Here is a 144,179-nt window from a genome sequence, read left to right as displayed (position 1 = left end):
TGGTACTCTTCAAATTACAACCACATTTTCAAGAGCACCTTAACTGTAGAAATGAAGGTCATCACAGCTCTCAACCTTTACGGATCTGGATCCTTCCAGGCATCCACGAGGGTCCTGTGCAGGATTAGTCAAGGGGCAATGAGGGCCTGCATTCAGCAGGTAAATAACGCCCTTTTCTGTAGGGTTGGGGAGTTCATTAGATTTGGTGTGTCCGCAGTGAAGGAAAGGCACCTCTTCAGGCCTGAGGCATTCCTCCTCTGATGTTACACAATAGGACGTGCATGCAAATGTAGGATTTTCATATGTTTTCTGGTGAATTGCCTGTGACTTTGCTGACAGTTAATCAGAGGAAATGATGTGTCTTTCAACTGTGTTTTTCTAAAAGGCTGAGGGATTTTACAGTGCCAAGTAAAAATAATAGGTTCTTACTGTTAGACAGCATTACCCATTGATTTCAATGTACTGGGGGTGTTGCAGCATTACTAACTCAAGGATTTTAATATTTATATATAATCCTGTGGCATTGCTGAAGGTGAGGCAGAGGCACAATGACTTAGCGATTAATGGTAACTGAATAAGTCAAATTCTGTTTTTATTACATGGAATTCCAGGATTTTTATTGATGATTTGTGGAATGAATTCTGCAACTCTTCTGCTTTGCAGCTGTGGCTCAGTGGGTAGCACCCTCACTTCTGAGTCAGAATGGTTGTGGGGTCAAGTTCCACTCCAGGGACTTGAGCACAAAAGTCTAGACTGACACTCCAGTGCAGTGCTGAGGGAGTGCTGCACTGTCAGAGGTGCTGTCTTTCAGATGAGATGTTAAACCAAGACCCTGCTCTCTCAGGCCAACATAAAAGATCCCATGGCACTATTTTGAAGAAGAGCAGGGGAGTTATCCCCGGTGTCCTGGCCAATAGTTATCCCTCAACCAACATCACTAAAACAGATTATCTGGTCATTATCACATTGCTGCTTGTGGGAGCTTGCTGAGTGTGAATTGGCTGCCACGTTTCCCACATTACAACAGTGACTCCACTTCAAAAAGTACTTCATTGGCTGTAAAGTGCTTTGGGACGTCTGGTGGCCATGAAAGGCGCTATATAAATGCAAGTCTTTCTGTTTTTTTCATCGTTTCCTCAGCTGAAAGGTGATGGTTGGCTTGGCAGGGAAAGGGGCTACTGTAGGCTGCTGTGGAATGTAGGGAAAAACATGACATGCAGTCCTCATCAGCTTTGCTTCACTCCACCTCTTAGTCCTTGACTTTCCTTACCCCTTCACATTCCCACTACCTCCTCCCATTCCTACCAACCTCTACTTCCTTTGCTACCATTACTAAACCCATCATTACCCCCACCTCTTCCCCTTTGAACCACTCACTCAAGCACTGTTTCCTTCCCTCCACCTTGCTTGACTGTCAATCACTTCACTCTTAACCCTCCATATACAGATCCAACTACAATTTAAAAAAATTAACTTTCATATGTGTCATCATGTGTAGTTTCATCTACAATAAGCTGTTGCATTTTGCCTTTGCTCTGATTTCTGGACTTTGGACACTTTGCTGAGACATGTTGTTGGGGGGGGGTGGCGGTGGTGGGATGGCGAGTGGGGTGCGGGAATTTCCTCGGAGCTTCTCCCACTCTGCTGCCATAATTTCAGTGGAAGTTTGGCAGAAACAACACTTATGTAATAAGCAGGGTTTCGGCCAAATTTTCAGCAGTGGAGCAGAAGGTCCAAGGAAGTTCACCCCCATGAAAGTACGGCTCTGTTCAACAGGCCCGCCCTCACTCCACCATTGAGCCAGATCAGATTTTCAAGCCCACAGAGTTCATAGGTTTCATTGCTTTCTCCAATGCAGAATTGTTCCATCTGAATAAGAGCAACCTTTATATCAGTCTTCTCTTCATCTTTGCACACTGAAGACCATCAAGTATTCTCAGTGTCTGTCACATATGAGATGTGATGCAATCTCATAATTGTACCATATTCTCTTATAGCTTTACCAGTTACTAGATTATCAACCATCTAGTTTTGTTGGGAATGGTACATTTTGTGTAATAAATAATCTCACTTCAAACACCATGTCACGTTTATTATTAAGGCTGGTCGATAACAAATGAGAATAGATTTCAGAGCTTAAAAACATTTGCTGTTTAGTGTTCAGTCATGTTCAACTAACCAGCCTATCAATCATTTTTGTCAGAGGAAACAGCCAGGGAATCTCCTGTATTTGACTTCAAATACAAAGTTACACGAGAATTGAACCAAATAGTTGAAAGATAAATGAAGAAATTAAAAATGAAAACCGATCAAACCTTGTTCCAGTGTCAGTAGAAAGTTGTCTTTGGAAAACGTGTGAAATGGACTGATAGATAAATTAAGGAATTCAAAATAAAATGTTCTCCTTAAAATAAGTTTGAGGGGAGACTTGATTTAAAAAATTTTAATAATGAAGGGAATAGATATAATGCATTCAATCCAAAACAGAACAACAGGGCATGAAACCATAAAATAAGCAAGTGAAGGAACACTCAGAGGACTGTTATCAAATGGAATAAATTAGCATTCTATAGGCAGCATGAGAGCTCTGCTGCCAAGAAACTATTAAACTCAGTGATTACTTGGTTCTCCCTCAATGGAAGGTTCACCACCCTGAAAGGTGCCATTATGTTCTATAGTGTAAGTGTGCTAAACAATGAAAATTATGAACAAAAGCTTGGAAGCTTCTAACAGGGACATTGTTAGAGTGCTAAATGTTATTAGATGAGTGCTCTGTGATGAGCATGCATATGTCAGACTAACAACTTTGTAGAGTTATCAGGCCATAATTTGCTGTAGCAGGTCATCTAACGGTGTCTGCCATTCGTTAGACTTGCCCTCGCGCATTTGGATTTTGAAACTTTTTGCATGGCAAGTTGCTGAAAGTGCGAACTGATAACATTGCAGTGAGGGAAACAGGGCACCTGGGACCTGAGTGAACAGGGCAAGCAATCAGATTGAAGGATTGTGAACTTAACAGCACAAGGACTGAGGAGGAAGTGTAAATTAGAATGGGTGAATTCAATGTCAAATCAGGTACAGGAAGAGAAATAAAGAGAGGGAAGTGCCTTGTGCATTGAGTGGTGCTGGAGTTTTGCTAAGTGGGAGAAAAATCATTTGTGTATTTTGTGAATTTTAGTGTGTTAAGAAGTCAATTATTTGAAGTAAGTTAAATTTTTTAAGGGTTTTTTAAACTCTTAGGCAGTTTAAACCGGAAGTAGAATCCGGGTATAAAAGGGGAGGGGCTAGTGCAGTGCACGGAGTGCCTTGTACATTGAGTGGTGCTGGAGTTTTGCTAAGTGGGAGAAAAATCATTTAAGTGTATTTTGTGAATTTTAGTGTGTTAAGAAGTCAATTATTTGAAGTAAGTTTAATTTTTTAAGGGTTTTTTAAACTCTTGGGCAGTTTAAACCGGAAGTAGAATCCGGGTATAAAAGGGGAGGGGCTAGTGCAGTGCACGGAGTGCCTTGTGCATTGAGTGGTGCTGGAGTTTTGCTAAGTGGGAGAAAAATCATTTAAGTGTATTTTGTGAATTTTAGTGTGTTAAGAAGTCAATTATTTGAAGTAAGTTTAATTTTTTAAGGGTTTTTTAAACTCTTGGGCAGTTTAAACCGGAAGTAGAATCTGGGTATAAAAGGGGAGGGGCTAGTGCAGTGCACAGAGTGCCTTGGGCATTGAGTGGTGCTGGAGTTTTGCTAAGTGGGAGAGTTCGGATAAGTGGGAGGTGAGGGTGTGTTTTTTGCTCTGTTTTGTTCCCCACTCCCAGGCTTGGACAACACTGCGGAGGCAGAGCAGCGAGACGAGTCAACCAAACAGGCTCCACAGACAGTATTCAAGGAGGAGGTTGGTGATCAGCTGGTTGGTTGGTTTTCTTCCTTCTCTTCTCTTTTATACCTTTAAGTTGGTAAGTCCTTTGAATAGTGGTGTGACATTATCATCTATATCCGGGCAGGGTCTTCATAATTAATAATAAGACATTTAATTAATTATGTAGAATGGAGCAGGTGATGTGTTACTGTTGCGAGATGTGGGAGCCGGTGGTTCCCATTGAGGCTCACGGTGATTACATCTGCGACAAGTGTTTGCTGCTAGAGGAACTCAAGTTCCATGTTATGGAGCTTGAGACCGAGCTTCAGACACTGCGACACATCAGGGAGGGGGAGAAGTTCCTGGACTCTATGTTTCAGGAGATGGTCACACCTATGAAGTTAATTACTGTAGATGTAGTCTGTGGTCAGGGACAGGACGGTGTGACTACGAGTGAGGAAGGTACAGGGATCCAGGATGCAGTGTTGAAGGAGACACAGCCCTTGTTCTTGTCCAGCAGGATCGAGGTTCTTACTCCCTGTGAGGGCGGGAGTGGGGACTGCAGGGAGGATGAGCAACCTGGCCACAGCACCATGGTACAGGGGGCCATTCAAGTGGAGGGAGTAAAAAGAAATGTTGTAGTGGTAGGGGATAGTATTATTAGGGGGATAGATAGGGTTCTCTGCAGTCAAGAGCGGGAGTCCCGAAGGCTGTGTTGCCTGCCTGGTGTGAGGGTTAAGGACATCTCTTCTGGGCTGGAAAGAAACTTGGAGTGGGAGGGGGAGGATCCAGTTGTCGTGGTCCATGTTGGTACAAACGACGTAGATAGGACAAGGAAGACGGTTCTGTTAAAGGAGTATGAGCAGCTAGGGGTCAAATTAAAAAACAGAACCTCAAGGGTAATAATCTCTGGGTTATTACCTGAGCCATGAGCGAATATGGCTAGGATAAATAAAATTAAAGAGTTAAATGCGTGGCTCAAAGACTGGTGTGGGAGAAATGGGTTTTGCTTCTTGGGACACTGGCACCAATACTGGGACAGGAGGGAGCTGTTCCATTGGGATGGACTCCACTTGGCCAGTGCTGGGACTAGAGTCCTGGCGAATCATATAACTAGGGCTGTAGAGAGGGCTTTAAACTAATTAGTGGGGGGGAGGTTTCTAGAGAGCAAATAATAGAAATGACAACAGAGAAGGTCATAGACTTAGGTAGCAGTGGGGGAATTAAAAAACAGAATGTGTCAGGAAGGGACAGAAGGTATGGAGCAAAAAGTAAAGTACTAAAAAGGGAAAAAACAGGAACTAAGTGTTACAAAACATATTTGAAAGTTCTTTATCTGAATGCACGTAGCATTCGTAACAAAATGAATGAGTTAACGGCACAAATAACGACATATGGGTATGATCTTGTGGCCATTACAGAAACATGGCTGCAGGGTGACCATGACTGGGAATTAAACATACCAAGTTATTTAACAATCAGGAAGGACAGGCAGGAAGGGAGAGGAGGTGGGGTGGCTATGTTAATAAAGGAAGGAATCACTATAATACAGAGAAATGATATTGGGTCAAAGGAGCAGGATAGTGAAACAGTTTGGGTGGAGATAAGGAATAATAAGGGGAAAAAAACACTAGTGGGTGTAGTCTATAGGCCTCCGAACAGTTGCAACTCTGTTGGATGGAGTATTAATCAGGAAATAGTTGAGGCTTGTAATAAGGGAACAGCTATAATTATGGGGGATTTTAATTATCATGTTAACTGGACAAATCAAATTGGGCAGAGCAGCCTTGAGGATGAGTTCATTGAGTGTATTAGGGATGGGTTTCTTGAGCAGTATGTAACTGAACCGACCAGGGGGCAAGCAACCTTAGATTTGGTCCTGTGTAATGAGACAGGATTAATTAAAAATGTCCTAGTAAAGAATCCCCTTGGAATGAGTGACCATAACATGGTTGAGTTCCATATTCAAGTAAAGGGTGAGAAGGTTGGATCTCAAACAAGCGTGCTGAGCTTGAATAAAGGAGACTATGAAGGTATGAGAGCGGAATTGATTAGAGTGGACTGGGAAAATAGATTAAAGGGTAAGACGGTACATGATCAGTGGTGTACATTTAAGGAGTTATTTTACAACTTCCAAAAAATATATATTCCGCTGAGGAAAAAAGGGTGTAAGAGAAAAGATAGCCATCCATGGCTAAGTAAAGTAATTAAGGATAGTATCCGACTAAAAACAAGGGCATATAAGGTAGCCAAATCTAGTGGGAGGATGGAAGATTGGGAAGTCTTTAAAAGACAGCAAAAAATAACTAAAAGATTGATTAAGAAAGGGAAGGTAGATTATGAAAGTAAATTAGCAAAAAATATAAAAACAGACAGTAAAAGTTTCTATAGTTATATAGAAAGAAAAAGGGTGGCTAAAGTAAATGTTGGTCCCTTAGAGGATGAGACTGGGAAATTAATGGTGGGAAACATGGAGATGGCAAAAACACTGAACAATTATTTTGTATCAGTCTTTACAGTAGAGGACACTAAGAATATCCCAACACTGGACAAACAGGGGGCTCTAGGGGGGGAGGAACTAAATACGATTAAAATCACTAAGGAAGTGGTACTTGGTAAAATAATGGGACTCAAGGCGGATAAATCCCCTGGACCTGATGGCTTGCATCCTAGGGTCTTGAGGGAAGTAGCGGTAGGGATTGTGGATGCATTGGTAATAATTTTCCAAAACTCACTGGACTCAGCAAAGGTCCCGGCAGATTGGAAAACTGCTAATGTAACACCCTTATTTAAAAAGGGTAGTAGGCAGAAGGCTGGAAACTATAGACCTGTTAGCCTAACATCTGTTGTTGGTAAAATGTTAGAGTCCATTATTAAGGAGACAGTAACGGGACATTTGGATAAACATAATTTAATAGGACAAACTCAGCATGGTTTCATGAAGGGGAAGTCATGTTTGACAAATTTGCTGGAGTTTTTTGAGGAAGTAACATACAGGGTGGATAAAGGGGAACCAGTGGACGTAGTGTATTTAGACTTCCAAAAGGCATTTGACAAGGTGCCACACAAGATTATTGCTCAAGATAAAAAATCACGGGATTGGGGGTAATATTCTGGCGTGGGTGGAGGATTGGCTCTCTAACAGAAAGCAGAAAGTTGGGATAAATGGTTCGTTCTCAGATTGGCAACCAGTAACTAGTGGTGTTCCGCAGGGGTCAGTGCTGGGTCCCCAACTCTTTACAATCTATATTAACGATTTGGAGGAGGGGACCGAGTGTAACATATCAAAGTTTGCAGATGATACAAAGATGGGACGGAAAGTAGTGAGTGAGGAGGACATAAAAAACCTGCAAAGGGACATAGACAGGCTAAGTAAGTGGGCAGAGATTTGGCAGATGGAATACAATACTGGAAAGTGTGAGGTTATGCACTTTGGCAGGAAAAATCATAGAGCAAGTTATTATCTTAATGGCAAGAAACTGGAAAGTACTGTAGTACAAAGGGATCTGGGGGTCCTGGTGCACGAAACTCAAAAAGTTAGTATGCAGGTGTAGCAAGTGATCAAGAAGGCCAATGGAATGTTGGCTTTTATTGCTAGGGGGATGGAATATAAAAACAGGGAGGTATTGCTGCAGTTGTACAAGGTATTGGTGAGACCGCACCTGGAATACTGCATACAGTTTTGGTGTCCATACTTAAGAAAAGACATACTTGCTCTCGAGTCAGTACAAAGAAGGTTCACTCGGTTAATCCCGGGGATGAGGGGGTGGTCATATGAGGAGAGGTTGAGTAGATTGGGACTCTACTCATTGGAGTTCAGAAGAATGAGAGGCGATCTTATTGAAACATATAAGATTGTGAAGGGGCTTGATCGGGTGGATGCGGTGAGGATGTTCCCAATGATGGGTGAAACTAGAACTAGGGGGCATAATCTTAAAATAAGGGGCTGCTCTTTCAAAACTGAGATGAGGAGAAACTTCTTCACTCAGAGGGTGGTAGGTTTGTGGAATTTGCTGCCCCAGAAAGCTGTGGAAGCTACATCATTAAATAAATTTAAAACAGAAATAGATAGTTTCCTAGAAGTAAAGGGAATTAAGGGTTACGGGGAGCGGGCAGGAAATTGGACATGAGTCTAGGTTCGGAATGGTCATGGCCCTGTGGGTAGTGGAGTGGGCCCAGGGGCCGTGTAGCCTGGTTCTGCTCCTACTGTGTTCTAATTCTGTGTTAGATTTCAGGAGATGGTTTTATTCCTGTTCCTGGCTGGGGTGGAGATCGCCTTTACAGAAGGTAAGTACTGTAGAAAATATAGGGACAGAGTGATCTCCTGGAAAAATTTCGATCGCCTAGATGGGTCGGAGAGGAATTTCCCAGATTTTTTTCTCCCAAATTGGCCATTGGGTCTTTATCTGGTTTTTCGCCTCTCCCGGGAGATCACATGGGTTCGGGTGGATGCACAGTGATAGAAGATTTGAGGTTAGGATCAGATCAGCCATGATCTTATTGAATGGTGGAGCAGGCTCGAGGGGCCGATTGGCCTACTCCTGCTCCTATTTCTTATGTTCTTATGTTCTTGGAAGGAAAGATTGGAATAAGAGAGAGAGAAAAAAGAGACAGAAAGAAAAAGGAAGAAACATATGTAATTTAAAATTTTACATTTTTAAAATCTCCAACAACAATTAAGTACCAGAAGAAATGAGACTTCACACTTGTAATAGATAATTTTCAGTGCCAGAGAGGTTGACTGGCAGTAATTAGCACTTGTCACATTGTTAAAAGGGTATTTAGACTGAAGTGGACAAGAATTAACTATCTGTGGCGAGTTTAGTTCATATCTAACATGCAAGTACAACAACTTCACGCCGTTCAATGCATGGCAATGGGGAGGCAGACAGCGAGATGACATTTTCACAAAACTAACAGCGGAGCGGTGCAACTCAGACAGCAACTTTTGGATATTTGAGTCTAACCATGCATCTGCTCCTTGCCTGAAGTTACTGTACCATTTACGCATAAATAGCGGCAAGTGCCTTTAGCCTCACTGTTATTTTGACAGCAAATTATGGTCTATTAACTTGCAGTTTTAATCACTAAATCTACTACCCAAAATTCAGTCAAGGCTTATAAACTAAAATCTTCTGAATTAAAGCTAATTTAGTAGCTTTAATTTAAAAGGTTTTACTGTATGCGTATAATCTTTTACATTTTCCTCATACAGTAAAATAACTAGATAGTTGTAGTTGGAGATGGAATCTGAATAATGGTACCACTATGTTTCATCCTCACAGTGAGGAGGATAGTGATAGACTTCAAGAGGACACAGGCAGGCTGGTGGAATGGGCGGACACGTGGCAGATTAAATTTAACGCAGAAAAGTGCAAAGTGATACATTTTGGTAGGAAGAACAAGGAGAGGCAATATAAACTAAAGGGTACAATTCTAAAGGGGTGCATGAAGAGAGAGACCTGGGGGTGTATGTGCACAAATCGTTGAAGGTGGCAGGGCAGGTTGAGACAGCAGTTTAAAAAAGCATACGAGATACTGGGCTTCTTAAATAGAGGCATAGAGTACAAAAGCAAGGAAGTTATGATGAGCCTTTATAAAACACTGGTTCAGCCTCAACTGGAGTATTGTGTCCAATTCTGGGTGCTGCACTTTAGGAAGGATGTGAAGGCCTTAGAGAGGGTGCAGAAAAGATTTACAAGAATGGTTCAAGGGATGAGGGACTTCAGTTATGGGGATAGACGGGAGAAGTTGGGGATGTTCTCCTTAGAACAGAGAAGGTTGAGAGGAGATTTGATAGAGGTGTTCAAAATCATGAGGGGGGTCTAGACAGAGTAGATAGAGAGAAACTGTTCCCATTGGCAGAAGGGTCGAGAACCAGAGGACACAGATTCACGGTGATTGGCAAAAGAACCAAAGGCGGCATGAGGAAAAACCGTTTTACGCAGTGAGTGGTTAGGATCTGGAATGCACTGCCTGAGAGGGTGGTGGAGGCAGATTCAATCGTGGCTTTCAAAAGGGAATTGGATAAGTACCCGAAGGAAAAAAATTTGCAGGGCTACAGGGAAAGGGTAGGGGAGTCGGACTAGTTGGAGTACTCTTGCAGAGAGCTGGCATGGGCTCGACAGGCGAATGGCCTCCTTCTGTGCTGTAACCATTCTATGATTCTATGAGAGTGCTGATGCGCATCAGTTCTTTTGAACAAAATGATTAACTTGTCTGATGACCTGTTTATGCAGATTCTTCACTTTCTAGTACTCCATACACTGGACACCCAGCAATTTTGTGCTGACCGAATTTTACGACAAGCATCATTCTAACAATCATGTAATAGGACATAAACCCTTTGACAAAGCTGGATCATTAGGATGTTAGCTAAGATTGACACAGGACTGGTATAATCCAATTCCAATAATTATTTCTCTGGTTTAAATACTCAATTGATATAGCCAAGGTACAAATTATGCTAAAAATATTAAATTTCAAAAAGGATAGTATTTATAAATCAAGGTCTTCCAATATCACAGAATTCACTTCTGAGTTAGACAAACAATTGCAATCCAATGGTCCATACAGCATCATTTAACATGTTACTTACAAACATCAAACAAAAGAAACACAGGTGGTACAATTCCCCACCAGGAAAGAGTGCTTCTGCTATGAATCATCCCAGAAAATAAAGTCTTGAGAATCTTACAGAATTTTAAAAACTATTTTACTGAAAATATTAATGACATTACTGTTTTTGAACTTTCTTCCACCTATATAGCTTCAGCGGCTACCCACAGACTCTTGTCGTTTAGAATTGTACATATCAATTACTTTGAGTGGAAGTGGATGTAAATGTGTCCTTGATTTGTCCATTTAGTTAATTGAAGAGCTAGTTTACAATGGAATCTTGCAAAATCAAGCTGTCTCCTTTTAATATTCTCTAGCAAAGCTGTGCTTTACGATACTGAAATTACTAAGCAAATTTGGCATAAAAATAGGAAAATAAGGCCCAAATGACTGTTAGGGCCCACCTGCAGCTGCTTTTGGGAATTAAGTGATGGTCATTTTCAGTTGTTTTAAGTAGGGCTGTGGTGAGCCAAGATGAAGTCTCAGCTGTGAGCATGATGAATGATAGCATCTGCCTCCGAAATTCAGTAGCAACAAACCTGCTAGGAAATTTAAATTTAAAAAAATGATATACTTACAATGTAGGAATTGACGAATTCTGCCACCAGGTTGTCCTTACCGGCCACGTGCTGTATATCCGTGGTGAACTCGGATATGTAGGTCAGTTGACGTTGCTGTCGGGATGACCACGGTTCGGCGGTCTTGGCCATGGCGAAGGTGAGCGGCTTATGGTCCACGAAGGCGGTGAAGGGACGTCCTTCCAGGAAGAAGCGAAAATGGCGGATGGCCAGAAAAAGAGCGAGCAACTCCCAGTCGAACGTGCTATACGTTCTCTCGTTCCGCCGTAGTTGACGGCTGAAGAATTCCAACGGCTGCCAGGTCCCGTTCACCCACTGCTCTTGCACGGTGCCGATTGCATAGTTTGACGCGTCGGTGGTGAGGGCGATGGTGGCTCCTGGCAGCGGGTGCGCCAGCATAGTCGCATTGGCCAAGGCGCTTTTGGTGTCGGCGAACGCCCGGGCCATGTCATCCGTCCAGTCTACCTTATCTTTGCCAGTCTTGCCCTTGAGGGCCTCGTACAGGGGCTGCATGAGTAGTGCTGCCTTAGGCACGAAACGGTGGTAAAAGTTTACCATGCCTAGGAATTCCTGCAGGGCCTTAATGGTTTGCAGGCGTGGAAAGGATGTCACCGCCTCTACCTTTGCTTGTAAAGGAACCGCTCCCTCTGAAGTGATGCGATGCCCCAGGAAATCAATTTGTTGCAGGCCAAACTGACACTTGGCCGGGCTGATAATCAGGCCATGTTGGCTGAGACGCCGAAAAAGGGTGCGTAGGTGACAGATGTGTTCTTCTTTGGTGGGACTGGCAATGAGAATATCGTTCAGATAGACAAAGAGGAACTTGAGGTCCCGCAGCACGGAGTCCATCAGGCATTGGAAAGCCTGGGCAGCATTCTTTAAGCCAAACGGCATTCTTAAAAACTCAAAGGCCGAATGGGGTGATGACTGCGGTCTTCTGAACGTCTTGGGGATGAACGGGGACCTGGTGGTAGCCCTGGACGAGGTCGACTTTCGAGAAGACAGTATTCCCTGCCAAATGGGCGGAGAAATCCTGGATATGGGGGATTGGATACCGATCAGGAGTGGTGGCGTCGTTTAGGCGTCGATAGTCGCCGCATGGCCGCCATCCACTGCCAGGCTTCGGGACGATGTGGAGGGGTGAAGCCCAGGGACTGTTCGACCGGCAAATAATCCCTAACCGTTCCATGGTCGCGAACTCCACTTTTGCGACCGCCATCTTGCCAGGTTCCAGGCGCCGGGCCCGCGTGTAGACCGGGGGGCTGTTGGTGGTGATGTGGTGTTCCACACCATGATTCGTGGCCGTGGAGGAGAACGTGGGTCTTGTCAGGTCGGGGAATTCGCCGAGCAGGCGAGCGAACTCATCCGGAGCCGGAAAAGCACAGGCGACGGTGCACGACTTAGTGTTACTGCGGTAACAAGGGATAGAATGAAAAGTTGCCGCGTTGATCAACCGTCGGTTCCTCACGTCAACCAGGAGGCTGTTGGCGCACAGGAAATCCGTGCCGAGAATGGGTTGCGAAACCTTGGCCGTCACAAACTCCCAGTGGAAACGTTGGCCCCCAAAACACAACTGCACCCGCCGTCTGCCGAAGGTCCGAATTGCTGCGCCATTGGCCGCTTCAAGGGCGAGGCCATGAATCCCAGTCTGCACATCGAGGGCGGACGCGGGTAATATGCTGCACTGCGCCCCGGTGTTGCACAGAAAATGATGACCGGAGAGAGTATCGGTGATAAACAGCAACTTGCCTGCGTTGCCGATCGCCATCGCGGCCGCGAGGTGCCCATTAGACCCGTTCCTCGGTGGTCGTAGTCGTTTTTTTTTGATGGAAACTGCAGGGAGGGCGGCAACGTCTCGCTTTCGCGCCGAACTGCACGTGGTAGGAACACAGCCCAGCAGGCTGACAAGCTGGGGCGGCGCCTGTGGGGCATGGGTGTCTCGTGGCGGTGCAGTACTGCTGAGTAACTGCGAAAATTTTGTCCGCCTCTGCCGCGAGTGCTGCGCAGTCCTCAACTTCGGATCTGGCCAGAGCAGCTTGCACCTGTTCCAGTAGCTGGCTGAGGAATAATTCCCAGAATAGGAAGCATTCCGGTTCGGAGCCAAGGAGAGCGAGCATTTGGCTCATTAACTCCGAAGGCTTGGAGTCCCCGAGCCCGGGCATAACGAGCAGTCGACGGGCGCGCTCCGATTTAGTGAGCCCGAAAATTTGCAGCAACCCGCCTTGAGGGTTTCATACTTGTGCTCTGTTGGAGGGTTCTCGGAGGCTGATGATCCGTGAGGCAGTAGAGCCATCGAGGGCGGAGACCACATAGAGATATCTGGTCTGATCCGCAATGATGTCCCTCAGGGCAAATTGAGCCTCGACCTGAATGAACCACGAGGTTGCTTGCTGCTCCCAGAACTGCGGTAGCTTCAGCGAAACGGCGTTGGCCTCCATGCTGTGTCCTTTTTGCGAAAAACATTCAAAAAAAACGGGGTCACCAATGTAGGAATTGACGAATTCCTAACTAATAACTGAGGTCGACTCAGGAGATCAATCAAACAGGTCTTTAATGTAAAACTAAACGAGTTCAAACAGTTTGATGAGATCGATACAGGAGAACCACGAAAACAGGTCTTAACAAGATGGAGATTCCACGAGGACTGCTTGGGCAGTCACGTGGTTTGCGACGTGACGTCATTGCGTTTGCCCGCGTTTTCCCGCGCTCTTAAAGGGGCCACACCCCGTGCATACAAACACTATATACAAAACAAAGTAATGTCTAACACAATGGTACAGGCTTAGGCTGGTGTTAGAACATCGTTAAAGGGAATTATATACAATTGCCCAGAGTCATTCAGTGGCTCCACCACAACAACATACTTACAAATCCACATGATGCACTAGACGGGGCTGTACAGTAGATCCCACGGCAAGGAATCATCAGCCTCCACAGAATCACATGTTGGTCTTACAGAGTGCCGGGACTAGTAAATCATAAAGTTAACATTTGGAACTTGTATTACAAACATTACAAAGAAATCCAACAGGGAAGTGTAATAGGTAAGTGTGGACATTTTAACATTTGAACTCACATAAGAAATGTTTACATAGCATTCTTTAAGCACATGACCTACATCAATTCATCCAAAACTCTGCTGCCCGTATCCGATCTCGAACCATGTCCCGCTCACCCGCTGACCTACATTGGTTCCCAGGCCCCCCAATGCCTCTGATTTAAAATTCTTATTCTTGTGTTTAAATTCCTTTATGGCCTTGCTCCTCCCTATCTCTGTAGACTCCTTCAGCCTACAACCTTCCAAGAACTCTGCGTTCCTCCGACTCTGGCCTCTTGTACATCTACCACTTGTTTCACCCCATTTGGGGTGGCTAACAAGGTAAGGGGATACATAATAAATGGTAGGATACTGAGAAGTGTAGAAGAACAGAAGGACCTTGGAGTGCATGTCCACAGATCCCTGAAGGTAGCAGGACAGGTAGATAAGGTGGTTAAGAAGGCATACGGGATACTTTCCTTTATTAGCCAAGGCACGGAATATAAGAGCAGGGAGATTATGCTTTAACTGTATAAAACACGAGTTAGGCCACAGCTAGAGTACTGTGTACAGTTCTGGTCATTACAGGAAAGATGTGATTGCACTGGAGAGGGTACAAAGGAGATTTACGAGGATGTTGCCAGGACTGGAGAATTTTAGCTATGAGGAAAGATTGGATAGGCTGGGGTTGTTTTCTTTGGAACAGAGGAGGCTGAGGGGAGACTTGATTGAGGTGTATAAAATTATGAGGGGCCTAGATAGAGTGGATAGAAAGGACCTATTTCCCCTAGCAGAGAGGTCAATAACCATAAGACATAGATTTAAAGTAATTGGTAGAAGGATTAGAGGGGAGTTGTGGAGAAATGTTTTCACCCAGAGGGTGGTGGGGGTCTGGAACTCACTGCCTGAAAGGGTGGTAGAGGCAGAGACACTCATCACATTTACAAAGTACTTGGATATGCACTTGAAGTGCCGTAACCTACAAGGCTACGGACCAAGAGCTGGAAGGTGGGATTAGGCTGGATAGCTCTTTTTCGACCAGCACAGACATGATGGGTCAAATGGTCTCCCTCTGTGCCATAAATTTCTATGATTCTGCTTAAACTGAGTATACTCAAAGATTCAGCATCTACAGCTCTCTGGGGCAGAGAGTTCCAAAGATTCACAACCCTCTGAGTGAAGAAATTCCGCCTCATCTCAGCCTACCCCTTATCCTGAGACTATGCCCCCTAGTTCTAGACATTCAAGCCAGAGGAAACAACCTCTCAGCCTCTACCCTATCAATCCCTTTCAGAATCTTGTATGTTTCAATGAGATCACCTCTCATTCCTCTAAACTCCAGAGAGTATCGGCCCATTCTACACAATCTCTCATCAAAGTCAGCCCTCTCATTGCAGGAATCAATCTAGTGAACTACCGTTGCACCGCCTTCAAGGCAAGTATATCCTTCCTTAGATAAGGAGACCAAAACTGTGCACAGTACTCCAGGCACAATAGACTATGAATAACAATAAAAAATAACGTCAATTTGGACTGTCAAACTGTCCAGAGACCACATACATGCCAAGCTAGAAAACTAGCAAAAGCTGACCAACAGTTGCAAAAAACTGATGCAGCTTCAAAAACATTGATAGCTCAAAATCAGCACTGGATCAGGCCTTATGACATAAACAGACAAAGAGTTAAACTGAGACGGCAGTGAGACATGGGCTCGTCATAGCTTAATCTACAAGTACACCCAACATTCCATCACTTTTATTGCAGTAGGTAGATAAAAAGAAATAATTCCCTCTAGTGGGATATCCAAAACAAGGGGGCATGTAGGTAAAAAGAGGGAGGAGGTCCTACAAGCTGAATTTAGGGAGTTAGGAGCTAAATTGAAAAGTAGGACCTCAAAGGTAGTAATCTCTGGATTGCTACCAGTGCCACGAGCTAATAAGTTTAGAGAGAGTAAGATAGATAAGCTAAATACGTGGCTTGAGCAGTGGTGCAAGGGAGAGGGATTTAAATTCTTGAGGCATTGGAACCAGTTCTTGGGGAGGAGTGACCTGTACCAAGGGGACGGTCTACACCTGAACTGTGAGGGAGCCGATGTCCTCGGGGTAATATTTTCTAGGGCGGTTCGGGAGGATTTAAACTAATTTGGCAGGGGGATGGGAACCTAGGTAGTGGAAAAGAGGGAAGTCATATGAAGTCAGAAATAGATGGTAGAAAGGTGAGAAGCAATAAGCAAAGGAGAGAAACACAAAGGGCCAAACTAATTCATAATGAGAGTGTGAAAAAAGCAAGCCTGAAGGCTTTGTATCTTAATGCTAGAAGCATTAGGAACAAGGTGGATGAATTAGTTGTGGAAATAGAGGTAAACAAGTATGATTTGATTGGGATTACAGAAACGTGGCTGCAGGGTGGGCAAGGCTGGGAACTTAACATCCAGGGATATACAATATTTAGGAAGAATCGGCAAAAAGGTAGGGGAGGTGGGGTAGCATTGCTGGTAAAGGAGGGGATTAATGCAATGGAAAGGAAGGATATTAACTCGGATGAAACGGAATCTGTATGGGTAGAAATGAGAAATAGCAAGGGGAGGAAAACGTTAGTGGGTGTGATATATAGGCCTCCAAATAGTAATATGGAGGTGAGGGAAGGCATAAAAAGGGAAATTAGAGAAGCGTGCGATAAGAGCACAGCTGTCATCATGGGTGACTTTAATTTACATATTGATTGGACTACCCAAATTAGTAAAAATTCTGAGGAGGAGGAATTCCTGGAATGTTTTCGGGACGGTTATCTGGACCAATATGTCGAGGAGCCGACTCGAGATCAGGCCATTTTAGACTGGGTATTGTGCAATGAGAAGGGACTTATCAGCAATCTTCTTGTACGAGGCCCCTTGGGTCAGAGCGATCATAATATGATCGAGCTCTCAGTCGAGATGGAGAGTGAGGAAATTGAATCAGAGACTAAGGTCCAGAACTTAAATAAAGGGAATTACGAGGGTATGAGACGGGAATTGGGTAAGATTGATTGGGTGGTGTTTCTGGGGGGATTGACAGTGGATAGACAATGGCAAGCATTCAAAGATAGAATGGAAGAATTCCAGAACATGTTTATACCGGTTTGGCATAAAAATAAACCTAAAAAGGTGACTCAACCGTGGATAACGAGGGAAATTAGGGACAGCATAAAATCAAAAAAAAGGGCATATCAACTGGCAAAAAAAAGCACCAGACCGGAAGATTGGGGGCAGTACAGGATACAGCAAAAGAGGACAAAGGGATTAATCAGGAAGGGGAAAATAGAATACGAAAGTAAACTTGCAGCAAACATAAAGACAGACTGCAAAAGCTTTTATCGGTATATCAGGAGGAAAAGACTGGTAAAATCCCAAGTCGGTCCCTTGCAGTCCGATTCGGGAGAATATATAATGGAGAATAAGGAAATGGCAGACCAATTAAACTCATACTTTGGTTCTGTATTCACAAAGGAGGACACAAATAACCTCCCAGGAATATCGGCAAACATAGGGACTAATGAGAGGGAGGAGCTGACAGAAATTAGTATCTCTAGGGATATGGTGTTGGGTAAGTTGAGGGGACTGAAGGCCGACAAATCCCCGGGGCCTGATAAACTACATCCTAGGGTACTTAAGGAGGTGGCCCTGGAGATAGCAGATGCTCTAAGGATCATCTTCCGGAACTCCATTGACTCGGGAACAGTACCCGTGGATTGGAGGGTAGCTAATGTTACCCCAATATTTAAAAAGGGGGGTAGAGAGAAAGCAGGGAATTATAGACCAGTAAGCCTTACATCGGTTGTGGGCAAAATGCTAGAGTCCATTATTAAGGATAAAATAGCGGAGCACTTGACAAATGGGGAAAGGATCGGACAGAGTCAACATGGATTTACAAAGGGTAAATCGTGTTTGACTAATCTGCTGGAATTTTTTGAGGAAGTAACTGGTAAAATAGATGGGGGAGAGCCAGTGGATGTGGTGTACCTTGACTTCCAGAAAGCCTTCGATAAGGTTCCACACAAAAGATTATCATGCAAAATTAAGGCTCATGGAATTGGGGGCAAAGTATTAACGTGGATAGAGAACTGGCTGGCGGATGGAAAACAGAGAGTTGGAATAAACGGCTCGTTTTCGGAGTGGCAGGCAGTGACCAGCGGGGTGCCGCAAGGATCTGTCCTGGGACCCCAGCTGTTCACAATATATATATAAATGATCTGGATCAGGGAATTGGATGCAATATTTCCAAATTCGCTGACGACACTAAACTAGGAGGAGGGGTGGGCTCTGATGAGGATGTCAGGAGGCTACAGTGCGATTTGGACAGGTTGGGGGAATGGGCGGATACGTGGCAGATGCACTATAATGTGGATAAATGCGAGGTTATCCACTTTGGGGGTAAAAACAGGAGGGTAGATTATCATCTAAATGGCAATAGATTGGGAGATGGGGAAGTGCAGAGGGACCTGGGTGTTCTTGTGCACCAGTCACTGAAGGAGAGCATGCAGGTGCAACAGGCGATTAAGAAGGCAAATGGTATGTTGGCCTTCATATCAAGGGGGTTCGAGTATAGGAATAGGGATACCTTACTACAGCTGTACAAGGTGCTGGTGAGACCGCATCTGGAGTATTGTGTACAGTTTTGGTCGCCCCATCTGCGGAAGGATGTTCTTGCCATGGAAAGAGTGCAACGGCGATTCACCAGGCTGATACCTGGAATGGCGGGAATGACCTACGAAGAGAGATTAAATAGTTTGGGCTTGTACTCACTGGAGTTTAGAAGATTGAGAGGGGATCTCATCGAAACATATAAAATTATGGCAGGCCTGGACAGGCTGAATTCAGAGAGAATGTTTCCAATGGCCGGGGAGCACAGAACCAGGGGTCACAGTCTAAAAATAGCGGGCAAATCATTTAAAACAGAGATGAGGAAGAATTTCTTCACTCAAAGAGTGGTGAGCCTGTGGAATTCCCTGCCACAGAGGGCTGTGAAGGCTAATTCAATAAATATTTTCAAGAGAGAATTGGATATATTTCTGAAGGCTAAGGGGATTAAGGGTTACGGAGAAAAGGCGGGGACGGGGTACTGAACTGGTAAGATCAGCTATGATCTCAGACGAAGATCAGCCATGATCTCATTGAATGGCGGAGCAGGCTCGAAGGGCCGAATGGCCTACTCCTGTTCCTATCTCTATGTTTCTATGTTTCTATAATCTTAAAATTAGAGCTGGGCCATTTAGGAGGGAAATCAGGAAACACTTTTTCACACAAAGGGTTGTGGAAATTTGGAACTCACTTCCCCAAAACTCTGTGGATGCTGGGTCAATTGAAATTTTCAAGACTGAGATCAATAGATTTTTGTTGGGTAAGTGTATCAAGGGATATGGAAAAAAGCCGGATAAACGGAGTTGAGGTGCGTATCAGGCATGACCTTATTGAATGCTCGAGGGCTGAAAGGCCTACTCCTGTTCATTACATAAGAACATAAGAAGTAAGAGCAGGAGTAGGCCGTACAGCCCCTCGAGCCTGCTCTGCCATTCAATAAGATCATGGCTGATCATTGACCTCAACCACGTTGTGGTATATATCAATGATCTTGACTTGAATATAGGGGGTATGATTAAGAAGTTTGCAGATGATACTAAAATCGGCTGTGTGGTTGATACTGAAGAAGGAAGCTGTAGGTTGCAGGAAGATATCAATAAATTGGTCAGGTGGGCAGAACAGTGGCAAATGGAATTCAATCCGGAGAAGTGTGAGGCAATGCATTTGGGGAGGGCTAACAAGGAAAGGGAATACACATTAAATGGTAGGACACTGAATAGTGTAGAGGAACAAAGGGACCTTGGCGTGCATATCCACTGATCCCTGAAGGTAGCAGGCCAAGTAGATAAGGTGGTTAAGAAGACATACGGAATGTTTGCTTTTATTAGCTGTGGCATAGAATACAAGAGCAGGGGGTTATGCTTCAACTGTATCAAACACTAGTTAGGCCTCAGCTAGAGTACTGCATGCAGTTCTGGTCACCACATTACAGGAAAGATGTGATTGCACTAGAGAGGGTACAGAGGAGATTTACAAGGATGTTGCCGGGAGTAGAGAATCTTAGCTATGAGGAAAGACTGGATAGGCTGGGTCTGTTTTCCTTGGAACAGAGGAGGCTGAGGGGAGACCTTATTGTGGTGTATAAAATTATGTGGGGCATAGATAAAGTGGATAGAAAGGACCTAGTTCCCTTAGCAGAGAGGTCAAAAACCAGGGGGCACAGATTTAAAGTAATTGGGGGAAGGTTTAGAAGGGATTTGAGGAGAAATTTCTTCACCCAGAGGATTGTGGGGGTCTGGAACTCACTGCCTGAAAGGGTGGTAGAGGCAGGAACCCTAACCACATTTAAAAAGTACTTGGATGTGCACTTGGCATGCTCTAACCTGCAGGGCTATGGACCAAGAGCTGGGAAGTGGGATTAGGCTGGATAGCTCTTTGCTGGCCGGCGCGGACACGATGGGTCGAAATGGCCTCCTTCCATGCTGTAACTTTCTATGATTCTATGAACTCCACTTTCCCGCCCGATCTCCATATCCCTTGATTCCCCTAGAGTCCAAAAATCTATCTGTGGTGTATGTAACCGTTCCACCTTTAAGAGAACTATTTTAAGAGATGCACTACTTTATCTTGGCTGCTGTATACTGTAATACCGGTGGTGACCACACCGGTATATAAGTGCTGTGTAATGATTTATTGGGCAGTTCAGCCTGACCTCTGACTAGTAAAGACCTGTTGAATTTACTCTTGTGGTCTGTGTGCAGTGATTCTTATTAACCATAACTAGAACACACAGACTTAACAGTGGTGACGATGACGATCTTACCCTGCGGCAGAGACATATCCAAGGCAGTTTAACGGGCGTCGAGAAGAGGCATCCGCCCTCATCATCCTGCTGAGAAAAGACTCGGGTCTGAAGAGCAAGGAAGAATCCTGACACGAAGCCTTCCATCAGCAACAGGCAGTGATCATCCCTTCTATCACGGTGGTGGGTAAGCCGATCAGCGACGAGCAGCAAGTCGGCCACGTTGGCTGTGAAGTAGGGGAGGGAAAAACGGAGGATATAAGGGCAGAGAACTCGACCATGGCCGGGGAAAAGAGCCGGACAGAAGTCGGGGCCAGAGGCGCTGAGACTGGGGCAGCGTAAGGCACGGGAGCCGCGGTGAATGCAAACGCAGCCGGTGTAAAAGACCGGGCTGCAAGCGGGCTGGGAGGTGCAACAGCGTCGAGAGAGAGCTCGACCGCGACCGAGGAAAAAGGCCGGGCAGCTACCGAGGCCGCGAGGCGCGGGAGAAAATAATTTTTTTTTTTAAAAACCGCGGAGAACTCAGCCGCAGCCGGGGGAAAGGACCGGACTGCAAGAGGGGCTGGGAGGCACGATTTGAGAACCGCTGGGGAGGGCGAATGCAGCAATATGGCAATCGCCATTACAGCCAGTGGGGGAGAAAGGCAAATGCGGGAAGCCGCCATTTTCGTAGGCGGGGGAAGAAGACAAGCGCGGGAAACCGCCATTTTGAAAAAATAAATAAATAAATAAAAATTTCTTTTTGTTTCTCAAGAAGATTGCGAGGATGCCTAAGCGTGGTAACATCAATGATTTCGATCCCGATGTTGAAGATTGGGCCACGTATGTAGAACGCATAGAGATTTATTGTAAGGCAAATAAAATATCAGATGAAGATAAAGCACTAACCTTACTAAACTCAATGGGTGCGAAGACATACAGGCTATTGAAGCATCTTCTATCACCAGCTAAACCGGCGGATCAGACTTTCGCTAATATTGTTGCTGTCCTGAGAAATCATTTGAACCCCACACCGCTGATGTTAGCGGAACGATTTAAATTTTATGCGAGAACGCAACTGAAAGAGGAAAGCAACGCGGAGTATTTAATTGAACTGCGTAAGCTAGCAAAATACTGTCAGTTTGGGGAAAGACTGACAGAGGCACTGAGAGACAAATTCGTGTGTGGATTGTCGAAAGAAGGAACACAAAAGCGGCTGCTTGAAGAGAATGATCTTACACTTGATAAGGCTGTCACTATTGCAGCATCGCACGAAGCCGCAGCGAGAGGCACTGCGGAAATGCAGCTGAAGGCAGCGGTACTCAGCGTAGATCAAATGGCTTTGGGTACAGCGAAATGTTATCGTTGTGGAAAGACAACACACGATCAGAACCAATGCTGGTTTAAAAATCAGGAATGTAGAAAATGTGGCAAGCTTGGTCACATAGCTAAAGTATGCCGGTCAGGAAAGAAGACCAGCAACAAAAAGTCACCGCAGGAAAAGTGCAGAAAGGTACATAAGGTGGCTGAGAAGAGTTCGGATGAACAGAATTCGGATTCAGACTCCAACAGCAAGGAACTGGGTAGTCTGAGAATTCACAATGTGAGTAAGGAAGCTGACCTACAAACTATCTGGGTCACACTTCAGATAGCAGGAGTCCAAGTGAAGATGGAATTGGACACCGGATCGGCGTTGACGGTCATGAATAAGCAAGATTACAAAAGGTTATTCACACATATTCCCCTACGGGATACAGAGATAGTATTGCAGACATACACGGGGCAAAGAGTATACCCCATCGGAAAGATAAAAGTCAAGGTGGTACACAAGGGCAAAGAACACCAAGGAATGGACTTATATGTACTACCTGAGGGAGGTCCACCACTTCTGGGATGGGAGTGGATCAGGAAAATAAATATGGACTGGCACTCCCTAAAAGCAATAACGGTAGATTCCGGAAAAAAAGATGTCAAACCTGAACGATTGTCCAGAATATTGGATGAGGGCATATGCAGCAGTGACAAAGCAGAGAGTGAGAACTCGGTGAAGACAATCAGCTCAGACTCTGGAACTGATGATGGTAAGACCAGCCCATGTGCAAAAGACAAGTCTAAAATGGACTTGCAGACTAATGATGGAAAAACGAAGGAGTGCATAAATGCTTCAGAAGAGAACAAAGTATCAGAACAGAATTCCACTGAACAACAACAATAGTTTGACAGAGAATTCTGAGTCTGTCCAGTCTACAGACATGCACATTTCTGAGGGCACTGCTGATTCAAAGAATGAAAAAGAATTGCTAACCAGAAATGAAAAGGAAAGTAAATCTGATAAACAAGTCACTCTGGTCCCGGATTCATTAACTCTCAATGGAGCAGTAGATTCTACCAATAGAAAGTCAAAGAGAAATTCTGATTCGGGTAGCATATCTGCATCCGATAGCGTTGACTTGAACATTTCCCTTTCAGGTGATCTCTCTTTAAACAAGGAAAGTGGCGCTCTATCAATACGGGGTAACCAAGCATACAACAAAACTCTGAAACGAACTAGAAAATTTGTTGTCGATGGAGTGGAAGTGAGTGTCACTACTTCAAAGATTATTGGTGAGGATGAGAAGAAAGCTGAGGAAATGCGATTCCTAAGGCGGCAGGAGCTACGAGAGTTGCGGTTACTTCAGAAGGAGGAACACCGGGCTCGAACTCAACTCAATTTCAAACTACAACAGCAATTAGAACAAATGATTTGCCGTTTTGAGCAAGAGATGAATGCAAAGAAAAAGTTCTTTGACACAGAGTTGGAGAATCTGGAAAGACAGCAGAAGCAGCTGATTGAGAAAATGGAACAGGAACACACAAACCGTCTGCGCGATGAGGCCAAACGAATCAAAGCTGAGTAAGAAAGGGAATATGTCAAATTCATCGATCAGTTGAAAGCTAAGAAGAAAGAGTACCCTTTTGTGAGCAGTGTCAGCAGTAATAAGCCACTCAGGGAATTGGTGGCAGAGGCAAAAGCTGAAGTGATGGAGGAAATAGAAGACAATAGAGAGGAAGCAGAAGATGATGACTCATCTGAACCATTATCACCCCTACCAGGTCACGCACGTGGTCCCTCCGAACTGAGCCAAATCAGTCTGGAAGCAGAAAAACTTCCCAAGGTACTCGAGCCTTTAGAAGTCAACAATGCTGGTTCTGAAGTTATGAAAGTTCAAGCTGTTAAGTCCAGTGAAGGACTATTAGATGAGTCACCCCAGCAACGAGAACCAGAGACCCCTGAAAGGCGTTATCCGTCTCGGATCAGGAGGCCTCCTCAGAGACTGAATCTGTGAACTGTTTTTACATGAAGTTGTGTATATATGTTATTATTATGTTATGTTAATGGGGAATATATACTGTTAAGCTAAAAAGGGAGGATTGTGGTGTATGTAACCGTTCCACCTTTAAGAGAACTATTTTAAGAGATGCACTACTTTATCTTGGCTGCTGTATACTGTAATACCGGTGGTGACCACACCGGTATATAAGTGCTGTGTAATGATTTATTGGGCAGTTCAGCCTGACCCCCGACTAGTAAAGACCTGTTGAATTTACTCTTGTGGTCTGTGTGCAGTGATTCTTATTAACCATAACTAGAACACACAGACTTAACACTATCTATCTCAGCCTTGAATATACTCAAAGACTCAGCATTCACAGCCCTCTGGGGCAGAGAGTTCCAAAGATTCAGAACCCTCTGAGTGAAGAAATTCCTCCTCATCTCAGTCTTAAATGGCATACCCCTTATCCTGAGACTATGCCCCCTAGTTCTAGACACTCCAGCCAGGGGAAACAACCTCTCAGCCTCTACCCTGTCAATCCCCTTCAGAATGTTGTATGTTTCAATGAGATCACCTCTCATTCTTCTAAACTCCAGAGAGTATAGGCCCATTCTACACAATCTCTCATCATAAGACAGCCCTCTCATCCCAGGAATCAATCTAGTGAACTTTTGTTGCACCGCCTTCAAGGCAAGTATATCCTTCCTTAGATAAGGAGACCAAAACTGTGCACATTACTCCAGGTGAATTGCAGCAAGTCTTCCTCACTCTTAGGGCTCGATTTTCAGTGTGCCGTGGAGTTGGGTTTGAAGGCGTGCAGGGGGTTAAATTCCCGAAATCGGAGGTCCCGACACCATCCTGCCCCCAACCAGCCTCCATGCCAGTTTCAAAGGAGATGGATACCCACCCCGCACTGGGACCCGCCTACCCGAGGCGGGAAGGGATTTGTGCCAATTAACTGCCTGTTAACAGGTAGTTAACAGGCAGTTTTTAGCCTAATCCCTATTTTTAAGTTTGAACTGTGGGATTCCCGATGGCTCCAAACCACACCAAGGTGGAGGAGTCAGGCTGTCGGGTTGAAGGGCTTGGAGGGGTCGAGATGTCGGTGTTCAGGTGAGTGATGTGTGCATGAGTGCAAAGGTAAGTGTGTTTGGTGTGTCTAAAGTGATTAAATAAGTTTTACATACATTTTCTTACATTTTCAGCCTTCCTTCCTTTAGGTTTGGGGAGCCCCTCATCTCACCGGCACAGAAAGCAGAATGGCTGTGATCTGTCAAAAGTGACAGCCTGCAGCTTTCTGTGCAGGAGAGATTTCTAACTGAGTCTGTGGAGAAGGACTCATTTTAGAAGTAAGACTGTCAGCGTTTGACAGCTTCAAACAGCTGTGAAACGCTGATATTTCATCTGTCAAAATGTCTTGACAGATGAAATTTCAGTCTGTCATGTCACCTGTTGCCGGGTGGCCCTTAATTGGCCTGCTGAGCCCGCTGGGCGGGCTCAACAAGGTCAATCAAGTTAAAATCGCGTGGATTGGCCACATCTCGATGGAGGTGGGACTACAACCCCGAAAGTTGTAGTCCCGCCTCCTTCCTGACTTCTGAATGAAAATCCAGCCCTTATACTCCAACCCCCTTGCAATAAAGGCCAACATGCCATTTGCCTTCCTTATTGCTTGCTGTACCTGCATGCTAACTTTCTGTGTTTCTTGCACGAGGACACCCAAATCTTTCTGAACACCAACGTTTAAAAGTTTCTCACCATTTAAAAAATATTCTGTTTTTCTATTCTTCCTACCAAAGTGAATAACCTCACATTTCCCTACATTATACTCCATCTGCCACCTTACTGCCCACTCACTTAGTCTATCTATATCCCTTTGCAGACTCTTTGGCCTTGATTTTCATTGGGCCGTGAGACGGGCTTTTAGGCGGGCGGGGGGTTAAAATCGCAAAACCTAGGGGTCGCGGCCCCCCCGCCTGGTTCCCGCCTCCACGCCATTTTAACCTAGGTGTGTCTGATTGACCCGAATCAGTCCCGCCTGCAACAGGTGGGACTGGTCTTTAGGGCCCTTAAGCAGCACTGACTGGCCTTTATAATCCCATTTTAACAGGCCCTTGCCTGTTTAACCCTTTTCCCACGTAAAACGCGCCTGGTGGGGATGACGCCTGTGAAACCTGGTGTGAACACTATTGGCTTGCTGACTATTAGCTGCAGGACCAACATTAAAGAGGATATTTGATCAGTCATCATTTGCAGGTGGCAGGACTTTGTTGTCTCAGGTCTGGGGGAACTTTTAGGAGGCATAACCACAGCTGTGGAAGGTTGGAGCCTCACACACATCTCCAGTGTGACCTCCTGCAAGACCCCTCTCGCCACCCTCACTCAGCGCTTCCTCAACTGAGGCACCTACCAGAAGCATGGGAGGCCTTTATTTCCTTCCCCTCTTGGCATTAGAGGACCTCCAGCACTATTCGCGAAATGACACACGCCACAACTGCAGAAGTTGCCATCAGAAATTTTATTTACAATAACCAACTGATGGCATTTTTAAAGTAAACACAACATTTCACCCAAGTGACTACCCTTGTGACTATTAGTGCTTTATTTTCCTCTTAAGCGTGCTCCTACATAGTGGTTCCCCTGTGGCTTCAGCAGATGTGGAGGCCCCTTGCTCACTTTCCTGCTGCTCCTGTTTCGACACCTTTGGTGGGCGTCCTCTGAGATGGCGAGCCTGTGAGGGCTCGCCAACAGTCTGCTGCTCCTACGGCTGTGCAGGGGTTGAGACCTCTATCTCCGTTGGGTGTGGACTCCGGCGGGGCTCTGACCGAGGGCTCTGCAGTGGTATGGAAGTGTGAGCGCTTGGAGAGGAGCCCTCACTTCCTTGAGGTCTGCCACCAACCTCCCTCTCATGGGTCAGGTCCCCCTCAGTGCCTGCAAGTGGCTTGAGAGCAGCTTGCTGCACATCAGACTGATCATGGGGACCCGTTTCTACAATGGCAGTCCTACTCAGAGGACCTGCCATGAAGGTCTGGTTTCTCTGTTCAATAGCTGACCATCACTCCTCCAGAGATGTCAGTCTATTCTGAACACTCACCATGTTTTCAACACTCTGGCGACTTAGCTCCTCCATGGCCATAGCCATCCTCTCCTCTACTGTAGCCATCTTTTCCACGGAGGTTGCCATCCTTTCCGTGGTGATGCGTTCATGCGCCAATGACTCCACAAAGGCTCTGCTCATGTTCGCTATGGACTCCTCCATTCGCTCCACACTCGCAGTGACCCTAGAGACAAAACCTGCCAGAGACTCCTGCATCTGTGCCTGGAGTTCCATCACTGCTGATCTTGTGGATAGACCCAGAGGTAGAGGGTCGACAGGCAGCTGAGCCAAGCTGGCAGAGTCCTGCGCCCTCCGACGAGGACTCTCCACTGCTGTTCCTGTCTCCATAATCTGCTGATGCTCACTTGTAAGCTGTGATACACCAGGTGACAACTCTACTCTATGTCCCGAAGGTCCCACCGAGGTGTGAGTGTCTGCGCTGGTGCTGGGTGCGCTTATTGCTGATGACGCTGCACCTTCAGAGGTTGCAGATTCCTCTGAGGAGTCTGGCTGCTCAGGCTCTTCCTCCTGCAGAGTGGGGACGGGGGCTCTCGATGGTCCTGTGGGGGAGTCAAGGAAAAAGTTAGAGATGTGATGCCAAGGTTACATGCACATTGCATTCTGCAGATGATCATAAGTCCATATGATGTAGCTTCAGAATCATTATCAGCGACTCATGCAATGCCAATGAGAGAGATGGAAAACTATTCTGTCACCAGCTTGCGGGGATGCTCCTGCCTGCCCTTCCCCAACGTCCACATCTCGGTCAGCCCCGGCAATCTCCAGGACGCCTTCCTCCTAGGGGGTGAGCTGGGCTAATGAGGGCGGCCCTCCTCCTGTCCTGGCTCGCTCTCTCCTGTTGTGAGCTCTCTTTTCCTGCAATGAGGGAGACAAGTGGAGGTTGAGTGAGAATGAAGGAGTGAGTGCAGAGATTGCATAGCATAGATACTTAGAAGGAGACAAAGATGGAGTGAGGTTGCAAGACCAAGGGCCCTCCCTGTGTGTTGTCAGTTGTGTTCAAAGCATCAGAGTGAGAGGCTGCATGGTGGTATAGTTCTGTGAATGTGAGCATAGAGAGAGAGGGAATGGGTAAGGGTGCATGGATGTGAGTGTCTAGTGGGATGTGCAGGAAGAGATTGCTAAATCTGAGTGCTGGTGAGGAAAGGCAATGGGGATCAGATTGAGGGTGATGGAAACATCATACAGTACTTACTTTTCCAGTGCGAAGAAGGTCATGAAATCTTTTCCTGTACTGCAACCACGTTCTTCGTGTGAGCCCCAAGGAGTTGACTTGACCTGCCACCTCTAGCCACACAGCCTTGGTCTGGCTGGGAGGCCTCTTCCTCCCTGAAGAAGGGAAGAGGACCTCCCTGTGGGCCCTAGCACCATCCAAAATTGCCTATAGTGAAGCCTCATCAAATTTGGGCGCAGATCTGGCCCTCCCGCTGGCCGTTCCTCCTGCAGGCTCCTGTGCCATCTTAATGTGGAAGGTTGGAAGCCTGCAGAGGAAGCAAGGCTTGCTGTGAACCTTAAAAGCAGCAGCAATAATGATGTCATATTCTGTGACTTTCTGACTGGAAATACTCAATTGCCAAGGCTTCCCACACGCTGGAAATCAATTGGCCAATTGTGTTAAATTTGCATCAATCTCACAGGCCCATTTACAATCGTGTCGGAATCACTAAATTCGGGGACACCGCCAATTCCCCACACCTGAACGAAAATCGACCCCTTTGTGTTCTCCTCACAGCTTATTGACCCACCTAGCTTTGTATCATCAGCAAACTTGGCTACAGTACACTCGGTCCCTTCAACTAGGTCATTAATATAGATTGTAAATATCTGAGGCCCCAGCACTGATCCTTGCAGCACCCCACTAGTTACAGCCTGCCAACCTGAAAAAGTCCAGTTTATCCCTACTCTCTGTTTTCTGTCCGTTAACCAATCCTCTATCCATGCTACTATATTAACCCAAACCCATGAGCCCTTATCTTGTGTAATAACCTTTTATGTGGCACCTTATCGAATGCCTTTTGGAAATCCAAATATAATACATCCACTGGTTCCCCTTTATCTATCCTGCTAGTTACATTCTCAAAAGACGCCAATAAATTTGTCAAACACGATTTCCCTTTCATAAAACCATGTTGACTCTGCCTAATCATGTTATGATTTTCTAAGTGTCCTGATACCACTTCCTTAACAATGGATTCCAGCATTTTCCTGATGACTGATGTCAGGCTAACTGGCCTGTAATTCCGTTTTCTCAGTAGTAGCGAGTGGGTTGATGTCTTCTGCCATGATGCCTCACTCTTGTAGCGTCTTGCTGTTAGAATGGATTTCTGTAATAGTATAAACAGAGGCTGGAGTCCTATGTCTGTGTGCCAAGAATGAACTTGAGACATGGGGCAGGATTTTCATTGGGCCGTGGAGGCGGGATTGGAGGCGTGTGGGGGGTTAAAATCTTGAAATCGGGGAGCACAAACCCATCCCGCTCCCAACCCGCCTCCATGCCAGTTTCAAAGGAGGCGGATACCTGACCTGTGCTGGGAGCCGCCTCCCCGAGGCGGGAAGGGGATTAGTGCCAATTAACTGCCTGTTAACAGGTAGCTAACAGGCAGTTTTTAGCCTAATCCCTATTTTTATTGCTGAAGTGTGGGATTCCCGATGGCTCCAAACCACGGCAAGTTAGCGAGGCGGACCGTTGGGCTGAAGGGCTTGGAGGGTTCGAGATGTCCGGTGTTCAGGTGAGTGATGGGTGCATGAGTGCAGAGGTAAGTGTGTTTGGTGTGTGTAAAGTGTTTAAAGAAGTTTTACTTACCTTTACTTGCCTTTACAGCCTTCCTTCCTTCAGGTCTCGGAAGTCCCTCATCTCACCGGCACAGAAAGCACAATGGCCGCGAGCTGTCAAAAGTTGCAACATTCAGCTTTCTATTCTGGAGAGATCTCTAAATCAGCCTGAGAGGAAGGAATTAACTTGGAGTACAGATTGTCAGTGTTTCACAGCTTCAAAGAGCTGTCAAACACTGATATTTCATCTGTCAAAAGCTCTTGACAGATGAAATGTCAATCTGTGACGTCACCTGTTGCCGGGTGGCACCCACTGGGTGGGCTCAACAAGGTCAATCAAGTGAAAATCGCATGGGTTGGCCACAACTCGATGGAGGCGGGACTACAACCCCGAAAGTTGTAGTCCCGCCTCCTACACGCCTCCAGTATCAAAATCCAGCCCATGGAGTCAAACAGTTGCACGTTTATTAAGGATTAAATGAACATATACTCACAGCCAATACTGAGATTACCAAAGATGCTTTGCTGTAGAAGAACGTACATTACAGTCAGTTGAGCTGAACCTGCTCTCCTCTCCCTAATTCTTCATTCTCCTGTTTCTTCTTCCAACTTATGGCTACCATCTCACCTCATTTGTACTGTTTCTAGCCCATTTAATTCAAATACATTCTGCACTTCATGATCCTTACGCACACACGTACCAGCTTGTACCAGTCCTTATCAAGACTAGGCTATCTAAACATTTATGATGTCTCATGGTCCAGAAGGTTAACAGAAAATACTGGTGCTTAGGGTTAGTAAAGCATAGAATGTAGTACTATGGTTAGTTACAGATAACTTAGTCTCCAGGTGTCCATAAACAGTGTTAGACTTGGGCCTAAATGTAAACATGTGTAGCCTGACCCAGAAAAGCAGGATGCTTCTGACCTCTATACAGACATGCACTGTCAGCTACATTTGCAGGCTTTTAGTTTCAGGCTCATAACTAAAAAGCTTTAACAATATAAAATTGATTATTTTAGTGACTCTCGATCTTTATCTCTAACATTACCTCCTCCAATATAATAAAGTACAGAGGTAGACCATTGGGTAGCCCATAACCGCAGCTCATTCAGTCATTTTGAACATGTGGAGTTGAGGGCATCCAAAATATCTCAGGTGCAATGAGACGGAGCTCTGTAGTAATGTACTGTGCAGGTCTCATTGAGAAAAAGTTTTTTAAAAACTGCTAGGGAAGGAGCAAACTGCAGAAATTGAGCAGAAAAGTTTCAGTTGCAGTAGATCGTCTGGTAGGAGGCAGCCAGAAACATAGAAACATAGAAGATAGGAGCAGGAGTAGGCCATTCGGCCCTTCGAGCCTGCTCCGCCATTCAATGAGATCATGGCTGATCATTCAAATTCAGTACCCTGTCCCTGCCTTCTCCCCATATCCCTTGATCCCTTTAGCCTCAAGAAATATATCCAACTCTTTCTTGAATATATTTAATGAACTGGCCTCCACCGCCCTCTGTGGCAGAGAATTCCACAGGTTCACCACTCTCTGGGTGAAGAAATTCCTCATTTCAGTCCTAAATGGCTTACCCCTTATCCTTAGACTATGACCCCTGGTTCTGGACTTCCCGGCCATCAGAAACATCCTTCCTGCATCTAGTCTGTCCAGACCTGACAGAATTTTATAGGTTTCGATGAGATCCCCTCTCAATCTTCTATACTCCAGTGAGTATAAGCCCAATTGACACAATCTCTCCTCATACGTCATTCCTGCCATCCCAGGTATCAGCCTGGTGAATCTTCGCTGCACTCCCTCCATGGCAAGAACGTCCTTCCTCAGGTAAGGTGACCAAAACTGCACACAATACTCAAGGTGTGGTCTCACCAAGGCCCTGTACAACTGTAGCAAGACATCCTTGTTCCTGTACTTGAACCCTCTTGCTACGAAGGCCAACATACCATTTGCCTTCTTAACCGCCTGCTGCACCTGCATGCTTACCTTCAGCGACTGGTGCACAAGGACACCCAGGTCTCTTTGCACTTCCCCTTCTCCCAATCTATTGCCATTCAAATAATAATCTGCCTTCCTGTTTTTGCCACCAAAGTGGATAACCTCACATTTATCCACATTATAGTGCATTTGCCATGTTCCTGCCCAATCACCCAACCTGTCCAAATCGTACTGGAGTTTCACGACATCCTCCTCACAGCTTACCCTCCCACCCAGCTTTGTGTCGTCTGCAAATTTGGAGATATTACATCCAATTCCCTCGTCCAGATCATTAATATATATTGTGAACAGCTGGGGTCCGAGGACCGATCCTTGCGGTACCCCACTAGTCACTGCCTGCCACTCGGAAAACGACCTGTTTATTCCAACTCTTTGCTTTCTGTCCGCCAACCAGTTCTCTATCCAAGTCAATACCTTGCCCCCAATCCCATGTGCCTTAATTTTGCACGCTAATCTCTTATGTGGGACCTTATCGAAAGCCTTCTGAAAGTCCAAATACACCACATCCACTGGTTCTCCCTTATCTATTTTACCAGTTACATCCTCAAAAAATTCCAGTAGATTAGTCAAGCATGATTTACCTTTTGTATATCCATGTTGACTTTGTCCGATCCTGTCACTGCTTTCCAAGTGCTCTGCTATTACATCTTTTATAATGGACTCTAGCATTTTCCCCACTACCGATGTCAGGCTTACCGGTCTATAATTCCCCGCTCTTTCCCTACCACCTTTTTTGAATAGTGGGGTAACATTAGCTATCCTCCAATCCATGGGTACTGTTCCAGAGTCTATCGAGTTCTGGAAGATGACCAGCAATGCATCTACCATCTCTAGGGCCACTTCCTTAAGTACCCTGGGATGTAGACCATCAGGCCCTGGGGATTTATCGGCCTTCAGTCCCATCAATTTTCCTAACACCATTTCCCTACAAATACTGATTTCTTTCAGTTCCTCCCTTTCATCAGACCCTATGTTCCCCGGCATCTCTGGGAGGTTATTTGTGTCCTCCTTTGTGAAGACAGAACCAAAGTATGTATTTAGTTGGTCAGCCATTTCCTTGTTTCCCATTATAAATTCCCCTGATTCTGACTGTAAGGGACCTACGCTTGACTTCACCAATCTTTTTCTCTTCACATATCTATAAAAGCTTTTAGTCAGTTTTTATGTTCCCTGCTAGCTTACTCTCATATTCTATTTTCCCTTTCTTAATTAATCCCTTTGTCCTCCTTTGTTGATTCCTAAACTGCTCCCAATCCTCAGGATTATTGCTTTTTCTAGCTAATTTATATGTCCTCTCCTTGGATCTTATGCTATCCCTAATTTCCCTTGTTAGCCATGGTTGAGTCACCTTTTTTGTTTTATTTTTATGCCAAACTGGGATGAACAAATTCTGTAGCTCATCCATTCGGTCTTTGAATGTTTGCCATTGCCTATCCACCGTCAACCCTTTGAGTGCCATTCCCCAATCAATCCTACCCAACTCGCTCCTCAGACCATCGTAGTTTCCTTTATTTAAATTGAGGACCCTTGTCACTGAGTCAACTACTTCATTCTCCATCTTAATGAAGAATTCGATCATATTATGATCGCTCCGACCCAAGGGGCCTCGTACAACAAGATTGCTAATTAATCCTTTCTCGTTACATAATACCCAGTCTAAGATGGCCTGATCTCTGGTTGGTTCCTCGACATATTGGTCCAGGAAACCATCCCGTAAACACTCCAGGAATTCCTCCTCCACAGTATTGTTACTACTTTGGTTGGCCCAATCTATATGTAGATTAAAGTCACCCATGGTGACTGCTGTGCCCTTATTGCATGCTTCTTTAATTTCCCTTTTAATGCCATCCCCAACCTCCGCCTTACTGTTTGGAGGTCTATATACCACTCCCACTAATGTTTTTTTCCCCTTAGTATTTCTCAATTCTACCCATACAGATTCCACATCATCAGAGCTAATATCCTTCATTACAATTGTATTAATCCCTTCTTTAACCAGTAATGCTACCCCACCTCCCTTTCCTTTTTGCCTATCTTTCCTGAATATCGAATACCCCTGGATGTTGAGTTCCCAGTCTTGGCCATCCTTGAGCCACGTTTCCATAATCCCAACCAAATCATATTCATTTACCTCTATTTGCGCAGCCAATTCATCCACCTTATTACAAATGCCAGGAACCATTTGGGGCCTCCACCTCCACGTTCTTCAGAGCTCAATCTCCTCAGCTTCATCAAATTCAGGTGATGGAGCCGTGCTGTGCCTTTTCTATCTGGGGGTAAATCTATGCCAACGCATTGTGAGGGCAGCCCTACTGAGCTATACAACAGAGGAAAGGCATCAGAGGAGAATGGTGGGCAGCCATATCAAATACTGCAGAGAGGTCGAAGGCGAGGACAGATAGTGCACCATGGCCACAGAGGATGTCATTTGTGACTTTAAGGCCATTTCTGTGCTGATTGGAGATATTCAAACAGGGAATTGAAGGAAAGGTGGTCATGGATTTGTGAGGTGACAACACCTTCAAGGACCTTGTCGCAGAAGGGAATTTTGAAGATGGGATAGTAGAATGCAAAGACAGATGGGTTTGGGTGTTTTTTTTGAGAAGGGTGAGGATGACAATTTTTGAAGGGGAAAGATACAGTACCGGAGAAGAGGGAATGATTTACAATGTCAGCTAGCATGGGGGCCAGGAAGGGAAGTTGGGTGGTCAGCAGTTTCATGGGAATTTGGTCAAGGAAGCAGGTGAGTCTCATGGACAAGATGAGCTTGGGGAGGTCATGAGGGGATATACGAAAGTAGAGAAAGATGCTAGTTGAGGGCTACGGAAGTGGGTAGCCTTGGGGAGGTTTGGCTTGGTGAGCAGGATGAAGGGAGGGATGCAGCAGAGGCAGCTAAACAGATGGTCTCAATCTTAGTGGCAAATACATCCCTGAGTTCCTCACATTTGTTGTTGGAGGTGAGGATGGAGGCCACATTGGAGATGGGTTTAAGGAGGTGGTTCAGAGTAGAGAAAAGAAGCCTGGGGTTATTTTGCTGTCCAGGATGATCCTGGAGTAGTGGGAGTTTTTGGTAGAGGACAGTGCGGCGCAATGCTGCTGAAACGTAGTCCAGCCAGATCTGATGATGGATTTAAGGGGGTGAAGTTGGGGACCATACCAGGGGAGCAAACAGAATGGGAGAGAGTAAAGCTTTTACTGTGGAGATGGGTATCAAAGGTGGAGGAGAGGGAGTCATTGAGCAGATTAATAGCTGCAAAAGTACCATGGTGATTGGACGCCAAAGGCTAGGGAGTTGGGATTTTGAAAGTGCAGTTGTAAGTGACTTGGGGAGAGTTTTTCCAGGGGTAGATATAGAAGGATGTGGGTAGGAAAGGAGTGGCAGAATGTAAGTGGTGAGGGGTACATGGAAATGGTCATAAATGGCCATGTCTGTGACCATGGGAGTGAAGAGGAGACAGTGAAATCAGAGGAGAGAGGACAAGGTGAGTTGAGATGGAGATTGAAATCACCGAGGATTAGGAGTCACTCAGTGAAGAGGCTGAGGGAGGAATTGAGGGAAGATATCCCAGGGAGTAACTCAATAGATTAGGAGACATGTCCTGGCCATACAGGACAGGAAGGTGACCATATGAGAGTTCAAAATTAAAATCCGAGATTCGGTGGTGGGATGAAGTTGACTTGTAAACAGGGTGGAGTCAGCTTGGAGCATCAACAAATCTATGTCCAGGTTCGGAGATAGTTATGGAGAGGGAGTGAATAAGGGGCAGTTAGAGGGGCAAAGTATTAGGTGGCGCAGTGCTGGAGGTTGTTCAGTGGAAAACTGGGGGCTGCGGAGGAGTGGCAAGTCGACCGTAAGCCAGCAGAGGTTAATCCAAGGCTCCAGTGGAGGGGCCTAGTGGCCTTGTTGTTAGTACTGTGCACCAGCAGATCCAGTATACCAGCAGAGGAGTGAGGAGTAGTAGGAGTAAAACCAAAGGACTGAGAGGAGTGAAATCAAGGTTGCTAGGGGTCACTGAAAGGTAAATCCATGGGAGCAGTGCAGATGAGGTAGTTGGTCTGAGGAACAGCTGTAGGGAGGTGAGGAGCACACAAGATTAGGAGCAGCAGTAGGAGCAGTCCAACCTAGTCTAGCAAGGGGTGACAGAGTTCTGAAGGATGAATGGACTCATGGGAAGCAAACGGAAAGCAGCAAGGGAGCAGGGTTAGAGCTAGCTCAGTGTAGTGTGAAAATTACCAGCGAGGGGCAGAAACTGAGGCCGCAGAAGCAAGACAAGGCATGAGAATAAATGCAGTCCAGCGGAGAATACAGTCTCCGTAGAAAGTGGCAGCGAAGGTGGAAGGCAAATAGCATGTTGGCCTTTATTGCAAGGGGTTTGGAGTACAAGAGTAAGGAAGTCTTACTACAATTGTACAGGGCGTTGGTGAGATCACACCTGGAGTACCGTGCACAGTTTTGGTCTCCTTATCTCAGGAAGGATAATCTTGCTTTAGAGGCGGTGCAACGAACATTCACTAGATTGATTCCTGGGATGAGAGGTTTGTCCTATGAGGAGAGATTGAGCAGATTGGGCCTATACTCTCTGGAGTTTAGAAGAATGAGAGGTGATCTCATTGAAACATAAGATTCTGAGGGGGATTGACAGGGTAGATGCTGAGAGATTATTTCCCCTGGCTGGAGAGTCTAGAACTAGGGGGCATAGTCTCAGGATAAGAGGTCGGCCATTTAAGACTGAGATGAGGAGGAATTTCTTCACTCAGAGGGTTGTGAATCTTTGGAATTCTCTCCCCCAAAGGGCTGTGGATGCTCAGTCATTGAATATATTCAAGGCTGAGATAGATACATTTTTGGACTCATGGGGAATCAAGGGGAATCGGGCGGGAAAGTGGAGTTGTGGTCGATTATCAGCCATGATCTTATTGAATGGCGGAGCAGGCTCTAGGGGCCGTATGGCCGACTCCTGCTCCTAATTCTTATGTTCTTATAAGTCACAGTAAAGCACAGGAGCCAATGGAGCAATGGACTTTGGCTCAGGTACAAATGGATTTCTGTCAAGGACCCAACACAGCAGCAGAGTAAAGCTGAGAAGCCAACAGTGCACTGAAGTACTGTTCTAAAGCTCAGCAGAATGGCTACTGTAAGCTGGAACAGATTACTTTAAAATTTGAAGTGGCTAAGTGGCAAAGCAAGTCACAGCAGTCGAGCCTTAGTGTAGTCCAGTAGAGCAGCACAGACATGATGGCAGCGGAGTCCAGGAAATCAAATGTGAGCAGGGTTTCAGCCATTGAAGAGCACAATAAAAACACAGCACGCAGGAAATGGATGGCCATGGATGGAAGAGCTCAGTAAAGAGCTGCCAGCCCAGGAGCCATCTTGTTTAAACTCACTAATTCAGAATTAGACATAAATACCTAATTTCTGTCACACCACTTCTTTGATATCCATTTTCCTCTTTTCATCTCTCATTTATGACAATCTAATTGTAGTGTATGTACCTTGAAGGAACTATATTCTGCAGCCCCTGTATACTGCAGTACCAGTAGTGACCACCCCTGTATATAAGCCTGTGTAGTAACTTTGTATAGTAGTTCCAGTTTTGTCTCCATTCAGTAAACACCTGTTATAACCAACTCCTGCAGTCCGTGTCTCAATTACACACGGACGTTACACTGGCGACGAACAGATCTGAACTTACCTACAGTTCTGCACCACCTCACGGGGATCCATCCCTGAAGCGAAGTTGTTAGAGATTGAGGCCAGAAGGAAGGAATCTAAAAAGAGAAAAAAAAAACAAACAGAAGAAACGGGCGTCGACCGTGGGCAACCGCCCTCTGATTCATCGAATTCGAAGATTTGCAGGAGAGGCTGTCGAGAGCTGGGCTTGGTTATCCAGTCTATGGTGTTCCAGCTAATCGGGCTGGTGGCAGGTAGTACACTGATCCTTCCTGGGCTGCGGCGGGCTAGAGCTCGATCGGGTGGCTTTTCAATGGGGCCGAGCAGCGTTGTCGGGAAGAGGAGAGAGAGAGAGAGGGCGGAGCACACAGGGCGCGGCCGGTGCTACGAAGCCGGGCAGCGTACAGACCCGAGAAGAGGGAGGAAAGTGTCCCATAGGGTCTGCTCTGACGACGGGAACAGTAATTAAAATAAAAGAAATTAGAAGCGCAGAAAGCCGCGAGGAGCTGCAGTTTGCCACGGGGACCGCGGAGAGCGGCGTTGGCAGCAGCGCGGGGGGGAAGTGCGCGAAGACCATAGGGCGTCGCCATCAAGGCATAAAAATGCCAGCAACAGCGCTGGCAGCAGCGGAAAAGACAGAAAGCGCGGGAGGCGCCATCTTAATCCAGCGGGGAAGAAGGCAAAGCGCGGGAGGCGCCATCTTAGATCTCCAAGATGCCGAAGACTGGCAATATCACTGCCTTCGATAATGCAATAGAAGACTGGACCACGTATGTGGAAAGAGTCGAAGTATATTGCAAGGCAAATGAAGTAGCCGATGAGAAAAAGGCATCGGTACTACTAAACTTAATGGGCGCAAGAACGTACGGCCTATTGCGGAACCTGATCACTCCAGTCAAACCGACAGAGAAGAGTTTTAACGAAATTGTTGATATCCTACAGGAACACCTAAATCCTACACTGCTGCTGATAGCAGAAAGATTTAAATTCCACAAGAGAAATCAGCATAAAGATGAGAGCAATGCTGATTACCTTACGGAACTACGCAAGCTATCAAAGCACTGCCAGTTCGGAGCAGGACTGGCAGATACCCTACGGGACAAATTTGTCTGTGGACTCCTGAGTGAAGGAACCCAGAAGAGGTTACTCTCAGAGAAAGAGCTGACGCTAGATAAGGCTTTCAGCGTGGCAGTATCGTACAAAGCAGCAGCAAGGGGAGCTGTGGAAATACAGCAAAAGCCACAGGAATACGGCACCCATGAAATGACACGGGGATTTGAAAAATGTTATCGCTGCGGCAGAACAACCCATGACCAGAAGGACTGCTGGTTCAAGGACAAAACATGCAGGCAATGCGGAAAGATGGGACACATTGCACGAGTTTGCAGGTCCGGGAAGAAGACTAACGACAACAAAAAGACTACTAAGGAAAAGTACAGGAAAGTACAAAAGATGACGGACAGCAGTTCCGAAGACCAGAAGAGCGATAGTGAATCCGGGAACAAGAGACTAAGCTGTCTCAAACTACACAACATAATCGCAAAAGAGGATCACCGAACCATTTGGGTCACCCTCATGATAGCAGGGTCCCAAGTCAAAATGGAATTGGATACAGGATTAGCCCTGACTGTCATGAATCGACGAGACTACGAGCGGCTATTCTCACACATACCCTTGAAAGACACATCCATTGTCTTGAAGACATATACGGGGCAGAAAGTATACCCCAGAGGGAAAATAAGGGTGCCTGTCGAATACAACGGCAAGGAAATACAGAAATTGTATCTGTACATACTGCAAGATGGTGGACCACCATTATTGGGATGTGAATGGATCAGAAAGATAAGTTTAGACTGGCACTCCATTCAGGCACTGACTGTGGCTGGTAAAAAGGATGACGACGTCACACCTGGACGATTGTCAAAAATCTTAGCTAACGCTACAGAGGTATTTCAACAAGGACTGGGAACTCTTAAAGGCGTAACCGCCTCGATAAAAATAGAAGAGAATGCAATTCCCAAGTTTTTCAAAGCAAGACCGGTACCGTATGCTATTCACCCAGCCGTCGAGGCAGAGCTGGAGAATCTGGAGAATGCAGGCGTGTTACCTAAGGTAGACTGGAGCGAGTGGGCGACACCCATCGTTCCTGTCATGAAGAAAACGTTAAACAATAAGTCTGAGGAGCCAAGGAAGGTTCGCATCTGTGGGGACTTCAAGGTGACTGTGAACCCAGTCCTTCACACAGTACAGTATCCTCTTCTGAGGATAGAAGATATTTTCGCCTCACTACCTGGAGGGAAACGTTTTACAAAAATTGACCTAGCGCAAGCATATTTGCAGATGGACGTTGAAGAATCCTCTAGGAAATATCTCACGATAAACACTCACAAAGGTCTTTACCAGTATAATCGACTGGTATTCGGAGTAGCATCAGCTCCGGCTATATGGCAAAGAGCGATGGAACAAGTCCTGCAAGGGATTCCGGGGACTCAGTGTTACTTGGACGACATCCTAGTGACAGGTGAAAATGACAGTGAACACCTTGCCAACCTAGAGCAGGTGCTCACTAGACTAAGAGAACATGGGCTACAAGCCAATCGCCCCAAGTGCGAGTTTTTTAAGAAACAAATATCGTATTGTGGCCACGTGATTGATGAAGAGGGGTTACATAAGTCCCCTGACAAAATTGAAGCGGTAGTTAAGGCTCCAGCGCCTGAAAATGTGTCGCAACTGAGGTCATTCCTCGGATTGGTGAATTACTACCATAAGTTTTTGCCGAATTTGTCCACAATTCTGCACCCACTGAACGCCCTGCTACAAACTGGAGTAGCATGGAAATGGAGTGATGAATGTAAGCGGGCCTTTCAGAATTGTAAAGGCCTGATCACTTCAAGAGAAGTATTGGCTCACTACAACCCATCACTACCGATAAGACTGGCGTGTGATGCGTCTCCCTACGGCGTTGGAGCGGTACTATCACATAAATCCCTTGATGGTTCAGAGAGGCCGATAGCTTTTGCATCACGCTCGTTAACTGCAGCCGAGCGTAACTACGCCCAGATTGAGAGAGAGGCCCTCAGCCTGGTGTGGGGGGTGAAGAAGTTCAATCACTACCTGCATGGACAGAAATGTACTCTACTAACTGATCATCAACCTCTTGTCTCCATTTTCAACCCTAAGAAGGGCGTCCCGATAATGACAGCACAACGGCTAGAGGTGGTCCCTTTTCCTAGGGGCACACCAATATGACATCGAGTACAAAGGAACTAAACAGCATGGGAATGCTGATGGATTGTCGCGCCTACCGTTGCCGACGGTGGAAGAAGCACCTGCAGTGGATCCTGTGGAGATATTCCACTCGACCATAGTCGAATGTCTACCTGTGACGAATGCAAACATAGAAAAGGAAACATGAAATGACCCGACACTCTCCAGGGTCTATGATTTAACGGTGAAGGGATGGCCAGCACATGGCGAACCACTGTTGCCAGCATTCTCGCCGAGAAGAGAACAGCTGTCAGTGTGCCGAGGAACCTTGATGTGTGGATCCAGAGTAGTAATTCCACCCAAATTGAAGGATAGAGTGCTCAATGAGCTTCATGAGGGTCATCTGGGAGTGGTAAAAATGAAGAACTTAGCCAGAGCGTTTGTGTGGTGGCCGGGAATCGATAGAGAAATCGAAGAGATGACCAAGAGCTGTACAGGATGCCAGAAGGTCCAAAACGCCCCACCACAAGCCCCTCTACATCCATGGGAGTGGCCCTCATCTCCATGGCAAAGGGTGCACATTGATTTTGCTGGTCCATTTATGGACTCGATGTTTTTAATTGCGGTGGATGCACATTCAAAGTGGCCAGAGGTAATAAAAATGTCCTCAACCACCACAGAAAAAACTATCACAGTCTTACGAACCATATTCGCCAGAAATGGGCTGCCTGAACAGATTTGCTCCGACAATGGACCACAGTTTGTGTCTGAAGAGTTCCGGAGGTTCTTAAAGAACAATGGTGTTAAGCATTACACATCCGCCCCATATCATCCAGCCACCAATGGATTGGCCGAGAGGTTCGTTCAAACATTCAAGAAGGCTATCAAGGCAATGTGTAATGAAGACATACCCCTACAACACAAGGTGGATAACTTCTTGTTTGCCTACCGGAATGCGACACATGCGGTTACCAACCAAACTCCAACCATGATGTTCTTCAATCGAAGACTAAGATGCCGCTTGAATTTGGTTAAGCCAAACATCAGAAGAGATGTGGAGAACAGGCAGTTTCAGAGTATGAATGAAAGGCCAACGAGGAGTTTTAAGATAGGTCAACCAGTTTTGGCCCGGGACTACCGCACAGAGAAATGGCAGCCAGGAACGATCTGCACACGGCAAGGACCTCTCATGTATACCGTGGACGTTGGAGAGAGCATTGTAAGACGCCATGCTGACCAGATTCTAGAGTCACTGGAAAACGTCAAATCTACACCACGATCCTATACACCTGGTGATGAAACTGAAGCACCAATTGCATCTACCTCAGAATCGGTGATATTGGAAGCAGACGAACCAAACAACGACGTTGATCCCAAATCAACTTTGCCAGAAGAACCTGATACCCCAAAGAGGCGTTATCCGGACAGAATCAGGAAGCCTCCTCAAAGACTGAATTTATAATTGATTAACTTTAGCTAATGTATATAGCAACTGTAATTGTAAATATGTTATTTAATTATTAATCGAATGTTATGTACTGTTTAGCTAAAAGGGGAGGAATTGTAGTGTATGTATCTTGAAGAAGGAACTATATTCTGCAGCCCCTGTATACTGCAGTACCAGTAGTGACCACCACTGTATATAAGCCTGTGTAGTAACTTTGTATAGTAGTTCCAGTTTTGTCTCCATTCAGTGAACACCTGTTATAACCAACTTCTGCAGTCCGTGTCTCAATTACACACGGACGTTACACTATTTCCCCATTCTCGCTCTCCCCTTAATTGCCACTAATTTTCCCCTTCCTTTTTCATTAGTTGCAATCCATTTCCTTCTTCCCTCAGTTGCTTTTATCTGAGTGCCACTACTAATCAAGGTTTCCCAGTTGCAGCAAGATGTAAACTGGAATTCCTAAGCTTCCAAGAATTCGGAGAGGCTTTATTAGCAGCTGGTCCCAGGCATGTGAAACCAAGAGCAAAGGGTGGCTGGTCCATGCTGATAGTTGTCAGCAAATATCAACAAGTGAACCAGGCCCCAAATGCTGTCGGCATGACGTGTCGCTGCTTGGCATTTATACTTCTTTAAGTAACTGTTCAATACTTTTTTGATTTAGCATTGATCATCTCTTGTGATAAAGCCTTCTGTAATCTCCTGCATTTTCCTGACAGGTTACTACTTCTCCCGATTTGGTATCATCAGAAAACTTTCATACTCACCCCTTTATGTCGAAGTCCAGATTATTTATTTACGTGGAGAACAAAATTAGTCTCAACATCCAGCTCTGCAGCACCACCTGCCACTCTGAAAAACGTCCATTTACTGCAATCCTTTGCAGTCTGCCTTTCAACTGTTACTCTATCCATCACTTTACCTTTCATGCCATGGACCCTAATTTTCTCAATCAATTTCTTATGCACCATTATCAAATGTCTATACTTTGTTATTCTTTCAAAAAATTCTCTCAGGTTAGTCAATCATGACCTATCCTTCACAAATCTGCATGAACCATCTCTAATCAGTCCATGGCCTTCTAAGTATTCATTTGTTTTAACTCTAATTATTGTTTCTAGTAATTTTCCTGCTACTGACATAAGGCTGGTTGATAGTTGCTTTGCTTATCCTTTCCCCCCTTTCTGAACAGAGGTAAAATGTGCCACCCTTCAATCCTTAGGCATAGCTCCTACCTCGAATGAATTTGAAAAATCATGGTGCGTGTCTCTGCTACATCCTCACTAACCTACAGTTCTTGAGCAGCACATCATTTGACCCTGGTCACATCAATTTTGCGCCCTTTTAAGAGTTTCCTTACTAATGCATTTATCGGCTGACCTCCTACTTCCTCATCCACAAGCCCCTGAAGACTTCTTTCTTGCTCCTCTGTCAATACTGAGCCAAAATATTAATAAAGCAACTCCACTATTTCCTTATCTCACCATGCTCATTTGAGAGGCCAACCTCCTTCTTAAATGATTCTTTTACCTAATGTGTTTATAAGAACTTTACTATTTCCCTTTACTTTGGCTGTAGGGTTTTTTCCATACGCCCTCTTAGTTCTCCCTACCTCTATTTCTATTTGTAGATTATGGAATTTGTCAAACTCCCCTTTGTGTTATTTGATAACTGATAAAATTCAGCAAGACAGGTGAAATGAGGTTTTATCCAAAGCAATTACTGACACAATTAACATATTGCAAAGCTTTTATTTCCAAATATAAGCAAATAAAACCGATTGAATAAAAAGCACTATAAGTAAAAGACACTGGTTGTGGTTTTGTTTTTAAAAGAATATTCTCTTCAAAGAGCACAATTTAAATTTTAATTGTGGATAATTTACCACTTCTGAGAAAGCTTATTGTTGAGCTGAACAAAGTTAGAATTTACTCAGGTTTTTGGACACGAGGTGATGCTAGGAGGTTAACCCTTTCTCCGGATCTTTGTCAAATAATTCCCTTGCTTTACTTCCTGCTTGAGAACATGTAAGCTAATGTAAAAGCATTTTAGATTCTATATATCCTTCTCACCCACCCCACCCACCAAAACCTAGCACAGTTGCAAACAATGTTTTTCTATACAGAGGAATTAGATATCGGAACAAATCTTCTCGGCTGTGCTCTAAGGGGAAATCAAGATATTTGAAAGTCCGAGTAATTTTTCTGTACTGTTGGGTGTATGCATTAGAATGGTAAATCACACTTGTGCATATGAGATTAAGGACAACTGAAATTGATTCACCTTCTCTGTGTAATGCTGTATTTGAGAAAGATAGGAAAGGCATGTTGAGAGAGTGAGGAAAGGTCATTGACCCCTGAAACATTAACTTTGTTTCCCTCTACATAGATACTGCCTGACCTGCTGAGTATTTCCAGCAGGTCTTTTATTTGAGAGAGTGAGACTGTCTGCTCGCTGCTGTGGGCTGGATGTTAGAAAGATTGCAAAAGCACAATTTCTGTATCAGCAAGGAAGAGGTGAAGAACCTTCCCCCACCATCTCAAAACCAGGTTATATTTTATTCATTTGGCAGTACTGTACAATCTAAATTACTATAATTGGTCACTGCATGCAAGCGATTAGGGCCAATTTTTATTACGTTGAAACCAAGTTATTCATTTTTGTTTACATAAGAAATGTGAAAATGTTTTTCAATTGACCTTCCGTGACGTATAGTTAACTCGTGCAAAATCCACTCCTGCAATAGTACAGTAATGAGCTGCAGTACTTGATTTTTGCCACTGGATGCTGCTAGTGAGTTATCTAAATACAGGGTACTCCAGTAGACTCAAATGGAGAAGTTAAGTGCCACACATTGCAGTACAACAAACATTTTCCACTGGTCCATCGGACTTTATAGATTTTTGCCTGGTCTGGATTCCTTCCCCTCAAAAATGTAGATTGTAGACATCCATCAGTGAATTGAGCAATCTTTGTAATCTGCAAATCTTTAATAAAATTTAATGCAGCTTTAATTTTTTTCCCTTTGGGCATTAAGGACTAATCTCCTGCTCACAGTATGACATTAAAATAGTGCCAATGGACTCTAGTACTCTTTTCCAGTACTTTCTCCAACACTGTGAAAGAACTTTAGAAAAATTATCTTGGAAGTGATTTATTCCTTGGGTGTCAACAGTGGAAATCTAATCATGACAAGGCATTTTTGTGCTAAAATTTGAATAATTCAATAATAATGAATTAAATGCACATAAATGACTCAACTAAGTGGTTCTTTAGTGCTAAAGAACTTGAATCATCAGATAATTTAACTTAAGCAATTGTTGGATTAATGACAGTAGACTGACTCTTGCCCTCCAGATCTGATATTCAACTGTGTGGAAAATGAAAACAAACAGTTATTTGCAATTCAGCATTCGGTAACTGTAAGACACCCGTAGAATAAATACAATATTGCATTACTAACCGTACAATGCAGTGGTTCATGCATGGAAAGAGTAACATACAGTTCATAGTTCATTACACTGGTGTGATCTTTTATAAGGCCAGAACAGAGCATTTCCTTGCAATCAACCACCAAGAGTTTCTCAGAAACTTGCAGTAATGGCATCCATACCCTTTTAACACCATCATGCATCATAAGACACAAAATGCATTACCAGCTACAGAACATGACCTAATGTCACACAGAAATTGATAAAACCAAACAGACAGCAGCAAGTGAGTTTGAAGGCTTATTCCCAAGATTCAGGTTACTTTTCTACTCCAGGATCACTCCCAGTCTAGATGTAACCTGAGCCTTCTCAATTAGATGACAGCATTGTAACCACTCTCAAGAATCCATTGTACAGATAAACAATGTAATAAAAATACACTTCATGATGAGCTAATACTCTTTTTGATAGGCCAACTCCTCTGCTGTTATAAAAACTTTAACCGTTTTCAATGTTAATTAAGTATTTCTGACTTGGCAAATGCTTCTTCTAGTTTTCCATTGTGTATATTTCCATCATCCTGTAAGTGTTTTGTTCAAACCTCTGTGTAGAATTGTACAGGTGGAAAGGTTAAGAGTTACTGGGAGAGTTGATAAGACATTCCTTTCACTTTTTATAGGCTGTAACATATTAATCTGACCCCAGAACCAAACTGCAGGTCACCCATTATCTGTCTGATACTCAAAACAGCAGATTACACAGCAAGATGGTGGAAGCAGTTATGGGTTATAATGAGTTATGAAAAGACTTAATGTTACATTGGGCCTGACTTAAGTGAAAGCATGAGGGAGCACACACAAATGAAGGTGAGGCTGTATATGTCACTTTCTGCAACAGCTAGATTAGAACAGCTAAAACAAAAGTAAAATACTGTGGATGCTGGAAATCTGAAATAAAAATAGAAAATGCTGGAAACACTCAACTTGTCAGGCAGCATCAGGAGAAACCGAGTTAATGGGGAGAATTTTAGCATGGGTGAACGGGTGGGGGTGGGTGCGGGTAGGGGGTTAAATGGGCAAAGATTTCGAGCATGTCGGGAAGCAGACTCTAACCAGCCGACTTCCGGGTTTTACTGAGGTGGGAGAAGGGGCTGGCAGCCAACCGCAACCAGGAGGCGGCTTGGCATTTTAAGTATGTTAATAAAGCTGAAAGCTGTGGATTTACAGTGACCAGCCAGGTTTCCTGGGCCTCGGAAAACCCAGTAGCTGCAGCAAGAGGAGGGCAGCCTTGGGGAGAAGGCAAGTGGGCTAGGAGGAGGAGTGCTTCCTCCCAGCCCCCTAAGCTCCCCCACCATCAAACCCCACCCCCTGGGATCGGACCTACCTGGTCCTGCAGCCTTCTCCAGAGTGCTCCCCGCCCGACTGGAAGCCAAGCCTGCCAATCAGCCTGACTTCCAGGTGGGGAACCTGTCAGGGCTAGAAGACACATGCTGTGGAGCACAGCATGTGGGGAAACCCAGACTTCCGGGTTCCCCATCCGAAATTCATCCCCCCACCCCACCTACGCAACCTGCCCCAGTAAACATCCAGCCCAATGTTTCAGATCTGATGAAAGGTGATTGACCTGAAACGTTAACTCTGTTTCTCTCTCCACAGATGCTGTCTGACCTGCTGAGTATTTCCAGCATTTTCTGTTTAGATTAGAATAGCAGTACGGTATTGAAACCTGACCGTGTTAAGACTGTTAAAAAAATTAACTTTGCATTAATGTTCTGCTGCATAGATACCAAGAACAATAAAACTTTACTGAACCATTTCAAAACCTCAGCTGTTATCCTGCAGATGGAGCTTAAGAAGGCAGATCACATACAAAGACCATGCGCACACAGTCTGTATATTTAAGCTTTGTCTCTGATGCTTGTAACACAGGGTCACTATGGTTTGGCACTTTTCCAGCTCATTTAAAAACTGCACTGCTCTATAATGATTACATTTAAAATATTTTCATTTCAGATAAAAACTACTCGTTTAGATTTAAACAAAATCATGTGATCAATTCTTTTCTGTCAAATTTTCTCCCCCCCCCCCCCCTGCTTCCTGCAGGCACCGACTCTCACTGAGGTACAATTTCAGGGATGGCAGTCATTTACTGATACCTCATGCAAGTGTCCATGCCTCGACACTTAACGCTAGCAGCAGTCTGGCCACAGAGGACATCACAACTGATCCTAATCCTCACCCGTGTCGTCTAAACGTCTGCACTTTCAGTAGGGACGACTGAATAGTGATCAGAAGCAGGAATCCTAGCTGATGTTCGCTTACCTAAGCTGGGGCTCTGCGGCTATTTAAGCATCCTTTCTACTGTCCCAGCTAAGATCAACTAACTCAGCACAGACTGGAGATTCAACCTGGAACATTTCTGGTCTGTATGGCTGAGAGATGGGGGATTTTACTGCTGAACCACAGGGGCAATAGGATTGATCAATTTTTTAAAAATATTTTAATTAATCAGCATTTGGTTTACCCTACAAATATCAGGATAAATGGATATATTAGTGAAACAGCTAACTGACTGCTCTTCAGCGGTGACATTGCTCTTCCAGTTTTTACAAATCCCCCTTGCTCTTAATCATGCTTATTCTAAATGCCAAAACAAACTGTTTTACTTTAAAAAGAACCACACACACACATTTTGTACCAAGAGACAAATATTCTGTGCTGGATAGCCTGGTAGTTCAAGTGAATAAGCAACTGATTCCAAAACCAGCAGGTTCCGAGCTTGAATCTCATGGCTGCTCATCACTTAAAATGTGCTTGCTGTGACAGATAGGCATGTTTTATCAGTGATTATCCATACAGCCTGATGGAGCACGAGACAAGAGGGAAGTGTTTCCAACTGGCAGGAACCAGGCCACTATACCAGACAAACATTTCTTATTGCCTGAACAAGAAGTATAATTGCCTCATTCAACTGTCCTAGCTCAAAGGGGTTTCATGAATTTAAGTGTTACCGAGAGGAAAGAAATATGCAATAAAAACAAGAATACCTGTGAAGTACATAATTTTAAAGTTATAGGGCACTGCAGCTTTTTACCCTCTTAAAAATAATACTTTTGTCTTGAAATACTTCTAAAATCCAGCCTGTAATTTTGTTGAAAGGAATGCTGTCTCTTGACACTTTGGCAGATACAATTAAAATTGTAGAAACACTGACTAATAAAACCATAGGAAATATATAAGGACTTTAAAAATGTTCCTGTGTTGTGACAACAGATCAGTCATACATATCCTGGAACATTCTTTGCCCCATGGCGATATATGCATCCTTCTCTTCAGCTGTCATCTGTGCCACGAGCTCTAGACACTGGCTGACCTGGCTATATGAATATGGCTGTCCTGCTACCAACACAGTTGGCTCATCCTCCACCTCTTCAAACTCTTCATCCTCTTCTGCTGCTGCCACTGGGAATGATGTGGCTGCCTGTGGTCGAGGTGATTCATCCTCTGATTCACTAGTATCACTCTCTGAATCACTGGCATTTGAAGTTGGGATTGCAGCAGCTGCAGCCACAGTTGCAGATGTACTTTTCTTTTCATGGATAAGCAATGTTTGCATGACTTCTTCATTTGCTTCCATTGGGTTTCCTTTTCCCTCATGATCACGGTATGAGTCAACATCCATATCACCTATAATATACACAGCAGGGGGAACGTTTATAAAAAATTAGATTTCCCCCAAAAATACTTCCATGCATTTCATTTATTCCGATAGCAACAGATTGAATACAAATAACATGATTAAGGGCACATAAGCTTCAAAGATCTGCACAAGGCAAATATGCAGCAGTGATCAGCTGGTAGAGATTTTTCCCCCCGTTTAGACAGTTCTGGATTAGCCTCTCCCAAGGTAGTCCAAAGTGCTGCTCTATTAAAGTCAATGAGCCTCTCCAAGATGCACACAGGCTAACCGAGATAATGGAGAAGAGACCTGCCATGTCAGTCTCAATCTTAAAAATAAAGTTGACAAAAATCAATGGAAGATCGTAAATAGCAATAAAAATAAGCATTTATTTCATTTTTAAGGAAAAGTGGGAGAGTACTTTAAAGAGGAAGTCCTCCCGTCCTCCCAAGCCTTGCTTTTATGCAATCTAAATGACTACAACCTGCTTCCAGGCCTCTTGGTATTTTTAATTCTTAGATAAAACCCATCTTCTTCGTCATTACGCGTTAGGTTTAGTGTATAAGGCATGCACAGTGTAGGGCTCTAAAATGTCCAGGCCATCGACTGAAAGTGAGAGTGGGGGAGAAATTAGTTTAGGCCCATCTGAATAATTCCGGTCAGCTGCAGGCACCTGTTGGGCCTCGAGGCAGCTTAAGCTAATATTGATATACATAATTCGTTCATTGATGCAGATGGGATAAGCCACTGACTGCACCGTCTCTGAGCTCCCTAATTCTCCATTATACTCGTTGTGGTGTATCTCAAATTATTTTTCCAAGAAAGTTTGGAGTAAGTTTGCAACAAAAAGATTGAAAGAAAGGCTAGCATTCGTAGAGTGCCGTTCATAACCTCAGTGTCAACTGTGGCTCAGTTGTTAGCACTCTCGCCTCGCGAGTCAAAAAGTTGTGGGTTCAAATCCCAAAGGAAAAAGGAAGACAAACATTCACTATAAGCCCACTGTCTCCCACAGCTACCTGGACTACATTTCCTCCCACCCTGCTTCCTGTAAGGACTCTATTCCATTCTTCCAGTTTCTCCGTCTCATCTGCTCTGATGATGCATCCTTCCGACATGTCTTCCTTTTTTCTCAACTGAAGATTCCCCTCTACTGTGGTTGACATGGCCCTTGACCGTGACCGTGTCCGTTCTATTTCCCGCACTTCTGCTCTCACCAGTTCCCCTCCCTCCCGGAACCACGATAGGGTTCCCCTTGTCCTCACCTTTCACCCCACCAGCCTTCACATTCAATGGATCATCCTCCGCCATTTGCGCCACCTCCAGCGTGATCCCACCACCAAACACATCTTTCCCTCACCTCCCCTTTCAGCATTCCGAAGGGACCGCTCCCTCCACGACACCCTGGTCCACTCCTCTATCACACCCAACACCCCTTCCCCTTCGCCCGGCACCTTCCCGTGCAAGCGCAGGAGATGCAACACATGCCCTTTTACCTCCTCCCTTCCCACTGTCCAGGGCCCCAAACACTCCTTCCAGGTGAAACAGTGATTTACTTCTATTTCTTGCAATTTAGTATACTGTATTCGCTGCTCACGATGCGGTCTTCTCTACATTGGGGAGACCAAACGCAGATTGGTTGACCGCTTTGCGGAACACCTCCGTTCAGTCTGTAAGGGTGACCCCGAGCTTCCGGTCGCCTGTCACTTTAATTCTCCGCTCCACTCCCACTCTGACCTCGGCCTCTTACACTGTTCCAATGAAGCTCAGCGTAAGCTCGAGGAACAGCACCTCATCTTTCGATTAGGCACTTTACAGCCTTCTGGACTCAACATCGAGTTCAACAATTTCAGACCATAACCTCTGCTCGTATCAATCTTTTAGTGATGTTGGTTGAGGGATAAATATTGGCCAGGACACCCGGAGAACTCCCCTGCTGTTCAAAATAGTGCTATGGGATCTTTTACGCCCACCAGAGAGGGCAGCCGGGGCCTCAGTTTAATGTCTTATTTGAAAGACAGCACCTCTGAAAGTGCAGCGCTCCCTCAGTACGGCACTGGAGTTTCAGCCTAGATTATGTGCTCAAGTCATAGAGTGGGACGTGAACGCACAACCTTCTGACTCAGAGGCCATAGTGCTACCACTGAGCCATGGCTGACATTGGGGAACTAATCAGTGTAATTAATGGCATACGTCATTTTCCGGGTCATTTTGCTTTCTTATCTTTTCAATGACTATAATTATAAACAAAGCAGCTGGATCCCTGTTTTTCATCCACTCTTTTGCAACACAGCACTGAAGAATCATAGCTTCAAATAATTTGTATTCCTTTTTCAAAAGCATCTCTAAAAAGCAGCACAGAAATTTAAAAGAATTGGGTAACAGAAACTATACTCGTTACACAGAACAGCTAAAATGAACACGCAGAATTCTATGCCTCAGTAGAATCGGTACTTACTTTGATGAACTTACAAATAAATTAGAAGAAAGAGAAAAGGAAGCTGATCTCTCACCTTCCTGAACTTCTTCCAAGTCTGTAAAGGCTCCTCGGACAGTGCTCTCCCTCATCCAGATTGGTCTCTCTTTAGTTGGCTTCCCATCAGATACAACTTTATGCTGAACATCATGTTCCTCCATATTGATGATGACATTTTGAGTGTAGAGATCCTCATATGTAGGCCCTTTGTTTGCCCACGATTCTTTTTGAAGATTCATATTGCCACTGCCAGTGCCAAGTGCCCGTTGACTGTCAAAAACATCAGTAAATATCACCATCAGTAAATATCACCATCAGTAAATATCACCATCAGTAAATATCACCATCAGTAAATACAACACAATACATCACAACACAACGGTCAAAGGTCATGGATTTAGTATCATAAACTGGGGATGAAAAACTGGGATTGAAAAAAATGTTATTGCTGTTTTATAGTTTGTGTCCATGTTCATTATTGTGTCATAAATGACATTGAAGAAATTGAGCTAAAAAAAGGGCTCCACATTTTCAGTTTTTAACAATTTCTGCTGAAAAATTCATGTCTTACCCATAGGCAATCAGGTTGTTTTCCGATTTTTACTGATAAAAACTTTTTTATTCCATTTACTTTACCTGGAATTGAACTGTAATGCTGCTTCTGACTGCCCTGCATTCTGATTAACTTAAGGGACCTGTGTGTAGTACAGTTACACTACAAGAATTAATATTGAGAACATGGACACAACTTTTTCAACCAGTACACCAAAAATCTGTTGAAACCTGGAGAAAAAATTGTATTGGCCCAGAAATTCGGGTCGAGGGCTTCCCGTGGGTGTAAGCCCCCGACCTGCACTTACCTTGCGTGCCAGCCATTGAGCTGTGGGCCCCTGTGGAATTGTGATCCTGGGCCTCCTCCAACTGCCGGCGCACAGTGCTTGCGTATCCCAGGGGCGCAGTTAGTTCGATGTGTCCCCTGGGATCACGTGGGCCATGGAGAGCCAATGGTAGCAGGGAATGCTTCATTCATAAGTTTGACAGGAAGGGCTGTCAAACTTATAAATACTATAAGCCCCAAAGCATCACAAAATCTTCAAATACATTTTTGAAAAAATCACATTTTTTAAATAAACTATAAATTACATGAAATAACTATTTTAAACAATAATTTAAATTTTTGAAAAAAATTATTTTATTTTCTAACAGGGCTAAAAATAAACTTACCTTTCTTTAAAGTATTTAAAAATAATAAACCTGTGGAAAAAATGTTTTAATTTAAATTCATCACTTACCTTGTAAAAAGCAGGCCTTGCGACTGCTTTTTACATGTCTAACTTCTGGAGACTTACCCTCCCGGGAAAACCTGGGAAAAAAATGCAAGTTCGATGCGCACGCGCAGCCTCTCCTGCGCACGCGTTCGATCTCTGAACCCCTTCTTTCAGGGGAACGGAAGTGCCGGTTTCCCGCGCATGCAGGAAACCGGCACTTCCATTGGGCTTACGGGTGAGTACCCCGTGCGTACTCACCCGTGGAGACCCGAATTTCTGGGCCATTATCTCGATTTTTAATTTTGACTAGGATGTTGCCACGGAATCAAACACTTATCTAAACAACAACTTGGGAGAAAAGTTCCCACGGTGCTTTACAGAGGGTAAAAAGTGTCATTCTAGATTACATGTTCAAATCTTGGAATGGAATTTGAACCTTCAACCTTATGACTCAGAGTTAAGAGTGCTACCAACTGAGCCAAGCTGACACTTGAAAGGCATACTGAAGAGAAACAGGGTGGAGGGAGAAACTTAAAGAAGCAGGGAAACATGTGGGAGATACAAAATTACAAAGTTGATCAAGAGAAAGTGTGTTAGAAGCATATAGAGTGGAATACAAGGGGAAAGAATTGGTGATTGGGAGTTGTGCAGAGATAGAGTTTGAACACTGAAAATCTAAAACAGCCATTCTGAAAAGGTCTTTGGCACAATTTAGTGGTTGTCTATACAACTGAGATTAAATTGGACTTAACATTATAATGGAAAATTAGACTCTCACAAAAGCCTATGACACCCCAAATTCCATGAAATCCATAGTAAGGGAGGACAAAGCATGAGCTAGAGATGGGGAGAGAGAACCAAAGGAGATGCATTTAACTCAAAGCCAACTGCTGCCATTTAGTAAGTGGGCACTTAAACAAATAGCATTTAATATTGAGAAGTGGAAGGTAATACACAGACCTATGCTAAAATTAGAAAATATAGTTACACACTGAAGACATATCAAGACGCATCATATCATACACCAGGACATTATTTGGCTTTACAGGTTGACAAAACAAACAGAATTTTACGATGTAGGAGCAGATCTCTAGAATGCAAGATTATACAGAATTCCCATAAAGCTTTGGTGAGATCACACTTGGAGAACAAGACACTCTCTTAAAGAAATGAAGATGCTGGAAAGGTTAAAGAAAGCAAACAAGAAATTTTTTCGAAGTCTTATGTCAAAAAGCTATAAAGGGAGCCAATAAATTGATTGGGGAAAACAAATCAATAGAATGATGATCATTTTTTTTTTAAAACATGAAGGAAATCAGTAGGCTAAATATTCTTTGTGCTCAACCAGGAGAAATAAAATGTGACCATTAACAAAAGAAATATCAAGCAAAATAGAACTCAAGAATAATTACTTCATACACAGCTGTTAACTTATAAAACGGAGTGCTGTCATGGTTCACGCTTCCCCAGATACTTTTTCTCATGTCCAACACAAAAGCCTACTCTGATAGGCATGTCTGCACCGCCTATGAACTGAAGTAAAATTTTGTATGCAAAGTAAGCAGAGACAGTGCACTCTGAGTGAATAGTGGACCTGTTCATTCTCCCTGGATTACACGTAAGGTTTCCACTACACATCCAAGTCACTTTAGACGGCAACTGATGTCAGTCATGACAGGCATGGTTTATGTGCAAAGTCATTTACAGCAGCAAGCAACAAGTTGTTGAAGTCAGCCCAAATACAACAACAGTTTGAACCAGTCTGAAAGGGTTAAACATATAAACCCTTCAGTTCTACCTATGGAGCCGCATCTGGTCTCCATGTCTGCTGCAGTTAGGTAAAACTGTAATTAACTGATGCATCAAATCATTTTAAACCGTCTTGCCTTTGGGAAGTCTTTCTGTGGACAGAGTACTTTATTCAAAAAGAGGACTTTAATCTCCTTCACACATATATAAAAGTGTACCACTAGCCATGTGTGGTGTTTGACAAATGCTGTTGATTTCAGCTCTCCTAACTAAACCGTGTCATTGATTAATAGCCGGGTTATACAAGTTAATTGTTTATAGTACTTAGACGAACTGCTTCTTCTCTCACTTGTTAATAAAACTTTGATTTCACATAATGCCCATATTTCTTCATTTATAATAGTTGACATCAGAGAAGAAAAATAACTCAAAGACACCCTATTTATATAACTATGCGTCATGGAATGTGTATATATAACTTGCCAGCCTGTACTCTATCAGAGAAGTAACCAAATTAAAGTGATTAGACAACAGCTCCCATAAAAAAAAATAAAGATTTTAGGAAATAAAAGACAACTTCCATAAGAAATGAATACATTACTTATTCAAAAGGGAATACCAAAACAGGAAGATGGTGGTAATGGTCTGAGTGAGTCTTGTACATGAAACTAGTTGAGCTGAAATGCTTTTTTCTCATTTCTACTTTATGATTTTCATATACTGTCCTATGAGTAGGATTCAGGCTTATATTGGAGATTCTGGTTATAGTAAGTTCCTAAGTCAAACGATAAGCTGTCCAAAGTACATCCTTCATAAGCAGAGAAAAACTTGCCTAAAGTTCACCTTTCATAAGCTTAGAAGACCAATGACACAGCCAAGTTTTGTAAGTCTTTTCTGCTTGGTAGGATAAAAATATAAACAAAAAATTTAGATCACAAGCTGACCTTGCCCTAAGCGATGGAATTTCTGTTGGTTCTGGCTCCAGGATTTCATAGGCCAGATTAACATCTTCAGTTTCTCTCAATAGAGCATAGATTGGTTCAATCTGTTCATTGAATCTTGCCAACAGTGTCCTGGCATCTTTCTTTGGTAACGCAGATTCATCCTCTTCCACCTCAGTGTGACAGAAGGTGCATCGGAATGTTCCTGCAAGGACAAAAAGGAATTTTCTATTACATTTCCCACAGTAGGAATGCCATGATGCCAATGAATTATCACAGATTTTACCCCAAGATTTCTGCACCAGCTGTTTTTTAGCTTGCGATAATTAGGCTACTAAAGTTTATCAATGGAAAACAGTGGCATTGCTCACAGATCAAAATGTAAAAAAAATTGAGTACATAAGTAAATGGGGCGAGGCAGAACCCATATAATGTCACCAAGGAGGCAGCCTGGGGAGGTGCCAGGTGAAGGGTCGAGGGAAGCTGTAAGAGTGGTTCTTCTTTTGGAAACCAACATGGTACAGAGAGCACTTTTTTCAAAAAAAATTCCTGCGTTTTCCTTCTCTCTTTTACTGCTTTTCTTTCCCTTGCTTAATTTACTGCTTCTGTTGGTCTTCAGCTCTTTTAAGTTTTTATCCTGTTTCCTTTTATTCCATAATAATTCCAGTATTTCCATAACATTCTGAATAATACTTTCAAAATATCAGGATAGATGGTATCGAGAGAAAAACTGAAGCCCATGCACCTGACAAAGCATAGGCCTCTGGACAAATTCGGCAGATTTCCAGTAGGATACGAGCAATTTAATAGGAAAATTGAAAAAAAAGTGTGAATTATTTCACTTGTTATGATGTTTCTACTAAGGTTTTTTTTAATGGTTCTACAGTCTGCTTACTCAGGGAAAATTTTGAAAAAATTGTTTAAGCAATCTGATTGGCATGTTTTGTGATATTTGGTTTGTCAATAATTGCTTTGAAAATAACAGGCATTTCATTGCTCCAATGCTGTAAAACCCCACAACCAACTCTCCCCCAGTGCTGCTAAATGGCAGGTACCTATGGCCACCATCTTGTAAGCAAGAGATAAAAATTGACTTCATAGGTAAAGATACATATAATTACATTCAAAGGATATCAATTTACAGTTTTTAATGGAAAAAAGGAAGTGTCACTCAATTCAATTCACAAAATATCAGTAAAACTCACAGAACACCATGATTAAAAATGCAATTTTACTTTGTCACGGTAAAATCATGTGGCCCTGATAATACTATGCATGACAGAATTGGTTATTAAGCAGAATATCCTCTGACTCAGTGAGCAAAGCCACAGGAGAGCCACTCCTGACCAACTTAGGCCTAGAAATTGGATAAGGCCTGAAAATGGGCACGGGTAGCGCGAAGCACGATGTGCCCACGCCCGTTCAAAGTGGTGCAGGCAGCACACAAAATTCGTGCTGCCTGCTGATTATAACGATTGTGGCGTTGAGCTCAGCGCTAAATGTATCGCTGACTGGCTCAGTGCTGAACGGGGGGGGGGGGCTAATATCAGGTGCAGTCTACTGGCCAATAAAGTTTGGCCTAGGCTCTCTTCACTACTTAAAAAGGTGCTTTGTTGCAGAAGCACCTTATTGTCATTGTGTAGAAAGCCATAGCCCAACAGCCAAGAGAAAGGCCGAGGAGATTTTCAGATGCGGCATTGGAAGCCTTTGTCCTGGGGGTTCAAGGATGCCGTCAGGTCCTCTACTCGCAGTGGGGCAGGAGACCTTCAAGGCAGAACACCAGAAGGCTGTAGGAGGAGATCGCTGAAGCCGTCAGTGCAATGAGTTGTGTCCCCAGGACCTGGATCAAGTACCGCAAAAAGTTGAATGACCTCACACAAGTGGTCAAGGTGAGTGAATGCATCATCAAATGCCATATCCCACCATTTGCACCACAAGCCTCACACACTGCTCAATGCACCACACCCCATCATTCCCCTACCAACAATCTCTAGCAATCACCACTCATACCTCACATTCACATCTTCACTTCACCCTCACACACTTAACACTGCTGCAAGACTCACCCCACACATCACACTATTTAAACATGGCAGGCACATCACCCAAACACATTGCACCACACTCAATGACACACTTCCTTTTTTCTTGCAGGCAAAGGTCGCTCATAACCGCCGGGAGCAGCAGCAGACAGGTGATGGGGAAGCCCGTCTACAGAACCTGACAGAGCTGGATTAAGCAGTGCTGCAGATCATTGGAGGGGCTGTCACAGTTTGTGGCCAGCGGGGAAGTTGAAAGAATTGCTGATGACGACGGTATGCTCATACCTAATTCTTCTTCTCACATCTCACTTCCCCCTCATCCCACAATCTCTTCACACTTACAAGCTGCTGATGGTCAATTCGCGGATATCTTGCTTCCCCTCCCCCATCCATCCATCCCTCACCACAATCCGCCCCTTGTGCTTTTCTCTTTCAGATACCCACTTAGGGTTGCCAACTCTGGTTTGATGTATTCCTGGAGATTTGGTCATGTCACATTTGATCACAAGGCATGCGATCATGTGGTACCGCTCATGTGATGCTTAATTGCATGACATTTGATCACGAGACATTTGCCCAGTGTTTGCAAATGTTTTTGAATTTACCTTAGTTGAGTGTCTTAAGTATCATCAAGCCCCGAATAAAATACTTGACTTTTTTATAGAGATGATTAACATAGTTTATAAATCAAAGAAAGAACACAAAATAGAAAGATTTAAGGATAAGTAATGTTTAAATAAAAACTATGTGATGTTTCTACAGTATCGATCGCAATGAGAAACACCAAGTAAATTCCACTGATTCACTAAAAACATCAATATCAGTATCTTGTAACCAATATTTTTGTACAATTGTGACTTTTTACAGTACACAGCAAGTTATAATGGTAATAAATGATACCAAAACTAAACCTCATTCAATTCACTGACTCCTACACCCCATCCCTGAAGCCCAGCTTTAGGGAGATGAGGCTCAGTCCTCAGGAAGAAGCACAAACGCGGCCTGACTCCCGGAACAAAATACTGTACATTACATAACAGCGCACATCACAGGCTAACATGAACTCTCCCTCGCTCCACTTTGTGTTGCTCCCTCCCCCCCACCCCACCCCCAATTTGTATTTCTCGCTCTTTCCTTCCAGTTTGTGTTTCTCTCTCTCCCCCTCTCTCCTTAGTTGCTCTCTCAGGGATCATGGAGTTTTCAGGTGATTTTCGTTGGCCCCGATGCTGCCATCCTCACAACCGGCAATGAAGAAGTGCGTTCCGAATAATGGGGAGACCAGCAGGGCTCAGACAACGCGGTTTGGTTGCAAGTCACTAGGGCTGGGGTACTGTGCACGCGCAAACCACACATACAAGGACCATTTCTCCTGAGCCACCAGCAGCAGTGCTTGGGATACTGATCGCCCATTCCGGTAGACTCCCACCCAAAGTGTGAGGGTTGGGAACCCTACCCCCACTCAATCTCCCTCGGAATTGCAACGGCTGCCAAATTGCTATTCGGTGAATTCAGAGTGACGGGGGCGCCCGCCTGAGTCGTTAGGTCCATGATTAACATATTGATTAACATATTGAAGGGGCTCAATCCCTGGTTTAGGACCCCAATGCCAAATTTGGTAAAATCTGAGCAAAGCATGCTCATTTTCCCCACAGTTTTTTCCGGGTCTACTGCGGCCTAACCAGCGGTCCTTAAAGGGATTGCTGGAGGCCGCAGAAAAATGGGTAGGTTTTTGCTTTTTCATTTAGCATAATCTGGAGTAATACTGCGGTCCACTCTTGAACCACTCACCCTCCTCCCGTTTGTCCACAATTTATGTGGCGTGTATACAGTTATTGAGAAACATTGCATCCACTGAAACATATTCTAAGTGGTGTCATTATTGTACTGCTTGGCTGTTGGCAATGAATACAAAAGTTTTTGATTCAAGTTGATCTGATCAACATTTGAGGTAAATCATTTTGGCACACACTGTAAATTCATTAGCAAATTACTGGATAATGTAAATATTTAAAGCAGAAAACAAAATAGTACAAAACACCATCTTCTTGTACAATGACACAAAGTGGAGTGAAATTACAATGCAGGACAAAAACAATACATACATTGCGAAAGCTGAAAATGGCTTTCAGTTAAGTGGGAAAATAGAATACTCCATCAACCTTTCAAAGCTTTTAAGATGCATAACACCATACCTACTTAAGACCAGCAGTTAACAGGTCACGTTACTCCATCAGGGTGTGAATTATACACTTTGCCATCTGTCTTTAGTTTATTTTAGGACAGAGCCAGGATTTGTCAAGCAAAGACACTGCACGTACTGGAGCTCCCCTTGATGCCGCTCTCTGCAGGAATGAAAGCATCAGTCCCTCTCATGTGCATAACAAAGTGAGAGGGACGGAAAACAGATGGTACCAACCCCAAGACATGCAACCCAGACTGCCGAGAATCCTGCATCTTTCCCATCTGGAGAGTCTCAGCATAAAGAATAAAGCTGTGTTAACCTGCAGCTTTAACTGTATTTCTGCCACAATAGGGCTCTGTGCAAGACAATAGATATTTCACAATGAAACACTATTACACACTTATATGAGTTATATAATATAGTGCAATCAGTACAACAATAAAACACAACCAGTAATTTTGATTTAGAAATATACAGGTCTTGGATTTCACAAGACCCAATAACAGTACTTTTAGTGTATTTATTTAGCAACACTCAAAGGGTTTACTACCACAGTGCCCTACATCTATCGGTCACCTCATGTGCACAAATTAAACTTCATAAAGTGTTCTAGTTTTACAACTATTGCATACAGAAACAAAATTATTTTCAGAGAACACTGACTGAACTCCAATTTTCCATGTTAATTAATGTAGGTAAAGTGCCTTAAAAATGCCCAGTGGTGCCCTTAAGACAGAGTTTCCAGCATTCCCAAACTCTGGAAAAACAGAAACCATGGATACTTCAAGATAGCCCTGTCCACGGTGAGAAAAAGGATCTCAGTTAGCTGGTTCCAATTATTGACTGTAATTAAAAACACCCAGCCTAGTCAAGGGTGAATGAAGGATTAGAGTGATCATCCTTCATTTTGTCCTGTCCCTCTTGTTGTGACTTATGGCCAAAGTGAAAGGAGTTCATGTATTTCGTATGAATAGCCCCGAAGACCTCATTTTTATCTAGCTTGTCTGACTACAGGCTTACAGCCCAACAAAATAAATAGTTCTGCAGCTAATGGGCCATACTAACTTTTACCCGATTAAGAATTTGCTCATTATAAGTGCTTGACATGTGCCAGTTCTGAGTATTGTCACCAAATAAGGAAAGTGCTGTAACAAGTGTATCACGGATGTTGGTTGAAATGGTATCAAAGGAAAAGATCAGGAGAGAACACTTGAGTAGAAAGATAAGATCAGGAAAGAGGAGTCCACGGCAGAAGAAATAAGAGAGAGAGCTAGAGGTTGCAGAAGTCCAGAGAAGTTTAAGAACTCCATCGGCCAAGAGATATGCAGCTATTCAGTGCATCACGTGTCTGCAAGGGTTATCAGGAACTAGGTTAGATATAGTGATAACAGACAGACATTGGATGGGAAAAAAACTACAAATGACAAATTGAGATTCATTGTGTCGACATCCCAGAAACAAGCCCGACATCCCAGAGGAAGACAAACCAACACTACAGCATTGACTCAGAAGGGTAAGGTCATATAAACTTTTGAAATGTTTGCTAAAGCTGCAAACTTATGTAATAAGCTGAGGAATACAAACCAACCAACACTACAGCATTGACTCAGAAGAGTAAGGTCATATAAACTTTTGAAATCTTTGCTAAAGCTGCAAGCTTATATAAGCTGAGGAACTAAACTTTTAATATATTCAATAGACTGAGTTTTCAAGGCTGTTAACTTGTTAGCTATACACAAAAGTCTAGTCTGTACTAACCTTGCTGACTTTGCGCCAATCCTGGACATTGAGAATAATGGCCCAGAAATTCGGGCCGGGGGCTTCCTGCGGGTGCAAGCCTCCGACCTACACTTACATATCGCGCTGACATTTGAAGACTGGGCCTGCTTGGATTTCCGGTCTGTGGCCCGGTTCAGCTCCCGGCGCGCTGTGCGTGCGTGATCCAGCGGCGTACTTAGTGCGATGAGCCGGCTGGGATCACGTGAGCACTGGGCAACCAATGGGAGTTTACAAAAGTCCATTCATGAGTTAGACATAAGACCTGTCAAACTCATGAAAAGTACGGGCGCCCAAAACACTACTTAAACTTTAAATAAAAGTTTAAAAAAATTCCAATAATTAAATTAATTATTAATAACTTTAAAAAACTAATTTAAACAATTATTCAAATTTCTGCCAAATTTTTTTTCAAGAAATCGGGTCCAAAAATTAACTTACCTTACTGTAAATTCTTTAAAAATAATAAACCTGTGGAAAAAAAATTCTAACTTTAATTATTAGACCACTTACCTTATAAAACTAAGTCCTTACGTCTGCTTTTTACATTCGTAAAAAGTGGGGGCCTTCACGCACAGACAAACCTGTCAAAAAAAACGAAGTTCAACGCGTACGCGCTGCCTCAAACGTCGCTAGGGAACCGCCTCTTAACCCCTTGGTTCACAGGAGAGGAAATGTCGGTTTTCCGCGCATGCGCTGTGCATGCTGAAATTCGGCACTTCCAACAGGCCCACGCGTGAGTACCCCATCCGTACTCACGCGTTGGGACCGGAATTACTGGGCCAATATCAACTTGTAATACATAGAACCAGCTGCTGCTGAGTTACACTGATACACTTGTACTGTCTTTTGAAGAAGTCTCCAAGATGGGTGGACGAGGAAAGCCCAGTAGACATTGTCTACTTAGACTTCCAAAAAACTTTTGATAAGGTAACGCACAAGAGGATTCTCTACAAGATTGAGGTCTCTGGTATTAGTGGTAATATATTGAGTTGTGTTGAGAACTGGCTGGAAGGACATAAGCAAAAAGTAATTCTAGATAGATTTGGATCTGTTGAGGACTGGTCACCAGTGGTGTCCTGCAGGGATCGGTGTTGGGACTGTTGCTCTTTATTCTTTTTATTAATGATCTAGATGTAGGTGCTGGGGGGCACGAACTCTAAAGTTGAGGATATACTAAGATCTGTGAGAGTGTTAGAACTGTAGACGATGTTCAATGGCTTCAGGTGGATCTTGATGTGTTGGGAGATTGGGCTCATGACTGGCAAATGATGTTTAATTTGGAAAAGTGCAGTGTTCTGCATGTGGACGAGGCGAATGCTGAACATACATACACCCTTAAGGGAAAAGCATTAAAGAAGATGTTATGCTTGAACTGTATAAAACACTAGTTAGGCTACAGCTAGAGTATTGTGTACAGTTCTGGTCACCACATTACAGGAAAGATGTAATTGCACTGGAGAGGGTACAAAGGAGATTTACGAGGATGTTGCCAGGACTGGAGAATTTTAGCTATGAGGAAAGATTGGATAGGCTGGGGTTGTTTTCTTTGGAAGAGGAGGCTGAGGGGCGACGTGATTGAGGTGTATAAAATTATAAGGGGCCTAGATAGAGTGGATATGAAGGACCTATTTTCCCTAGCAGAGAGGTCAATAACCAGGGGGCATAGATTTAAAGTAATTGGTAGAAGGATTAGAGGGGAGTTGAAGATAATTTTTTTCACCCAGAGGGTGGTGGGGGTCTGGAACTCACTGCCTGAAAGGGTGGAAGAGGCAGAAACCTTCATCACATTTAAAAAGTACTTGGATATATACTTGAAGTGCCATAACCTACAAGGCTACGGACCAAGAGCTGGAAAGTGGGATTAGGCTGGATAGCTTTTTTCAGCCAGCACAGACATGAGGGGGCGAATGGCCTCCTTCTGTGCTGTAAATTTCTATGATTTTAAGGTGGAGAAAGAAAATAATTTGGGCATTCAAGTGCATACATCTCTAAAGGTACATGAGAAATGCCGTGATGCAATAGCTAGAGCAAATAGGGTGTTGGGGTGCAGTCATAGGACAATTGAATATAAGACGAGGCATACTATTTTGTCCTCGTACAAGACCTTGGTCAGGCCTCACTTGGAATACTGTATCCAGTTTTGGTGGTCTCACATGGTGGGTGATATTAAGGCTCTGGAAAGGGTGCAGAAGAGGGCCACTAGACTAATTTCCAGTATGAAGCATCTTAGTTAACAAAATAGGCTAAAAGAGTTGGGACTCTACACTTTAGAGAAGCTTAGACTTAAGGGGGATCTGATTGAGGTTTATAAGATAATGAAGGGAATAGATTGTGTTCCAGTTGACAGTTTGTTCCAATTAAGTAGATTAGGGAAGACCAGGGGTCACAATTTTAAGTTGCATAAGGCCAGATTTAGGTTAGATGTCAGGTGACTCTTTTCCCAGAGAATAGTGGGCCTCTAGAACAGACTGCTGTCTCGTGCAGTGGATGCCTTCAAACGAGAGAGCTGGACTTGTTTCTGGGTGGGGCGGCCATCACCTCTTACAGAAGGTAGGTACTGCAGGGAATTCAGGGCCAGTGGTCTCCTGGACTAGTTTCGATCGTCTGGATGGGTCGGAGAGGAATTTCCCAGATTGTTTCCCCCAAATTGGCCTGGGTGTTTATCTGGTTTTTCACCTCTCCCAGGATATCACATGGTTTTGGGTGGGGTCAGGTGGGGTGTATAAATTGTGATACACAAGGTATCAAAATAGTGTGGGCCAGGCTGGATGGACCAGAGGGTCTTTACCTGTCCGTCATTGTTCATATGTTTGTAACCTGAAATATTAATTCATTTAGTTACTAATAAGTGAAGTAACTACTTGAGTACCTTGGGTATTCTTGCTGTTGAACATTAAGAGGCTGCTAATTGTATTATCCTAAGGGTGTAAATAAAAGAAATGTGAGTTCATGATCTGACTTCCTCATTGGTACTTTGACAAGAAGAGGTTGACTCATTCAATCAGTAGCTTATATGTATTCTAATAGAGGATTGGTAGTGTTAACCTGTTAAAATCCTAACCTAACCTGAACCTGTTGATAGGCAACTTCAACACGAACATCTTGTACTTTTATTGCGTCTCTAATGTTCCAAAGCGCTTCACAGAAGTGTAGCCAGACAAGAACGGATGTTGAGACAAAGAAAGATATATCCTGAGACATAGGGAAGAGGTTTCTACTTGTGGGGGTGTCCAAAACTAGGAGCCATAAATATAAGGTAGTCACTTAATAAATCCAATAAGTAATTCAGGAGAAAGTTCTTTACTCAGGGAGTGGTGAAAATGTGGAACTTGCTACCACATGGAGTGGTTGAGGAGAATAGCATAGAAGCATTATGGGGAAGCTAGATATTACATGAGGGAGAAAGGAATAGAAGGATATGTTGACAGGGTGAAATGAAATAAATAGTGGGGGGAGGCTCGTGTGGAGCAGAAACACTGGCATAGAACAGACTCCAATGGCCTGTTTCTGTGCTGTAAATTTTATGTAATAGTTTCAATGGAGCCCTACAGGATGCTTTCTGTTAACAGAGTGCCCTATTAGAAAAGAAGGCTCTTTTTAATGCTCATGACCCTCTAAAGAGCTGACACTCAACCCCTTTATCATTTCTCATCTCCCCTTCCTCTCCAAGGTCCATGAATGCATTGTCTCCACCCAACTCCATGCTTACATCTCCTATCTCTTCCTGTTTGAATCACTTCAGTTTGGTTTCCATCCTGCCCATAGGATTCACCAACTCTGGACATCCTTTGTAACCGCAGCCATGGCACATTATCCCTTATTACCTCCCTCAACTTCCCTGCGGCCATCACTACTGACAGTTCTATCCTGCTCTACCACCTCTCCTCCATGGTCCATCTTCATGGCAGTGTCCTTTTATAGTTGCACTACTACCTGTCCTAGCTTAGCTAACATATGCAATGGTTTCTCCTTCTGTGCCCACATGGCCTGCCTCAAAATTTCATCCTAGGATTACTCAACTAAATGCAGAAGCATAAGGTCACCTTGCTAATGATACCAAGTTTTCACTTTCCACAATCATTACTGTTTTGTCCAGCTGCTTTTCTGACATCAAATCGTGAATGACCCAGAACCTTTTCCTGCTTAATAATGACAAGACCACAACCATCATACTTGATTCCCACCAGAAACGCTACACTGTCTGCCGACTCCATCCCTTCCCCCAGCTGTTATTACTGTATATACTGTATTCACTGCTCACGATGCGGTCTCCTCTACATTGGGGAGACCAAACGCAGATTGGGCGACCGCTTTGCGGAACACCTCCATTCAGTCCGTAAGGGTGACCCTGAGCTTCCGGTCGCCTGTCACTTTAATTCTCCGCTTCACTCCCACTCTGATCTCTCTGTCCTCGGCCTATTACATTGTTCCAATGAAGCTCAACGTAAGCTCGAGGAACAGCACCTCATCTTTCAATTAGGCACTTTACAGCCAATATCGAGTTCAACAATTTCAGATAATAATCCCTGCCCCCATTTTTCATGCTGTATGATTTTGCCATTCCCATTTGCAACATTTTCACAGTATGTTCTTTCAATTCCTTCCTCCCCTCCTAACTCCACCCCCCCCCCATCTCTGCACCTGCTTAATATCTGTTACATTTCCAGCTTTTTCCAGTTCTGATGAAGGGTCCCAGACCTGAAACGTTAACTCTGTTTCTCTCTCCACAGATGCTGCCTGGCCTGCTGAGTATTTCCAGCATTTTCTGTTGTTATTCCATCCCTACTTCACCTTTCTCAACCGTTGAAACCTTGCTACATCTCTTCCAAAATTCAAGAGCCTCCTCAAAACTAATCTCTACAACCATGTCTTCAATCAGCCCCCAATTCCTGTTTCATTCCTCTCCTGCAAAGAGCCTTGGAATATTTTGCTACATTATAGGTACTAAATATGTGGAGGTTATTGTTTGCAGGACAAAATTAATTTTTTTAAATTTTTGACGATTGTATCATTTTCCTTTATAAAAAGGAACAGCAATTTAACTTTTTTTCCTCTTTAAGGAATAGCAAAATTAAAGCTTTTTTTCTTTTTACCTTCATTTTCCCTCCTGATTGCTCTCCCCAATTAATATAACATGAACATGTTTTTCCTCTAATGGAATGGTGAGGCTGTCCAGCTTGTGAACATCACCAAGGGGTATATTGCCCTGTCTTTCTTCTGTGATCCAGATGAGCAAACAATGTTCTTAAGGAAGTGTGAATGTCAGCCACCAACTCAAACTCGGGTGTCTTGCACATCTTGTTTAAAGTATACTGCTAGTCTATTTGATGGAAATTCTCAGTTCTAAATTACGTTGCAGACACAAAGAAATTGATAGCACCGGAAGTTTAATATTTTTGTACTATTAAATATCATTAGCGCCCTTTCTAAGATCAAAGTCGTATGAGGAGGTTGAGAGTTATAACTTTTTAACTTTATTTATGCACAAAAGAAAATATGAAAACTCTACTAGGCTCTGAAAAGTTGATCATATTCTATTTCCATAAGTGGCACCGACGAGGACTTGTACAAATAATTGTGGTCGAGTTTGGGTCAGACTTCCAATCAGAAATAAACCACAGAGCTCAAGTGCACTCACTCAGGATTCTGTCCCTATAATGCTGCTATTACAGAGTTTCTTTTATTTAAAAAGGTTTTTTACGACAACTACTCGCAAGATTAAAAACATTCATTGCTGTTGATTTGCTCATTGTTAAATGAATCATTCTGCTTACATGGCCCAGATAGGCATCTGTGCCATCAGGAACGCGTTTCAGGTGCCAACTTTTGCCAGGATGCCAAACATATGGTGATGCTGGTGAGTCCAGAGGGGTGTACTTCCCTGGCCTGGACCCGCCCAAGGTTCTTCCCATATCTACCAGTGAAGTGGCCAGTATACATGACTTCACTGCGCATTACATGCATAGGATTACATAGGATATACAGCACAGAAATAAGCCATTCGACCCAACCAGTCCATGCCGGTGTTTATGCTCCACTCGAGCCTCCTCCTGTCTTTACTCATCTAAATCTAACAGCATAACCCTCTAATCCCTTCTCCCTCATATATTTGTCCAGCCTCCCCTTAAATGTATCGATACTATTCGCTTCAACCACTCCCTGTGGTAGCGAGTTCCACATTCTCACCACCCATTGCATAAAGAAGTTTCTTCTGAATTCCCTATTGGCTTTCTTGGTGACTGTCTTATATTGACGGCCTCTAGTTATGCTCTTCCCCACAAGTGGAAACATTCTCTCTGTATCCACTCTATCAAAACCTTTCATAATTTTATAGACCTCTATTAGGTCACCCCTCAGCCTTCTTTTTTCAAGAGAAAAGAGACCCAGCTTGTTCATCCTTTTGATATGTATACCCTCACATTTCTGGCATCATCCTTGTAAATCTTCTCTGCACCCTCTCCAGTGCCTCTATATCCTTTTTATAATATGGCGACCAGAACTGTACGCAGTACTCCAAGTGTGGTCTAACCAAGGTTCGATACAGGTTTAGCATAACTTCCCTACTTTTCACTTCTATCCCTCTAGAATTAAACCCTAGTGCTTGGTGTGCATTTTTAATGGCCTTGCTAACCTGTGGTGCAACTTTTAGTGATTTGTGTATTTGTACTCCGAGATCTCCTTATTCCTCCTCTACTCCACCTAGACTCGCACCCTCCAAGTGATAAGTGACCTCCCTATTCTTCCTACCAAAATGTAACACCTCACATTTATCTATGTTGAAATTCATTTGCCAATTATTTGCCCATTCTGCAAGTTTATTAATGTCCTCCTGTAATTTGTTGCAGTCCTCCTCAGTATTGACTATCCCCCCAATTTGGTATCATCCGCAAATTTAGAAATTGTGTTTTTGATTCCAAAGTCTAAATCGTTAATGTAAATTGTGAACAACAGTGGTCCCAGCACCGATCCTTGTGGAACACCACTACCCACCTTCTGCCACAGTGAATAGCTACCCTTTACTCCCACTCTCTACTTTCAAGGCCATAAGAGATTAGCGTGCAAAATTAAGGCACATGGGATTGGGGGCAAGGTATTGACTTGGATAGAGAACTGGTTGGCGGACAGAAAGCAAAGAGTTGGAATAAACGGGTCATTTTCCGAGTGGCAGGCAGTGACTAGTGGGGTACCGCAAGGATCGGTCCTAGGACCCCAGCTGTTCACAATATATATTAATGATCTGGACGAGGGAATTGGATGTAACATCTCCAAATTTGCAGACGACACAAAGCTGGGTGGGAGGGTAAGCTGTGAGGAGGATGTCGAGAAACTCCAGTACGATTTGGACAGATTGGGTGATTGGGCAGAAACATGGCAGTGCACTATAATGTGGATAAATGTGAGGTTATCCACTTTGGTGGCAAAAACAGGAAGGCAGATTATTATTATTTGAATGGCAATAGATTGGGAGAAGGGGAAGTGCAACTGGTGTTCTTGTGCACCAGTCGCTGAAGGTAAGAATGCAGGTGCAGCAGGCGGTTAAGAAGGCAAATGGTATGTTGGCCTTTGTAGCAAGAGGGTTCGAGTACAGGAACAAGGATGTCTTGCTACAGTTGTACAGGGCCTTGGTGAGACCGCACCTTGAGTATTGTGTGCAGTTTTGGTCACCTTACCTGAGGAAGGACGTTCTTGCCATGGAAGGAGTGCAGCGAAGATTCACCAGGCTGATACCTGGGATGGCAGGAATGACGTATGAGGAGAGATTGTGTCGATTGGGCTTATACTCACTGGAGTTTAGAAGATTGAGAGGGGATCTCATCGAAACCTATAAAATTCTGTCAGGCCAGGACAGACTAGATGCAGGAAGGATGTTTATGATGGCTGGGGAGTCCAGAACCAGGGGTCATAGTCTAAGGATAAGGGGTAAGCCATTTAAGACTGAAATGAGGAGGAATTTCTTCACCCAGAGAGTGGTGAACCTGTGGAATTCTCTGCCACAGAGGGCAGTGGAGGCCAGTTCATTAAATATATTCAAAAAGGAGTTGGATATATTTCGTAAGGCTAAAGGGATCAAGGGATATGGGGAGAAGGCAGGGACAGGGTACTGAATTTGGATGATCAGCCATGATCTCATTGAATGGCGGAGCAGGCTCGAAGGGCTGAATGGCCTACTCCTGCTCCTATCTTCTATGTTTCTATGTCTTGAAGCCAGCTAGCAATCTATTCTGCTACTTGTCCCCTGACGCCACATTCTCTGACTTTATTTGTTAGTCTATTATGGAGTACCTTATCGAAGGCCTTTTGAAAATCCAGATAAATTACATCTACTGCATTACCATTGTCTACTCTCTTTGTCTACTCTCTCTGTTACCTCTTCAAAAAATTCAATGATGTTGGTCAAGCAAGATTTTCCCTTTTGAAATCCATGCTGACTATTCATTATTATACTTTTCGTTTCTAAATGTTCTTCTATTTTCTCCTTTAGTAGGGAGTCCATTATTTTTCCTACCACCGATGTTAAGCTGATGGGTTTATAATTCCCTGGACATATTCTAGCCTCCTTCTTAAATATAGGTATTACATTAGCTATCTGCCAGTCCTCTGGCACTACACCTTTTTCTAACTGGCTGCCAAAGATTTGCTGGGCCTCAGAGCCAAGGACATGCAAATTCCCAGCATTGGGAGTCCCTGCCCTGACCACTACTATGCCAATTACCTTGCTTGGAGTGGGCAGAGGCTCTGCCTCAGTCAATCTGGGTCCTGACCTAATTTCCAGCTCTTCTGATGCCCTCTGCCCAGACTAATGGCGGGAGTGTGCCAGAAGCACTAAGGATATTCGTCCCCTTCATTTTGTGTGTTTCCGAAAAATAAAATGCTTTAACGGCTATCTAAATGTTATTTATTTATAGTATGATAGTTTATTTTATCTATCATTAGGCTGAATAGGAAAAAACAGGACTAGTATTAATGTCTTGTTAATTTTATGACCTCATTAGTTTATACATTTACATACACTAAGATTAGTGAAAATCTGGAACTCACTCCCTCTAAGGTCTGGATGCTGGATCAATTGAAATGTTTTAAATTCCAGATTAATCTGAATTATCAACCACATCTGTGTATAAATTTTGCTTTTTTTATGGTTATGATAGCAAGAATTGAAAAACTGTTAGTTGTTTGAATCTGTATTTCCTTGAAATCTAATTAATTAAAACTTCATTACCCTCCAATTTGCTGTTGCAATGAACAATATTCAAGAAAGTGAATGGTTCAAGTAAAAATGTCTAATTGTGATTGAAATCCATTTAATGAGAGATGAAACAACCACTTTGTTGAATTTAATTTAAAGCAAGTGCCTTTCACTTCTCTGCTGCTTACAGTCCAACCTGCCACTTGTGAGGTCACAGCACCAAATATCTACAGAGTCCGAGCCAGTGGAATATAGGCAACACATTTCAAATTACCCCTGGGATCTCAACCAGGACTAAGTGGTTATGTGGGGAAATCAGTTTGTAGAAACTGCTTTCTGAACCATTTTGCAACTATCTTTAGAAATATATCAGCTGATCTTGAGGCAGTGCTCATGGTAAGAGGATAAGATGCTTCACAAAGAAGCAGTATTATATCATATATACACACAATGCATCATAATAAGGGCAGTATTTATGTCTTCATCAACTTTCTTAGTAGGTATAAGGGAACTCATTTGAGGAAGGTTTTCTGCTGATAAAGTGGACCGGTTTTAAAGTGGCCTACCCCTTTAAAGCCATGAATCTTCTCTCTGTTCAACTACATCCTGTGGGCAAGTGCTCTGAAAAAGCACATCCTGACCAGTTGTTCAGGGAGGTTTGACACAAGATTAACAACTGCTTCTAAATCCCTAGCTCTTTCCATAAGGGAAAAGGTAAAGGTGAGGAAGAAATCAGCATAAGAACACAAGAAATAGGAGCAGGGGTAGGCCATTCGGCCCTTTGAGCCTGCTCCACTATTCAGTAAGATCATGGCTGATGATCTACCTCAACTCCACATTACCACCCTATCCCCATATCCCTTGATTCCCTTAGTATCCAAAAATCTATCGAACTCTCTCTTGAATATACTCAACGACTGAGCATCCACAGCCGTCTGGGGTAGAGAATTTCAAAAATTCACAACCCTTTGAGTGAAGAAATTTCTCATCTCAGGCCTAAATGGCCGACCGCTTATTCTGAGACTGTGACCCATAGTTCTGGACTCTCCAGCCAGGGGAAACATCCTCCCAGCATCTACCCTGTTAAGTCCCTTAAGAATTTTATGTTTCACTGAGATCACCTCTCATTCTTCTAAACTCTAAACATTGGACCACTAGGATATAGTGCTATGGAGAGGAGAGATGCAGATTCCCCGCTGTTGAGTTCTTTGCTCAGTGGTGTTGCTGTGTAGTGATATACTGAGCAGGGATCAGGTATCTCCTTGGAAGGGGCAAGGAAGGCTAAAAATTGGAAGGAGTGTCTCCACTGGCCTGGGAACAGGCCTGATCCCCAGACACAGGAAATGCTTGGCTTGGGAGGAGGAGTTGCAACACAGGCTATATTCAGCTGCTGTCTGGAATAAGGTCAAATCCATTTTAGGAAAGAAAGAATTGCATTTACGCAGCGCCATATCATGTCTCTCAAACAAATGTGAAAGCACAAAAAGATCTCACGAACAGCAGTGAGATAAATTACCAGTTAATCTGTTTATGTTGGTGTTGGTTCAGAGGACAATGTTGGTCTGGACACAGAACTCCCAGTTTTATTCTTTGAATAGTATTGTGGGATCTTTAACATTCATCTGAACAGGTATATGGGGCCTGGGGCAATGCTCCTGTTGACCGCTGCATGGCTGTGCAGCGGTCCTGAGGTCCTGCACAGGCCGTTCACCGGCTTTTGTATGAGGAAAAATCACACATGCGCAGAAATTTGTATGGGCTGTACAGCCAGTTAAATGGCCTGCGCACCGAAAAAAAATAAGGAGGAACACTGGCCTGGAGGATAACGGTTCAAAATAGATTTAAAATGACTAGAATATGCTCATCTTACTTTGTACTTGCTGTAGTCTTTTTTTAAAATCTGATATTAGTCTAGCAATCAAAAGGGGCACTTATCATCGCATGCGTCCTTGTCTCTCCATCTAAAAATTTAGAAAACCATAAATTCATATTAATAACCCAGTATTTTTTAGGTTTTAGAAATGATACAATCCATTATTTGTTCTGATGAATTTCTACATAAGATGAAACTATCATTTGATATGGTTTCAAACAGCAAAACAGCTTTGTTGTATTTTTGCCTCAACTAATTCAAGTAGCGCATATAAACGCAAATTTCAACTTTGTCAAGTAATTTTTTTTTTTTTGCTTTTCCCTACTTCATTTTATATCCCCAAAACAAATGATTTTTTTTTGGTAAACTTGCTGTTTAATTTAATGGGATTAATGAAATAGCACTCTCAACTAAAGTTGAGCACATTACTTGGGAGTAGCATACTCTTGGTTTTCTTGCACCACATATTATACCAGCTAGCAAGTGACTTTCTCCTCTGCCTCTGGCAACATAACCTAGAACTGATTTTTTGTCATTGTAGGAGAGCAGCTGGAGGTAGAATCTTGCAAACTCCCCTTCTTCGCTGTGGGGAAGCACTAAGCCTTTCTTCACTGTATCCCATCATGACGCAGAAGAGATTGGGAACGTGGCTTGCAGGCAATTGCAGATGTAAGCTAAACTGTATAGCTCCACACATTAGCGCTCTAATTAGCTTTTTTTTTAATTATCGGTATCTCTACACTTTTACTTTTCCAAAATAGATTGTTTTTAAATTAGGAATTACAGTAACTAATTCTTTAATAACTAATGAGTTTGTTCTTCAAACAAACTGCTTAGAACTGGTCAATGCACCTTTAGTATTAGAAATTCTGCATAGGCTCAATGATATAAACCAAAATTGCCTACTTGTTACATCATACAGTACATAAATTGACAAATTTTTATCTTCCTAGTCTTGTTGTAACTGCCTAAATATTGAAATATGGCTAGATCTGAGAAAATCCTATTAAATAATAAAAATTACTGAATATTGTTTGTTTATGGGTACTATAAACAGTGTTGCATTCTTCAGCAGAAGCTCTTACTGCCTTGTTAATACCTGGGTCTATTCTTAGGACAGTGCTCCAATTGTCTCCATTCAGTTGCTCCAACACTATAATCCATGCATCACTAAGAGCATGAAATGACTGGCTTTCTCTCTTTTTTACCAATAAATCTAAGATTGTTAGTACAATCCAGAAAACACCCATTTTATATGGGTGTTATGAGAGCACGTCACATTCTCAACCTGAAATGTAGGAAATTATGTGTGCCTTCACTATAATGAATTTCAATGTACAGGAAACTTTGTGCTATCCGGCACCAACGGGACCGAGCTGTTGCCGTCCCATCAAAACTGCCAGACAAACCAGCGCTAATGTTGAAACATACGGAGATTTTGAGCTCCGTATCTGGCAACAAACCCTGTTGCTTAGCAACAGCTTCTAAAAGTCGGCCGTACCTTGCAAGCGTCTCTGTAGCTTAGCAACAGCTTCAGCGAGACCTTGCAGAGCCTGACTGGTGGAAAAAAAAGCAACGAAAAGAAAAAAAACCTAACGAAACAGCTCCTGATTTTTGCCGGTGGCTCATGCATTCCGGACAGTTAACCTCCGGATAAACCAAAGTTTCCTGTAATTACATTTAAACAAAGCTCTTGTCCATTTCCATAAATAGTGTCCTCCCAAGCCCCACTCAACCAGAGTTATTGATCCTGGGATGGGGGGGATTGTCCTATGAGGAGATATTGAGTAGATTAGGACTATATTCCCTCGAGTTTATTGGAATGAGAGGTGGTCTCATTGAAACATATAAAATTCTTAAGGGGCTTGACAGGGTAGATGCTGGGAGAATGTTTCCCCTGGCTGGGGAGTCTAGAACTAGGGGTCACAGTCTCAGAATAAGGGGTCGACCATTTAGGTCTGAGATGAGAAATTTCTTCACTCAGAGGGTGGTGAATCTTTGGAATTCTCTACCCCAGAGAGCTGCGGATGCTCAGTCACTGAGTATATTCAAGACAGAGATCAATAGATTTTTGAATACTAAGGGAACCAAGGGATATGGGGATAGTGAGGGAAGGTGGAGTTGAGGTCGAAGATCAGCTATGATCTTATGGAATGGTGGAGCGGGCTCAAAGGGCTGAATGGCCTACTCCTGCTCCTATTTCTTATGTTCTTATACACTGTGGGCAGAGTTGTACAGGTGTGATCTGGTCCACCTTCTAATCATGCTATGTTCATGCAACTTGATGGACTCACATTCTCATGAAGTTTGACTCACATTCTTATGAAGTTTAACAATCAGTTCTTTAGACTAATGCTATGAATTGTCACAAAAATCCCCAACATTTTTTTTTACCTTTAAACTATCATATACTGTTGACACTATTTGGTCAAGTACACTTCAATTTTTTTCTCTGACTCACTTTACTTAATGACACAACTATTTTGTAATCATATTTACTATTTAGTAATGAAAGCGCTATTAAGTGCCACATGATTCATCATTTTACTTGCTGTAAAAGAATCTCACTATTGTCCTTTACTCTGAATATCCTACCATTCCATACATTATCAGCAAACAAGAAATTTCTGCCATTAACACCTTCATCTAGATCATTTATAAATATTGGCAACAGAGCTTCCCTGAACCTCGTAGGTAAAGGCAATTCCCAGTGTATCTATACAAAAATGTTTCAGGTATGAATTCTAATCTGTGCTGAGTTACCTGACTTCAGTTGGGACAGCAGTTGAATTGCTTGCTGGAATGTGTGCACGTGTGGATGCCAGCTAAAAAAAGGGATTACAGTAATGCCATCTATGGATGAATAGCCTAATATTCTCTATACAGGTTTACACATGAGAAATGGACATTCAAAAGGAGGTACCGGAGAGCTGCCAGTGCTCATGGAGCCCTACCTGTCAACAGCAGTCAACATCTTCAGAATAAGATGGAAGAAAAGTAGGAGCAATCTTATAATATTGTGAACAGCAAAAATCCCAGAATTGATCCTGAGGATACTCCATTGGTCATAGTTATCAACAACTTACATTTATGTGGGGTGAAGAAAATCGGGGATGCACAAGAGGTCAGAATTGGAGGAACACAGAGTTCTCGGTGGGTTGTAGGGCTGGAGGAGGTTACAGAGGTAGGGGAATCGCCATGGTGGGATTTGAACACAAAGATAAGAATAATAAATTTGAAGTCTTGCTGGACCGAGAGCTTAAGGTAGCTCAGCAAGCACAAGGGTATGGGAGAACAGGACTTGGTGCAAGTTAGGATACGGACAGCAGAGTTTTGAATGAGCTCAAGTTTACGGCCAGGAGAGCATTGGAGTAGTCGAGTCTGGAAGTAACAAAGGCATGGGTGAGGGTTTCAGCAGCAGATTGGCTGAGGCAGGAGCGGAGGCACCCAATATTATGACGGTGGATGTAGGATCTTGGATCTTGGTGATGGAGAAGATATGCTCAAGGTCAAATAGGACACCGAGGTTGTGAACAGTCTGGTTCAATCTGAAATACTCCCACTGAGCTGTACCCTTTGTTTTCTATTATATAGCTGGCATATTATTGAATTTACAACACCCTCCAGTATCCCAAGAGTTATGTACAAACGTATTCCTTAATGGCTTAATAACTTTCAAGAGCAAACAGTAGAGCTCCACATAGGTAAACCCAATACACACTCAAGGCACTTGAAATTCTCTAGCAGATCGCATCTCCTTTGTGGATAGTTTCCAAGAGTGATCCAAAAAGTGTGTCCATACTTCCAGGAATGTGTTAAGGTGCAACTGGAGAGAATATATAATCCTGTCCACGTGGCTATCTTCTAAAAGATCCAATTTCAAGCTACTTTGTTTTTTAAGTTTTTATTTTAGCAGTAGAAGGTAATGAAGCTACACACCTGACATACAAGTAGTTTTATTACTGTGATATTGGGGTTTGTTTGTGCACCACCCTGTAAGAAATGAAAAAGCCAGCCCACTGAGCCTGCAATTCCTTGGAGCTGCCAACAGTTACTAGTTAAACATCTTATTTAATGATCCTAGCTTCTCTTTTACTTAAAACGGTTCCTTGTCATGATTTCAGCCCTACTAAAATGAAAGGAGGATGCCTATAGATGGAGGAAACTTGCTATTGCCAGGATTGCTTTTCATTGGAATAGCCTGTATACCTCGATTAATAATTCACTTCCTTGTGAGCAACCTGAATGAAACATAAGACTCAAAAAATCTATTTAAAAGCTCACAGCTCTAAAGATTTAAATCCCTGCTTTCTTGCTTGAGGTGTACTGCAGCACAGCAAGCTGTAGTTTGATATAGCGTAGCACAAGAACAAATTCAGTGATACAATAGTGTAAATGTTACAGAAATTGAATTTAGACTAGTTCTATGTAACCTGAATGGAGCTCCATTGTGAGTATAAATAAGGTATAAATAACTGTTATTTTTCTGTGTGCAACATGCATTCAGCGATTGACAAAGGGAAGAAACAACAACAAAAATCAGTGCTTGTATGCTGTTTTAGAAGGTCTGCCATGTTTAATTACAAACAGGGATTTTTGGCATGAGCAATTTGAGGACTGCTCCACAACATTTGATGCATCATAATGGAAAATTTTATTGAATATAATTAAACAAAATGATTCAAATATACTATACAACAAAGCAAGATAGCACAATTCCTTCAATAAATTCAAGCCTATTCACACAGGGGTGTCCATCCTTAAGCATTTCAGCTTAGCTCTGCTGCATTTTCAAAGACTTGTGAATGGTAAGGGAATTTTACTGCAATCAATGACATCAGCTCATGTAGAGAATTAGATTTTACTGGTCTGTTGTTACTGCGGAGCAAGAGCAGACACACAGCAATTTCTATATGCAGAATGTCTGTCACATCAGCAACAGGGGAATAATGTTTTATCACTTGCTGAATTTATTTACTCCAAGGAGCACACACAAACAGCAAGTAACAAATTATCTAATATGTCCCTGAATGGAAAGAGAAACCCTTAATTCTTTCAGTGCAGCTTTTAAAAATATGATTATTTGGCAGCTTGTTGGTACCCACACTAAAGCAGCTGCCTACCAATTAGATGCCAGGGTTCAAGTGTGAGGGCTGTCATTTGTTTCCATCTGCCACTATAGGGAACGATATTTGGCTATTTTCAGCAAGACTAATGGAATAAATTCCATGATAATTTTACGATGGCAGGAGTGGGAGAGGAAGCAAACAATTAACTCATTCCTGCACTAAGCATGCCTTTTAGCATATTCCTTTTTTTTTGGAGAATAGGAGAAGGTCAAGAGGAAAATTGAAAGCTTACTCATGATGTTAAATGCATCCCCTGGTGGCAGCATTGATGGGCTGTGATAAGCTTTTGAGTGGTCAGTAGCTTCTACAGAGAGGTTTTCGGAGGGAAAGATATAAACCGACCATGATTTTCATCATACTTAACAGTAGAAGAATGAATTCTCTTCAAATTCGTGTTATACTTGTACTGCTGCCACCATTAAGTTTACTCATCGAGGTCAGAGATCTGGACTACTGACCTCTCATAGTTGTCATCAAAGCCAGTCAGTTGTCAAACAGCAAACACACATGGAACAAGACAATATGAACTTTTCCCCCATCAAATCTTTAGCCCCGATTCTAAAAAAAAGTAATGGTGAAGCAAGGTGGGAAATTACATCTTGAGGAATCAAATACTTTTCTAATTTTGGTACCCAGTACCAACATTGGCCGGGTACAGTACAGCTCAAAAATGTATTTTATCCCAACCTCGGAGCACCATTTACCATTGCACCAGGGTGATTTTTTTCAATTTTCCATGTCAGCTACATTAAAGTCCTCATCTTGAGGGAGACTGGCAATCTGTTTTAATTATGGACTGTTTTGTGTTGTGGGTACATACCCACTAGGAACTGGATTGAGACTGTCCAAACTCATTGCACATAGGACTTTTTAGCACCTTAGAATCTAGTCTTGAGGCAACCCAGATCTCTAATGTACTGTGACACTCCTAAGTTAACAGAAACAACAGTCACAATGTTGGCCAGCATTCAAGTGCCATCCACAACCATCAAATGAGCATCTAAGTAGGTATAACTCCAAGTATTAGCTCACAACCAATACTAACACGTGAAAAATGTAATAATAATCATAATGGTAATTGTGGATATTTAATTGTGACAAACCCACAGGAAATGGTTTGAATCTACTGTGAAGATAGATGAACTGCCTTATTTCTTATGTTCTTATGGAGTTGTCTTCATTCTTCAAATTATAATGTAGGAACTTCGCCAAAGTTAATAGGTTCTGAGAAAACTACATGTTATACATGCCCAGAAAAATTTGCATGATTATATTTGAGGCCAAAACTTGTGACTTTGTACTCCCACTTTGACTAAAGCCGGAGAACGTGCACTTGTGTATAGGTTTAACAGGGCTGTAAAATAATGTTAGTGCTCTGGTGGCAACAATTAAGACAATATTGGGGACTACATCCAATTCATTTTAGCCAGGCAGTAATTCCTAAAGCTGGGGATTATTCTCCATAGAGCAGAAAATGTTATGGGGAGATTTAGTAAAGGCGTTCAAAATCATGAAGGGTTTTGATAAGAGTAAATAAGGAGAAACTGTTTCCACTGGCTGAAGGATCGGTAACCAGAGGACACAGATTTAAGGTAATTAGCAAAAGACTCAGAGGTGAGATGAGGAGAAATTTTGTTATGCAGTGAGTTATGATGATCTGGAATGCACTACCTGAAAGGGTAGTGGAAGCAAATTCAATAGTAACTTTCAAAAGGGAATTGGATAAATACTTGAAGGGGAGAAAATTTCAGGGCTATGGGGAAAGGGACTAATTGGATAGCTCTTTCAAAGAGCTGGTGCAGGCACAATGATCCGAATGGCCTCATTCTGTGCTGTATGATTCTATGATTTTATAATGTGACATATTTACTAGGATGTTTTAGCCGCACTCAGCCAGACTTTATTTTAACATCTTTCAGTATGACGAGAATAGATTTTTAGAATCACATACAATCTCAGTGATCAAAGCAGCTCACCCTGCTGTACTGGTGTAGGAGGAGACATCGTGTATCAACATGGAGGATTAGTAAATAAGTATTCAAGGGGTTCTAATTTTTTTTGCATTGCGATAGTGTACTACTCATTTGGGCAACATGGATGTGCCAGCACAAAATTGCGTTTTTGCAACTGACAGTAGGCAGGGCACCCTCCACATGGATGATGTCCTGGAGAGCCTGACATTACAAGAATAACAAATTGGACCGAACATTCCAGAAACAGTTACTGTTCCATACAATGGGGCAAGTAGCCACCGGGCTGAAAGGTTCTCTTCTACAAAAACTAGGTTTGAAAGTCTTGTCTGGAGTAGGCAAAGACACAGGCAGAAATGAGAAGAATGAATGCTTGTAGAAAAATACATATGTAACAGTAGTTAATCTCCTTACAAAGAGGCAGTTTGTTCAACTGAATAGATAGCTAAATAATTATATCTACTTTAATCCAAGTGTGCTACAAGTAATTTCTATGCAAAAATATTGTAAAAGATAAATAGTGCTCATCAAAGATTACTATCACTGTGTGGAACAGATCAATTTAATGAAAAGGTTAACTATGACTTCCCTTATTCTTTTCAGATTTACAAGTCTAGTTTCTGGTCTTTCCGTTAAAGGAATTACCATGAGGGAGGGGAAGATTATTTACAGTCACAGGTAAAGCAGATGTTCTCTGTGGAAAGCCATTCAGATATCCCTAGAGGGCTCTCAAGGGTTACATCCCAGGCCAATGTGGAGGAAGGTTGCTCAGAGTCCAAACATGTCCTGCCCAACTGCATAATGCTGTGCATGGTCATGTGCATCTGATTACTGTCAAATCACACACTGCCAAAGACATAATCAATGGCCTGCTTCAGCAAGTGCATAATATTTTCTGGGAAAAATCCCTTGAAGGTTTGAGGCAGCTTCAATAGTAACATTCAAAAGGGAACTGGATAAATACTTGAAGGGAAAAAAATTACAGGGCTATGGGGAAAAAGCAGGGGAGTGGGATTAATTCGATAACTCCATCAGAGGCACAGGCACACACGATGGGCCAAATGGCCTTCTTCTGTACTGTATCATTCTATGACACAATGGAGAATCTGACAACAGATGGATCCTCCCATTGTTTGGCAGCAGAGTATGCACTCCCCTCCTTTGATGGACAGCTTTTCCATGGCTGTAAATGAGAGCGCCTCCTTGTAAATGGAATCTAGCCCGCAGTGTCCCTTCAGTGCCCTCAGAAACAGTCATGGTTTTTGCAACAGATAGAGTGCAGGTGGAAGATGACAAATTTGAGTCGGCAAAAAAAACATTTTATACAAATGCACAATGGAACTGAAGACAGACAGCTTAAGAGGCATTTTGAAAAAGATTTACTAAAGCAGGTGTATTGCAATTATGGATTATTATACACAGAACTATCTGCATATTACATAAAAAAACTTTAAATATACGTTTTGGCATTCTGCATATTTTAAATTTATAAACAGTGCTTTTCATTCTACATTTATTGTATAGTGTACTCCTGTTTAATTCAAAGTGTTTTTTTTGCACTAACAAATTCAAATATCTGGAATTAAGCAATTAAAATAATAGCACAGAAGCACACAAACAAGAATCAAATTCAAGTGATTTTGACTTAAAAGAAGTAGACTGTATTGGGATATTGCATGGCTGGCGGGATTGTAATATCTGGGATTACGAGATATTTCGACCTTGGGTATGGTGTTGAAAATTTTTCTAAGCTGTTCTACCAGTGAACTTAAACATGTCAATATCCTTTTGCTCTATCGGGGGAGGAAGAGACTGGGGGAGGAAGAGGCGGGGGGAGGAAGAGGCGGGGGGAGGAAAAGAGACGGAGGAGGAAAAGGGGGGGGGAAGAGACGGAGGAGGAAAAGGGGGGGGGAAAAGAGATGGAGGAGGAAAAGGGGGGGAAAGAGATGGAGGAGTCAATGTTTTCATGGTCGGCAGGGACAGTAATAACAATTGGCAGAGACAATTTTTGAAAAGAAAGGAACATTTAAAATGCAGTCAGTCATCACTTCTCTCTTGAAATCTGAATAAACCACAAATCACATTGCCAACAAGGTACAGATGCTTGAATAGAACCATTCAGAGCAAATCCTACTGCTCCTGACTCTGTGCCACACTATATGGTTTCTCCAAATCATGTGGCAGTTGGTACCAGATGGCTATGACTTTTAAATTTAACATGCAGGAGTGTAAGCTTGCAGTGTTTTAAGCTAATTCCTGTTTAGTTAAAATGTGCTAAGTAGCAGCTAATTATATCAAAATGTTAAAATTACCTACTGTGTTTTCATCTTATTCTTTTAAAATGTAGTTCAAATCAAGATACAGATGATCATCATCCAAATAAGAGGGGGTAAACTATTAGGACATTCATTTTAAGAGTCCAGCAGCATATGGGATCTTCTCATTTCTACAATCTTGTGCAAAAGTCCATTTCTGAAACTGTATCTCAATTTTTGAAGAAAATCACTGCAGGGGGCTAAGTGAATCAGAGTAAAGAAAGTAAAACTTGCATTTATATCGCTCAGAAATGTCTTAAAGTGCTTTACATACAAAAAGAGAATTCAAGGTCAGCCCGTAATACACCAGTGCCAAAGTTTCTGCCATCTTTTGCTGTCAAATAAAAATAGAAATACTTCGTCAAAACATGTATTTGCAAATATTATTAAGAGAAACCCACGGCACTTTTGCCCTTGATATAGTTATGTCACAATTAGAATGAGATCTAGCATTTTCTTGTGGTTCCTGGCCAGCTAAGGATTAACAAAGTCAAGTACATTGTACAGCCCATTCATCTAGACACTATTTAGCTATGATTTTCCCAAGATTTTATTACTAAATAAAATTGCCTAGCTAGACAACAGCCAAATGTCCTTGGTTCTAGCTTTGTTGAATACAATGGCCCCTATAGTGACTGGGGTGGGTTCCGTGAGCAGGAAGGAGTTTTGTTCGGGAAACCTGGATGTCCACAGCATGCGTCTTTATTTTCCTAGCAGGTTCCCCGCCGGAAGCCAGCCTGATTGACAGGTTTGGCGACCTGTCAGGTGGGGAAGGCTCTGAAGGAGGCCGCAACCCCAGGAGCAGGTAGAGAGCCTGCAGCTGCATTAGTGAGCGCGTGGGGGGTTGGGATTTTGCAAAGGGAATTGTTGGGGGGGGTCCGGAGTCCGATGGCAGGCACAGAAGGTAAGTTTGGTGGGCTGGGAGGAAGCACTCCAGTGCTGTACAGGCACTTACCTTTTCCACAAAGCAGTCTTTACCTACCTGTAGTTACCGGAAAACCCGGCCAGCCAGGGTTAAACCTGGAAGACAGGCTAACTATAAGACACGCAGTCTCGTTACAATATTTAAATGGCCAACCCGCCTCCTGGGAGCGGGTTGGTTTCCCGCCCCGTCCCCCCTCCGTTACAACCGGAAGTGGGCGGGTTGGAGATTTAAAACATTTTAACATCCCACCCAACCCCAACCCACTTTTTTTTTGGTTAAAAATACCCCCAATTGCTCTGTAAACATCAATAAAATTTTACTTCTCGCAACAAAAACACATGTGGTGGCAGATGAAATTTTGGCACCATGATTTCTCAACATAAATTAAGTGAGTATGAAGCTGTCGGATTGTCATAAAAACCCAACTGGTTCATTAAGGTCCTTTAGGGAAGGAAACCTGCCATCCTCACTCTGTCTGGCCTATGTCCAGTCCAGTCCAACAACAACGTGGTTGACTCTTAACCGCCCTCTGAAGTGGCCTAGCAAACCACTCAACTGTATCAAACCGCCGCAGTGGTTCAAGAAGGTGGCTCACCACCACTTTCTCAGGGAAACTAAGGATTGGCAATAAACGAGACGGTTAGGCAACAGTGAGAGGTTTTATAGTTGGGGTGCAATCGCATGTTTAAGGGCATGACAGCAATGTGGGACGGGGAGGGAGGGAAAGAGAAGAATTTCTGGGTCCCGGGGCATTGGAGGTGGTACTGGCATTTATTGGCACTGGAGACGAGTCCAATGATGGCACAGCATGGAGCAGAGTGCTAGAGTCTGCAGCAAGAGAGAGTCCGGAGCACTGAAGTGAACCTAGGGATCGTCAGAAGTTTTAAAAATTCATTCCTGGGATGTGGGCGTCGCAGGCAAGGCAAGCATTTATTGCTATCCCTAATTGCCCTTGAGAAGGTGGTGGTGAGCCGCCTTCTTGAACCACTGCAGTCCGTGTGGTGAAGGTACTCCCAGACATGGGAATATCCTGGGATCTTGTAGCATTGTGGAGGTGTTAATGGGGTGTTGTCGCACCAGCAAGAAGGATGTGGGGTTCTGACTACACTCAGAAGGGGTCATCTCGTGATCTAGCACCAGTTGGGTTGGTTGGGGGCGGTTGAGAAAAAGGATGTTTCAGGGTCTGGAAGCACTGGGATCTTTGGTTTTAGGAGTGCTGGGGAGGTACCAGGTACACAGTTAGAAAATGGAAACATTTGTTCCAAAGTTTGTTTAATTATCAATAAAACATTTGTAATCAAGTGATAGCAGTTTTGTTTGTTTTTATAATGATGCTCCTTTTTAAAAAAGGAAAACTAGGATGAGGTAAAACATTTTCTCTCAGCTTAATACACTTACTGAAGTCTATGGTATATATTTATATACCAATACCAACTAAAGCTACACAGGTAGATAGTAAGTACAGTCTATAATTTGTTTCTTTCGCTCTTTCACAGCATTTTGAAAAAATACTCAATATAGATTTATCTTAAAGGTTTTGAAATTTGTCCTCTAGCCTTTTTTAAAAATCAAAATAATGTTGAAAAACAACAAAATAAATTTAGAGATTTTCTGGCTACTTTAAATGTTACTGAAGCATCCTGAGAAATTGTGCTCACCCAATGCTAAGGCAACAGCATCTGCTTTCAGTTAACAGTCACCCCTCTGGGCATAAACATCAAGTCCAAGCCGAGGCTCTTGGGAGAGACTGAAGCCGAAGACTTCATGTAAAAAAAAAACTTAATGAAGGTATTAAAAGATTTAAAATAACTATTCAATTGATTAAATTGAATCAGGTTATTGTGAAAGATGTAAAAAATATATATTTTGTTCAAAACCTTACTTTGGACAATAGAAATTTCAGTCAGCAAAAATGGAATTAAAAAAATTGAAAAGCATTTGGAATCATTGAGTCATAATGGCACAGAAGGAGGCCATTCGGCCCATTGAGTCCGTGCCGACTCTCTGTAGAGCAATCCAGTCAGTCCCATTCCCCTGCTCTATCCCCGTAGCCCTGCAAGTTTATTTCCCTCAAGTGCCTATCCAGTCTCCCCTTGAAAACATTGAGTGTCTCCTCTTCCACCGACAGCGAAATCCAGGTCATCACCACTCGCTACGTAAAAAAGTTTTTCCTCACATCCCCCCTATATCTCTTGCCCAAAACCTTAAATCTGTGTCCCCTAGTCCTTGTACCATTAACTACTGGGATACACAAATCACTAAAAGTAGCAACGCAGGTTAATAAGGCTATTGAAAACGCAAACAAAGCACTGGGGCTCCTTTCTAGAGGGATAGAATTGAAAACCAGAAGTTATGCTAAACTTGTATCGAACCTTAGTTAGACCACACTTGGGAGTACTGCACACAGTTCTGGTGTCCATATTATAAAAAGGATATAGAGGCACTGGAGAAAGTGCAAAAAAGATTTACAGGTATAATACCAGAACTCAGTTATATCTATCAGGAAAGATTGAGGAGGCCGGGGTGACCTGATAGAGGTCTTTAAGATTATGAAAGGGTTAGATAAGGTAGTGAAAATGTTGTCAGTTGTGGAGGAGACCAAAACTAGGGACCATAAATATAAGATAGTCACTAACTAATCCAATAGCGAATTCAGGAGAAACTTCTTTACCCTGAGAGTGGTTAGAATGTGGAATGGAACTCACTACCACAAAGAATAATTGAGACGATTAACATAGATGCATTTAAGGGGAGGGAGAAAGGAATAGAAGGGTTATATGATGAGGGGTGGGAGGAGTCCGCATGGAACATAAACAACGGCATGGACTAGTTGGGCCAAATGGCCTATTTCTGTGCTTTACATTCTAAGTAGATTGTACAATTTGATCTACATAGAGTTTATGCAACCCTGATCTAAAGAAATTATGGAAACTGCTGCTAAGTCTTCTCATTGTACATGAAGTAATGGCCCATTACACAGGAAAACTGCTTCCAGGTAAAAATCACCATATCTTGTTCCCCAACTCGCTCTTCACAGCTTCTATCTGATGCTGTTAAAATGGGAAAGACTTGCCCCATGAACTGGGCTAGGGATGGAGAGGGAGAAGAGCACCAGTGTGATTTTCCAGTGTGCATTGAAGAGGAGGAGGGGAAAAAGAGTGTGAGAATGAAGTGGGGGAGTAAGAGTGCCAATGTGAACTGGAGCAGAGGATGGGAAAGAGTGACATTATGAACTGGGAGGGAGGAAAAAAGGTGCCAGAGTGAAGTGGGGAAGAGAAGAAGGGTGCCAGCATGATCAGGGAGTAAGGAGAAGTGTAGCTCCATGAACTGAGAAAGGAATGGGATTAAGAAACAATTTAACCATCAGATTTAGCAACAGAGAAAAAAGACTTGCATTTATATAGCGCCTTTCACAACCACCTGAGAGAGCAGACGGTGCCTCGGTTTAACGTCTCATCCAAAAGATAGCACCGCCAACAGTGCAGCACTCCCTCAGCACTGCACTAGAGTGTCAGCCTAGATTTATGTGGAGTGGGACTTGAACCTACAACCTTCTGACTCAGAGGCGAGTGTGCTACCCACTGAGCCACCGCTGACACAGTGAGTACCAATACATAGCAACAATAGCCCACAGTTCCTTCACAAGAGATGAAGAAACATTCGTGTCACTTTTGCCACAATCTTCTATAATTTTCCTGTGGCCCTGGTAATTGCACAAGTGTTCTGTGATACACATTTGTGTTTGTCTTATTTATTGTATAGAAAATAAACAGGAACTAAACACTAGTGATTACCTCATTGCTTTGAATACATCTTATCACAGATGATCATGACATATGCATGTAACCTGGATTTACTTTGTCTACTAATGAGCTTAAGTAGAAAATGTTAAAATATAAATATTCTGTACAACAACTTGCATTGCTATAACACATTAGGCAAAAATGCTTTGTTTTTGTCAAGATGTATTGCATGGTATTAGCTTCTTTATGCCAGTACTGCCAGACCTCATGCCCCCTTTTAAATGCCGCCCCCATACTGATAAATGAGTGTCCCTGATAATAATACTTGGCATAACACCCCCCTGTTCTTATAAAACCTCTGACTCACTGTGAACACCCCCACAGAAGGTATGTTAGAGCATAGAATCATACAGCACAGAAGGTCATTCCGCCCATCATGTCTATGCCGGCTCTTTGAAAGAGCTATCCAATTAGTCCCACTCCCCTGCTTTTTGCTCATAGCCATGCAATTTTCTCCTTGTACTTATATACAAGTATATACAAGTTAAATGCCAAGAACATAGATGAGTGATTCAATGAGTTTAATGTTAGATATTTAGCTGAGTAGCTGTGTAATACAACACAGCAGTGCCATTACATTAATGCAGAGTCTGATAGTGGATTTCAGATTTCTTTATAACCACTGGTATTGTGTTGCCCTCTATTGATTATTCTATGTAACAACAATATTTCTGGACTAGTGAAGGACTTCTGTAGAAACAGGGAAGTTACTGGGGGAAATGGGGGGGGGAAAGAAGATAAATTACTCAACAAATAGCAAGAAGCTCACATAGAATGACCAAAGTACATAAAGTGAGCAAGATGGTGGTGTTGAAATCTGTGGGAGTCAAAGAATAGCGGAAGTTATTCTACATTTGCAACACCTATATTGAGTTCCACTTCTGAGCTGCATCACTGTAGGAAGTTTCCTGTGCAGACCAGAAAAAAACAAGTGAAAGCCACCGTGATGCCATTCTAATGCACCTCCGAGCAGTTAGCTTAGAGCAACATGGCCCAGGGCCAGCAGGAAAAGAGTGGGAAAGACAACTCAAAAGAAAATGAAGCCTTAAAAGAAAAATGCACCTAGAGTGGAGAGTGGCTGAAATTTCCACAAGTTTCAATTGGTCTTCACTCTCCATTTCATTTGTTTTTCTTTTTGGGTTTATTTTCCTTTTATTCTCTGCTCATTCTGAAAATAACTACCTATTTGAGACAGCTTAGAAGTATGCTGGAATGAGCTCAGATTTATGGTTATTGTCCCAAGGATACAAAATATTGTGCATCATTATACATTACTCAATACAAACTACATCACTTCAACTATAGTTTGCAGCAAAGATTAGTAGGTTATGACTTGAGCAGTCAATAAATAGGCTTATGCAATATTGTTGGGTCTCTGCCAGAATTATAGCTGACACTGGACCAAGCACAATTCTTCTGGGCTAACTCTCTTTTTAAGCTGCCTAGCCCAACGGCAACAGAATTTTGAACATTTTTTTCATCCCTGTGATGAGTATATATGTAACATTAACAAGTCTGTAGGAGCGAACCATACACCATTTTAGATAAAGTTTTTTTTTGTATTCCTGGATGTGGTACGGTTCTTGATTTTCTGTATGTATAACCTCAACGAGGAAGGCTGGAGTTCCCTCATACAGTTATTTCTAATATACTGTGTAGAAAACCACTTTTTTTCTAAAAATGCTTTGTTCCCAAGAACACTCAGCAATTAAAGAATGATCACTAATAACAACTATATTACTACAATTGCAGAAAGCCAGGCATAACTGAGAAGAGTTTAATGATACCAATGCACAATGTTTGTGAGAGTGATACATCTGATAGTAATTCTCAGTCATCTCCTACAGGTATTAAATGCAAATTATAAGCAATGGTCTTCTGTAACCACAGTGTGCACAACTGCATGGATAACATGTCATTAACATAAGAACATAAGAAATAGGAGCAGGAGTAGGCCATTCGGCCCTTCGAGCCTGCTCCGCCATTCAATGAGATCATGGCTGATCTTCTGCCTCAACTCCATTCACCGGCCCTATCGCCATATCCCTTGATGCCTTTATGAGTCAGAAATCTATCAACTTCTGTTTTGAATATACCCAATGACTGAGCCTCCACAGCTCTCTTGGGTAGAGAATTCCAAAGATTCACCACCCTCTGTGTGAAGAAATTTCTTCTCATCTCAGTCCTGAATGGCCTACCCTTTATCCTGAGGCTGTGGCCCCTGGTTCTAGACTGCTCAGCCAAGGGAAACATTCTCCTAGTATCCACCCTATCAAGCCCTGTAATAATTTTGTATGCTTCAATGAGATCCCCTCTCATTCTTCTGAATTCAAGAGAATACAGGCCTAGTTTACTCAATCTCGTCTCATAGGACAGTCTCGCCATCCCAGAAATTAATCTCGTGAACCTTCGTTGCACTCCCTCTATGGCAAGTATATCCTTCCTTAGGTAAGGAGACCAAAATTGTACACAGTACTCCAGGTGTGTTCTCACCAAGGCCCTATATAATTGGAGTAAGACTTCTTTATTCCTGTACTCAAATCCTCTTGTAATGAAGGCCAGCATACCATTTGCCTTCCTAATGGCTTGCTGCACCTGCACATTCACCTTCAGTGACTCATGTACAAGGACACCCAGGTCCCTTTGAGCATCTGCATTCCCCAATCTTTCACCATTTAGGAAATACTCTGCCTTTCTGTTTTTCCTACCAAAGTGGATAACTTCACATTTATCCACATTATATTCCATCTGCTATGCTCTCGCCCACTCACTGAGCCTGCCGAGATCCCCTTGAAGCCTCTGCACATCCTCTTCACAACTGACACTGCCACCTAGCTTTGCATCATCAGCAAATTTGGAACTTACATTTAGTCCCCTCATCCAAATTATTGATATAGATTGTAAATAGCTGGGGCCCAAGCACCGATCCTTGCGGTACCCCACTAGTCACAGCCTGCCATCCTGAAAAAGACCGGTTTATCCCTACTCTTTGTTTTCTGTCTGTTAACCAATTCTCAATCCATGCTAGTATATTACCCCCAATTCCATGTGCCCTAATTTTGTTCACCAACCTCTTGTGTGGGACCTTATCGAAGGCCTTCTGAAAACCCAAATACACCACATCTACCTGTTCCCCTTTGTCTATTCCCCTTTGTCTACTCCACTAGTTACATTCCCAAAGAACTCCAATAGGTTTGTCAAACAGGATTTCCCTTTCATAAATCCATGTTGACTCTGCCCAATCTTACTATTAGTTTCTAAGTGCCCAGTTATTGCATCCTTTATAATAGATTCCAGCATTTTCCCAACTACTGATGTGAGGCCAACAGGTCTGTAGTTCCCCGTTTTCTCTCTCCCTCCTTTCTTAAATAGCGGGGTTACATTTGCTATCCTCCAATCTGCAGGAACCGTTCCAGAATCTGCAGAATTTTGGAAGATGACAACCAATGTGTCCACTATCCCAATGCCCACCTCTTTCAAAACCCTAGGATGTAGGTCATCCGGTCCCTGGGATTTATCGACTTTTAGTCCCATTAATTTTGCGAGTACTTTTTTTTTTACTAATAATAATTTCTTTAAGTTCCTCATTCTCACCACACCCTTGGTTTTCTCGTATTTCTGGGAGGTTTTTTGTGTCTTCCTCCGTGAAGACAGAATTTCTCTGCCATTTCCTCATTCCCCGTTATAAATTCTCCCGTCTCTGACTGTAAAGGACCTACATTTACCTTCGCCAGTCTTTTCCTTTTCACATACCTATAGAAGCTTTTACAATCCGTTTTTATATTTTTCGCTAGTTTGTGCTCATATTCCATTTTCCCTTTCTTTATCAATTTCTTGGTCCCCCTTTACTGATTTCTAAAAAGATCCCAATCCTCAGGCTGACTGCTTTTTCTGGCAACTTTATAAGCTTCCTCCTTTGACTTAATACTAGCTTTAACTTCTTTTGTTAGCCATGGTTGGATCACTTTTCCTTTTGGGTTTTTATGCCCTAGAGGAATATATGTTTGTTGCAAATGATGCATTATTTCCTTGAATGTTAGCCATTGTATGTTCACCTTCATACCTTTTAGTGTAGTCTCCCAATCTACCATGGCCAACTTGTCCCTCATACCCTTAGTCAGTCTATCTGGCTTAGAAAAATATTGCCATTTACACAAATAGGAATTGAATCAATACATTGCTACAGTGCAGTACTGAGGGGCTGCTGCATTGTTGAACATGCAATCAAAGGAGGGAGATCCTAAAAAAGAGCAAACACCTCTCAACTGCAAAAGGAGGATAAATGATTTAACAAAAATTTGGATTTAATTTGAAATAATTTAAGGCATATCCTTTTGTGTACATAGAAACATAGGAAAATAGGAGCAGGAGTAGGCCATTCGGCCCTTCGAGCCTGCTCTGCCATTCAATATGATCATGGCTGATCCTCTATCTCAATACCATATTCCTGCTCTCTCCCCATACTCCTTGATGCCTTTTGTGTCTAGAAATCTATCTATCTCCTTCTTAAATATATTCAGTGACTTGGCCTCCACAGCCTTCTGTGGTAGAGAATTCCACAGGTTCACCACCCTCTGAGTGAAGAAATTTCTCATCTCAGTCCTAAATGTCCTACCCCGTATCCTTAGACTGTGACCCCTCGTTCTAGACCCCCCAGCCAGGGGAAACATCCTCCCTGCATCCAGTCTGTCTAGCCCTGTCAGAATTTTATATGTTTCAATGAGGTCCCCTCTCATTCTTCTAAACTCTAGTGAATACAGGCCTAGTCGACCCAATCTCTCCTCATACGACAGTCCTGCCATCCCAGGAATCAGTCTGGTGAACCTTCGCTGCACTCCCTCTATGGCAGGTATATCCTTTCTTAGGCAAGGAGACCAAAACTGCACACAGTACTCCAGGTGTGGTCTCACCAAGGCTCTGTATAACTGTAGTACATGAGACAAGGCCAGGATATACTATTTTCCATTTTAAATGAGATGAACAAACTAAAGTTCCATCATCTCCTCCAACAGGATGGTGCTACACAGGTTTAGAGAAACATGAAGGGCAATGGTAGTGATAATGTAGTTAATCAACTACATTTGCTTGTTCAGGTGGACGTAAAAGATCCCATGCACTAACTGAAGAGCAAGGGAGTTTTCGTTACATCCTAGCAATATTTATCCCTCAACTACCACCACCAAAAGCAGATTAACTGGTTAATTATCTCACTGGTGTTTGTGTGACCTTGCTACGCACAAATTGGCTGCCTTATTTGCCTACTAAACAATGGCTACACTTCAAATTAATCTAGTGGCTGTGAAGTGCTTTGGAACATCCTGGGGATGTTAAAAGTGCTATTTAAATGTAAGTTTGTTCTTTCTTTATAATCTGTTTTCCCCAATGTGACTTCAAATTACTATCGGTTACATGGTGCTGAGCACTAGATATTAATCCATGGTTACAAGATGGTAAAACATTCAATATTGGTTACTGAATAACATTGTTAATTTTGTTAAAAAGGTGTGTGTTTTGCAATGGTCCAGACTCAGAATGGGGGGGGGGGGGGGGGGGGGTCCGATCCCTGACCCCGGGAAGGGGGGGTCCGATCTCCAATTGCCACTTAAATTTCTTATGCTTGTTAAGGAGGCTGCACGGCATTTTGGTGGCTAGCACTTGAACTAACACCCTCTACTAACAGCGACCAGCTGATGGGGAGTAAACAAGTCGTTGCAGAGGATTTTGAGCGCTACTTAAAGGTATATCACCTTTTATTGTTCACTTGCTGCTGGAGGTTTGAAGAGGACTTTCTGGGACACTTTGTCAAGACTTCACCAACACTATCAACATTTATTCTGAAAATTCTCTGACGACTTCACCTAAAAAAAAGTCCCTTAAAATGATTTAAGAGATTCAATAGGATAAATACAGAGTATTTCTTCTGGTGGGGGAGTCCAGAACAAGAGGGCATAATTTTCAAATTAGGAGTTAGGCCTTTGCGGAGTGAAACCTGGAAGCACATTTTTTTTTTTTTTTTAAACACAAAGGGTAGTGGAAATCTGCAACTCTCTCCCCCAAAAGGCTGCGGATGCTGGATCAATTGGAGCTTTCAAGACTGAGATTGATAGATTTTTGTTAGGTATGGGTATTAAGGGATATGGAGAAAATGCAGATAAATGGAGGCGAGGTGCAGACCAGCCATGATCTAATTGAATGATGGAGTAGGCTCGAGGGGCTCAATAGCCTACTCCTGTTCCTAATGTTCCTAAATGGGCGTATTAAAAGAAAACAGAATCAAGATTGGCAACTCACCGAAAGAACAGAAATATTCATTTGAAATCCAAATATAGTTGCTAGTCGAATAACTACTTTTTCAAAATTTAAGTCATCAACAAAATCAATACCCAATACATTTTACAACAATAGAGCTCTTTCCTTCCTCCATTTTCCCCCCTTCCTCCTCTCCCAAAGGTTTGGGCTACTTGTTGGGGCACAATTCCATGGGCCCCTTCCACAAGTGGCCATTCTTCATGCATGAACTTGTGATGATGTGCTCTTTGGTTTAAAGAATTTCAGAGCCCAAACTAAACCTGTCCATAGGTATACATTTCCACCAAGGGATCCTGGAATCCCAGCAGATTCTCCCCTCCCCAACCCAAGACACTCATGCCAATTGTAGTAACCCTACCACTACCCTGACTGAGTTCAGTTACCTCAGTATAGACTGGGACTTATGATTGGAACCTTCCTAGTCCATGTGGGTCAGATATTCACTAGTGTAACTATCAGATAAGTCGGGATCATTTAAACTACTCGGTTAAAAAATAATGATGGAACGCTGAACAATTAAGTACAAAACTCTTTCTGTACCTGTCATTGGGTCAAACAGTTGGTTTGCTTCCAGGTCAGTGAATGTGTTGAAACAGGTGGGACATTTAAAAGAGGCTCTGTTGGTGGAATCTCGTTCATCTGTCTCAATCCTTCGCCTCATGTGGTCAAGTTTGTACTTCACCACATTCACCAGAAGACGGTAGTTTATGAAGTAATAATTGTGTCTTGTAGTTTTACCATCTGGAGCAGTTTCAACTCGCATTCTACTTTTAATAAATTTATCATTTTTCAGTGTGTTCAAGACTGCTCGCAGTTGTTTGCGGTCAAATTTCAGCAGCTCCAACATGTCCTCCTCTTTGACACAAGGGTTTCTAATGAGAATATCCAAGGCCAATGCATGCTCCAGCCCATAAAATCCTCTCACAACATATTTGGCAAGACGTTTCAAAGCCGCAGGCACCTCAGTCACAACATCTGGATCAGTCATCTTTGACCTTTGGGTTTACGAAAAGAAAACTCATTCAAGATTAGGAACTCACACATGGGGAATTACATATGCAAATATAGATCCTGTATTCTGTTGTAGCCTTGTATATGCATAACATTCAAGTCTGACCAAACTTACTGCATTGTTGAAGCAATAGAATCTCTTGGTTTGCATGCCTGCTGTCAGAAATAGTTATCCACAATGATAATTCAAATTTTAAAAACAGAGTAACTGCTGCCAACGAACCAGAAGCTGCGCAGAAGCATTCTGTGTATAAATGTCAGGTCCCAAATAAGAAAAAGTAATGTTCATCACAACCGGAACTGCGCATGGGCAACTACTTTATTTCGTTGGCAGCAGTCGCGTCCAATGACGAAATCAAAGGATAACAGATAAGGACTACTTCCTGTTCCAACCCATGGAGCAGATAGTTGGCTGATCTTGCTTCAGATTCTCACATAGCAGTTTTTATAACCTACTTTTATAATTACATTGATTACAATAGGGGAAGAAAAAGCACACAGTACAATTGCGATGGATTTTACATCGTGGAGAACTTCACAGATATAATATGCACATTTTAAATGTGAACCTACACTCTGGTTTTAAACATACAGTATAATGTTAGTTCCCTTAAAATAAAACGCCTTGGCAAACATGAAATGCATCACATCTGTGCTAGCTAGACTGACCAGATACATCAGGAGATCCATGGTTCACCGAGTAGTGAATATTTGTTAAGTAACTTTGGTGCTTTCTTTTTATAATGCTTCTGGTAATGAATTTAAATAAGTGCAGTCCCCACCACTTGCACCGTCCACACTTATCACGGGCAGTCGACTATCAGGCAAAGACGCTAACTATTTGCTATTTCCACTGAAGTCAATTACAAAAGCACCTCCTATAACACATTGTGTGGCAACTATATTGGGGAAGTCAATAAGCTCTTCGCACCTCACTGTCATATTTGAATTTAAAGCGCTCCATGGATCAATCTGTGTCTATGTCTGTTTTGGGGGTTTTTTTGGGTTTCAGCAGGTTTTATTAAGTTAGATTTGGTGGTTGTCAGGATTGTAGAGTTCACATCAGCTAGTAGATGTACGAGGGGATGTTTCCCCCGGTGTTCGAGATGAACAGAATGATCGGTTCTGAAGGGACGTAGTCAAACACAGGCAGCGTGTGCTCACTTTGGAGAGAATCTTACCTTCTGTGAAGGGAAGAACCTCCTGTAGTGAAACACACCCGTGAAACATATTCTCCTCATTGCAGTATTATGGGCACAGCTTAAATGTGGCTGCAGAGACTATAATGGGCGTGGTGTGGTGCTTTGGCTGCACGAGCGAGAGCGTGCTCTCAATCCTCCGTGAGTGGCCAACAATCCCCTTATTAACCTGAAACATGACCGCAAAGTTGGCTAAGTCCATAATGATGGTCGTTTCAATCCCAGCCTTGGACATTTGCTGCTGCTGTTCTCTCTAAGAGATGATATACCGTCCAACACTTATAGCAGGTTCATCGCGTTAACACCAACTATAAGTGGTCTGTATTTTTGTAACCCAAGAAAGTCAGTTGTTTTGTGATGTTGTACCAAATCACAATCTCCTCCTGATAATTCAAAAATTGTTTTTGCACTAATTATCCAATAATTCAAAAACAATGTAATTAACACGGTAACGTGCTCCATTCTCAAAAAAAATGAACCATCAGGTAATTCAAATTAAGCATTTTCAAATTTAGAGTAGCATGTATATCGACTAGAGTTTGCCTGGACCAGACTAATAAACTCTATGACCCACTGTTTAATGAAGCCCTATATGCTGCATAAAGAAGTGTCAGCTGTGGAGTTACATTCAGGGCAGGCAATAGAAACCTCAATAGTGATGTGAATCATGTGGTTCTGTTAGCTGAAGCAAATCTAGTTAACTGTGTTATATGGATATAAAAGAAGGCAACATCCAGTTGTCAGTTGGGATGGCATTTTTAAACATCAGATTATGTTTTGCTAACAGTCTCTATGTTCAGATACACCTGCAGCTGTCTGTGCTATACCTGACCTGATGCTGAAGCTCAGACCCTGAAATGGAGAGTTCTATTCCCCAAAAGAAATCCCTCCACATTCCTTTTTTGTGTAGACTGGTTTAAACATGAAGCCAGTGGCTTCAGGACAACACCACTGATATCTCCAAGGAGGGTTAGTCTACCCAAAATAACCTTAAAATTAAAGAAACTTAAAAAAAAAACTAAATTAGGATGACAAAATCATCAGAAATTTCATTTAGTGCCCAGCAGGCCAAAAGCATTGAATGACTGCCTGGACATTCAGCTACTTTGAGCACAAAAATAATTATAAAAAAGATAAAAATACCTTACTTCTCAATAATCCTTTCTTAACTATGCTATACAATGAGCATAGCTGATCAAAAAGCATTATTTTCAGGAAAACCATGTAGTAAATGCCAGTCCAGGAATTAAGGCTAGGGCAGTTTCATATTTCGTGTAGGAATAACAGGGCTGTAAATATTTTACACAGATCTAAACAAGTCACACTGCAGATTCCAAATTTTAAAAATGACATACCCTACCAGTACTTTAGCCACACTCCGACTAGGGTTTCTTGCCAGCAAATTTAAGCTAAACTATGAATCCCGTTTGTAACATGTGACAGAATTAATATGAGTTTGTACATCACACAGGTGGATTAGGGTGCATCATGCAGCAAAAGAGTTTCTTTTCCATGTCTATGGTGTACATTATATTAGTGCATTTATCCAAATGGACATACATAAAAATTGCAAATGGTACAAGTCAAGCCACTTTCTATACATTACAGGTAGCACAGTCCACATGAAGGTGAACAGCAATATAATGAAGGGCTGGTATGTGTACCATGTGGTTGGTTACTGCAGATGCTATCGGCTTGTGCAGTGCATCCCAGAGAAGGTTCATTGAAGGTTTCAGCAACAGATGAAGGGTCTTCTCATTAGTCAACATCAGCAGCTAGAACTTGGGGGTGAAGAAGATTTCCTGTTTCCTATTTGTAGCAAACAGATAATTGTGCATATAATGAATGCTTCACATAACAAAAAGAGGAAATTTCCCTTCAAACACACCCCAAGTTTCTGGGTTGTGCCTCTTCAGAGACTGGTTTAAATCTTTAGGCATAGGGTTGAATGCACATCAGGGATGGATCCAGCACGATGATAACTCACCTGTAGAGATGAGGAAAATATTGTTTCTTTAAATACTTTAAAAAACAAAGCATTAGAAATGTTGAAATAATGCTGCAGACGCAGAGGCACAAAATACGTTGTTGAAGAGTTGTCGATGACCGTGGACACATGACCACCTTAACTTTTATGACTTTAGAACCCGATATTATGTAGTATATTAAGGAAGATATTAAGAGCAGTTCTTTCAAACTACTGTACAGGACAATTAAAAAGAAACATTGAGTGACACTTACCAAACTAATCAGATTCTGAAAAGGTACCATCTCTTCTTGTCAAGTAGAATAAAACATTTGCCAGTTCTTGCACTAGAACCAGTTACCTTTATTCTTGTGGGGCTTTTGAGAGTTTTTTTGTTGTAATGTAGACCACTGTTTATGTTCAGTTTTCATCTTTGACAAGAGATCAATACTGTCATTGCAGCAGTCCGATGCAATTTGTGGAATTTTGAAGTGCTGTAGTGGTCCAACTATTCTTGCAAACTTCTGGGCTATTTGTACTAAAAATGCATCATTATATTTGATTGATTTTGAGAAGTTTGCATGACGTCACATTAATTCACATGGATCAAGTAACTTTAAAAAAAAGTCATGAACCACTTCTGTGAAGCAAGAACATTTTCTGATTGCCTTCCCTTTCCTGTAACCATGTGTTAAAAATATCCTCTTCCTTCATGGAGGCACTCTTTTACCCTTCCCAATCTTTCCTACTTTCACAGATGCCCTTTCCCACCTTTAATAAAGGGGCTCTCCAGCTCTTTTTAAATGCTCAGCGCTCATGCTCCTTTCACATGGCCCTTTCAATTGTTTTTAAACTTAGTTAGGCAATTGGCATATGGTCTTCTCTTCATTCAAAGTCACTTTGAAATGATTGGATAATTCCATTTTTTAAAATTTAAAATTGCAAAAAACTTTGAACTCTCAGGAGCAAATTGCAACTTGTGCAATTTTGGGCAACCCCATTATAGGAAAAGTATAAAAAGCAGTTGAAAAAGTGCCGCATAGATTCACTAGGATGATAGATGGGATATGGGGTTATAGTCGATACTTCAGTGGAGAAGACTAAGGAGCAAACAGCGAGAGGTCTTCAAGATTATGAATGGTTATGATATGGTAAATACTGATTGATCATTGGAACTGGTCAGCAAGTCATTGACCAGAGAGCATAAATTTAACATAAATCATAAAAAGAATTAAAGGCAAGGTTAGAATTTTAAAACATTCCATTAAAAAAGAGAATTAGATAATTGCTTTGAAAAATTAAAGGCTACAGGGAGCAAGTAGAAGAATGCGTTTAGACAGGTAGGCTGGTTTGGGGGGAAAAAGTCTAAGCTTGATGGGCCAAATAGTTTACTTTCATGCTGTAACGTTCTGTGATTCAAACTGAGCCCTGCAATTCATTACATCCTTAAACTACATTCAAACCAGTATTAATGTACAATTAGAGTTTGTGGAAATGTTATTGTTTTGGGATTTTTTTTGGTCTGGCTACAGGTACCAAGACAGACACCAAAAAAATGGAAGGCTTCTACAATCTGAAGTGCACCATGTAATTTGGACAAAAGAGGCAAAAAAAAAGTTGATGAGTGTTAAGGGATCGAGAGCAGGTGAGAAATCCACTTTATATCAAGCCCAAGTCTAAAAGCCTGCAGAACATTGCTGACAGTGGCAGTCTTCACAGAGGACACAAACAACCTGATCGAGGTAAAACAATTACATTTCATTCTGAAATTCTCTCACAAATTCACACATGCTTAGAGGCTAACTTATCTGTAGAATCGCCATTTTTCTTTTCTAATTTATTCTCTGGATATGAACGTTGGCCAGCATTTATTGCTCGTCCCTAGTTGCCCATGAGAAGGTGATGGTGGGCCGCCTTCTTGAACTGCTGCAGTCCATGTGGTAATGATGCTCCCACAATGCTGTTAGGTAGGGAGTTACAGGATTTTGACCCAGTGACAATGTACATTCGATGCTTTGCTTAACCTATACATAAGCAGTTCCTATTAGCCTTTGGGAACTCGGTTGATAGATGTTTAAATAGCCTAGAACTTCTTGATAAAAGACTGGTACAAGCTGGTGGAATGTATAAAGGTCATGGAATGCAAGTGAAGTAATATAGTTAGAAAAATATACAAGGGGCGAGATTTTAAACACAAAATTGGAAGATGAAACAGAAGGAAGAGATCTAGAATGTTGAGCTCAACGACTGTAATGTGCGATCTTCTACAGCAAAACAACACCGGGTGTAAATGTTTGACTCCTGCGTCTCATTTCTGGTTCATAGACAAGGACTGCAGCTTCTGTCTTTACTTACAAGGAGGAAGAAAAGGAGAAGTTTACAATTTCTAAAGCATTACACAAGTCAGATCGCAGTTTCAGTTCATAGAATAGTACAGCACAGAAGGAAGTCATTCGGCCTATCGAGTCTATGCTGGCTCTTTCGAAGAGCAATCCAGTTAGTCCCACTCCTCCACTCTTTCCCCATATCCCTGCGATTTTTTCTCCTGAAAGTATTTATCCAAATCCCTTTTGAAAGCTACCATTGAATCCTTTTCCACCACCCCATCAGGCAGTGCATTCCAAATCCTAACCACTCGTTGCATAAAAATGTTTTTCCTCATGTCGTCTCTGGTTCTTTTGCCAATCGTCTTAAATCTGTGCCCTTTGGTTATCGACCTTTCAGCCATTGGAAACAGTTTCTCATTATTTACTCTATCTAAACCCTTCATGATTTTAAACATCTCGATCAAATCTCCACTTAGCCTTTTCTGTTGAACAACCCTACCTTCTCCAGTCTATCCACGTACTCGTAATCCCTCATCCCTGGAACCATTCAAGTACATCATTGAGCTACTTCCCAATACAATAAAGCAAATAAGGGTACAGTTATACTACTCTTATTTGCTTTATTGTATTGGGAACTAGCTCATTGTACAGGAAACTTTATTATATCCGGGACCGAGCTGTTGCCATCCCATCAAAACTGCCGGACATACCAGCGTTAATGCTGAAGCATACGGAGGTTTTCATCTCCGTATCTGACAACAAACACTGTTGCTTAGCAACAGCTTCTAAACAGTCGGCCCGTACCTTGGAAGCGTCTCTGTAGCTTAGCAACAGCTTCAGAGAGACTTTCCAGAGCCCGACTGTTGAAAAAAAAAGCCACGAGAAGAAAAAAAACCTAACAAAACGGCTCCTGATTTCTGCCGGTAGATCGAGGTTTCCGGACATACAACCTCCGAATAAACCAAAGTCTCCTGTATTGGGAACTAGCTCAATGATGTACTAGAATGGTTCCAGGGATGAGGGATTATGAGTACTTTAAAGGTGTTGCTATGCCTGCCTTTTCGTGGGATATGTGGAACAGTCTTTGTTTCAGTGCTACTCAGGTCCCCTCCCTCACCTCTATTTCCAGTACAGGAAACTTTCTGGTATCTGGCACTGATGGGACCGAGCTGTTGCCGTCCCATCAAAACTGCCGGACAAACCAGCGTTAATGTTAAAACATACAGAGCTTCTGAGCTACGTATCTAGCAACAAACCCTGTAGCAACAGCCTTAAAATAGTCGGCGTAGCTTGCAAGCGTCTCTGTAGCTAAGCAACAGCTTCAGCTAGACCTTGCAGAGCCACGACTGAAAAAAAAACTTATCTGAACCGACTCCTGAATTTTGCCGGTGGATAGAGCTTTCCGGACATTTAACCTCCGGATAAACGAAAGTTTGCTGTATATTGATGACTGTATCTCGCCCTGAACTAGAAAATTTCATTCACTTTGCTTCCAACTTCCACCCCTCCCTCACCTTCACATGGTTCATTTCCGAGTTTTCCCTTCCCTTTCTCGACTTCTCTGTCTCCATCTCTGGGTATAGGCTATCGACAAACATCCACTATAGGCCCACCGACTCCCACAGCTACCTGGACTACACTTCCTCCCACCTTGCTTCCTGTAAGGACTCTGATTCCATTCTCCCAGTTTCTCTGTCTCATCTGCTCTGACGATGCCACCTATCATACTAGTGCTTCCGATAGTCTTCCTTTTCCCTCAAGCGAGGATTCCCATCTACCGTGGTTGAAATGGCCCTCGACTGTGTCCGTTCTATTTCCCGCACTTCTGCTCTTACCCCTTCCCCGCCCCTCCCTCCCGGAACCACAATAGGGTTCCCCTTGTCCTCACCTTTCACCCCACCAGCCTCCACATTCAACAGATCATCCTCCGCCATTTCCATCACCAGACACATCTTCCCCTCACCTCCCCTTTCAGCATTCCGCAAAACCCTGGTCCACTCCTCAATCACCCCTCCCCTTCCCACGGCACCTTCCCGTGCAAGCGCAGGAGATGCAACACCTGGCCTTTTACCTCTTCCCTTCACACTGTCCAGGGCCCCAAACACTCCTTCCAGGTGAAACAGCGATTTACTTGTACTTCTTGCAATTTAGTATACTGTATTCGCTGCTCACGATGCAGTCTCCTCTACTTGCTTGACTAATCTACTGGAATTTTTTGAGAATGTAACTGCTAGAATAGATAAGGGAGAACCAGTAGATGTGGTGTATTTGGATTTTCAGAAGGCTTTCAATAAGGTCCCGCATAAGAGATTAGCGTGTAAAGTTAAGGCACATGGGATTGGGGGCAAGGTACTGACTTGGATAGAGAACTGGTTGGCAGACAGGAAGCAAAGAGTTGGAATAAACGGGTCTTTTTCCGAGTGGCAGGCAGTGACTAGTGGGGTACCGCAGGGATCAGTCCTAGGACCCCAGCTATGCACAGCAAAGATTCACCAAACTGATACCTGGGATGGCAGGAATGACGTATGAGGAGAGATTGGGTCGATTGGGCTTATACTCGCTGGAGTTTAGAAGAATGAGAGGGGATCTCATTGAAACTTATAAAATTCTAACAGGACTAGACAGACTACATGCAGGAAGGATGTTCCCGATGGCGGGGGAATCCAGAACCAGGGGTCACAATCTAAAGATAAGGGGTAAGCCATTTAGGATGAGGAGGAATTTCTTCACCCAGAGAGTGGTGAACCTGTGGAATTCTCTACCACAAAAGGCAGTTGAGGCCAATTCATTAAATATATTCAAGAAGGAGTTAGATATATTTCTTAAGGCTAAAGGGGTCAAGGGATATGGGGAGAAGGCAGGGACAGGGTACTGAGTTTGGATGATCAGCCATGATCTCATTGAATGACGGAGCAGGCTTGAGGGGCCGAATGGCCTACTCCTGCTCCTATCTTCTATGTTTCTACATTGGGGAGACCAAACACAGATTAGGTGACCGCTTTGCGGAACATCTTCGTTCAGTCCGTAAGCGGGACCCTGAGCTTCCGGTCGCCTGCCTCTTTAATTCTCCACTCCACTCCAACCTCGGCCTCTTACACTGTTCCAACGAAGCTCAACGTAAGCGTGAGGAACAACACCTCATCTTTCGATTAGGCACTTTACAGCCTTCTGGCCTCAACTTCGAGTTTAACAATTTCAGATCAGAACATCTGCCCCTATTTTTTTTCCACATGGTAGCTGTTGATGATTCTGCCATTCCCATTCACACCTCATCTAGACTCATCTTTTGTTTCTTGACTTGTCCCATTACCATCTCCTTTTGCCGCATCATCCCTTTTGTCTTTTAATCTCTCCTGCCTTCTATTCCATCACAGACCTTCCCTTTTGTTCTTTCCTTTCCCTAACCCTGCACTTCTTAGAATCTGTAACATTTCTAACTTTTTCCCAGTTCTGACGGAAGGTCATCAACCCGAAACGTTAACTGTTTCTCTGTCCACCGATGCTGCCTGACCTGCTGAGTATATCCAGCATTTTCTGTTTTTATTTCAGATTTCCAGCATCTGCAGTATTTTGCTTTTGTGCAGTTAAACTACCCCTATCACATTGACAAAAAAGTTGCTTTGCATCAATCAGGTACGGTAGCAAATTAAGTCCCAAGCACTCTAAAACCAAGACTCCAGACCAGCACAAAGCCACACTTTTAAAAACTTTGTTTCATTGATAACAGAAAACAAACACCCCCACCAGTTCTTTCCTAACATGAGTCACATTCAGAACAGATCTCTGCATGTGCACGGAGGCCCACATCAGAGTTCACAAATATTGGCCCACAAATACTGGTTGTTACAGTATACCTGTAGCCTTATTGGTCTACTTTAAAATAAGTAGGGGCATTAGATTTCACTTCAGGTCACAGGGGAATAGCACTCAAGGTTCATTCAAATGCCCTGTAATCCACTCGGGATTTACTCTGGTTGTTTAGGAGATCATCCAAACCCCCACCCCGAGTATTTTAATCTTCAAATAGTTTACTCCTCATATAATTATACCACATCCATCTCGTACTGCAGTCTCACAAATTACACCTCACTTGAAAGTACTCAACGTAAATACCTAAACTTAAATACTGTTTCACAGTACAGGACCAGACCAAATAAAATCAGATCCCCTCACGTGAAGTCTTTAAAAATATATAAATAAAATACAAAATTACTCAACAAATCCTGAATGACCAAAAACAGCAGGTCCATACTTAGGACCCAAGAACAATGCTAATTAATACTAGCAACCGTCCAGTCTCGCAAGTAAAGCGGGGCAGTTTTAAACAGCCGCTCGCATTAAAATTGGTCAATTGGAGCAACGAATTGACTGATTTTAACGTTGAAACACTCACCCCCCCAGTCACTCAGCACAAGCTTTCGAGCGGCACCGCACGCAGCAACGCCGCCTTACCCGGCGAGCACCGCGGGCCGCGTCGGCCTGCGTCACCCTCAGCGTGACGTGATGACGTGTCGTGGTTGAGAAGGCTCGAGCCTGTGGCTCTTCAAGGAAAGTTTGATCCGTTCAGGTCCCTCAGCCCCCAATCGGGCATTTGTTTAAAACCTCCACCAGGCAACCCGACCTTGGGTTGCGAGAGAGCGAACGTGTTCGTGACATGGCGTCGTTGGACCGAGTGAAGGTGTTGGTGCTGGGGGATTCAGGTAAAGGACAGTGTGTGTGTGTCAGCCGTGGCTCAGTGGGTAGCATACTCTCCTCTGTGCCAGCATGTTGCTGGACCTTGAGCACAAAGCTAGGTTGAGGGAGTGCTGCACTGTCGGAGGTAGCGTCTTTTGGATGAGACGTTAAACCGAGGGCCCGTCTGCTCTCTCAGGTTGAGGTAAAAGGTCCCATGGTACTATTTTGAAGAAGAGTAGGGGAGTTATCCCCGGTGTCCAGGCTAATATTTATTTATTCCTCATCCCATAACAAAAACAGATAGTCTGGTCATTATCACATTGCTGTTTGTGGGAGCTTGCTGTGTGCAAATTGGCTGCCGCGTTTCCCGCATTACAACAGTGACTCCACTTCAAAAGCACTTCATTGATTGTAAAACGCTTTGAGACCGCCAGTGGTTGTGAAAGGTGCTATATAAATGCAAGTTTTTTTTATTGGTAGGCCTGCGCATCTTTACATAGTGCATATGGTATATGCTTGGAGAGAGTTCTGAATTATTAAGGGTTGAAAATATAAAGTTCTATAAATGTCTTAAAATGGTGTTAGAGTGTTGACATTGTGAGTGAAACTTGCTATATCCCATTTACAGACCTTTCAAATTTCACACATCAGGAACCATGCTCACTCACTTTGTTTTAAAAATGCAGCTGATTCTGTTCAATAATAAATGCAACTTATTGGGCCAAAATTTGTGGTGGGTGTGACAGAGTACGCCGTCATACCGCCTTTGAAATGGACGGCAAGTTCCGGATTTGCGCATGCGCTAAATCCAAAACTTGCAATCTGTTAAATTCCGACATGAGAGATGATCTGCACAGACGGGGAAATCCTAATTGCTGGCGCTGAGTTGGGCTAATTGCCCACCAACTGCCCGGCAATTATGCCTGGAAATTGTACGACTGATGCAAACAGGTGCAGGCCCTCTCTTGCTTGACCTGAAGCCATGAGACTTCATGGGGTCCGAACTCAATGCTGAGGACTCCCAGGGCCACTCCTTCCCAACTGTATACCACTGTGCCGTCACCCTTGGTGGATCTGTCCTGCTCCAGCCCCATTTCAGGGACTTGAGCATTGGTGGAGGTAGAGTTTTTCAGATGTATCCTGTCTGCCCCTACAGGTGAACATAAAAATCCCATGGGACTATTCAGAGAAGAGTTCTCTTGATGTCCTGGCCAACATTTATCACTCAACCAACATCACCAAAAACATTATCTGATCATTATTATGTTGCTGTTTGCGGGACCTTGCTGTGTGCAAATTGACTGCCATTTTCCCCTCTGTTACAACAGTGACTACACTTCAAACATGCTTAAATTGGCTGCGAAGCTCTTTTAGGTGTGCTGAGGTGTGAAAGGTGCTGTATAAATGCAAGTTCTTCCACTATTTTCTTCACAACAATGGTGTTCTGATATTGATATTTGAATTTCCCCTATAAAAAGACCTGTATTCATAGTTACTTTTGATGCAAACAAAGTGTCTGTTCTCCAGCTGGTTGCTAGTTAATCCTTGAATATCAGTAGAATGCTGCACGTGGCAGTGAGGTTTTTGCATGTAATGTGATTTTTATTTATTGGTGTGTGTATATAAAACATTGTGCTGTTAAGGAAACACTGACATCCATCGGTTTAAGCATTTATTCCACTTCTGTTTTCAGTCTTGACTCTGTGTTTATTTTCTAGGAGTTGGGAAATCATCTCTTGTCCACTTGTTGTGCCACAACCAAGTGTTGGGAAATCCATCATGGACAGTTGGATGCTCGGTTGATGTGAGGGTAAGTACGAGAGGGGACAGAGTTTGTTCATAAATGTGAAAGTTGAGGATTTGTTTTCAAGCTATTGATCGGTTCACTGGGTGCAGAGGATAAACAGTCTTGATTCACATATCCTGGATGTAATTGTGCATTCTTACTGGCTGATTCCAATGACTCGGTGACTGTCATGGGGATGTTTGTGGCTTGGGCTAGTTTGCTATCATGGAATTAAGGAGTGGATGAATGCTGGATATTTTCTCCAACACTACTACTTCTCAATATAATTGCAAAATACTGCGGATGCTGGAAATCTGAAATAACAACAGAAAATGCTGGAAATACTCAGCAGGCCAGGCAGCATCCGTGGAGAGAGAAACAGAGTTAACATTTCAGGTCTGGGACCCTTCATCAGAACTGGAAAAAGCTGGAGATGTAACCCATATAATACTGATTGCATTTTGAGTGAAATGCTAAATTTCAGATATAAGACTATTTTATAAAGAAGCAGATTATTTAAAAATGTGTACCATGTTGAAAGCAATGAAATGTGTCAAGTGCACTATGTATGCATACCTGAGCAGTAGATAAGGTGGTTAAAAAGGCATATGGGATACTTGCCTTCATTAGCTGAGGCATAGAGTATAAGAGCAGGGAGGTTATGATGGAGCTGTACAAAACGCTGGTAAGGCCACAGCTGGAGTACTGTGTGCAGTTCTGGTCGCCTCACTATAGGAAGGATGTGATTGCATTGGAGAGGGTGCAGAGGAGATTTACCAGGATGTTACCTGGGCTGGAGCGCCTCAGCTATGAAGAAAGACTGAACAGGCTGGGGTTGTTTTCCTTGGAGCAAAGAAGGCTGAGGGGGGACCTGATTGAGGTGTACAAAATGATGAGGGGCATAGATAGGGTAGATAAAGAGGAACTTTTCCCCTTAGTAGGGGGGTCAATAACAAGGGGGCATAGATTCAAGGTAAGGGGCAGGAGGTTTAGAGGGGATTTGAGGAGGAACTTTTTCACCCAGAGGGTGGTTGGAGTCTGGAACTCACTGCCTGAAAGGGTGGTAGAGGCAGGAACCCTCACAACATTCAAGAAGCATTTGGATGAGCACTTGAAATGCCATTGCATACAAGGCTATGGACCAAATGCTGGAAAATGGGATTAGATTGGACAGGGCTTGATGGACGGCGCAGACACGATGGGCCGAAGGGCCTCTTTCTGTGCTGTATAATTCTATGACTCTATGAATACACTTGTACTAATTGTTATCAAGTTGTTGCACTCGAGCAGCAGATTGTTGAACTTGAGGGTAGCTAATGTTACCCCACTATTCAAAAAAGGTGATAGAGAGAAAACGGGGAATTACAGACCAGTAAGCCTGACATTGGTAGTGGGGAAAATGCTAGAGTCCATTATAAAAGATGTAATAGCAGAGCACTTGGAAAGCAGTGACAGGACCGGACAAGTCAACATGGATTTACAAAAGGTAAATCGTGCTTGACTAATCTACTGGAATTTTTTGAGGATGTAACTGGTAAAATTGATATGGGAGAACCAGTGGATGTGGTGTATCTGGACTTTCAGAAGGCCTTCGATAAGGTCCTGCATAAGAGATTAGCGTGTAAAGTTAAGGCACATGGGATTGGGGGCAAGGTATTGACTTGGATAGAGAACTGGTTGGCAGACAGAAAGCAAAGAGTTGGAATAAACGGGTCCTTTTCCGAGTGGCAGGCAGTGACTAGTGGGGTACTGCAGGGATCGGTCCTTGGACCCCAGCTATTCACAATATATATTAATGATCTAGACAAGGGAACTAGATGTAATATCTCCAAATTTGCAGACGACACAAAGCTGGGTGGGCGTGTGTGCTGTGAGGAGGATGTCGAGAAACTCCAGGATGATTTGGACATGTTGGGTGATTGGGCAGAAACATGGCAGATGCAATATAACGTGGATAAATGTGAGGTTATCCACTTTGGTGGCAAAAACAGGAAGGCAGATTATTATCTAAATGTCAATAGATTGGGAGAAGGGGAAGTGCAACGAGACCTAGGTGTCCTTGTGCACCAGTCGCTGAAGGTAAGCATGCAGGTGCAGCAGGCGGTTAAGAAGGCAAATGGTATGTTGGCCTTCGTAGCGAGAAGGTTTGAGTACAGGAACAAGGATGTCTTGCTGCAGTTGTACAGGGCCTTGGTGAGACCACACCTTGAGTATTGTGTGCAGTTTTGGTCGCCTTATCTGAGGAAGGATGTTCTTGCCATGGAAGGGGTTCAGCGAAGATTCACCAGGCTGATACCTGGTATGGCGGGAATGACGTTTGAGGAGAGATTGGGTCGATTGGGCTTGTACTCGCTGGAGTTTAGAAGAATGAGAGGTGATCTCATTGAAACTTATAAAATTCTGACAGGACTGGACAGACTAGATGCAGGAAGGATGTTCTTGATGGTTGGGGAGTCCAGAACCAGGGGACACAGTCTAAGGATAAAGGGTAGGCCATTTAGGACAGAAATGAGGAGGAATTTCTTCACCCAGAGAGTGGTGAACCTGTGGAACTCTCTACCACAGAAGGCGGTGGAGGCCAGTTCATTAAATATATTCAAGAAGGAGTTGGATATATTTCTTAAGGCTAAAGGAATCAAGGGGTATGGAGAGAAATCAGGGACCGGGTACTGAATTTGGATGATCAGCCATGATCACATTGAATGGCGGAGCAGGCTCGAGGGGCCGAATGGTCTACTCCTGCTCCTATCTTCTATGTTTCTATGTTTGAGAAGCACCTTGATGCATCACACAGTCCAATTGGCTGGGAGAAGGTTTAAGCCTAGAAATTATATAGCATGGTTGAGCCTTAACCGGAAGATGAGGAAGGGAATGACTGGGAGAACGTGACCGGCAGAAGAGAGTGAGACTAGAGCTAAAACAAAATCAACTTCTTCTCCAGCCTGGAATGAAAGGAGTTCATTGAGTGTGAGTCTGTGGAGGCTGTATCTGAAGGAAGCAAGACTGTTGCTATGTCACTTCTCCCCTGGATAACACCAGCCCTGTGGAGCATAGGAGGAGGTGGGTATTGGTAGCAGGAGGCTCAGTGACCAGGTGTACAGAGGTATATCTGTGGGTATGACTTGAAGTCCAAGATGGTATGTTGTCTCCTTTTAAAGTAATGTGAAAACAGGATATTGGCAGGGTGGGTGAGCAGCCAGTGGTTATAGTCCAATAGAAAGACCTACATTTATATAGTGCCTTTCACGAAAAGTGGACATCAAAAAGTACTTCATTAGCTGTAAAGTGCTTTGGGAAGTGTAGTCACTGTTGTAATGAAGGAAACGCGGCAGCCAATTTGCGCACAGCAAGCTCCAACAAACAGCAACGTAATAATGACCAGATAATCTCTTTTAAATGTAGATTGAGGGATGAATAATGGCTAGGACACCAGGGATAACTCCCCTGCTCCTCTTCGAAATAGTGCCCAGTCAATGTGTAATCTAACAACATTGGTAGGATTGAGGAAAAGATATTATGTAAAGGATATGAGGAACTAGGAAGGAAGCTAAAAAGCAAAACATGAAAGCTAACATTCTCCTGAATACTACCTGTGTCAACTGCTAAACCAGACAGGTAGAGAATGATTAAGAAGCTGAACCTGTGGTTTGAAGAAGGAGAGTTCAAGTTTGTGGAGCCTTCGGACCAGTTTTAGAACATGCTGTACTGGATGGATGAATTTCCCCTAAACAGAACTAGCACTGAATAAATAGAGCTGTGAGTTTAAATTAATAAACTCAGTGGCATGGAGAGACCTGCAACAGGGCATATGGGGCTGGAGTTAATGAGTATGATTTTTAAGGAGTATAAAATAGAAGGTTCAATGAGGGGTATGGAGAGAGGACATTAGAGCGAGATTAAGGAGAGGGATAATGAAGGAGTAAGAGGAAAAAGGCATACAGAGAAGTAAGAATTGGTCAAGTTTGCAATGTTTATAGCAATTGTGTAAATCATTAGAAATTAAGTCAGAACTAGAGGCACTAATTAGATTAGAGGGACGTGATCAAAACCAGGTTTCAGCTGGTTTAGGGAGGGAATTTCAGAACTTGGCAACACAGGTTAACAAGGCCATAAAAAAAGGCAAACCACCAAACCAAGCACTAGGGTTTATTTCTGGAGGGATAGAATTGAAAAGTAGTGACGTTATGCTAAACTTCTATCGAACCTTGGTTAGATAACACTTGGAGTACTGCGTACAATTCTAGTTGCCATATTATTATAAACGATATAGTCACTGGAGAGGGTGCAGAGAAGACTTACAAGGATGATACCAGAAATGCGAGAATACCTATCCGGAAAGGATGAACAGGCTGGGTCTCTTTCCTCTTGAAAAGAGAAGGCTGAGGGGTGACCTAATAGAGGTCTTTAAAATTATGAAAGAGTTTGATAGAGTGGATAGAGAGAGAATGTTTCCACTTGTGGGGAGGAGCATAACTAGAGGCCATCAATATAGGACAGTCACCAAGAAATCCAGTAGGGAATTCGGAAGAAACTTCTTTACCCAAAGAGTGGTGAGAATGTGGAACTCGCTACCACAGGGACTAGTTGAAGCGAATAGTATAGATGCATTTAAGGGGAGGCTAGACAAGCATATGGGAGAGAAGGGAATAGAGGGTTATGCTGATAGATTTAGATGAGGAAAGACAGGAGGCGGCTCAAATGGAGCATAAACTCCAGCATGGACTGGTTGGGTCGAATGGCCTGTTTCTGTGCTGTATATCCTATGTAAATTTGGGGCCTTGGCAGCTGAAGTCACAGCCACCAATGGTGGAGCGTTTTTAAAAACGGGATGCTTAAAAGGGCAGAATTGGAGGAGCGTAGATATCTCGGAGGGTTGTAGGGCTGGAGGAGAATACAGAGTAGGGAGAGGCGAGGCTATGGAGGGATTTGAAAACAAGGATGTGAATTTTAAAATTAAGGTGTTGCTTAACCAGGAGCCAATGTATTGGCACAGGGGTGATGGGTGAACAGGACTTGGTGCGAGTTAGGACGCGGGCAGCAGGGTTTTGGATGACCTTGGGTTTATGGAGGGTAGAACGTGAAAGGCTGGCCAGGAGTGCATTGGAATAATCAAGTCTAGAGGTAACAAAGGCATGGATAAGGGTTTCAGCAGCAGATAAGCTGAGGCAAGGGTGGAGTCAGACGATGCTATGGAGGTGGAAATAGGTGGTCTTGGTGATGGCGCGGATATGTGGTTGGAAGCTCATCTTTGGATCAAAGATGACACAAGGTTGCGAACAATCTGGTTCAGCCTCCGATGGTTGGCAGGGAGAGGGATGGAGTTGTTGGCTAGGGAGGTGAGTTTGTGGCAGAGACCGAAGACAATGGCTTTGGTCTTCCCAATATTGGAAATTTCTGCTCATCCATGTAAATACATATTACTCTGTAATCTCTATGACTAGTAAACAAGGTCATTAAAATGAACCAATAGTACCGTTCGCTCACAGAACTTCTTTTCTAACCTACAATATACTGAAATGAGCTCTTTCTGTTTCAAATCTGTTTCTATCATATGAGGAGCCTCCAAAAAGTGGAACAATAAGACTCATCTGTTACAGTCACAGAAGAGGTCACTTAGCTTTGGTTCAAAAATGTCAGTCTCACCACTTTTTGAATTAAAAATAGTATGGGATACCGTGATGATGATTTGTATAATGGGGATTATTATATCCGTGTGTTAATGGAGACACGGAATGCAGGAGTTGGCTTAACAAGTCTTTACTGAATGGAGACAACCTGGAAACTAAAAAAACAGAAGCCTGCTAGGGCCTTTTATACAGGGGTGGTCACTGCCGGTACTGCAGTCTGAGACCAGTTATTCCCTTAAAGGGACATACACAACAATTCCTCCCCTTTTAGATAAACAGTACATAACATTCCTTTAACAACTAAATAATAACTAATTACAATTACAATTACGGTTGCTAGATACATTGGTTGAAGTTAAGCAATTATAAGTTCAGTCTTTGAGGAGGCTTCCTGATTCTGTCTGGATAACGCCTCTTTGGGATATCAGGTTCTTCTGGCAAGGTTGAGTCGGGATCTATGTCGTTGTTTGGTTCGTCTGCTTCCAATATCACCGATTCTGCGGTAGATGCAATTGGTACTTCGGTTTCATCGCCAGGTGTATCAGATCGTGGTGTGGAGTTGACATTTTCCAGTGACTCTAGAATCTGGTCAGCATGGTGTCTTACAATGCTCTCTCCAACGTCCACGGTATACATTAGAGGTCCTTGCCGTGTACAGATCGTTCCGGGCTGCCATTTCTCTGCGGTAGTCCCGGGCCAAAACTGGTTGACCTATCTTAAAACTCCTGGTCGGCCTTTCATTCATATTCTGAAACTGCCTGTTCTCCACATCTCTTCTGATGTTTGGCTTAACCAAATCCAAGCGGCATCGTAGTCTTCGATTGAAGAACATCATGGCTGGAGTTTGGTTGGTAACCGCATGTGTCGCATTCCGGTAGGCAAACAAGAAGTTATCCACCTTGTGTTGTAGGGGTATATCTTCATTACACATTGCCTTGATAGCCTTCTTGAATGTTTGAACAAACCTCTCGGCCAATCCATTAGTGGCTGGATGATATGGGGCGGATGTGTAATGCTTAACACCATTGTTCTTTAAGAACCTCCGGAACTCTTCAGACACAAACTGTGGTCCGTTGTCAGAGCAAATCTGTTCAGGCAGCCCATTCCTGGCGAATATGGTTCGTAAGACTGTGATAGTTTTTTCTGTGGTGGTTGAGGACATTTTTGTTACCTCTGGCCACTTTGAATGTGCATCCACCGCAATTAAAAACATCGAGTCCATAAAGGGACCAGCAAAATCAATGTGCACCCTTTGCCATGGAGATGAGGGCCACTCCCATGGATGTAGAGGGGCTTGTGGTGGGGTGTTTTGGACCTTCTGGCATCCTGTACAGCTCTTGGTCATCTCTTCGATTTCTCTATTGATTCCCGGCCACCACACAAACGCTCTGGCTAAGTTCTTCATTTTTACCCCTCCCAGATGACCCTCATGAAGCTCATTGAGCACTCTATCCTTCAATTTGGGTGGAATTACTACTCTGGATCCACACATCAAGGTTCCTCTGCACACTGACAGCTGTTCTCTTCTCGGCGAGAATGCTGGCAGCAGTGGTTCGCCATGTGCTGGCCATCCCTTCACCGTTAAATCATAGACCCAGGAGAGTGTTGGGTCATTTCGTGTTTCCTTTTCTATGTTTGCATTCGTCACAGGGAGACATTCGACAATAGTCAAGTGGAATAACTCCACTGGATCCACTGCCAGCAGTTCTTCCACTGTCGGCAACGGTAGGCGTGACAATCCATCAGCATTCCCATGCTGTTTAGTTCCTTTGTACTCGATGTCATATTGGTGTGCCCCTAGGAAAAGGGACCACCTCTGTAGCCGTTGTGCCGTCATTATCGGTACGCCCTTCTGAGGGTTGAAAATGGAGACGAGAGGTTGATGATCAGTTAGTAGAGTAAATTTCTGACCGTGCAGGTAGTGATTGAACTTCTTCACCCCCCACACCAGGCTGAGGGCCTCTCTGTCAGTCTGGGCGTAGTTACGCTCGGCTGAAGTTAATGAGCGTGACGCAAAAGCTATCGGCCTCTCGGAACCATCAAGGAATTTATGTGACAGCACCGCCCCAATGCCGTAGGGAGACGCATCACACGCCAGTCTTATCGGTAGTGATGGGTTGTAGTGAGCCAATACGTCTCTTGAAGTGATTAGGTCCTTACTCTTCTGAAAGGCCCGCTTACATTCATCGCTCCATTTCCATGCTACTCCCGTTCGTAGTAGGGCGTTCAGTGGATGCAGAATTGTGGACAAATTCGGCAAAAACTTATGGTAGTAATTCACCAATCCGAGGAATGACCTCAGTTGCGACACATTTTCAGGCGCTGGAGCCTTAACTACTGCTTCAATTTTGTCAGGGGACTTATGCAACCCCTCTTCATCAATCACGTGGCCACAATACGATATCTGTTTCTTAAAAAACTCGCACTTGGGGCGATTGGCTCGTAGCCCATTTTCACGTAGTCTAGTGAGCACCTGCTCTAGGTTGGCAAGGTGTTCACTGTCATCTTCACCTGTCACTAGGATGTCGTCCAAGTAACACTGTGTCCCCGGAATCCCTTGCAGGACTTGTTCCATTTCTCTTTACCATATAGCCGGAGCTGATGCTACTCCGAATACCAGTCGATTATACTGGTAAAGACCTTTTGTGAGTGTTTATCGTGAGCTACTTCCTAGAGGATTCTTCAACCTCCATCTGCAAATATGCTTGTGCTAGGTCAATTTTTGTAAAACGCTTCCCTCCAGATAGCGAGGCGAAGATATCTTCTATCCTTAGAAGAGGATATTGTACTGTGTGAAGGACTGGGTTCACTGTCACCTTGAAGTCCCCACAGATGCGAACCTTCCTTGGCTCCTCAGACTTATTGTTCAACGTTTTCTTCATGACAAGAACGATGGGTGTCGCCCACTCGCTCCAGTCTACCTTAGATAACACGCCTGCATTCTCCAGATTCTCCAGCTCTGCCTTGACGGCTGGGCGAATTGCATATGGTACCGGTCTTGCTTTGAAAAACTTGGGAATTGCATTCTCTATTTTTATCGAGACGGTTACGCCTTTAAGAGTGCCCAGTTCTTGTTGAAATACCTCTTTGGCGTCAGCTAAGATTGTTGACAATCGGCCAGGAGTGACGCCGTCATCCTTTTTACCAGCCACCGCCAGTGCCTGAATGGAGTGCCAGTCTAAACTTATCTTTCTGATCCATTCACGTCCCAATAACGGTGGTCCACCATCTTGCAGAATGTAGAGATACAATTTCCGAATTTCCGTATTTTCTTGCCGTTGTATTCGACAGGCACCCTTATTTTTCCTCTGGGGTATACTTTTTGCCCCGTATATGTCCTCAAGACAATGGATGCCTCTCTCAAAGGTATGTGTGAGAATAGCCGCTCGTAGTCTCGTCGATTCATGACGGTTAGAGCTGATCCTGTATCCAATTCCATTTTGACTTGGGACCCTGCTATCGTGAGGGTGACCCAAATGGTTCGGTGATCCTCTTTTGCGATTACGTTGTGAAGTTTGAGACAGCTTAGTCTCTTGTTCCCGGATTCACTATCGCTCATCTGGTCTTTGGAGCTACTGTCCGTCATCTTTTGTACTTTCCTGTACGGTTCCTTAGTAGCCTTTTTGTTGTCGTTGGTCTTCTTCCCAGACCTGCAAACTCGTGCAATGTGTCCCATCTTTCCGCATTGCCTGCATATTTTGTCCTTGGACCAGCAGTCCTTCTGGTCATGGTTAGTTCTGCCGCAGCGATAACATTTTGCAAATCCCCGTGTCATTTCGTGGGTGCCGTATTCCTGTGGCTTTTGTTGTATTTCCGCAGCTCCCCTTGCTGCTGCTTCGTACAATACTGCCACGCTGAAAGCCTTATCTAGCGTCAGCTCTTTCTCTGAGAGTAACCTCTTCTGGGTTCCTTCACTCAGGAGTCCACAGACAAATTTGTCCCGTAAGGTATCTGCCAGTCCTGCTCCGAACTGGCAGTGCTTTGATAGCTTGCGTTGTTCTGGACCAATGAACATTTTATGTGTGCAGATAGCGCCCTCTGGTGGTAGTTATTGTGTTAACAGTTTGTATGCTGGAAAGGTCATCTGATCTTTCTTCCTGTGTGAGGTCATTTGACCTTTGTTCCTTTCTTCCTGTTGACCCCAGGAAGCAGTTTTGCTAGGAAGAACCTGACTTGAGTAATGGAGAATCTGCCATGAGAGGTTCCATTCACAATCTAATGTAATCTGATTTCATATGTTAGGCCAAGCGCAATATCTGTGAGTATCTTTGTTCCTTAGCATAATAGCAACGTTGTCAGAGTAATATTTTGATAATACTATGTTTATAAAAGGTTAATATTTGATAGTTATAGAAGTTAGTCCAAATGTTAGTTATACAATTTGTCTATTCTACTGTTGTAAATATGTTTATATCTTATGTAATATCGAATGTATAGTACTCAGTTTATGTACAAAACATACTTTGTCTTTGTTTACAGTTTCACAAATTTGTTCAAGTAAAGCTTCAAAACAGCAACCGGCTTCAGAAGAATTATTTTTGAATAAGTGTTTAACTTGCTGGATAACTAGATAGGAGCACGTCTAGCGCGGCCAGTACAGTGAAAAGATATCAGTGAAAAGATAGCAATATTGTGAAGCTGTGAAGAGCGGAGCAGGAGGAACCCAGAGTAAACCTTAACCTCGTAGAGCACATCTACCTCACATCAGCATGTCAGAAGATAATAACGAAAATGCTTTGCAGCAAGTAGAAGACCTTAAACAGGCAGACGAAACTGTAGAACGTGACAATCGGTCTATAAGCTCCGGTTACTACAGATCGCAAGTTGGTTCACGGTCATCGGGTGGTTCTAGAGTAAGCATAGCCATCGCCAAAACACGGGCTAAGCTAGTAGCAGCTCAAGCCAGAGCTGCGCATACGGACAGTGAAATAGAAATAAAAGTAAGACAGGCCCATCTCCAAGCTGAACCCCAAGCAGAACAGGCCCGACTCCAAGCAGAACAGGCCCGACTCCAAGCTGAATTCCAAGCGGAACAGGCCCATCACCAAGTGGAACGCCAGGCTGAACAGGCCCGTCTCTAAGCCACATTAGACGCTCTGCAGCAACAAAAAGAGATAGATGCTGCATTAGCCGAGACACAAGTATTCGAGGCAATTTTGGAGGGAGCTGATCCCGAGACAGCTTACAAACCTTTAATTCCTGTTCCGTGGCAGAGTCCACGACAGCGCACCATAGATTACGTGAGCGACCATGCCGACATACAGTTTACAGGAGAAAGGAATGGAGGCCCGCACATCTCTACAGACGCAAACACTTCGTATAACATGCCACAAGTTGCCAACCAACGTCAAAGCAGACGGCGTGCCTCAAGCCGCAGAGTCTCCGCCAGCAGAACGGAAGACACGTGCAAAGGAATAGGATGCCGAATAGAGAAAGTCAGAGGCAAATCCCCTCTCGGTCCCTTGAGACCCCCAACAGAGCCCCCAGCCAAGGCAACCCTGGCACAGGTCCCAGCACCTACGACCTCGCCAAATACCTTGCACGCACCCAGCTGGTGACTTCGGGGTTAATCAAGTTTGATGACCGGCCGGAGAATTATCGGGCTTGGAAGTCCTGCTTCCACGATGCCATATCGGGCTTAGACCTGTCGGCAGGAGAAGAGCTCGGCCTCCTTGTCAAATGGCTCGGCCCAGAGTCCGCCGGACAGGCCTGCAGGATAAAAGCGGCCAACGTGGGGCAGCTGCCAGAGGGGTTGAAGAAGGCTTGGGTGAGGCTGGAAGAAAGCTATGGCTCGCCCGAAGCCATTGAAAGGGCTCTCTTTGACAGGTTGGAGAACTTTCCGAGGTTGACGAGTAAGGAACCCCAGAAGTTCCGTGACCTTGGAGATCTGCTGTCGGAACTCGAAGCCACAAAGCAGGACGGCTACCTACCCGGTCTATCGTACTTAGACACTGCCAGAGGGGTAAGTCCCATCATTGAGAAGCTTCCATTTAACCTGCAGGAGAAGTGGATAACGTTTGGATCAAAGTTCAAGCTAAAGCACAACGTGGCGTTCCCACCATTCTCTGCATTCGTTAAATTCATCCGTAAAGAAGCCAAAGCAAGGAACGACCCCAGCTTCAACTTCTTCTCCTCCCACCCAGCACTTGCCAGAAGAGACAAGTTCAACAGACATGGAAAGGCACCAATATCTGTCCACAGAATGCAAGTGTCCTCAACTGAGCACACAAAGATTCAGAAGAAACCTGAGGATATGAGCAAACAATGCCCTATCCACAACAAGCCCCATCCTTTAAAGAAGTGCAGAGGCTTCAGGGAGATGTCCCTGGAAGATCGGAAACAATATCTTAGAGAACTCTATGTTTCAAGTGCTGCTCTTCCACGGGCCATCTCGCCAAGAACTGCAAGGTAGATGCAAAATGCACAGAATGTGAAAGTGATCGGCACATTTCAGCACTACACCCAGGCCCAGCTCCTTGGAAGTCAGAGACGCCTCCTCCCGCTTCAGAGCACGGTGGGGAGAGAGAGAGGGAGCTGCTGGTTCGGAGATTACATCCAGGTGCACCGAGGTGTGTGGAGAAGGAGTGAGCGCAAGAGCATGCTCCAAGATATGCCTCGTTAATGTGTACCCCGTAGGACGTCGCACACTAGAGAACAAGCCATCTCGGGTGAACACACTCAAGACTTCCATCTTGGAGAATGGTCGCCCAAGCTACCTTACCCCATGCAGTAGACAGATCCGCGTGGTGTTTGACTCCAGTGCACCATATCAGGGTGTCTCTCTCAACGACGTACTCCTCACAGGGCCCGATCTTAACAGCCTCTTTGGAGTGCTCATGAGATTCAGGAAAGAGCCCGTCGCCATCACTGCCGATATCCAGCACATGTTTCATTGCTTCGTGGTGAGAGAAGACCACAGAGACTTCCTCCGCTTCCTGTGGTATCGGGACAATGACCCTAATAGAGACATTGTGGACTACAGAATGCGTGTCCAATGCGTGTTCATGTCTTTGGGAATAGCCCATCCCCTGCTGTCGCCATATACGGACTGAGGAGGGCTGCCAAGGAAGAAGACGACGACTTTGGCAGTGATGTGAGAGGGTTCATCGAACGAGAGTTCTATGTCAACGACGCACTGAAGTCGTTCCCGACCGAAGCAGAGGCCATCGGTACCCTCGGACGAGCCCAGGAACTACTTGCACTATCCAACCTCAGGCTGCATAAGATAGCCTCTAACAGACCAGCAGTGATGGAGGCATTCCCCCCTGAAGATCGTGCTAAGGATGTCAAGGACCTAGACCTCTTCACTGATGACCTCCCCCTACAGCGTAGCCTAGGGGTGTCGTGGAACATAGCAACAGACACGTTCACGTTCCAAGTCCTAGATGCCAAGAAACCCTTCACACGTAGAGGAGTGCTCTCTACAGTCAACAGCCTGTACGACCCTCTCGGCTTCTTAGCCCCTGTCACCATACAAGGCAGGCTGCTCCTCCGGGAACTCTCCACACGCGCTGAAGAGTGGGATTCACCTCTCCCTGAAGAGATGGAAGCAGAGTGGGACAGATGGAGAGACTCACTCCAAGACTTACAGGCGATCCGAATACCTCGCTGCTATTCGTCTTTCTCTCCCTTAAATGCCCAATTCAAAGAGCTTTGTGTCTTTGCAGACGCATCCGCTAAGGCCGTTGCAAGTGTGGCTTATCTGAAGGTCACCACTCAAGAAGGACAAAGCAAAATCGGCTTCGTCTTTGATAGAGGCAAGTTGGCGCCCCAGCCAGACCTCACCATACCCAGGTTGGAACTGTGCGTAGCAGAACGCAACCTACCCCCTCACAGCAGTCTACGGAAGCTGCATCCTATCATCGACACCGACGGACCGTCTCCGAGGTGGTTCTTCTTTTGTCGCCAGAGGACTCCAGTGACAAGTAAGAGTTCGGACTATGTGGAGTCGTTAACGACCCCAGACGGGGAGTGTTCTGGACCAATGAACATTTTATGTGTGCAGATAGCGCCCTCTGGTGGTGGTTATTGTGTTAACAGTTTGTATGCTGGAAAGGTCATCTGATCTTTCTTCCTGTGTGAGGTCATTTGACCTTTGTTCCTTTCTTCCTGTTGACCCCAGGAAGCAGTTTTGCTAGGAAGAACCTGACTTGAGTCATGGAGAATCTGCCATGAGAGGTTCCATTCACAATCTAATGTAATCTGATTTCATATGTTAGGCCAAGCGCAATATCTGTGAGTATCTTTGTTCCTTAGCATAATAGCAACGTTGTCAGAGTAATATTTTGATAATACTATGTTTATAAAAGGTTAATATTTGATAGTTATAGAAGTTAGTCCAAATGTTAGTTATACAATTTGTCTATTCTACTGTTGTAAATATGTTTATATCTTATGTAATATCGAATGTATAGTACTCAGTTTATGTACAAAACATACTTTGTCTTTGTTTACAGTTTCACAAATTTGTTCAAGTAAAGCTTCAAAACAGCAACCGGCTTCAGAAGAATTATTTTTGAATAAGTGTTTAACTTGCTGGATAACTAGATAGGAGCACGTTTAGCGCGGCCAGTACATGCGTAGTTCCGTAAGGTAATCAGCATTGCTCTCATTTTTATGCTGATTTCTCCTGTGGAATTTAAATCTTTCTGCTATCAGCAGCGGTGTAGGATTTAGGTGTTCCTGTAGGATAGTAACAATTTCGTTAAAACTCTTCGCCTTAGGTTTGGCTGGAGTAATCAGGCCCTGCAATAGGCCGTACGTTCTTGCGCCCATTAAATTTAGCAATACCGATGCCTTTTTCTCATCGGCTATTTCGTTTGCCTCGCAATATACCTCGACTCTTTCCACATACGTGGTCCAGTCTTCTATTGCATTATCGAAGGCAGTGATATCGCCAGTCTTTGGCATCTTGAAAATCTAAGATGGCGCCTCCCGTGCTTTTCCTTCGTCCCCGATGGATCAAAATGGCGCCTCCCGCGCTTTTCCTTCTTCCCCGCCGAGTTAAGATGGCGCCTCCCGCCGCTGCCGCTGCTCTCCGCGGTATTTTTACTTTTAACCATTCCCGTCGTGGAGTGGACCCTCTGGGACACTTCCCTCCCTCTTCTTAGGTCCGAACGCTGCCCGGCTGCGAAGCACCGGCCGCGCCCTGTGTGCTCCACCCTCTTTTTTTCTCTTTGCTTCCCGACTCGCTGCCCAGCCCCGTTGCAGAGCCACCCGATCGAGCTCTAGCCCGCCGCAGCCCAGGAAGGATCAGTGCACTACCTGCCACCAGCCCGATTAGCTGGGAAACCACAGAAGGAGAACCAAGCCTGGCTCTTGACAGTCTCTCCTGCAAGTTTTCAATCCGATGATTTGGAGGGCGGTTGCCCACGGTCGACGCCCGTTTCTCGAGTTTCTTGGATTATTTATTTATTTATTTATTTATTTATTTATTTCTTCTGGCTTCGACCTTCAATAACGTCGTCTGAGGTGCTGCCGAGTTGCAGGTAAGTTCGTTTCTTACTCGTCACCAGTATTATATCCGTGTGTTAATGGAGACACGGAATGCAGGAGTTGGTTTAACAAGTCTTTACTGAATGGAGACAACCTGGAAACTAAAAAAACAGAAGCCGGCTAGGGCCTTTTATACAGGGGTGGTTACTGCAGTCTGAGACCAGTTATTCCCTTAAAGGGACATACACAACAGGGATAACTGTTATAATGCTTTTTAATAGGGAGGAAGAAAGTATAGAAAAGGAGGGAAAGACTCGAATTTCTACTATATGGAATTGTGAGTAAGTTGGTGTTTTGGGTTGGATAAAGACCTATTGGGTTTTTTTGTGACATCCCGATAGTTTGCTAGACAAGAATTTGGAAGAAGTTAGTGTGTCAATTTTCATCTCTACATGGGACTAATTGGTTATTAGAAAAGATTTCCAAATAAGGGTGCTACTGTAGCAATAATTTACAGCAACAGTTTACATTTCTGTCATGCTATTAGTACAAAGAGAGGTCCACGTGATTTACAGGGCAGTAGATAGTAAGTGGGGAGGGGAGGGGAAGGGCAGAGGATTAGGAAGGGGCAAAGGCACAGTCAAAAAGGAACTTGTGGTTTTTGAAAGTAAGGAGGGAGATGACAAGGCAGAGATGCTAAGGAAGGGAGTTCCAGAGAATGGGGGCAAGGTGGGTAAAGCAACAGCTGTCAGTGGTAGAGTGGGGAGTAAACAAGCCAATATTGAAGGAATGGAGAGCGCATAAAAGAACATTGGGTTGGAGGTGATCAGAGGTAAGGAGGGGCAAGACCATGGAGGGATTTGAAGGTGAGGACAAGAATCTCAAAGCAAATTCTCCTGGACACAGGAAGCCAGGGAACTTGGCAAGGACAAGAGTGATGTGGTTATGGCCTTTGTGCAGGTGAGAATATTGGCTGCAGCGTTATGGATGACTTGTAATTTATTGATGGGAAGAGAGCAGTTTTTTTGAGGAGGGAATTGATGATACCAATTTTAAAAGATGTACAGACAGAGCTGGAATTTAGGGACAGGTTTGTGTCAGTAAAAAGGGGAAGTTGGTGTCTGGAGTAGGGACAGAAGAGAGTCAAAGGGACAGGTAGTGGCTTCATTAATTAGATACAACAACAACTTGTATTTATATAGTGCCTTTAACATGGTAAAAATGTCCCACGGTGCTTCACAGGAGTGTTATAAGAAATTTGACACTGAGCCATTAAAGGAGAAATTAGGGCAGATGACCAAAAGCTTGGTCAAAGTAGGTTTTAAAGAACGTCGTAAAGGAGGAAAGAGGCGGAGAGGTTTAGGCAGGAAATTCCAGAGCTTAGGGCCTAGGCAACAGAAGACGCAGCCACCAATGACTAAGCGATTATAATCAGGGATGCTCAAGAGGGCAGAATTAGAGGAGCACAGATATCTCGGTGGGAGGAGATTATTAGAGGTATGGAGGGGCGAAGCCATGGAAGAATTTGAAAACAAGGATGAGAATTTTGAAATCGAGGCATTGCTTAACCGGGAGCCAATGTAGGTCAGCGAGCACAGGGGTGATGGGTGAACGGGACTTGGTGCGAGTTAGGACATGGGCAGCCGAGTTTTGGGTGACCTAAAGAGACCGGGAAATTAATGGTGGGAAATATGGAGATGGCAAAAACACTGAATGAATATTTTGTATCAGTCTTTACAGTAGAAGACACTAAGAATATCCCAACACTGGACAAACAGGGGGCTATAGGGGGGGAGGAGCTAAACACGATCAAAATCACTAAGGAAGAGGTACTCGGTAAAATAATGGGACTCAAGGCAGATAAATCACCTGGACCTGATGGCTTACATCCTAGGGTCTTGAGGGAAGTGGCGGTAGGGATTGTGGATGCATTGGTAATAATTTTCCAAAACTCCCTGGACTCAGCAAAGGTCCCGGCAGACTGGAAAACTGCTAATGTAATGCCTTTATTTAAAAAGGGCAGTAGACAGAAGGCTGGAAACTATAGACCGGTTAGCCTAACATCTGTGGTAGGTAAAATATTGGAGTCCATTATTAAGGAGACAGTAACAGGACATTTGGATAATCATAATTTAATAGGACAAAATCAGCATGGTTTTATGAAGGGGAAGTCATGTTTGACAAATTTGCTGGAGTTCTTTGAGGAAGTAACATATAGGGTGGATAAAGGGGGACCAGTGGACGTAGTGTATTTAGACTTCCAAAAGGCATTTGACAAGGTGCCACACAAAAGATTATTGCTTAAGATAAAAAATCACGGGATTGGGGGTAATATTCTGGCATGGATAGAGGATTGGCTATCTAACAGAAGGCAGAGAGTTGGGATAAATGGTTCATTCTCAGACTGGCAATCAGTAAGTAGTGGTGTTCCACAGGGGTCAGTGCTGGGTCCCCAAGTCTTTACAATCTATATTAACGATTTGGAGGAGGGGACCGAGTGTAACATATCCAAGTTTGCAGATGATACTAAGATGGGAGGGAAAGTAGTGAGTGAGGAGGACATTAAAAAACCCGCAAGGGGACATAGGCTAAGTAAGTGGGCAGAGATTTGGCAGATGGAATACAATACTGGAAAGTGTGAGGTTATGCACTTTGGCAGGAAAAATCGTAGAGCAAGTTATTATCTTAATGGCAAGAAACTGGAAAGTACTGAAGTACAAAGGGATCTGGGGGTCCTGGTGCACGAAACTCAAAAGGTTAGTATGCAGGTGCAGCAAGTGATTAAGAAGGCCAATGGAATGTTGGCTTTCATTGCTAGGGGGATAGAATATAAAAATAGGGAGGTATTGCTTCAGTTGTACAAGGTATTGGTGAGACCGCACCTGGAATACTGCATACAGTTTTGGTGTCCATACTTAAGAAAAGACATACTTGCTTTCGAGTCAGTACAAAGAAGGTTCACTCGGTTAATCCCGGGGATGAGGGGATGGACATATGAGGAGAGGTTGAGTAGATTGGGACTCTACTCATTGGAGTGCAGAAGAATGAGAGGCGATCTTATTGAAACATATAAGATTGTGAAGGGGTTGGATCGGGTGGATGTGGGGAGGATGTTCCCGATGATGGGTGAAACTAGAACTAGGGGGCATAGTCTTAGAATAAGGGGCTGCTCTTTCAAAACTGAGATGAGGAGGAACTACTTCACTCAGAGGGTGGTAGGTCCATGGAATATGCTGCCCCAAAAAGCTGTAGAAGCTACATCATTACATAAATTTAAAACAGAAATAGACAGTTTCCTAGAAGTAAAGGGTTGTGGGGAGCGGGCAGGAATTTGGACATGAGTCTAGGTTCGGATCGGTCATGGCCCTGTGGGTAGCGGAGCGGGCCCAGGGGCCATGTAGCCTGATCCTGCTCCTATTTCGTGTGTCTAATTCTGTTAGATTCAGGAGATGGTTCTGTGATAGTAGATTGATGGTTAGGATCAGATCAACCATGATCTTATTGAATGGCGGAGCAGGCTCGAGGGGCCGATTGGCCTACTCCTGCTCCTATTTCTTATGTTCTTATGTGGGAGGCCAGCTAGGAGTATGTTGGAATAGTCAAGTCTAGAGGTAACAAAGGCATGAATGAGGGTTTCACCACCTCCAACGCAAGTATATCCTTAGATAAGGAGACCAAAACTCTGCACAGTACTCCAGGTGTGGTCTCACCAATGCCCTGTATAATTGTAGCAAAACTTCCTTACTCTTATACTCCAACCCCCTTGCAATAAAGGCCAACATGTCATTTGTCTTCCTTATTGCTTGCTGTACCTGCATGCTAGCTTTCTGTGTTTCTTGCATGAGGACACCCAAATCTCTCTGAACACCAACATTTGAAAGTTTCTCACCATTTAAAAAATATTCTGTTTTTCTATTCTTCCTACCAAAGTGAATAACCTCACATTTCCCTACATTATACTCCATCTGCCACCTTACTGCCCACTCACTCAGTCTATCTATATCCCTTTGCAGACTCTTTGTGTTCTCCTCACAGCTTACTGTCCCACCTAACTTTGTATCATCAGCAAACTTGGATACATTACACTCAGTCCCTTCACCTAGGTCATTAATATAGATTGTAAATAGCTGAGGCCCCAGCACTGATCCTTGCAGGACCCCACCAGTTACAGCCTGCCAACCTGAAAAAGACCTGTTTATCCCTACTCTATTTTCTATCCGTTAACCAATCCTCTGTCCATGCTCCTATATAACCCCAACCCCATGAGCCCTTATCTTGTGTAATAACCTTTTATGTGGCACCTTATCAAATGCCTTTTGGAAATCCAAATATACTACATCCACTGGTTTCCCCTTTATCTACCCTGCTAGTTACATCCTCAAAAAAACTCTAATAAATTTGTCAAACACGATTTCCCTTTCATAAAACCATGTTGACTCTGATTGTAGTCTGTAACTACAGGAATTGGTGTCTTTTGTGGAGTTTATATAGATTTTGTTTCTCACTTAATTCAGGTTCATGACTACAAAGAAGGCACACCTGCTGAGAAAACATACTACACTGAACTGTGGGATGTTGGTGGATCTGTGGGCAATGCCAGCAGTATTAAAAGCACTAGAGCTGTATTTTACAACTCTGTGAATGGTATGGAAGCTACTTTTGTGATTCAATATTTTTGACCATAATTATTCTGTGTAAACTTAGTCCTTTTTTAATCTGCATTATTTCTTCCATCAGCACAGAAATAGATAATTCAGCCCTTCAAGTTTGTGCTAGTGGTTTTTCTAAACTGAGCCTCTCTTGCTCCATACCGTTGAATATTCTTTCATGAGCAACTATCTACATCCCTTTTAAAAGAATTTATGGACTCTGCTTCACCAACCTGGAACTTGTACAGGTGCCAGCTGGACCAAAACATTGCCTTCGATACCATACAGAAAATACCATGCGTTACATTTCAGTCCTATTTTTGAAATCATATAGGTGATGGAACTACCTGTATTTCATATATTATCTTAATAAAGGGCCATTTATAACTAATTTTATGTATTTTGGATTTTAATCTGTCTTTAGATATTAGTTCAAGTCAGCATTGCTTTCTTTTGTCCTAAAATGCACCATGGACCATCCACAGACATACATGTTTTGAGATGCTCCCATCACACTCCAATCCCACACTTTGTTAGGCATAGACATTTCCACGTGACACTTTTTTTTTAATTGAAGAGAAAGAATGAAAGCAATTTCCTGCTGGTTTCTTCTGAACTTTAACTGATTTAAGAATTTCCTTAAGTAAAGAAAGAGAGAATTTATATTTACAGGAAACTTTCGTTTAACCGGAGGTTAAATGTCCGGAAAGCTCTATCTACCGGCAAAATTCAGGAGCCGTTTCCTATAAGTTTTTTTACTTCTCGTTGCTTTTTTTTTTCCAGTCAGACTCTGCAAGGTCTAGCTGAAGCTGTTGCTTAGCTACAGAGACGCTTTTAAGCTGCGGCCGACTGTTTTGAAGCTGTTGCTAAGCAACAGGGTTTGTTGCTAGATACGGAGCTCAAAAGCTCCGTATGTTTTAACATTAGCGCTGGTTTGTACGGCAGTTTTGATGGTACGGCACCAGCTCGGTCCCGTCAGTGCCGGATACCAGAAAGTTTCCTGTATTTAGCACATTATCACGTCCTCTGGCTGTTCCAAAGTGCTTCACATCCATAAATTACTTTATGAAGTAGCATTATAACTATGGTAGTACTAATCAATGGTTTTATTTCTATAATCTGGGTGGTATTTTTCTAAATATAAAATTTATATTTTCTGTTTCTTTTTTGTTTCCTTGTTCTTGTAGGTATAATATTAGTGCATGACTGTACTAACAAAAAATCATCCCAGAATCTGTATCGGTGGTCATTAGAAGCTTTAAATAAGGACTCCTCTCCTACTGGAGTCATAGTGACGAATGGGTAAGTTGTGTTTCTATTATATCTTTTTCATTCTGTGTGCAGTAGCAATACACCTACTGGAATACCCTTTTGAAAACTTAAATGGAGAGGTTTATATATGAACTGTACTGCATTCAACTAAAATTTGATACACAACACAGGCAATAACCTTTAATAACTAGTTGATGATCTGTAGTGTTGCACATGGATAGGACTAAATTAAATTTTTCAGGTCAAGTAGAGTTAGAGGGGATATTGGAACCTTAGCGAGGGAAGGGGGGCGGGAGGTAGATAGGAATGGGAATGGAATGGAGTTGGGGGGGAAAGGAGGGAGGCAGGAGTAGAAGGAAGAGGTAGGGGTGGAGGTGGGAGAGGGACTGGGAAAGAAATAACGAGGAGGGGAGGAGTGGAGAGAAGAAGACTGTAGAGGGTAATGTTCAGGGGACTGGATCCCTGCCTGGGAAATCCTCTCTGTGCAAGGGGTGGGGATTGCCAATGACCAGAAAATCCAGACAGTGGGGAGAATGGTAAAGAAGGTGAATTCAGATCAGTGGGAGTAGGGCGATTGAGGCATGGGAGCCATTCATTTCGGGGAGGAGAATACCAGCGAGTGTGGGGTGGGTTACTGCTGAAAGGGTAAATGAAGTGCGGTAAGGATAACCTCTTGAGGGGGGACTGCAGCCAGTGTGGCTGGTGAAGGGAGGGATTATCAGCCAGTGTGGGTGGTGAAGGGGGGGATTTGTAGCCAGTGCGGGTGGTGAAGGGGGGGGCGGATTTGCAGCCAGTGCGGGTGGTGAAGGGGGGGGCGGATTTGCAGCCAGTGCGGGCGGTGAAGGGGGGGATTTGCAGCCAGTGCGGGTGGCGAAGGGGGGGATTTGCCGCCAGTGTGGGCGGTGAAGGGGGGGGATTTGCCGCCAGTGCGGGTGGTGAAGGGGGGGATTTGTCGCCAGTGCGGGCGGTGAAGGGGGGTATTTGTTGCCAGTGCCGGCGGTGAAGGGGGAGATTTGCCGGCGGTGAAGGGGGGGATTTGCCGCCAGTGCGGGCGGTGAAGGGGGGGATTTGCCGCCAGTGCGGGTGGTGAAGGGGGGGGGGATTTGCCGCCAGTGCGGGTGGTGAAGGGGGGGGATTTGCCGCCAGTGCGGGTGGTGAAGGGGGGGATTTGCCGCCAGTGCGGGTGGTGAAGGGGGGGATTTGCCGCCAGTGCGGGTGGTGAAGGGGGGGATTTGCCGCCAGTGCTCAGTGTAGTTGGTGAAGGGGGGATTTGCCGCCAGTGAGTGGTGAAGGGGGGGGGGGATTTGCCGCCAGTGCGGGTGGTGAAGGGGGGATTTGCCGCCAGTGCGGGTGGTGAAGGGGGGATTTGCCGCCAGTGCGGGTGGTGAAGGGGGGGGATTTGCCGCCAGTGCGGGTGGTGAAGGGGGGGATTTGCCGCTAGTGCCCAGTGCTGTTGGTGAAGGGGGGATTTGCTGCCAGTGAGTGGTGGTGAAGCGGGGGGGGGATTTGCCGCCAGTGCGGGTGGTGAAGGGGGGATTTGCCGCCAGTGCGGGTGGTGAAGGGGGGATTTGCCGCCAGTGCGGGTGGTGAAGGGGGGGATTTGCCGCCAGTGCGGGTGGTGAAGGGGGGGATTTGCCGCTAGTGCGGGTGGTGAAGGGGGGGATTTGCCGCTAGTGCCCAGTGCTGTTGGTGAAGGGGGGATTTGCTGCCAGTGAGTGGTGGTGAAGCAGGGGGGGGATTTGCCGCCAGTGCGGGTGGTGAAGGGGGGATTTGCTGCCAGTGGTGGGTTGAAATGGGAAATGCCGTGACCTGGTAGGTGAGATGCATCCAGTGGTGAACTAATGCAAATTTTAGCCAGTGGTGGGTGCAGGAAGAGTTGAGTGCAATCTACGACTTCTTTCACAATTCCTACTCTGCATCAAATCAGCATTTGATTTTTTAAATTGCAAGTGTGCATGGGTCATGCAGAAGTCAAAAGTCAACCTTTTTTTTAAAGGGACTATGATCGTGAGCAGTTTATAGATAACCAGATACCGTTGTTGGTCATTGGTACTAAGTTGGACCAAATTCATGAAACGAAAAGGAATGAGGTGTTGACGAGGACGGCATTCTTGGCGGAGGATTTCAATGCTGAGGAGATTAATCTGGTATGTGCTTTTTGTACCTCTGATTCAAGTTTACAAAAAGAAAATTTACTTCTGCTGGAGCAGGACCTCCTGTAGGAGTGAAGATAGATTAAGAAAATTATTCTAGTATATTAAGTTTATATTTGTTTAATAAAATCAGTGTAATTATTATACAAGGCAATTACTGCTCTTGGATAGACTGGGCCAGATTAGATCTCTAACATCGTGTCCAAGAAGACTGTAATGGGTTGGCTTGGTCTCCAGTTAAGAAATTGGAATGGGTCGTGCTCGGACAGTTTAGTGTTGAGATCAGGGTTAATTTGGATTTCTTGATAACTGCTTCCGTTACATGGGGGGAAAAAAAGACTTTTGAGTTTTAAAATGAGTTACTATCACAAATAGATTTAAAAAGCATTTATGTACAATATCATGTTTTTATTCATATTTTTCATTCAGCCAAGACCTGTCTTGTCCACTGCAGGGTAGTCACTTGGATAGTGTTCTGGACTAGGAACCCTGGTTGAATTTTACCCCTTTCCCAACTCTAGGACACGGAGGCCAACTTCAGAGCCTCCACTGCTGTCCCAGTCAAGTTGGGTCATTCATGATCTGTGTAACTCGGGACGACATCATGGAGCGCATTAGGACAGCCTTAACTGCAAGCAATTTTATATAAAGTGGATTTATAAGTCTGTTGAATTAATAGTTATATTAGTAGTGCAGTTACAACTTTTTTTTCAAAATGTCTCAAATAGTAAAGAACTATAACTAGTCCTCTAAGTGATCCCAAAGAAATTCAGTGTTATCAAAGTGAGAATTAGGAATATGATGTAAACCAATTATTTACATAAAGTTAAATAATTACTGTGGGATTGCTCTTTATTAATCCATTTTTCTACTACTTGTCCCAGGATTGTACCAATCCACGTTATTTGGCTGCAGGATCTTCCAATGCTGTGAAACTGAGCCGTTTTTTTGATAAAGTAGGTTTTTTTTTAACTTCTTACTGTAACTAACCTTGGAACGCCCCTCTACTAGATAAAAGACCAATGAATTAGAATTCTAAATGAGCAGGTATCATTTGCCAGCTGTCTCAATAAAATTATACCTACCACTTGGGAGGACTTAGCCTTGAGAATCTCATTTTATTGAACTGACATGATGGACATATTTCTGGTCATTTTTTAATGTTAATGTATGGACTATGTTACAACTGCATACAATCTTGTACACTGCTTGTACAAACTAGGTTCTGACGGCTTTTAGGGGCTGCTTAAATTTGTGCTTGCAATTGGCATTGCAGCCTGAATCTCTTGATCTACTCTGCTGGTAATGTAAAAAAAATAGAATATTGAAAAATCTCTACATGTAGAACTGGATGACAAGGATCTAGTTATCATTAACAAGTGCCATCTAGTGGCAACTTTTGCTGCTTCCATCTTTTAACAGCACTTAGAAGGTTTTATTAAGAAATATTTTGAGGTTTGTTGAAGACAAGTCTACAGAAGTTAAGAATTCCAAAACCTGTCGGAAGTGGAGTTGGCAAGGTTGCCACTTATCCATCACTGAAAGCCTTTTTTGAACTTGATTTGTTTTGGGGTGGGGTGGGGGTTAGATGGTGAAAATTTACTCCCTGATAGCCAGTCTTGTTGTATCTGTACTTGTTAATAATGAAATGTAAAACTGCACAATGGGTCCTCATATTTAGATTGTCAGGTTCTGATTGGATCTGCTGCAAGTAGCTAATATCATAGAAACATAGACATAGAAAATTAGGAGCAGGAGTAGGCCATTCGGCCCTTTGAGCCTGCTCCGCCATTCAATATGATCATGGCTGATCCTCTATCTCAATACCATATTCCCGCTCTCTTCCCCATACCCCTTGATGCCTTTTGTGTCTAGAAATCTATCTATCTCCTTCTTAAATATATTCAGTGACTTGGCCTCAACAGCCTTCTGTGGTAGAGAATTCCACAGGTTCACCACCCTCTGAGTGAAGAAATTTCTCCTCATCTCAGTCCTAAATGTCCTACCCCGTATCCTTAGACTGTGACCCCTTGTTCTAGACCCCCCAGCCAGGGGAAACATCCTCCCTGCATCCAGTTTGTCTAGCCCTGTCAGAATTTTATACGTTTCAATGAGATCCCCTCTTATTTTTCTGAACTCTAGTGAATACAGGCCTAGTCAACCCAATCTCTCCTCATACGACAGTCCTGCCATCCCAGGAATCAGTCTGGTGAACATTCGCTGCACTCCCTCTATGGCAAGTATATCCTTTCTTGGGTAAGGAGACCAAAACTGCACACAATACTCCAGGTGTGGTCTCACCAAGGCCCTGTATAACTGTAGTAAGACATCCTTGCTCCTGTACTTAAATCCTCTTGCAGTGAAGGCCAACATACCATTTGCCTTCCTAACTGCTTGCTGCCCCTGCATGTTTGCTTTCAGTGACTGGTGTACAAGGACACCCAGGTCCCTCTGTACATCAACATTTCCCAATCTATCACCATTTAAATAATACTCTGCCTTTCTGTTTTTCCTACCGAAGTGGATAACTTCACATTTATCCACGTTATACTGCATCTGCCATGTATTTGCCCACTCACTCAACTTGTCTAAATCACCTTGAAGCCTCTTTGCATCCTCCTCACAACTCACAATCCCACCTAGTTTTGTGTCGTCAGCAAACTTGGAAATATTACATTTGGTTCCCTCATCCAATTCATCGATGTATATTGTAAATAGCTGGGGCCCAAGCACCGATCCCTGCGGTACTCCACTAGTCACCGCCTGCCGAAAAAGACCCATTTATTCCTACTCTCTGTTTCCTGTCTGTTAACCAATTTTCATTCAATGCCAGTATATTACCCCCAATCTCATATCCATGTTATTGTAAGAGAATCCATTGTTAAGTGTTTAATCGAGTTCCTGCAAAAAGTGTAAATAAGATATGCTTTTTTTATTGTAAGCTTTATGCATTTTTGGAATGTTATAGTGAATTCACTCTGTAATGGTATCATGCAACTTGCTCTTATTTGCAAAGCTGCTGTACCTCCGATCCTAATTCTTATCATCTTTTCCCTCCCCTCTTGACAACTGCTGTTGTAGAGTTCCATACGTAACAGAGGGCTGTAGAGTCTTGCCTAAGTGGCCATCCTTCAGGTGTGAGGCTGGACAGCGTGTTGCTGGATCATGCAAACACAGCTGATTGCACGCAATTATGTCAATTATGCACAGGCATAATGTTCCAGCAGGAGTCCTAGGATAGCACTCGGGCGTGGGAATCTTGGCTGATTTTTCTCTTTTGAGCCCAGAGTGCTGAGGTCCGTTGTAGCACTCCTACTGTCCTCCTGTCAGAAATGAGCTAATTTTAGAAAGAGGAGGAATTGAACTTGGGACCTTCTGGTCTGTAATGCTGTAGTTACATGTTGCCATTATCACTGAGTCCCTTGGGATCTTGATTCCTGACTTTCCATGTGCTCCATTTTATACTAATATTCCAGGTATTTATCATTCTGGCAAGTGATTTGTTATTATTCATGTCTGTTCAGAAACTACCATTTTCACTGCTTCTGAGACTTTGTTAAATTGCAATTGTAGAAATTTGTGGGATTTGTTGCAGCATGTTGCACTGGATCAAATCACTTGCTGGGTTCAACATCTTGCTGAAATGTAAAATATTTTTCTTCCTGGGAGAGACAGTACGATGAGGGTGAAGGTTTGTACAAGTAGTAAATAACTTAATTACATACTTCAAATAATCTGCTAAAACTCTCGCATGATGCTGCATCTTTTTTTGCTCAAGTGCTTGCAGCACATTTGGTGCTATCTGTATCTATCTCGCTGATAAATGTACTAATAATTGTTCTGTTTTGAGTTTTTAGGTAATAGAAAGGAGGTATTTTTTGCGTGATGGTAATCAGGTTTGTACATCTTTAAATTTATATTTTTCTCCCAAACCAGGCCCTACTTGCTTTGCTTCTCTCCAATCTAGTGGTTCAGATAAGTGAATAATTCAAGCATTTGAAATACGTGCATTTGAAGATCAATGGGCACCAATCTCGGGATCAAACCAATCTCTGTTCAGACGCAGCATGGTTTGTTTCCGGGCGCAGCTCCAGCAATCTACCTCCGCTTCAGAATAGCATCCCCTGCTGGGTCACTTTGGCTCACTTGGTAGCCTGTGTGTCAGAAGATTGTTGGCTGAAGGCACACTCCAGGACTTAAGCACATAACCTAGGCTGATATTTCAGTGTAGTACAGGAAACTTTGTTATATCCAGCACCGACGGGACCGAGCTGTTGCCGATCTATCAAAACTGCCGGACATACAAAGTTAATGTTGAAGCATACGGAGGTTTTCATCTCCGTATCTGACAACAAACACTGTTGTTTAGCAACAGCTTGTAAACAGTCGGCCCGTACCTTGGAAGCGTCTCTGTCGCTTAGCAACAGCTTCAGAGAGACTTTCCAGAGCCTGACTGTTGAAAACAAAGCCACGAGAAGAAAAAAAACTTAACAAAACGGCTCCTGATTTCTGCCGGTAGATCGAGGTTTCCGGACATACAACCTCCGGATAAACCAAAGTTTCCTGTACTCAATGAGAGCTGCATTGTTAGAGGTACCTTCTTTCAGATGAGACATGAATCCAAGCCTGCCTGTTCAGGTGGATTGAAAGATCCTTTTTTCATTTAGCAAGGAAGAGTGCCTGCTTGTTGATATATATGATTTTGCTAGTGTCCTACTTGGAGGGACAAATAATGGGATGTAGGGCATCCTCTCCCTGGGTAATCGCGGGCAGATGCTTGCGAGGCACCTAGCGTGCCCCAATGCAGCCGGCCAGAGCTATGGGTACTGGGAACCTGCGTAGAAGCTACAGGCGTGGTTCATTAGGCCTCGGGAAAATAAATTGAGGGCTTCCTCATAATGTGATTGGAACACCTTGATATTTTCCTTGGGTTTAGTCACATTGACCACTGTGAACCGACCTCAATTCCCTATGAACCAGAATGTGCCTTCACCTGCCCAGTATCTAGTTAAATGTAGCGAGATCTAGGTGTTGACCAGAAAACCTGGTCTTGCTGAATACAGCACTGCTGCAGATTAATTAAAAACACCATCAGACCGAGGCTTAAGTTTTAAACTACAAGACAAGTTTGTTGAGCATTAAACAATGAAAGAACGGTACTCAATAGTTCATTTACAGTGGTTTCTGTATTTCCTTTTATAATGCGACTGAAACACCTGAGCCTAAGAAAAAAAAATGCCTATTTCCTTCTCTAGTGATGGTCTTCCTTTCCGCTCCTGCTCTGCTGCTGCTCCACCTTCCTACCCCTCCCCCTCCCCCAGGAGGCAAAACTGCCAATGCTCCACAGTCGGCCAGTAAACCTTTCCTGACATTTCAATGCCCATCCCGCTGGTGCTTCCGGTTCATCGTCAACAATGCTCCTTGACCTATCAGACAAGTTCAGCTTGTTCTTGCACAGATGCACAAAGTGCCTGAACAGTGGCAGTGCTGCACCGGGGCTGAATTATTGGCCCCAGAGTTACTAACAGAGAAAAATCTTTCTTTGCCAAAATATGTGATTGCTTGAAGCAGAAGCTTCTGTATCACTGAATGTTTCCACTTACAGCCCTAGCACATCTTTGTGATCATGTCAAAGTAAGGCAAGTTTTGATAATTGGAAACGGAATTCGGACTGCACAGATACAGGGAGAATGCGGCAACTGTAACTTGTTATTTAAAAAAATATATATATATATTTTTGCAGATTCCTGTTTTCGTGGACCGAAAACGATTTGGAACAGCAGGTGCATTGAAGATTCTTCATTATGATTAAGCAGAATTGCCAGTGGCTCATGCATTGTAGAGGCAAAAGGCTTCTGCTCAACTCTCAACATCACACAGTGATTGCAGTTAAATATTTTGAGAATTTCTTTGAAGAAACGGTTTACAGCTTTTGGTTTTTTTAAATTGAGTAGTACGAGGATATTTGAAACATTGATCTTTTGAGAAGATCAGTGAGCTATTTTGCATTATCAGGATTCTTGGTTTCCCCCCTCAAAAGATGCATGTTTCAAATATCCTCTCCAATCTGTAAATTACACCTGTTCATGTGAAAAGTGTATATTCCATATGGTGAGAACTTTTTAAGGAACCAAATGAAAAGCAATATGAAATGATATGCAGTATAGAACTTGTATTCAAATAAGATTGAGCTGTGAGAGCTTTTAGGCAGTTGTACAAATCTGAAGATGCACACAACTTTAACTTTTTCAGTAAATGTTCTAATCCCTTTCATATGTAACTGTCTTCTATTTCATTTGCAAACCTTTTATTAATGTGTATCTGAAGTATCTGCCAGAGCCTGTTGCTATATTTATCCAGAATCGCCTAGAGACCTCTTCAGTCATTATTCCCAGGGACCAGTGACACTCAAAATATATGTTCCTCAGGTGTTTGTAGGCTGAGAAAGGGGATAAACATTTATTAGAGAAGTGCCAGAGGCATTTTAGATCTCTAATAAGCAACCACAGCTTTTTAGAGTGCTGGATTCAACACTCTTTGAAGCATGCTGTATGTAAACATGTGCACAAATATAGTTTTAAATCTTGCCTTGGGCAATAGACAATCTGCCTTCTTGGGAAGGCTTCCACCATAATACCAGAGCACAGCATCATCTGAAGTAATTGCTATTCCTGAGGAGCAGAGAAGCTTCAAAATTATGTTTGCCAGGTGCCGGTGTTTTAAACTGCCAGTAGGTTAGCATCTGTTCCATAATTTTGAAAGTTTCTGAAGCAAAAAGACAAAAACCACATATCTAATGAATTTCTTTTACCCTTGAGTTCCTTGTATTTGCAACTGTTTTACCCAACTGCCATACTTCCACTCTTGCCTGAAGGTGATATTGTTTGGACTATGGGCATCACCACAATCGCCATCAGAGCTGTATTTAAGAGCATGGTACTTTTGAAGGGCAAGGCTGGTCCTTACAACATTATTTTATTTTGTTTGTTTCTTTCCCAACACCACCTCCAGTTGCTGTAAAGCACTCCGTCTATTCCTGTGACTAAAACTGGTGGATACGTAGGTTTGACCATTTAGTTTTGTTTTACTTTGCTGATGTTTTATGTTAGACATTGGATAATTAAAGCTACCAGAACTCCATAATAGCTTGTAATGGTTCCTTGAATACAGAAGTAAGTAATATTTAGGCACCTATGTTTCAAAGGCTTATACTAGTACTGTATTTCTAATTGTAGGTTTAATGGGGAGCCTTGTGTCTGCTGTAGTTATACAAACTATTGTGCTGCTTTAATTGTTGACTTCATACAATTTCTAAAGTTTCTCCTAATAGGTTTTTGTTGTAAAACCAGACATAAATGTATATTATGAATATGTTTACAATACCTCTAGAAATTACTTTGAATGCATAAGGTGAAGAATTGGGACTTAATTCATTTCTAAAGCTGGAGTATGATTTGCATTCAGGATTTAGAAAAATAAATTAATACAAAAGTTCAAAATTAAATCAACATTTTTCATGTTTTTGTAACAGTCCATTGTAAGAAAATTATTTATTAAATATTGTTCAGTAATGCACATTCTGTAGTTCTATATTTAAACATTGAAAATCCTAGATGCTGACTCAATTATGTATATTTTTGAAAGTTTTGAAACAAAGTAAATTTATTGGAGGAATTAATAGTGTGTGTGTGTGTCAGGATATGTAGATGCAGCCCCAACCTCCGAAGAACACCCTTTACTGCGCCAGCATGATCTTTTCTTCCATTCCCACACCAGCTATCCTTAGGCCTTCTGAGTGACATTGCCAACTAGTGCCAAATTAGGGATAGTTTTGTGCTCACAAGGAACTGGATTGAGAGTGATCAAACTCATTTCACATAGGATCTTTACAACCGGCTGTGTCAAGTAGGCTGTGGACAATCTACCACTGAAAAAAAAGAAAGGAAGATCCTCTTTTATACAAATATTGTAACGTACCCTATTATTCTTAAACCAAATTCTACATATATATGTATATCTCATGTCAATTTGATCATTCCCAGAATGTTTCAGGGTATGGATGACCTTCAAGAGTTAGCAAGGAATGGTGAATAAGGGGTCAAAGGTCTTTCAGATAAGTGAGTAGCCTATATCACAAACAAACATGACTGATCAACAGATTAGTTTTTTTCCAGTTTTCCTAACTAAACTGAAAAACAACTCATCACACCATAATGAATCATCAAGGATGGGTGTGAGTGACTAGAGTTTTATAAAGATCTTAAGCTCTCCTTCACAATTCGTAGAGACAGACAAGAATGAAAGAATCAACGATGGTTACGTCTCCACCTAGAGAGAAAGCAGGTAATATTGTTTATTTCTCTGTGTGACTATTGCTTACACATTGTGTCAAGACTTGGTCGATCTCAATAAAGATTACTTGCAACCAAAAAATGCTATGAAGCCTAAGAACCTTACAATGTGAAGCTCTTTTAAATTGCTCAAATGTACTGTCAGTTTAAATTATTTATACATTCCTACAGAAGAGTGTTAAATTAATACACCTTGTTTCTCCTCGTGCTCCTCCCCCCCCCCCCCCCCCCCCCCCAGCACAGCCTTATTTGTGAGCACCTGGGATGATGATTTTTAATCATGTTCACATTAACGGTTGAAAGAGCATTGTTAATAGAAGCATGAAATGACTGTTCAAACAGCATCATCCTATTTATTTTTGTTCAACTTGGTATTCTCAGAGGAATGAGAACAAAACAGCTGCAAAACACTGGTTCCTCTGTTTCTCAAACATAAGTCAAATTTATTAAACCAGACCATTAACTAGATAAATTACAACAAAGTAATTTGTATTTTGCTATTTATAATGCACTGTAGATGCAAACCAGTATTGAGAAATTGGTTAGCCACTTTTCTGAAATTGGTTTTAACCAAAATTAATAGAAAACCATGAATGAAGGTCTGCTGGTGACTGGGTTGGGCTATGTTAAATAGTCTGAACCAGTTCTTAGGAAATTAGAGTGCCAGGAATAGGTAGCTCTGTGATTTCCAAACCACAGTATAAGCAGATCATAACTACAGATGGAAAGAGAGGCCAAGAATGTATGAGGCAACTTTGGAATCACCTAAAGGATGATCATTGTTGAGATCTCATTTGGGATCAGTCATGTTCCTCTATCCAAGGAAGAGTGCTATCTGCACATCTGGGAAAATTAAGTAAATAAATAAAGCTATTTAAAAGCCAGTAATACAAAATAATAGCTGGGACTGGTCCTGGAACTAACCTTAGAAAATGAACATACGGTGTCTCCATAAACCCCTCTCCTCTGCTCCCTCCAACCACACCAACGATGTGCAAGGAGACCATCTGTTCAGCTGCCTCTGCATCCTTCCCTTCCCTTTATTCACCAAGCCAAGGTTCCCCCCTGTCCTACCCATGAACTCGCGTCTTTCTTTAATTTCTCTTATCTCCCCTCATGCCCTTTCTGAGCTCATCTTGTCCATGAGTTGCACCTCCTGCTCTCTCACCTCTATTACCACTAAACTACTGACCATCCAACTTCCTTTCGTGGCCCTGATAGTAGCTTATATTGTAAATGGTTCCCTCTCCTCTGCCTCCCTTTAAAATCTTCCATCATCACCCCCCCTTCTCAAAAATCCCACCCTTGACCCCTCTATCCTACCATCTCCTCTCCAATCTCCCTTTCCTCTCGTCCTTGTCGCTTCCCAAATCTGTGAACCACGGTCACAGTCACAAATGCCATCCTCTATATGACTGACCATGGTGCACTATTCCTCTTCTTCTTGACTTGTCTGCAACCTTTGACACAATTGACCACACCATCCTCCAACACCTCTCCTCCGTTATCCAACTGAGTGAGTCTGCCCTCGCCTGGTTCTCTTAACTATCCAGTTGTAGCCAAAGAATCTCCTGCAATGTGTTCTTTTCCCGTCCCCCCACTGTTGCTTCTAGAGTACCCCAAGTATCTATGCTTGGCCCTCTCCTATTGCTCCTCTACATGATGCTCCTCGCCGACATCGTCCAAAGACCACACTTTTATTCACTGACCTAATATCTCTTTCTTTGGCTTGGTGTCAATCCTACTGGTAAAAATGCAGATGAAACTAGCTGGAAGATGTAAAAAGAAATCAAAGTTTCCAATAAACTCTCTAAACTCCAATATGCTTTTAAGATACCAACTTATGAAGGCCGAGCCAGCCAAACCAACATGCACTCATTTTATGTGGGTGTGCTGTATATGGGGGAGAAGGTTCACCAAAAGTAGTAAAATCTGACATGGGATCAGTTTGAATAAAATTCAAAAGTTTAATAAAGTCGTCACTAGTCAGCAGTCTGACCTCTTAAAAAAACGTAAGCATCTATTTTCCACAAAATGTAGCATGCTGCAACTCCGGCATGCTGACTTTGGTGCCTGATTTTACAATATGCAATCCCTGTCAGAAAGGTTTCATTGCTGCAAGGGGAGTTTCAAAAAATTTACCTCTTGTGTTTGGATGACCCCAAATGGGATTGAGTAGATCGGGCCTATGCTCTCTAGAGTTTAGAAGAATGAGAGGTGATCTCATTCAAACATACAAGATTCTGAGAGGTTGTTTCCCCTGGCTGGAGAGTCTAGAACTAGGGGGCATAGTCTCAGGCTAAGGGGTCGGCCATTTAAGACTGAACTGAGGAGGAATTTCTTCATTCAGAGGTTTGTGAATCTTTGGAATTCTCTACCACGAAGGGCTGTTGAATGGATGAAGGAGCTAATGGATGCTGAATTGTTGAGTATATTCAAAGCTGAGATAGATTTTTATACTCCAGGGGAATCGAGGGATATGGAGATCGGGCGGGAAAGTGGAATTGAGTTGAGGCAGCCATGATCTTATTGAATGGCGGAGCAGGCTCGAGGGGGCGTATGGCCTACTCCTGCTCCTAATTCTTATGTTCTTATGGCAAAGAGGTAATTGGAATCCCCATTTAATAGGGTTCCAGTATCCTGCTATTAGGTTAGCAAAATACTACGGATGCTGGAAATCTGAAATAACAACAGAAAACGCTGGAAAAACTCAGCAGGCCAGGGCAGCATCCGTGGAGAGAGAAACGGAGTTAATGTTTCAGGTTGATGACCCTTCGTCAGAACTGACAGTTCTGATGAAGGGTCATCGACCTGAAACATTAACTCTGTTTCTCTCTCCATGGATGCTGCCCTGGCCTACTGAGTTTTTCCAACGTTTTCTGTTGTTGTTCCTGCTATTAGGTGATTATTACTAAGTTTTTATTCTATTGCAAAAGGAATCATGGATTTCTTTATTTTGCATTCTATTCTGGGCAGGGGGGCAGAGAGCCTGGACTAGCTATCGGAGAGCCAGGAGCAACTGCAAGGCTGAGCCAACTAAAGTCAGGATCAAGGAGATCCGAGACCAACCACAGGACAGTAGTTGTGGGAGAATGGAGAGTGTCCAAAGCAGCTACAGGAATGAAAGTGCTGCAGGAGTACCTGCTGTAGCTGCAGTGAGGAACACCATAGTTTCGGTAGACATCATCTTATCCCCTTCAGAGTGATAGACAGTATCCTGGAGCAGATTTTAATTTTATCCCCCTCTACTGTAGAGGTTACGTTTGATTTGCTCACAATCCATAAATAGGTCTGTATTTGATTTTCTGGTATTCTAGGAGAAAGGTTTGTGCATTACCTACACTTAGCACAAAGGGATTTTCACTTTACAATAATAACTGCCATTTATATAATGCCTTTAACATAGAAAAAGATCCCAAAATGCTTCATAGAGGTGTAATTAAAAAATGGATGCTGAGCCAAGGAGATAGTGTGACCAAAAGCTTGGCCAAAGAAGTAGGTTTTAAAGAGTGTCTTAAAGAGAGAAAGGGAGATGAAGGTGGAAGGATTTAGGGAAGGAATTCCAGAGTGTGGAGCCAAGGTGGATGAAGGGACATTGGATAATAGTGGGCAAGGTGGGGGTATGCACAAGAGCCCACATTTGGAGGAATGGCGAGTTCGATGAGAGGGGTTGTCAGGAGGAGGTTACAGAAATCGGGAGGGGCAAAGCCATGAAGGGATTTAAACACAAGGATGAGAATTTAAAATTTGAGGAGCTGGGGGACCAGAAGCCAATGTAGCTCAGCGAGCACAGGGGTGATGTGTGAGATAGGATATATGCAGCAGAGGTTTGGATGAGCCAGAAGTTTACAGAGGGTGAAGGATGGCAATCCGGCCTCTAGAGCAATGAAATCATCAAATCTGGATGTGACAACGGCATGGATAAAGGTTTCAGCAGCAGATGGGCTGAGGTAGGGCCGGAGGAGAGTGATATACAGAGGGTAAAGTAGGCGATCTTTGTGATGGAGAGCATATGGGTCAGAAGCTCAGCTCAGGGTCATACAGAATGCTGGGGTAGTGAACAGTGGTTTAGCCTGAGACCATGGCCAGGGAGAGGGATGGTATTAGTGGCAAGGAGTTTGTGGTGGGAGCCTGTAATGAAATCTGTTTGTCTTGCCTGTATCTGTTTTGCACTCATGTATGTTACCCTCCCCCACACGGTGTATAGTTTCACTTCCTCTTTCCTGACTAACCTGGAAGGTTCCAGGTCTTGGCTCTTGGCTCCGCCCCTGACTTCTCTTACTTAAAGATCTCAGGATCTGTATGACTCATTCCTGTGAGCCAGTCGGTGTGTTGAGATGTTAGCTCTGATCTTAGTGGTTAAAAGCCAACTTGTTAAAGTCTATAACTTCTAGTTTTGTGGTTATTGAAGGCACATCAGAGCCTAAGACAATGGCTTTGGTCTTGCCAAAGTTTAGCTGGAGGAAATTGTTGTACATTGCCCCACCCCTGCTCTCTGCTTCTCACTGAGCTGCTAAATACTCTTCTCAAATTTGGTTTCCGACTTCCTGGACTTCTCTGGACATCAAGGCCACATTTCTGCACTAGACTACACTGGATTACACCATACAACTCAACTGCTGTATCTCTAATTACATAGGATTACATAGGATATACAGCACCAAAACAGGCCATGCCGGCATTTATGCTCCACTCGAGTCTCCTCCCGTCTTTCCTCATCTCAATCTATCAGCGTAACCCTCTATTCCTTTCTCCCTCATATGCTTGTCTAGCCTCTCCTTAAATGCATCGATACTATTCGCTTCAACCACTCCCTGTGGTAGCGAGTTCCACATTCTCACCACTCCTTGGGTAAAGAAGTTTCTTCTGAATTCCCTATTGGATTTCTTGGTGACTATCTTATATTGATGGCCTTTAGTTATGCTCTTCCCCACAAGTGGAAAAATTCTCTCTCTATCCACTCCATCAAAACCTTTCATAATTTTAAAGACCTCTATTAGGTTACCCCTCAGCCTTCCTTTTTCAAGAGAATTTTCAACAGAACCTTTCAACAGATTCTGCTGCTAAAAAATTTTAACTAACTTTTGTCAATCTTCCCCCATTGCGGCTGTTTCTCTGCTGAGCTGGGTCGTTCTACTGGTTTTTCAGCTTCGTTGGTTTTTGGCTAGCTGCTGTTGTTTCTCTGCTGAACTGGGTGACTCGTTCTACTGATTTTTCTGCTTTGTTGGTCACTGGCTAGTGGTTTTACATTTTCTCCTCTGCTTCTGATCTATGGTGACCTCCAACTTCGCGTCAACTTCGCCATCATCTTTCTGCACCGCAACTGATTCTCATTCCTACGACAATAACCCCCATCCTTCACTTCTCCCCTTCAAATAGCCTCTGGATTTCACTTGCCCGCTACACCTGTCTCTGAACTTGGACAACAGTTCGTCGATGCTCCGTGCCAACTCCATCCTACCTATATCAACTTTTTCCCTCTACGGGACCACTGGCTTTATCTCTGGACTCCCTACTATTGTCTCCAACCTATTCCCTGGTACTACCAGGAAATATATATCCCAATGTACGATAGCAAAATACTGCAGATGTTGGAAATCCGAAATAACAACAGAAAATGCTGGAAAAACTCAGCAGGTCAGGCAACATCCGTGGAGAGAAATTTGAGTTGACATTTCGGGTCGAACCCTTCTTCAAAACTGGAAAGAAAAGAAAATAGATCGAAGGCAGGGCTGCGATCGGAACAAAAGAAGTAAAAGAAACAAAAGAAGTAAAAGAGACAATAAAAGGTATTCGAAGCTAGACGAGATGGTAATAGGCTGAGATTAGGTGTGAAGTGTACTGGCAGGGCAAGAGCTAGCTGCCAGGTGTGGGAGAGAAATAAAAGGAAAGGGGGGGGGGAAAGAGTGGAAAAATTACAAGTGAAAATGTAATAGGGGCCGAGGTTATGATCTGAAATTGTTGAACTCGATATTGAGTCCGGAAGGCTGCAGAGTACCTAATTGGAAGATGAGGTGCTGTTCCTCGAGTTTAAATTGAGCTTCCGTGGAACAATACAAGAGGCCAAGGACGGTGAGGTCCGAGTGGGACTGGAGCGGTGAATTAAAATGACAGGCGACCGGAAGCTCGGGGCCACCCTTACGGACTGAACGGAGGTGTTCCGCAAAGCGGTCACCCAATCTGCATTTGGCCTCCCCAGTGTAGAGGAGACCGCATCATGAGCAGCGAATAC

At 43.4% G+C, this 144,179-nt stretch overlaps 2 protein-coding genes across 3 annotated transcripts; one reads left to right on the top strand and one right to left on the bottom strand.

Annotated features, from left to right (window-relative positions):
* Positions 1-44,174: 44,174 nt before the first annotated feature.
* gtf2e1 (general transcription factor IIE, polypeptide 1, alpha) lies at positions 44,175-104,519 on the bottom strand. 2 transcript variants are annotated; one of them, XM_086006835.1, is made up of 6 exons: positions 104,394-104,519; positions 97,372-97,694; positions 94,038-94,492; positions 55,987-56,188; positions 52,063-52,295; positions 44,175-49,560 (listed from the first exon to the last, which is right to left on the bottom strand). In XM_086006835.1, exons 3-6 carry the CDS (start codon positions 94,483-94,485, stop codon positions 49,148-49,150), a joined length of 1,296 nt encoding a protein of 431 aa, XP_085862961.1. In that variant the 5' UTR covers positions 94,486-94,492; positions 97,372-97,694; positions 104,394-104,519; the 3' UTR covers positions 44,175-49,147. The 2 variants fall into 2 exon arrangements, with proteins under 2 accessions (XP_085862961.1, XP_085862962.1); XM_086006836.1 differs by having other exon boundaries at positions 97,596-97,694.
* On the top strand, positions 104,398-137,171 carry rabl3 (RAB, member of RAS oncogene family-like 3). The gene is made up of 8 exons (XM_086006837.1): positions 104,398-104,700; positions 106,393-106,484; positions 126,037-126,166; positions 127,359-127,473; positions 129,440-129,590; positions 130,481-130,552; positions 133,454-133,492; positions 135,340-137,171. Exons 1-8 carry the CDS (start codon positions 104,655-104,657, stop codon positions 135,406-135,408), a joined length of 714 nt encoding a protein of 237 aa, XP_085862963.1. The 5' UTR covers positions 104,398-104,654; the 3' UTR covers positions 135,409-137,171.
* The last annotated feature ends 7,008 nt before the right edge of the window (positions 137,172-144,179 follow it).

Source organism: Somniosus microcephalus, chromosome 14 (genome assembly GCF_052327205.1).
Source record: "Somniosus microcephalus isolate GS21.2 chromosome 14, FLI_Smic_1.0, whole genome shotgun sequence".
Classification (NCBI taxonomy): Eukaryota; Metazoa; Chordata; class Chondrichthyes; order Squaliformes; family Somniosidae; genus Somniosus; species Somniosus microcephalus.
Note: the sequence above shows the minus strand (reverse complement) of the source record. Positions and strands in the feature narration are given on the sequence as shown.

Excerpts from the sequence above, each read along its gene's own strand:
- rabl3 (XM_086006837.1), top strand. The coding sequence starts at position 104,655 with ATGGCGTCGTTGGACCGAGTGAAGGTGTTGGTGCTGGGGGATTCAG. Across the intron at positions 104,701-106,392 it reads GTTGGTGCTGGGGGATTCAG|GAGTTGGGAAATCATCTCTT; the intron begins GTAAAGGACAGT and ends TTTATTTTCTAG. Across the intron at positions 106,485-126,036 it reads GATGCTCGGTTGATGTGAGG|GTTCATGACTACAAAGAAGG; the intron begins GTAAGTACGAGA and ends CACTTAATTCAG.
- gtf2e1 (XM_086006835.1), bottom strand. The coding sequence starts at position 94,485 with ATGACTGATCCAGATGTTGTGACTGAGGTGCCTGCGGCTTTGAAACGT. Across the intron at positions 56,189-94,037 it reads ACTGTTTGACCCAATGACAG|GAACATTCCGATGCACCTTC; the intron begins GTACAGAAAGAG and ends TTGTCCTTGCAG. Across the intron at positions 52,296-55,986 it reads ATTCCATCGCTTAGGGCAAG|TCAACGGGCACTTGGCACTG; the intron begins GTCAGCTTGTGA and ends TGTTTTTGACAG.